Below are 144,179 nucleotides of genomic sequence, written 5' to 3' on the forward strand. Positions count from 1 at the left end.
TCGATATAATAAATATAGGTCACATATGTCACTTGGGTTGTCTTCCACTATAACAAAAAAAAAAAAAAAAACAATGAAAAAGGTGAATAAAATTTAATTAAAACCACTACTAGGTGGCTAATGGTAAAAGTGCAAGGGAGGATTTAACATGGTCTCTCAAGTTAGAGTCCTCATGACCCTTAATAGAGGTGGGCCGGGTGGCAACTAGAGCTCTTAGCCAGCCGGTAGTTTCAGTGCCTCGAATGATTAGTTGAGGTATGCACAAGCTAGTTTGGACACTCTGTATAGAAACACTGCAAGGATATTAAAATGGAAGCTTTCACCGTAATCATATTGAAACTTTACAGAGTAATATATACAAGTCTGTGATCCTATTTTGGAAATGTACAGCAGTAAATTCCTAGGATATACATCAGTTACAATATTTCAAAAACAGAGAACGTATGATCAGTTACAATATTTCGTATGACAACAAATATTCTTCAATAATTGCAAATCATTCATGCAGATTTCAGTTTCTGATTTTCTTTAATGTGTTGACTTCCTTTTGTATCACTTTCCTTAATACGCTCCTGCAAGATTGTGGTGCCATCGACAACACCAATCTTGTTCCTTAATACTTCTGTACATTGCTTGGACAAAGGTTTTGTCTTTAAGTCAGCAAGTTGGTCTTGTGTGTGCACATGACGAACTTGAAGTATCCTTTTTGAACTTGATCTCGCACAAAATGAAGGTCGATTTGAAAGTGCTTCATTCGTGAATGCTGAATTGGATTGAAGCTTAGATGTGTTGCACCAAGGTTATCACATAAAAGTGAAGGCGAGCCTTTGAGTTGGAAGCCAAGTTCTTGAAATAGAGCAAGGAGCCACATAGTTTCAGCTGCTGCGTTGGCAAGCGCACGATACTCAGCTTCCGTGGATGATCGTGCGACAGCCCGTTGCTTTTTGGAGCTCCATGAGATTGGATTGGAACCAAGGAAAGTTATATAAGCCGATGTTGAGGTCCGATCATCGATATTCCTGGCCAATCAGCATCATTATAGGTTGTCAAACATGGTGAAGTCGATTTTTGTAGTTGAATCCCATGGAAGATTGTTTGCTTCAGATAATGTGAAAGACACTTTGTTGCTGTCCAATGGGTCACTGTTGGCTTGTGCATGAACTGTGATAGCTTGTTGACTACGAAAGAAATGTTTGGGCGAGTTAATGAAAGGTATTGCAAGCTACTAATCACCCCTCTGAATTTTGCACTATCAACTGCAGTAGTGCCATCCACCAATTTAAGAGGTGTGCTAGTTGAAATTGGTGTGGAGACATCCTTTGCACCTCCCATGTTTGTGGATTCTAGGAGCTCACGAACATACTTGTGTTGGGATAAAAATAATCTTGCATAGGTTTGAATTACTTCTACTCCTAAAAAGAAGTGAAAAAGTCCCATATCCTTTAAGGAAAAATGATCACCAAGTTTCTGAATAATGTGTGCCACAAATGATTTATCACTTCCGGTGATGATAAGATCATCAACATAGACAAGAAAATAGCAAGTAATAGATTCATGTTGATATATAAAAAGTGAAGAATCAGCCTGCGAGTTATGAAAACCAAGCTCCAATAGAGCATTCTTTAAGGCTGTGTACCATGCCCGAGGGGCTTGCTTAAGCCCATAGATAGTTTATTTAGTCTACAAACATGGTCAGATTTGAACTTATCTATGAAGCTGGTGGGTTGCTTCATGTACACTGTTTCAGACAAATTTCCATGCAGGAATGCATTGTTAACATCCATTTGTCTTAATTCCCAGCCATTCATAACAGCTATGACTAGCACTGACCGAATAGTTACCGGTTTCACAACAGGGCTGAAAGTTTCTTTATAATCAATGCCAGGAATTTGATTATACCCCTTAGCCACTAGCCTTGCTTTAAATCTGTCAACAGAACCATCAGCCTTCCTCTTGACTCTAAATACCCATTTACAGCCCACTGGATTACACTTTTTGGGTGGGGGCACCAAGTCCCAAGTTCCATGTCGCATAAGAGCAGTGAGCTCACTCGACATTGCTTCACGCCATTGAGGGTGAGATACAGCTTGACTGACACACGTTGGTTGAAGAGAGGTGGGAAGGGGATGTTTGGTTATGGTGTGGACTTCCTTTGGTTTGAATATGTTATTCATTGACCTTGTGGTCATTTGGTGGGTTCGAATTGGTGGGGTTTTGGAATTGTTGGATGACCTAGGCTCAGTGATTTGGGATGGTTCATGATGAATTAATGGAGATGGGTTAGTGTAAACCGAGTTGAAACTCGAATTCATAGGTTGAGAACTCGGATTTGGAAAGCTTAGGTCAACTTGTGAGTGTGTGAACTCTTGAGAGGAAGAAGAAGAAATGTTACCTGAAGATGATGCGATGACAACGGCTACAGTTTTCGAGAGCATTGGTGGTGGTGGTGAAGACAATGGAGGCCCCGTGTGCACTGGAGAAGATCGCGCAGTTGGAAGAAAAAAATGAGTCGAACCCTGCGAAGAAGAGAAATGAGAGAAGGAAGTGTGCATTGGGCTTTGTTTGGTTTATGAGCCGAGTAATGATTTTGGGCTTGACATTTCATCAAAAGTTAACATGCCGTGAGATGTAAATTCTGTTGGATGTTGGGTCCATGCATTTATATGCATTTTGATTTTGAAAGTAGCCAAGAAAAATACATGGTATGGATTTGGGTTGTAATTTGTAAGTGTTATAAGGCCTTGTCAATGGATAACACACACTTCCAAATTTTCTTAGCTTTAGGTAGTTGGGCTTTTGTCCAAAAAGAGCCTCAAAAGGAGATTTGTTTTGCAAAAGAGGAGTGGGTTGACGATTTATGAGATATGTGGCAGTTTGAAAAGCATAAGGCCAAAATGAGAGAGGTAGAGATGCATCATGAAGAAGAGTGAGTTCGGTTTCCAGAAGATGACGATGACGACGCTTCGAGACACCATTTTGTTGAGGTGTATATGAAGCGATGGTGTAATGATTTATGCCATGAAGTGAAAGATATTTTTTTAAAGTAAAAAATTCACCACCATTGTCAAAGTAAAGACTCTTGATTTTGGACTTGAACCGTGTTTCAACAAGATTTTTAAATTGAAGAAAAATTGTAGAAACACCCGATTTGGTTGCCATAGGATAGTACCACATATACTTCATATAGTGGTCTACAAGAATTAGGTAATATCTAAAGCCTTCAAGACCGGTGTAGTGAGCGGGTCCCCAAACATCCGTATAAATAATATCAAGAGGTGCAAAGCTTTGAAAACTAGTGGAACCAAAGGGTTGTTGATGTACTTTATTCAAAGAACACGAAGTACATAAAGATGAATTTTTTTTTTTTTTTTTTTTTTTTTTTTGTGGTAAGCGGAAGGGAAAAAGAATTGACAAGATTTTGAACGATTTTAAGTGATAGATGTCCAAGTCTCTTGTGCCATCCATCAATTGAAGTTCGTTCATGCACATTTGCAACCATCTTGGATGAAGAAGCCACCAGTGAGTTCGGAAACTTGTAGACGCCATTTTCACATGCACCTTTTAGTAGAATCACTGCCGTTGTTTGAACTTTCACAATAACATAAAATGGGTGAAATTCAACAAAAACATTATTTTGTTTAGTGAAGTGATGCACAAAAATTAAGTTTTTGTGAAGATTGGGAACACAAAGTGTATCACGAAGGTAAAATGTCTTTGTGGGTGAGTGTAAGGCTAATGAACCAACGTGTGAGATTGCCAAACCCGGTACCATTAACAACAATAACTTCGTCAGTTCCATCATATTCAGAATGAATTGTCAAATTTGTAAGGTCACCAGTAATATTATGGGAAGCTACTGAATCCATAAGCCATTTATTGTCAGATGCATTGGTTGTGGCGGTGCAATTTTCCATCTGATCATTTGACTGTAGCTGTGGGCAAGACTTTGCTATGTGGCCCAGTTGGTCACAAAACTGACATTTGGGCTGAAAACGCTTGTCATTAGATCGGCCCGAATTGTTAGATCGACGCTGGTCATTGTGCTGAACATTTGAATCACGGGCCGAGCCCTGTTAACGAGAGGGCCCATAGACCTTGTGAGAACCCTTCGACTGGTGCGAACCAGAATGGTTGTTTCACCTGGCCGTGAAATTTGCAGTAGCAAGGAGCTGCTGTGTCGTCGCCTCCATCCTGCGGAGGTAGCTTTTGTGACTGACAAGGAGGTCATGTAACTCCTCAAATGCAAGAGATTTCTCTCTTGCCCTAACTGGAGCAACAATATCTCTAAAATCGAGACCCAATTCGTTCAAAACGTAGAGAGTGAGATCATCGTCTGAGATGGGGTGATCGATGATGGCGATTTCATCAGCAAGTGCTTTCACTGCATGGAGATAGTCTGGAATCGAACGATTCCCTCATTGGATCAAGGTAATTTCTTCCTTGAGTTGCATTGCCCTTGTGCGAGAACGACTCGCATACATTGTTGTCAATTTCTTCCATGCCTCATGAGAGGTTTTTGCCGTAGCAATGAAGGGAGTCATGGTAGTGGATGTTGAAGCAAGGATTGCACTTAGGATTAGTTTATCTTGTCTAGTCTAGTGCCTTTTTTTTTTTTTTATGGAAGATGAAGGGGTGTCATCGAATGTTGGACACGGTGAAGTGCCATCAACATAATCCATGAGGTCGTAGCCAATGAGGAGTGCTTCAAATTGAGCACGCCATTGGGGAAAGGTTGAGGGTGTAAGTTTCTCATTAATTTGAGCAGTGATATTGAAAACAGCAAGTGGATTTTCAGTGTAGAGAAGAGTTGAGCATTTGGAGTTGGGATTGGGGAAGACATGGTGGAGTTTTGGATCGAAATCTCGTTAGAGTCTGGTTTGCTCTAATACCATATAGAAACACTGCAAGGATATTAAAATGGAAGCTTTCACCTTAATCATATTGAAACTTTACTGAGTAATATATACAAGTCTGTGATCCTATTTTGGAAATGTACAGCAATAAATTCCTAGGATATACATCAGTTACAATATTTCAAAAACAGAGAACGTATGATCCGTTACAATATTTCGTATGACAACAAATATTCTTCAGTAATTGCAAATCATTCATGTCGATTTTAGTTTTTGATTTTCTTTAATGTGTTGACTTCCTTTTGTATCACTTTCCTTAATACTCTGGTCATAAAAAAAAAAAAAAATTAAAATTAAAATTAATCTTAGATCATTAGATATAGAGATATAATTCTTTTGAGGTTGGTTATTTCTTTGATCGGAGTGGTAGGCTTTATGTGATGTTATTTTTTTCTTGCCTGCTTATAATACAATAACAGGCTTTCGAGAATAAATTAAGAAAAAAAAATGCAGGAAGTGAGTAACATCCACAGATGTACCAATAAATTTTACAAAGCTGGAGGTGACAAGCAAGAAAGGACCAATTTAAATTATAAGTATCATGATTCATGAGCTGAGTTCAAAATTTACATAGACCTTAGCTAGACAATATAATGCCCAATTTGAATCATAATACAGAACAACCAATTTGAATCTTCTAATAAGGAGACAATATGTAACCATGAATTTGCATGGCACAAAACATAGAACATTCTTGAATACTGATTGGCTGATTTGGAAATTACTGAAACAATCTAGAGAGTAATCGAAACCAAACAAGTAAACAATTACACACAAATAACGTAAACAGTAAAGAGAAAGTGTACACGCGATTTACCCTGGTTTACCTAAAATATGAGCTACATCTTACAAAGTCAATATTGTTAAAATATCTTATCATCTGTCTCGTTACAATAAATGTATTTTCTTATGATTTGTTGCATATCACTCATACAAGAGAATAATATATTTTTATGCTAGATTTAATGAAGTAATTTATTGTTGAAGGTAGTGTGTACGCAAGTGGAACCCCCAAATACGTCTACATCACCTCTTATTGTTGAAGTAGTCAACAACTCCAACAAATACTATCATTAATTTTTATCTAATATTTTGAATGACCCACTAAAGAATCATTTTTGAAAGCCATGAAAAGAACCATAAATAATGGTAGATATATTTTTAGTTTGTTATTGATTAGTCTTGAGAAAGGTCTATAAAACATGATCCACTTCAGTCCCCACTAATTTTTAATGAATCATTATTATTATTTAGAGCAGAGGCAGGGAGAAAGGTATTTTTCTTGAAGATAGAATATTTATTGGCATATATTGAACTTCATTCAAGTTTGATAATAGTCATCAAGAGATGTGATTAAGTGTTTAATTCTTTATTTGCGATGTGTTTTCTTCAGTTGTTTACTATCGTATTGATTGTCCAAGGTGTGGTACACAAGCTGTGGACTTTGAGTACGTCAAAATATAATAAACATGAACCCTTTTTTTTTTTTTTTTTTTTTTTTTTTTTTTTTTTTTTATGTTATGTTACTACTGTAAAACCTTTCTATAGTGATACACTATATAAGAATAACCTCTATATAGTCATAAAAAAATTATAATCCCAATTTGGGATAATTATAAATAAGAATAAATTCCACATTGTAATAAGTTATAATTTTTTTATTTTCCGCCTTAAGGAAAGTTGCCACTACATAGTAATAATTATCTGTATATTACAAAAAAATATATGTTATGTTACATTAAAGGTTTAAGATGAAATAAAATATTTATCTAAAGTTGTTTTGGACAATGATTTATGCTTTAGAGTTGTTACCACATCTTTTACCTTGTGAATACGTAATAACTCACTAACATGGACACCTTCTTGTTGAAGCCAAATTTTTTTTATGTTATCAAGCATGTTTAGAGCTTCATGATACGAAACTTTTTGTATTTCCGTACTGTCATCCTTCGGATTATTTCCTTTCTCTTCTTGTCTAATTACAACAATGATTTCTTCTTTGATTAAAGTATGCACGATTTGTTGCTTATTTGGATGATCGAGGAAGATATTAATATCCATTCAATTATTGTAGTGAAGTTGTCGAAATCTGCCAATCAATTATGCAATGACTCTTTTATCTCCCCTCATCCACTTCATTCATACCTTGCAATTCATCGACATTGGGTGTCCTAATTTTGTAGTGCTTAAAACCATTGGTTCGTGGCTTCACATCAATTAACCATGCATTAACTGCATTTACTACATTTATAGTTCCAAGAGTGACACTTATCTTTACTGGTTCCAAGACATAATCTTCTTTCCGTTTCAAAAGTAGGCAATTGAAACGCTAAATTGAAAAATCCTAATACTACTAAAATATGAATTGAAATCCTAATACTGTACTACTAAAACATATGAATTATAAATTAAGAAATCAAAACAATAATTTTTGTAACTACACTTCCATTAAGTTATAATCTCCTCATAGTAATAAGATTAGTTAGTCAACATTATGACTATAGAGAGGTTTTACTATAATTTGTCAAAAAAGTTTATGCTTGAAATTTTGTTATTTTTCCTATTTACGTAATGTTCACTAATTCATCACAAATATATGAGGAAAAAAAAAAACTTTTCATTCTATTTCATTTTGATTAATTTAGGAAGGAAAGCTAGCTCAAGTAGTCACTACTGTAAGATCTGAAGATCTAAGGTGAGATTTCTAAAGTTGAAGATACAACAAATACAATCATTGGTACGCTTAGAAACGAAACAAATCCCGATTTTCGTTATTTATGTTTTTACCACACAAAATTCCCAATAAAGAAAAAAACATCTAAATTAGTGAGTTGCAACAAAACAGCCCGTAAAGACTGTAATTGTGGAAAAAGTAGGAGCACCAAAGCATTTACGACATATTTCCAACAGCCTTGTAGAAAGAGGAATATAATAGCCGAGAAACATTCCTTCTTGTAAAATGAAAGACATGAGATCCTCTTCTCATGTATCATTTACCTCCAGTTCTTTTTAATTTTTATTGAATAAAACGCATCATTTCCTATATATATATATATATATATATATACACGGTGATTTAAATGAAGAATAATACTATACATTATAAAATATATCTTAAAATAATTTATATCGTAAATGATGTGTCATCTTATTAGGCATTGATATATTATTTATCAAATAACCATTTTGTGAATTTACATCTCAATTCAACACCACATAAGGATGAGTTGTTTTAGATATCGTTATCTTGCTCTAGTATAGATTTTTTCATAAAGATATACTTAAGTAAAATTTTGAGAAATCATAGGTGGCACCAACGTATTTTATCAACTAGATGCTATTAAACTTATTCATACTGAACCTTTATTTAAGAATTTAACCATCGAGTCAATTAATTACTTAATATGATATCAAAGCTAAAAGTTCGACGTTAAAGGGAAGTATATCCTTTTAAGCTTTTGGATCTACCGATCTAGTTCTTTTCTTTTTTTTCCTTTCTTTCTTTCTTTCTTGGTGCATACCTCAATTAGTCCTTAGAGTCTATTGAACACCTTACAAGCCATTTTTTGGTGTGCATCTCAACTAACCCCCAAAACCAATTTAACATTTTACAAGCCATCCAATGAGTCAAGTAAGTCACAAATGAGGTAGGTGATCACTTAGTGAGACTCAAACACAAGACCTCTAGATAACCTTAGGTCTTGTCATCCAGCCACAAGCCAAGCAATGCTCAAAAAACTGGACCAGACTATGACCCGTTCAAGGGTCTGGTTTTCGGTTTGACCAGTTGGATCGGTCGGTTGGACCATATTCTGTAAAATTACATTTTAGTCCATAAATGTTTGAAATTCATCAAAAACACCCTTATAATACTTCCTTAAGGTTTGAAATCTGTCCAAAACATCCCTGTCGTGCGAAAAGACTGGTGATGGTGGCGGTAGCGATGATCGATGACCAATCAAGGTTTAGAATCATGGGGCTTTTGATGTATAGGTGTCGACGAATTTGATGGTGGTGCTAGGGAGTTCCATCGGCGCCGGAACTCGCCGGAACTAGGAAAGAAGTCCGACGGTTGCGTGAACTTTAGGTGGACCATGAGTGATGAAGGCTGGATGACGGCCACTGAAAATGGCTTGGTTTTGTCGTGGAGATGACGTCAAGTCTAATGTTGGTGTTTTCTCCCTTGAACGATGCCGGAATCCGGCGAGATTGAGTTGCGATTGGACCGCGATTGGGTAGCAATTCGGCAATATTCCAGTGGTCCAACCGTGGTCCAATCTAGTTTGAATGAAATTAACAGTTTTCAAAGGATACCAGATCGGATATGCCGCCAGTTACCAATCGAACCGGTCCGATCGAACGGTCCGGTCCAGTTTTCAGAACATTGAAGCCAAATTGTTACCAATCTAGTGCTTTAGGATCTGCTTGTGAGTTTTTTTTCACTGGTTTTGAGGGTTTTTAATTAGACTGAGTTTGAGGTATTCTAAAACCATTATTTACCAGATTTTTTATACACCAATTTTGACTGGCTCAAAAAAACCTCAGAATCAATGTAGTGTATTTTTTAGGGGTTTATAAAACACCCCAAATCAGAGTGTTTTGGTTGATTTTAAAATTCTATTCCACAAATATCCTATCCAGGATAAAACTATCATAATTATATCCAAAAATAAAAATTAACCATATTATGCGTGTCTCCAACCATATTAAATATAAAATAATTTTAAGTAATCATAAAAAAAATTATTAAAATCTCATTTCTAGATGTTTTCTTGGAGAAGTGGAGCTACAATTTTTCAACCATTCCAGATCCTGCAAAGAATGGCGAAGAAGGATAAGAAGAATTTACCACATTTGAAATTATAAAATACTAATAAGCATGGTTGTTAGTATCCTACGATACCCGATACGTATCATATGATATGATTCGATACAGGTAGCCAACGATACGTATCAGAGAGTGTATCCTAAACCATTCAATAAGTTGATATGTATCCTACGATACGATACGTGTCCGTTCGTATCCTTAAAAATATCGATATAAATCGATACGACTTTATTAATTTGGGCCAAATGTCCAAAAAAAATTTGGGTCGAAACCGGGTCACCCAACCTGATTCACTAAAACCTGTCCAAATTTACCTATTTTGCATAGAGAAAGTGAAGAGGAATATGTATTGCCCATTTTATATGATAATAATAATATAAGTGGAGATATAGATATTGACATTGATCTTGGAATTTTGTGATTAATTTTGATTATGTAATACCGTAATTTAAAGTCAATAATCCACAAAATTCTTTAATTAATCTTGGGGATTATATTAATTTTTAGAAAATTTTGATTATTTTATTAATTTTTTTGAAAAAGACGTATCTTACGATATGATACGATATGCGATACACAATTCAAAAAATTAGGTTTTCGATACACGATTTGATAACCATGCTAATAAGTAGAAAACAAATAAAGAACTCTTACCTTATAATTGAAAACATAAAACTCCCAAGTACTGGTCAGAGTTGGAGAATTTTTATGAGTATATATATAAATTTATCATTTTAAAAAACTGTCAGAACTACTGGAAAATAAACTCTCAAGCACAGGTTTGGTGTTTTAAAAACCGTTACTAAAAATCCCTCAAAACCGCTATGATGGTTTACCTTCAAAACTATTATGGTGGTTTATTCTCATAATCGTTACCATGAAACTCCACCCTTAATAATATGGTAGTTACACTCAAGTTTTATCCTGAAATTTAATTAGGTCTTTGTGAAAAAGTTTAATATATAATAAATAGATTTTCAATTTCGGGGGCTAGTCCGGTCCCGTCCATGAAGTGTATGTATAAGACGATTAGATTGAGCAGTCAAATTTAGTTATTGGACCATATTAAATTCTGAAAAGTTGGCCTACCTCCAAGGAGTATGCTTAAGTACTTAACGCAATTAAGTTTGAGACTTCCTTCAGCATATAGCATTATGGTTAATCCAACTTTGCTGAGAGAAGGAATCTTATTACAGTCCAACAAAACAATGGAATCCTACTGTGAATTCAAGGGTGGATCCAGCATCATCTATCCTTAATTAATTGTTTTTATATCAAAACAGTATAAATATAAATGCCCACAATTAAAGTAATTGTTCAAGCCACCAATTATAAATATATATATATATATATATATATAATTGGTGGCTCGAACAATTATATATATATACTGCTAATTAATCTTCATAGCTTTTTGTATCTTTAATTTTATTTAGTGAGTTCGTCTCTTTATCTTGTCACTCAGTTGGAGTTAATTTTTGAAGACCTAAATTGTTCAACCTTTTAGTATTCTAGGTGTTACACTATTTTCTGCTTTATTAGATTTAGGTATGTATATTATTTATTTTAATTTAGTTTATTTTAGGGTTGAATTATGTTTTTTTTTTTTAGGTGTTTTATTCTGATGAAAAAAGACATAAATCTTATTAGTTTATTTTGTGTTTGTTTGATTTTGTAATTGGTTGAAAACATTATTATCAATTTGACTTTAGATATAACAAATACATTTATAAAATTTATTTTTTATATAATTAAATGACAACTTGATTTGCACCAATCATTAATATATTAATAATAATATTTTTATTATTTTATAATGTAATTAGTTGGCTAAGTATGTTCTAATAATAATTAAATTAAATCTAGTTGATCTATGCTAATAATTTAAATATCGGGAAATTGATTAGCAAATTATATAAGTTTTTAAATTTCACTAAAATGAGTTTAAATATAAGAAAATTAACACAATAAAATGATTAATTAATTACTAAAATAATCTTTTAATTCGATCTAATTGTTACATCTAAAAACGTGATAAATCAATCTTTATAATTTTATTAATTAAAGTTTTATCACTCTTTCTTTATATGTATTATACTATCTTTTTTTACTTGATAGTTATGATATTCAATTATTTCAAGAGATTAAAGAAAATTCCAGTAAAAATTGTGTTTCCTTATGAATTAGATGTTATTTTCAATACATTTACTCGAGGTTTGCTTAAGGTTTAGTGGTTTTTTAAAAGTTTTCACCAGTTGTTTGACAAACAATATTGAAGTCGTGGAGGCCCCATGGGGGCAAAAATCCTGATTCCATCACTGAATGTGTTGGTATCTCCATGATTATAATATTTGGTTGCTGATCACTGTCTTGGTCAACAGGTCCAGTGAAGATGCTCAAATCAAAATCATTCAGTGGCGCACAAACTAATAAACGATAAGTTTTCTTGCTTTCATGGTCAATAGTGATCTAGAACTGTTGAATACTGTCCATTGCAAAAGATGAGTTTCTATTAAAAGCACAAAATGGGTTGTTTTCCAGGGACATAGAAATGCTCTTTGGTTTCTTCTGAAACCGCACATGTAATATAGCCATATAGGAATTGATCACTTGAAGCTTTTGTGCCATAACCAAACACAAAGGCACATGCAAACAGCCGTGTGAAGTTCTGGCAGGCTGTTTGGAATATCAATGGCAATTGAATTGACCCACAAGTTCTTATTTCTAGTTCCGTCTAATATTTAGTTTTGTGTAAACAGTTCTTATTTTCACATTGAAATGACTGAGTTGCTGCTTGGGAACCACATAAAAAGTTTCTGATAATAAACCAGTGGAAGTTCTTATCTTGAGCTCCATTTCTGCATACGACACTCAAGGTCTTTGAGTCAATTCTTTACATGTTCACAATCTATGCATATTAAGAATTTCATCGTGTTTATGAACATAAATCTGTTTTCAAAATTGGGTGGAAAGAAGGTGGTTTCAATCTTTCCAAGTTTGTGAACAAATGAAGGAACCATTATTGCCAACTTCTAAGCATGGAATTGTTTTATAGATGGAGGATTATTTGCGGTTGCGGCCTGTGTCTTTATGAGTCTAATAGACCAACAAAAAAAATTGTTCAACTTCCCACCATGTCGTTTTTGCTGGAATTGTTGACCACTTCAGCGTTAGTGCTGGAATTGTTGTCCACTTCAGCATTAATGGATTGTGCAGATGCAGTTGGAGGTCTCGCTGTAAGTTATTAATTCATTATTATGTTTGGATTTAAGAATAAGATTCCTTGTAATACTAGGTTTTAGTCTTTTAAACTTAGTATATAAATATACTTTTATCTTATAACGAGTGATAGCAAACACTAGAGCAAATTCATTCCTTGTAAATGGGAGAGATGAGACAATATTACAATAATATTGACTAAACTGGACGTAGCCTGTTAATTAGGTGAACCAAGATAAAATCGTGTGTATTTCTTCTTTCTCTTGACTGTTTGTGTTTATGTGTTTACTGTTATTTTTGTTTTCATTACTCTATTGGTTCAGTTTGTTGAAGTTGCCATCATGGTTTAATTTCTCCAAATAAGATTCTTTTCAAATCAAAATAATTACTATTTAGATTAATGTATCAAACTTGAGAATTCATTAGCCTCCAGTGGATGGAAGGGCCCTCAAGGCCTGAAGGAATATTTTTATTCTTCCAATTACTCCAAACTCTCATTTATCATTAGTGCTCTGCGACCAGATTCATCCAACATAACGACTTTGCTTGAAATTTTTTTTGAGTTACAAGTAAATTCCATGACCTCTGCTCTTCTTTGATTAATAAAATACAGTAGACACTATATGTTTCGAATTTTATTGTAAGCCTTCTATAAAATTACTCGAATCTTATTTAAGTCAAAACAATAATGGCTGAGATAAAACCTCTTGATAAATTAGTGATTACATGTAACATATTTGACAGAAATAATAATTCCGGTTTTGGGGTCTAAGTCAGAGCATCTTGTAAGGAACGTATTAGTGCCAGTCTTTCCTAGCATTATCAAGAGAGTGGGAAGGTGACAAAAATCCTTGCCTATAAAACCCCATAACGACGCTGAAGTTGTTGTGCCCATCGAAAGATTCTCCTGGATAATTTTTCTTTGTACCAAAATGAGTACTCCCTCAAAAAAATTCCAATTTGTCTGCTTGGCCTCACTCCTTATTTTGTGCACTTGGGTCATTCATGCTTTATGCCGCCCTCTCAATGAGGAATTTGTCCTACAAAGGCATGAGGAATGGATGGCTCAACATGGACGTGTCTATAAAGATGCACAAGAAAAGGAGAGACGCTATAATATTTTCAAGAACAACTTAGAATATATTGAAAATTTTAACAATGATGTGGACCGCGGATACAAGCTAGCCATTAACAAGTTTGCAGACCTTACAAATGAAGAATTCCGTGGCTTGTATACCGGTTACAAGAGGAAAACCTCAAAAGCAGTAACCACATCAAAAGACACATCTTTTACACATGTAAACTTAACAGCTGTGCCAGCTAGTTTGGACTGGCGAACAAAGGGTGCTGTGAACCCTGTTAAGGACCAAGGCCGATGTGGTAAGTAAACGTGTTATTTAGTGTGGCCAGAGTGTTTTTGTTGTGTTCTTTATTTTATAGTCACTTACTGTTTGTTATTGTCAATATATAGGCTCTTGTTGGGCGTTTTCAGCAGTGGCAGCTGTGGAAGGAATAACTCAAATAAAAACCGGTAAGTTAATATCGTTGTCAGAGCAAGAGCTGGTAGACTGTGATACTGAAAGTGGGAATAAAGGTTGTGGAGGGGGTTCCATGGACACTGCCTTTGAGTTCATTAAAAGAAACGGTGGCCTAACAACTGAGGCTGATTACCCCTATGAGGAAATAGGTGGCAATTGTAAGACTAATAAGGCGGTAACACGAGCAGCCAAGATTACTGGGTATAAAGATGTGCCAGCGAACAACGAGAAGGCCTTGCTGCAAGCTGTGGCAAAGCAACCAGTTTCTGTTTCAATTGAGGGCAGTGGCTACAGTTTCCAGTTTTACTCAAGTGGCGTATTCACTGGTGACTGTGACACACATTTAAACCATGCTGTTACCGCCATTGGGTATGGTACTGGCACCAGTGGCACTAAGTACTGGTTGATCAAGAATTCTTGGGGCACTGGTTGGGGTGAAAGCGGGTTCATGAGGATTCAGAGAGATGTTAGCGCAAGAGAAGGCCTTTGTGGGATTGCAATGGAAGCATCTTATCCAACAGCATGAAAAATATGGTGGGTTTGTGTATTTCTGAACTTAAATTTCCTTCCAAGATATTGTAGTTTGAATATGTCTGTACAATAGTGTGTGGAATAAAACTCTGATGTCAATATCATGTACTTTAAAGTTAACCTTTCTTTCTGTTGCCAAACAAAGCAAAAGAGAGAGAGTGAATAAATAAATGCAGAGTCTGCATATATGTTTCTCCAACAACTCAGCAATCCAGTTTTTGCTTATATTTAAGTTTCCACTCTTTCATTTGCTTGGAATTATATGGTTCTACTCAACAGATCAGTCAATATCGTGCCTTATGATGACAAAGTGAGTAAACCAAACAGTTTTTTGGGTATGATCTATTGGACAGGTGTTGATTATAAAAAATAAATAAATAAAAGAACAGGGCCTTCAGGTTAAAAATTGATGTAACAATTGTTGATTTATATTTACAGGTTAGTTAGCATGTCCAATAATCACAAACAAAACTATCACTCAAGCTACCAATATAAAAAAGGGACTAAAACCTATATATGGCCTCTTCTTCCTCTTCAACAGATAAGTTCACTAAAAATATTTTGATTGGATTGGGTTAATCTTTATATATTCATTCTACCACAACCCTCCTTTCCATTTTTTTTTTCTAATTTTATACAGTTTGCCCAGATTCCTGGATCACTAGATATATAACAATAAAATTATTTAGAGATCATTTGGTTTCTATGGTTTTTAGTTTTTTTTTTTTATGTTCTTGCTAACTGATTCTAGTCCGTGTATTATTTTATTTCTTATTTATCCTATACAAGAAATTTATAAAAATTGAAAAGACTTCCTGTGCTAACGCCCCATCATAATACAATAACAGTAACACAACCTGAAGAATTAAACAAGATAAGCTCTCGAGAAAAGACTTACAAAAGAAGCAGGACGTCTGCAATGTCCGTATCATGCTGCAACAAATTTTTGGAAGTCTGCGGAGTTCAAGTTTACATTAGCCTGACATCATTGGCTTATGAGCATAATTGAACAGACAAAGAGAACGTTTAATTATTTGCGTATGGCTTGCACTGTTGCATTGATTATTTAACAAGATAACAACACCACTCAAGAACAAAATTAAGCTAACTGATAACCAACTAATAATTAAGAGTGTAACTTTTATTTGCGTTCAGTTTAGAATAATTGTATTCAAAGACGGATATTGAACCTAATGTTATGCTTCTTTCACAGGATTAACTTAGAGGTATACAAGATTATCAGATTATAAAGAAATAAAGAAGCAAGTTCTGGGAAAAAGAAATACGAACCTGAACTAGATGGAGCTAATATGATGAAGGATGGAAAAAATTATCTGTTGCGGCATTAACATTCCATAATCCTATTCTAGGAGCCCCAAATCAAGGTTTGACTATGCCAAATCGTTGTTTTGGATGAATTTATGGAGCCAACTATTGTTCTATAAATATGGTGTTTGCCAACTCGTGCTAAAATATTCCACATGGAAGGGATAAAAGTAACTAGTAAATTGGTGTTCATTGATTTTGAATTTAGATTATTTCACTGTACATACTGTTAAATAGGATAAGAATTCAGGGAAGCAACTTAGCGTAAGGGAACTTGTTGATTACGACTATATAAATTTCTTAAATACATAATCTTAGGGCGGCAAGTCTAAATCATATGTATTTTCCTGCTGGGGCAAGGAGCCAGTTTTGTTTAATTTCTCTTGAGAGTAACAGAAATATTTATTTTGACCTATGAAAATGAGAGGTTGTGACGTGAAGTCTCAGTTCGTCAAGCCTCACTATAGTGATGGAAACAGACTATAACTAAAACCGATTAATTTGCAGAGGTAAACTATGAAGAGTTTCATAACGTCGCATAGGGTATACACAATCCCAACTGGGACTTCCCTATGACATGAAAAATCTTTATACTCGAGACGGTGAATGCTATAGTATAATGCTTCCTTCTACCTCATAACACTAGATAAAAGAAGAATAATCTTTACAATAATTCACTTACCATGAAGGAAATGCATTCAAAGTAGCTATGGGAAGCAATCACTTAACTGCTAAGGAGTAATACCACTCTTTTAAAACTCGGCCCAACCACAGCCCGATTTAATCAAGACTCGGGAGCTTCACTGGACTGGGTTAACAATTTTTCTATTCATCCAAACCCTAGAATTTAAGATGATGATTGACGAACAGTTGAAGGTTGGGATGTTAGGGCTTTTAAAAAGAAAGTACCTATAATTGCAATGGTAGCGACGAAGTTAATTTCCGATGAGTAAACCGACCAGAAATTGAAAAAAACAGGTAGCGACAACATCTAGCTTTTGCCGACGATTGGCGAGGCTAACGAGGGTGAGGTAAGGTGGGTTTTGATCGGAAGGAAGAAGGTAGTACTTTTAGAGTGATAGGGAAGGTTGTCAACGCTAACGTCGGTGAGATGTAAAATTGGAATGTCGACACCGGCATCAGTGAGATCTGACCAAAATCTAACCAATTTCTGCCAAATCTTGGATAGATTTTCTGGGGAATGGGCTCAAAGAATGATTGGGATTGCATTTAAGATGTCACAGTCGGCAACCAGTCGTTGGCCGATTTATATTTAGCGTGTGTTTGCTAAATTTAAAATTTGTACAAAAACTCTAATTTTCAAGGATGTATTTTCTGAATTTTAAAAGTTGTCACCCAGTTTGATCGGCCGGTCAAACCAGTCTACCCGAGACCCAGCAACTTTGCTGGGTTTCACCTTGGGTTGGTTATTGAAACATTGAGCAATACAATGATTGTTAATTTGCAGCCTAAATCTAGATAATGTTTAGTCACCCTAATCTACTTAAATAATTTGACAAAGGAGAGTACAAAATATCAAATTAAAGGAGATCTTAACGCTTGCTGGAAAACATAACAAATACGGAAACATTACAAGACATAGGACTCTACCTAAAAGAAAATTCCACACTCGTAGACCTCATAAGTCATAAGACTCGTTCTCGCAAAGATAATCCATCTGAATCTAACTGCTAGATTGGCACAACTAAGGGTGAACAAAATCTGCATCTTAGGGCATGGAGATGTCAACAGTTGGTCTCAACTGAGCACAAACTTCAATGGCTCCATGAACGGGATCAGACAGGAAGTTGCTAAGGAGGTCCTGGTTGACCGGAGTCCCTGCATCAACTGCTACCAAAGCTTGTTGGGTAAGGACGTAATCAAATCTTGGGGCCCATTTCCTGGATCCCAACCTTGCAGTTGTGGAACAGTTATCAACCATGAATGAGACTCCTCAAGCATGCATGAAAGGGTTCAAAGAGTCCACTGCTTCTATCAAACTCTCATTAATTATTTCTGAGTATGAGTGCCCCTTCTTCCTCAATACCTCAATCTGGAATTTTGCACACACAAATGGTAGGTAGTTAAGCACAGAATCCAAAGCATAATATCCATTTTGTTGTAACCACTAACATTGGATAAGAATGTAGAGGATTGATCCAAAAGTGACAATGAAGTTATTACCTGAGCCATCATAAGTGCCACAAAAAGCCCGGCAGTGAAAGGAACAATGGACCGAACTCACCATGTGGTCGTGTTGCTCGAACACGTTCACCAACTTTCCACATCCGAGTTTGATCAATGTTACCCATTGGGAAAGCTGGTAGACCCTCCTTTTCCTGTTGACAAGTAAAATCAACCACCCAGCGACAACTGATTTACTAAGCTTTAAGTAATGAATAAAAAATACAAAAGGTCTATACAAATAAAATCAACATACATAAAATCGATGTCCAGCCAAAACAACACTGCGAATTTCACTCCCACTGGCTAAATCTTCATAACACTCATACAAAATGTCCATACAAGGATAATTTGAGGCACTGTATGCAACCTCAAATTCACTTTTTCCATCCTCCGACAATGAGTTATACACAGCCAGCATACCCTATCAAAACAAATACATGCAAACAAATCGACAAGTCCAGAATAAGTACATTTTCTCCCAATGGAATAATCCACATATTCAAAAAATAGAGAATTGAAAGACAAAAGCTACCTTTGTTGAGATCGTTTTTGATACAATTCCTGTTATGCACTCAACCGTATTCTTGTATGCCAAATCCTCACTCATTCCATGCTCGGTGTACCTTCTAAACAAGCACTCCACAACTCCGTGAACGGCACCTAATAATATGCCTATATGACAAAATAAATGCATAAAGAAATACTGTGAATACTGTAAATGAGATAAAAAAGTTGAAATAATCACATAAACTACCGAGCTTACCCCGCTGCCCAAATATGTCACTTTTGTACTCCTGTCCCAATGTGGTGGTAAAGGTAAATAGAGATCCAAGGGCAACAGACCACCCCAAGGCAACATCTGCAACCCTACCATCAACATCCTGCTCGAAAAACAAGAGAATAAACATTCATTAACTTCACTAGGGCACAGATTTAAAAGTGGCACCGATTGTTATAACAAAAGCATATTAAGGGAAACAAAGAGGGCAAGATAGATTAAAGACAGAGAGACCTGATGTACAACAAAACTAGCATTTATTCCAGCTCCATTTATCTCTTTACCCTGAACATACAGTCTCCTAACAGAAGGTCCCATCCCCTTGGGACAAACCGCAATAACACTAATGTTCTTTGGAAAATCAAGACCCAGGGATTGCAAATGACCAAGAAGAAATCCATGAGAAAGGCCAAGGATGCTGTTTGGTTTCATGTGGGAGAAAATCTTCTCATAATTATCTGCCTGCAGCACATAAGAAAAAATTACTGATAGCAGAGAAACAAACAATATATAAAATATTGAAAGCAAACTTGCCCAAATATAATGAATAAGAAATGCATAAGCCATCCAGTATTTAACTATAAGCAAGAAGAAAACCAGCCTTGAAGTCTGTTGTTGGAGTCTGAAGAGTCACATTCTCAAAAATGAAAAAACTTGTAAAAACAGTATAATAGATTGGTTCAGAAAGTCTGTACTTAATCTTATAAGTTTTAAGAACTTGAAACACACTGTATTCAAAAAGCAAAACTGTGCAGTAGACTGGGGAAGATCAAAATGAGTGATATCAACTTTATAATAAAACAATCATGAAGAATCAATCAAGGCTGTGTTAGGCTGCAACAATTTACTTGAGTGGAATTAGGTCTTTACAAATCAGAAATTCTCCCTTCATTAAGAACAAACTCAAAAACTGAAATTGGAATTGGAATTATAACCTTTTATTCCAATTCCAAATTTTTTGGAACCAAATAAAGCATATAATTAATGGTTTAATGTACTGCTATATCATGCATGCAATAAACAATGGCACAATAAATAATAGTTGAATGTAATAGGATTGCTCAACAAAATTGAATCATTGCTGAAGAAATACTAAAGGGTTACTCAACCTGTGCAGCATCAGAAATCAATAGCAAGACAAGATCACTTCTCGCAACAGTTTCCCATATATCTTTGTGCTGATGTGGCATCCGATTTATGCTTATGTGGAATCAAAGTTTTTATACTTTGGTTAGAGGTAGTTTAGAAGAAAGAAAGGGACATTTCTGGAAATTCTCTTTTGGGATATTTTTGTTCGTGCCTTAGGTCGACACTTTTTGTTTGTTCTCTGGATTGTTCTCTCTTGGTTACAAAAGAGAGAAAGTTGTTAAGGGAATCATCAAGGTGGAGCTTTGGTGTTCACAGGATGACATCGACGATGGTGATGAGGTTTCTTGTAACTAATTTTTATTCTTTCTTCTTGCATAAATTACTGATTAATGTTGCATTTGTGTGTGAGACACATGGGAGCAATCTAGGTGATTATAGAGGGGAGTTGTCATTGGATTCTTGGTGTAAAACTAACTCACAAACTTTGTAAGGTTTCTCTTCATAGTGTATATTTTCTATTGCCTTGAAGAGTGGATGTATGTAATCAATCTGATTACCGAACCACTATAAATCTATGTGTATGCTCTTATTTCTTTATATTTCTAGCCTGTTGTGACTGTTTTGGTTACTTTAGAACTTAGGTTTTCTAAACTAGACAACCTGTAAATTTCAACAACTGGTATCAGAGCTAGACTAGGTATGAATGTTAGGGTTTGTTTGACTTTGGATTATCTAGGTTAAATCTAAGTTTTGGTTACTGTTTCTTGATTTAGCGTTTATTTTAGGTCCTGAATTTTTTTAGGGTTTTGCATCTCCTCATAACTGAAGAAATAGTAAACCTAGATATGTCTAAGTTTGAAATAGAGAATTTCACAGGTGATAGTGATTATGGATTATGGAAGATGAAAATGAAAGTTGTCTTAGTTAACGATGGGTTGTCAACTACCTTAAAGGGTGAGGACAGTTTACTAGAGTCTTTAACTGAAAAAGAGAAGAAAGATCTTATAGATAAAGCCTATAGTACCTTAATTCTAGGCTTGGGAGACAAAGTTTTGAGAGAGATAAAGAAAATGACAACACCAGCTGGGGTTTGGGAAAAACTAGACTCCTTAAATCTGTCTAAGTCTTCCTCTCATAGATTAGTTTTAAAACAAAAATTCTTTGGTTTTAAGATGGATGAGGGAAAGTTATTAGGAGAAAATATGAATGATTTTATGAAATTAGTGCAAGACTTAGAAGGTCTGAGTGTTAAAGTAGAAGATGAGGACCAAGTTGTTATCCTCATAAACTCTCTGCCCAAAATGTACTCTAACTTTATTGATACCCTAAAATATGGCAGACAAACCCTTAAACTAGATGAGATTGTGGTTGCAATTATGGCAAAAGATGCTGAGTTTAGGAAAGAAGGTAAACTAGATGGTAAGGGCTTAAATGTGAGAGGAAGATCTGAAAAGAAAAGTCACGAGAAAGGGAGTTTTAGGAGTAGATCAAAATCTAAGTCAAAATTTGTTAGAAAATGCTTTCACTGTCATAAGGAATGTCATTTTAAGAGGGACTATCCTGATAGGAAGAAAAAATCAGGGGAAAAGGTTGTTAGTGTGAGTGTAGATGTAGCTTTTGATGGGTATGAGAGTTCTGATGTGTTGGTAGCCTCTGAAAATGAAATTGATGTTGAATGGATACTTGATTCTGGTTGTACTTTCCACATGACTCCAAATAGGAGTTTTTTTGTCAAACTTTAGAAAACTATAGTTTGGAAAAGTTTTTATGGGCAATAATGTAGTTTGTAGAGTCTTAGAAATAGGAGATGTAAGGTTGAATTTTCATGATGGCATTTCAGAATGTCTCACAGATGTTAAATACATACCAGATCTGAAAAGAAATTTAATTTCTCTAGGAAGTCTAGACTCAATTGGCTATAGCTATAAGGCTCAAAGTGGAGTCTTTAAAGTCAGTAAAGGATCCTTAGTTGTAATGAAGGGTGAGAAGAAGAATGAGTTGTATGTTCTAAATGGTTCAACCATCACTGGAACAACAGTTGTATCCTTATCTCAGAAGTCTAATAGGACAACTTTATGGCATAGGAGGTTAGGACATGTTAGTGAAAAAGGCTAAAGTTGCTCATACAGCAGCATTCTTGATTAATAGAATTCCTTCCTCAGCTATAGAGTTTAAAACACCTATTGAGAGATGGACAGGAAATCCAGTTGATTATGGTAGCTTAAGAGTTTTTGGTTGCACAGTCTTTGTGCATGACAAATCTGATAAGTTACAACCTAGAGCCATTAGGTGTATTTTCATAAGGTATCGTAATGGGGTAAAACGGTATAAGTGTTGGGATGTTACTAGGAAAAGATGCATAATCAATAGGGATGTCGGATTCAATGAAGAAGAATTGAATGGCTTGAATGAACAAACTGATAAGTTGAATTTTGAAGTAATTAGGTTTGAAATGAATGGACAAGCTCCTTCTGACAATTCTGGTAATCTGCAACCAGAATATTAGCAAGGAGATTTACAAACTCAAGAGGAAGAATCTGTGTCAGAGGAGAATGAAAATGATTCAGTTTATGATGAAGAATCTGAACTGCAGAACTACCAGTTAGCTAGAGATAGGGAAAGGAGAGAAATTAGGTTGCCTAGAAGGTATTCACAAACTGATATGGTTGCCTTTGCACTTCAAATTGCTGAGGAAATAGAAGATGAACCTAAAACTGTTAGGGAAGCTATGGAAAGTAAAGAATCTAAGCAGTGGAGGTTAGCTATGCAAGAGGAATATGAATCTTTGATGAAGAATAAGACTTGGGTTCTTATTAAGAAACCTGAAAGGAGTAGAGTTGTCAAGTGCAAATGGGTTTTCAAAAGGAATGAAGGAATTCCAAGGGTAGAAGCTCCTAGATTTAAAGCTAGATTCGTTGCCAAGGGTTTTACACAGGTTGAAGGGGTAGATTACACTGAAATTTTTTCACATGTGGTAAGGCATACTACCATTAGGGTCTTACTGTCCTTAGTAGCTCAATTTGAACTTGAATTAGAGCAACTTGATGTCAAAACAACATTCTTGAATGGTGATCTAGAAGAAAAAATCCTAATGGAGCAACTTGAAATGTTTGAAAAAGGTGCAAGAAATCAGGCATGTCTGTTAAAAAAGTCCTTGTATGGACTGAAACAGTCCTCTAAGCAATGGTATAAAAAATTTGACAATTTCATGATCATTTTTGGTTTCAAAAGAAGTAAGTTTGATAGCTGCCTTTATTTCAAATGTTTATATGATGGTTGCTATCTTACTTAGTACTTTATGTTGATGACATGCTGTTGGCTTGTAAAGATGCTGCTGAAATTGCTAAGTTAAAGGTAGAAATGAACAAACAGTTTGAAATGAAAGATTTGGGGCAGGCTAAGAAAATCCTAGGAATGATCATAGAGAGAGATAGGAAAACAGGGAGGATTATTCTATCTCAAAAAGCGTATGCTTAGAAAGTTATTAGAAGGTTTAATATGCTTGATTGTAAACCTGTCAAAACACCAATGGGCCAGCATATTAAATTAAGCTTGAATCAGTGTCCTAGTTCAGAGGATGAGAGAAAGGAAATGATTAATATCCCTTATGCTAATGCAACAGGAATTCTAATGTATCTTATGGTATGTACAAGGCCTGACTTAACCTTTGTAGTAAGCTATGTTAGCAGATTCATGAGTAATCCTGGAAAACCTTACTAGGAAGCAGTGAAATGGATCCTAAGGTATATTAGGGGAACAATGTCAATAGGAATTGTGTATAGTAAAGAGAAAAACTTGTTGGATTTCATTGTGGGGTGTGTAGATGCTGATTGTGTTGGAAATCCTGATAATAGGAAATCCATGACAGGCTTTGTTTTCTTTTTATGGAATAATCTGGTTTGTTGAAAAGCTACTTTGCAGGCTATTGTGACTCTATCAACTATAGAAGCTGAGTATGTGGTGATTACCGAAGCTACCAAGGAAGCAATTTGGCTCAAGGGAATGCTTAGTGAGTTGGGATTCAATCAAGCTCAGGTTCTAATCAAGAGTGATAGCCAAAGTGCTATATTCCTATGCAAAAACGAAACCTTTCATGAAAGATCCAAACACATTGACGTGAGGCTGCACTTCATCAGAGATATGATTGAAGAAAAGGTTATTAAGGTAGAGAAGATTCTTGGGAAAGAGAATCCAGCAGATATGTTTACCAAAGTTGTTACTTTGGATAAACTAAGGCTCTTCAAGAGCCTACTCTAGATTGAGTAAGAATGAAGGAAATTTCCAAGGCAGTAGTGGATGAAGAAATCAGATGTCAAGGTGGAGATTTGTGCTGATGTGGCATCCGATTTATGCTTATGTGGAGTCAAAGTTTTTATACTTTGGTCAGAGGTAATTTAGAAGAAACAAAAGGACATTTCTGAAAATTCTGTTTTGGGATATATTTGTTTGTGCCTTAGGTCGACACTTTTTGTTTGTTCTTTGGATTGTTTTCTCTTAGTTACAAAAGAGAGAAAGTTGTTAAGGGAATCATCAAGTGGAGCTTTGTTGTTCGCAGGATGAGATCGACGATGGTGATGAGATTGCTTGTAACTAATTTTTAGTCTTTCTTCTTGCATAAATAACTGATTAATGCTGTATTTGTGTGTGAGAGGTATGAGACACATGGGAGCAATCTAGGGTGATTACAAAGGGGAGTTGTCACTGAATTCTTTGTGTAAAACTAACTCACAAACTCTGTAAGGTTTCTCTTCATAGTGCATGTTTTCTACTGCCCTGAAGAGTGGATGTAGGTAATCAATCTGATTACCAAACCACTATAAATCTGTATATATGCTCTTTATTGTTTATGCTCTTATTTCATTATATTTCTAGCTTGCTGTGAATGTTCTGGTTACTTTAGAACTTAGGTTTTCTAAACTGGACAACCTGTAAATTTCAACGATCTCCTAGTGCTCCACTCTCTTTAGTGAATCTTGTAGCACGAGCTTCAGCGAAAGAGCGAGAGCCTTTCCTCAACCCTATCTGCAATACACAAAAGCAATCACTACAGAGTCAAGTAAAGATCAATCATAAAGAGACACTACAAGAAAACTGACATTCTACGTCTAGCAAAATTAGACGCAGAAAGTCACATTTAGACGCTAAGCCATTTTTAGCGTCTAAATTTGGTTGTCGCCCCCTTAGTTGCAGTATGCTGGTCGTAGATTCATAGCGCGTCTATATTGTGGTTTAGACGCAAAAAGATTTTTTTGGCGACTACAAATAGTCGGTAAATGCTGGTCAAAATAGTCCCCCAACTTAGACGCTAAAAGTTCAAGGGTAATTTAGTAAATTGTATGCGACTAATCAATTAGTTGCAAAATGTCAGTTTTAATGTCTAATAATTTGTCGTGAATCCCACACAAATTAGACGCCAAAGGTGTAAGGGTAATTTCGTAAAAGACTTTCGCAACTATTTTATTAGTCGACGAATGTATCTTTTTGTGACCAAAATTTAGTGGCTATTGTAACTCTTTTAGACCTGAGTAGAATCCAAACGGTTTTCGCGACTATTTTATTAGTACCGAATGTATCTTTTGGTGACCAAAATTTAGTAGTTAATTTAGTCATTTTAGACGCTGAATGTGGAATCCAATAGGTTTTTGTGACTATTTTATTAGTGGCCGGATTTATCTTTTAGTGACAAAATTTAATGGTTAATTGTAATCATTTTAGATGCTGAATGTGAATCCGAAATGCTATCGCGACTATTTTTAGATGCTGAATATGGAAACAATTATACTAAATTACTTTTTGCTACTAAAACATTAGTTGCAAAATGTGTTTTTTTAGAGCATTTCATATTGACCTCTAGCGGAATGCAACTATGCTAATGACTTTTTGCTACTAAAACATTAGTTGCAGAATGTTTTTTTTTTAGAGCATTTCGTATTAACCTACATTATACATTCAACATGAACAAAATAATGGACACAATATAAAATCTGATCACTAAATCAAAAATCATATTTTCATACATATATATATGTCCATAACTGGATTTTTATGCATGATGACAATAAAATCCAAAATGCACTATCACATGTGCATAACCCAAAAGAACAACATGCACCCACATTTTCCTTTTTCTACCTATCTATCTGTGCATAACTAAAAAAAAAAATGCCACCCCATGTACACCATCTAACACATATATGCAACAATCCTAAAAGAGGGTTCTACCCCCATGTCAAAATATCTATTGTCCATACAACACAAAAAAACCATCAATACCGTTAGCACGTCAAGTATCACCAGTTCCGGTATTTGAAATAGTTGTATCTGATGAAGATGAGTCTTCTAGTTCGAAAGGCAGGTGCTGTCGAGATGGAGCTTTATCAGATTTCCCTAGTTCAAGGCTATAGTTGGCTGCTTCATCATCTCTAACAGGACCATTGTTGGTGTTCAAGGCTTTTTATTTTCTCTTTTTGTTGATCAAATAAGATTAGCTGGTCCTCCAACTGTAATCTTCTATCCATTGTGACCTTCTAGGTTCATAACAAAACATATTCAGTATCATAAATATGTTCTATCACAAAGACAATACTCAACCCAATTAAACCACATTCATCCATACAGAATATAGTACTAGTGATAATTGTAATGGGTCTAAACGATCAATAATTAATTAAATATCAATTTACGTAACTTATACCTTTTGTTATGGTTGTAGTAGCTGTGTGCCCGCGGTCTTCTTAGCCTCGGTCTTCAAGTCAACTTTAAGATCCTCAAAAACCTTTTACAAACAAATAATTAGGTTTTAATTTTATAATTTACAGAATATGTCATTTTTCTTATAAAAGAAATACCACACTCTAAATATTAATGTGAGGTCTCTTTTGGTACCTAATTAAATACATATAAAAAACGTCAACTCTCCGTAGAAGTCAATGGAGACAAGATGGCTATGGAGGCAAGCATAAAAAAAAAAAATATCAACTGGCTAATTAATAAAGAGATTAGGTAAGAATTACAAGGAGTTTAACAAGTAACACCATGTTTAGACATATAAAGTCTTAAATGATAGAATCAGACTTGTAGAACGGCAGGAAAAAGCAAGCTTTACAACTTTATTATTTTTTCGTTGAGCATGCCTTACCTCACAATCTTATAGATATTAAAATTAATTATATATTCATAACCAAACTTTGCTATCTTCACTTTTTATAAGAAAATTATTAAAAATAAGAATTGTTGTAACTGATGATCATCAAATTACACTACTAATTAAAGCCTTCTATTATTTTTACTTGCCCAAAAGCACTTACAAATTTTTACTTGCCCAAAAGCACTTAATAATGTATATGTGTAGTTCTCGCTCGGAAACATATTTAATTTTAGAAGAAATTAAGGTATTAGATATAGCTAACTTATACCAGGACTTACTTCAAAGTTAACTAAACAAAAAGCATTAACATCTCATAATGAGCAAGCATTAAAAATGCAGATATTCCTTTTCAACCAGAGGCCCACCTCATCATTATTATATACTACCTATTAATGTTTGCTTCACTCAAAGATGGTTAACTGACCTGCATTTTTATGAAAAATATCCACCAAGTTCCTGTTAGTTGAAGAATACACTTGAATTCATTATTCAAAAAATGATACCTCGCAACCAGATCAGAAGGTGAGGGAGAGTGATGCCAAACCCTTTGGCAAACACAGACTGTCCTTGAGGTTTGGCCTAAGTAACACTGGGAGTTAGGTCTAGTAAATTTCAAGTGACATACCACAGCAACGAAATTTTTAATTTTCCTACGCTATGTATATTTTTCAATGAATTCTATCATCAATCCAAAACCAAACCAATGCAATACTCAATAACTAGAGAGCCGCAATTTAGATGAATTACCGGGTTTCTACTCTTGACTCCCTTCCCCTTCACAGTATCTTCATACAAGCTGAAGTACAATTGAAAGTTTGAAACAAACATTCACCTTCATTACCAGTTTCAGAACATTCATATAGATAAAACAAACATTTCATACAACGTTTTTCCTATATTCTCCTAAAACTTCATAAAATCCAAGGTAAAATTGATTAAAGTTCTCCTCATATAAATCATAAGCCTAAAGTATAATATACTTTGAATGTAGGTTATCAGTGACCTAGATATTTAAAATTCAGCAGCCACTAAAGAAAATTAATATAGTATTTGCACTATCAAAAATTCATAAAAAAGCATATAAGTTGGTAAGCAAAAGGAATATGTTCACCTTAATATCTAGTACTCAGAATTAAACGAGAAACAAAGGAAATCATGAGGAACCAATGACCTCAATTGTGCATTTGGCTGGTTGCACCATGGCAATCTGAATTTGGTACCCACTCTAGCACATGAATTTTACTAAATAATGACACTTGTTTTTAGCTCATTTTGAAATCTAGCTTACACCAAGACTTTTAAAGTAGAAATACCATTTGCAAAGTAGCACCTGATGATTGTTTTATTTTTCATAAGGGTGCTAAAATTTTCATTTACACCGAGTAAATATGTGTGATACTATCTTTGCCCCAAATGAATACACTTTCATTGCCATCATCCCCTTAACAGTTATCCTCGATAACAAATAAAAAGAAAGTAACTAGCTTACCCTTTTGAGTGGTTCCATGCAGAAGGCAGAGTTGGTGGTGTCCGGAGCATTTGTTTCCAAGAGTATCTGAATTGCCTCACACTTCCTTGAATAAAAACTAAATGGTGCAAATGTAAACAACTGAAAAAATTGAAGCAGGGCTTTGTAATTTGATGTGGGTTTTCATGAGGCAGAGGTGATGAAGCATAACACTTAATTTAATTTTGAACCCCAATAATTAAAATTCAGCATTAAAATTTGATTAGAACTCAACTAACCCCACACGGCCACTTAATAAGTACTCATGTTTCCACTTTTAACTCATTCTTTGACTCATTTCCTCAAGCCCATGGTGAGTACAATGCAATAAAAAATACTGCCACCTAATCTTCATTCTTTCAGTACATTATGAAATGGAAAATCTACCATAGCCATGAAAGAACAAAACATGAAGCATGTAACATGATTTAATAAACTTATGTTATCTGATTACTATAATTACAACATACCCATCTCATGCAATTCTGAAACTCACATGAAAAACTTGATTAATTATAAAATATTGGCATTATAAGCTAGATGCTATCAATCAAATTGAACTCAAGTGAACATAGATTCTATTCCACAAATCCCAAATTCTGTAACTTCTAGATCCATGCTTCTTTCATCTTTATACACTTAGTCGCCAACAAGTACAACACCCAAAACTGAAATTACTATAATCCAACAACCATACAACGCAATCAATAATTAACTTTAATTCAACGAATAATATATCACCCTAAAAACGCAGTAATGAATTACCTTAGAACACATGAAATGTGTCAAGCAACAGTTCAAGAGCCTCCCTAGCCGCAGCAGCTCCAATCTTTTCTTAAACTACTCTGCAACGCCAAAATAGAACCTTCAACATGACTCTAAAACCCTCGATTCTCTCCCTCAACTCCCATGGGCCTGGTCAATTTCCCGAAGCACATCTCGTTGGATGGATGTCGTTGCCGTGAAGTGAGCTTGGCCACTGGATAATTCCCTAGCGCTCGAGGCAAGGTAGGATGTTCGGGCTGAGCAAAGACTTCAAAGTAAGTTCAGGCTGACTTCTAAACTAACCAAATCGTGCAGAACTTCATCGAGAAAGGGATGTTGCTTGCCTTCCCAGAGTCCAAGACCCAATGTAGATCGACATAGACGTTTCCTAAGCAGGTCCATACTGCCGGAGTTGCTAAAATAAATGGAAGAAGCAAATCTGTTACCAGGTTTTGTCGAGTACGAATTCCTCTTTCGTCCTACAACCCCTCTTCTCATTCGCTGCTGGAATTCGACCTCCGTTGATGGATGTGCTTGGCCGGAAGGGCCCTTGACGGGGTTGGTACTAGAAGCAGCCGCGTCGACTCGACGAGCTTGGTGTTCAAGTTACGAAATCACACAGTCCCGGTCAATTAATCAATAAGTTCATGGTGAGGGAAGATAAATGAGATGTAGCTTAGATCGAGTGTCTCGAAGGGAACAAAATTTCGGAGCTCCAAGATATAGGATTCAGAGTCAAAGGTTGGGGAGAGAAAGAGATTGGATTTAAACCAACAGGATGAGCGTCAACTGGTTCAAAGAAGAGGTTAGTGGCGGATCTAGGCGGTGGAGCATTGCGATCGAATCCACATTTCTGATTGTGGTTTTGTTTCTTTGATAACAAGTTTTTTTCTCCTAATTAATCAAGACTTCGTATTTGCATTGGATGAAGATTTAGAGTGCAATTGTAACTGCAATGTTAGAAAGAACAACGCTTCTGACGTCGTGTTTAATAGAACATTGTTGTAAGAGCGTTTAGGGTCAGAAGCTAGCCGTGAAAAGATTGAGAACAGATGAGGTTCGATGGACGACAGTCAAACTGACAAGGACAACGGGAGAATTCCAGATTTCAGGGAAAAAATGGAGAAGAAGATGCGAACGGAGTGATCAATTAGGGTTTAGGGTAAAATTGTTTGGGGCTTTTGGATAATTGGGTATATGTAAAACCTACTGAATGAAAGTGACAAGGTAGACCCTAAAATATCTATTGACCCCTAAACAAAAAAAATGAGACAAAATCAACCTGCTGTAATACTTTGGGCCTTGTAATTACTGTCCAAATATGAGATATTTGAAATATATTTCTATTATGAAAATAGTCAATTTGCAACTAAAAATTTAGTCAGTAAAGAATAGTGTAGTTGCCCAAATTGAAGTCTAGCGGGAACAAATAATTTTGGGGGGAATATGAATTTTTTAAGTTAAATTAGCAACTAAATCAAATTTAGTTGCTTGATACTTTGCCCTTGTAATTACTGTCCAAATATGGGATATTTGGTATTCATTTTCTATAACTAATCATAATAGTTACTAAAATCCCTAATTATTCGCAACTAATTTAGCAACTAAATTAGTAGTTGCAAAAAATTGTTTTTTGTACAAAAAATGTAGATGCAAAAAGCCATATTTTAGATGCAAATTATCAAATTTTGGAGGAAAACACCGGAAAAAATTGCAACTAAATTTATTAGTAACTAAACAACCGGTTTTCTTTGACTAACAAAATAGTCGCAAAAAATTAACTTTAGATGCCAAATGTTGGAATATGTGGGCCCCAAAATTTTAATCCTCTTTGCTCGACTAATGTCAATTTAGTTGGTAAATGTAGCCTTTTTGTAACTAATTCTGGTTAGTTGCTAAAAAATTGGTTGCAAAATGTCAATTTTCTTGTAGTGAGACCTAACAATTGATAAAACAGAACTTACCTTTACTACAATATTAGATTTTGCTTCCACAAGGGAGTCTCTCAAATTCTGTGCTTGTGCTGGCCCCTATCAAATCGAGTAAAATCCCATTGGTTAGAACAAACAATCAAGGAAGATTCCAAATAAGAACATAAAATTTCTAACAACGTTTCAAAAATTCAGTTTTTAAAACTTTGTTACTTCCATAGTTTATTGTGCCAGCATGCTTAGCAATTTTTCAAAAACTGTTACCTTTATAGTTTATGAAAACTATAAAACATTATGTTAATGAAATCTTTATATAATTCTTCTATCCTTTTATCTTACATTACTTATTCAGCTTGTAAAGTGTCTCCACATTAGTAATGAGGTAAAAAAAAAAAAAAAAAAGACTAATAATTTTAAACTCACTACAAACTTTAAAATTTTAGTTAAACTATTGTTATTAACTATCAATCTGTCTTTCTTACTATATACAATTAGTATATTTTTTCCTTATTGATCTTATGATGAGGAGGCCTTGTTGCAAGCTGTGGCAAATCAACCAGTTTGTGTTGCGATCGAGGGTAGTGGCAGAGATTTTCGGTTTTATAAAAGCGGTGTGTTCAAAGGGAATTGTGGCACAAATTTAGACCATGGGGTTACAACCATTGGGTCTGGTACTGAATCTGATGGCACAAAGTACTGGCTGGTGAAGAATTCTTGGGGTACTGAATGGGGCGAGGATGGGTTTATAAGGATTCAGAGAGATGTTGAAACTGAAGAAGGCCTTTGTGGCCTTGCCATTGCACCTTCTTATCCATCTCTGTAATTNAATCCTATTCTAGGAGCCCCAAATCAAGGTTTGACTATGCCAAATCGTTTGTTTGGATGAATTTATGGAGCCAACTATTGTTCTATAAATATGGTGTTTGCCAACTCGTACTAAAATATTCCACTTGGACGGGATAAAAGTAACTAGTAAACTGGTGTTCGTTGATTTTAAATTTAGATTATTTCACTGTACATACTGTCAAATAGGATAAGAATTCAGAGAAGCAACTTAGCGTACGGGAACTTGCTGATTACGACTATATAAATTTCTTAAATACATAATCTCAGGGCGGCAAGTCTAAATCATATGTATTTTCCTGCTGGGGCAAGAAGCCAGTTTTGTTTAATTTCTCTTGAGAGTAACGGAAATATTTATTTTGACCTATGAAAATGAGAGGTTGTGACGTGAAGTCTCAGTTCGTCAAGCCTCACTATAGTGATGTAAACAGACTATAACTAAAACCGATTAATTTGCAGAGGTAAACTATGAAGAGTTTCATAACCTCGCATAGGGTATACACAATCCCAACTGGGACTTCCCCTGGACATGAAAAATCTTTATACTCGAGATGGTGAATGCTATAGTATAATGCTTCCTTCTACCTCATAACACTAGATAAAAGAAGAATAATCTTTACAATAATTCACTTACCATGAAGGAAATGCATTCAAAGTAGCTATGGGAAGCAATCACTTAACTGCTATTCTGCTAAGGAGTAATACCACTCTTTTAAAACTCGGCCCAACCACAGCCTGATTTAATCAAGACTCGAGAGCTTCATCGAACTGGGTTAACAATTTTTCTATTCATCCAAACCCTAGAATTTAAGATGATGATTGACGAACAGTTGAAGGTTGGGATGTTAGGGCTTTTAAAAAGAAAGTGCCGGTGATTACAATAGTAGCGACGAAGTTAATTTCCAATGAGTAAACCGACTAGAAATTGAAAAAAAAACAGGTAGCGACAACATCTGGCTTTTGTCGACGATTGACGAGGCTAACGGGGGTGAGGTAAGGTGGGTTTTGATCGGAAGGAAGAGGGAAGTACTTTCAGAGTGATAGGGAGGGTTGTCAACGCTGACATCGGTGAGATCTAACATGGAATGTCGACACCGGCATCAGTGAGATCTGGCCAAAATCGAACCAATTTCTGCCAAATCTTGGGTAGATTTTCTAGGGAATGGGCTCAAAGGATGATTGGGATTGCATTTAAGATGTCACAGTCGCCAACCAGTCGTTGGCCGATTTATATTTGGGGTGTGTTTGCTAAATTTAAAATTTGTACAGAAACTCTAATTGTCAAGGATGTATTTGCTAAATTTTAAAAGTTGTCACCCAGTTTGATCGGCCAGTCAAACCAGTCTACCCGAGACCCAGCAACTTTGCTGGGTTTCACCTCGGCTTGGTTATTGAAACATTGAGTAATACAATGATTGTTAATTTGCAGCCTAAATCTAGATAATATTTATTCACCCTAATCTACTTAAATAATCTGACAAAGGAGAGTACAAAATATCAAATTAAAGGAGATCTTAACGCTTGCTGGAAAACATAACAAATACGGAAAACATTACAAGACATAGGACTCTACCTAAAAGAAAATTCCACACTTTGTAATAACTGCTTTCTACTAGGATACTCATAGAAATATATCAAATAAAATACATTTATATTAGTAAAAATAAATGGGCCCAAAATTTTCTTTTATTACATATAAACATTCTTTATACAAAATAGAATATCATTTACAAAATGCCATTAAACAGTGGACAGTGTGGCTATTGCTCCTCGCTTGCCGACGCCCATCCGACTGTGTTCTCACCTAGATCCTGCAACCACAAAGAAAAACAATGGGGTGAACACAAAATAATGCTCAGTAAGTAAATCATCTACTCGACTGTCCTCGTAACTCTTTCTCTTAATTCTTTCCTTACACTTTTCTATTTCTCTTTCACACAACTCTCTTTACTTAACTTTTGCTATATGTCACAGTCTCATCTTACCAGAGGCACGGCCGGGTGAAGTTCACACAGCACCAACCCACTCTTCGTGACTGTCGGGTGGAGTTCACAAAGAACCAACCCACTCTTAGTAACTACCGGGTGGAGATCACAAAGCACCAACCCACTTTTAGTAACTATCGGGTGGAGATCACAAAGCACCAACCCGCTTTTAGTAATTATCGGGTGGAGATCACAAAGCACAAACCCGCTTAGTGTTTTTCTCGTTCTCTCTACTTTTAGACTAGTTCATTCACAAAGTTCTCTACTCTTTCTCAAGCCACTTCTTAATGCACAATTAATGCATATGGATGGTTCATCTCCACTAATGCACTCATGAAATGCCAACATGAAATATTGCAAGAATTAAGGTTCACTACCCATGTTCATGATTCTCTTAGGCATTTCATCAAACAACTAATGTGCATACATAAACTCTACTTTATCTATAGTTCTACTCCTCTCTTGACCCATCCAAAATGGGAGGAAACTCCCTCACAAAGCTATAATTCCTGTCATAAAATAACACTTCCAAAAAGATTTCTCAATCTCCTCCAATTTCATCTCAAACTACATCCTCAACACACATCTCACTTCTCATAATTGAAGTGTATTTAACAACTACAAAGCAAATAGTCATCTCCATCTCAAATCTCAATAACATAACATATAACATAATTTCTATTCAATCTCTACTCAAGAAAGTTCTCAAATCTCAACTTGGGTTGGGATTTACTTACCTTGTAATGGAGAGATCTCACTAGCACTTTTCTTTCCTTTACAATGCTTGTCTCTTCTTTACCCTTTAAACAATAACACCATAAGACTTCAATATACATAAATAAGCAAAACTTCACATCGAAAGCAAGGATCCTTACCTTATGATGCCTTAGATTGATTTTCTTCCCCAAACTACTCAAAAAGCCCTCTAAAATTTCTTGAAAGGTTGAAGGGGAAGTTGAGAGGAAATGGAGAATGGAAGAGGCGGTGGAAAATGAAGAATGAAGGGTTCACTAAGCTTAAACCCTTTTTAACTCAAAATATCTTCATTCATTCCCATATTGCCCTTGCTCTTCCTTGGAAATTCCATCCTTGTCCTTTGATTCATTACAATCACACCCCCACTCTAGCATATTCTCCATAAAGTTCTCTTACATTTTACTCCCCACTTTGCCTGCTAACTAAGGGTAGAAATGTCATTTTGCCCCTATGGAAAAAAATCCTCTAGAAACTTTATTAAATTTTTCAACTGACCCGTCGCCGCAGCGAAGAACTTTCCGTTGCCCAGGCGAAAAATTGCAGAATCGACACCGCAATTACAAAGCTAACGTCGCTGCCACGAAGACCGAAATTGCCAAAACACAACCAAAATCAGGAAAAACACTCAACCAAACCAACTAAGGGCCAACCAACTGAAAATAACGACATGCAAGCTCAAATGAGAACAAATCAATAAACATTCAAGCAATACAACAAAATTTAACTACATACCTCAAGTGGGGCATTACACACTCCTAGACCTCATAAGACGCATTCTTGCAAAGATAATCCATCTGAATCTAACTGCTAGATTGGCGCAACTAAGGGCGAACAAAATCTGCATCTTTGGGCACGGAGATGTCAACAGTTGGTCTCAACTGAGCACAAACTTCAATGGCTCCATGAACGGGATTAGACAGGAAGTTGCTAAGGAGGTCCTGGTTGACCGGAGTCCCTGCATCAACTGCTACCAAAGCTTGTTGGGTAAGGACATAATCAAATCTTGGGGCCCATTTCGTGGATCCCAACCTTGCAGTTGTGGAACAGTTATCAACCATGAATGAGACTCCTCAAGCATGCATGAAAGGGTTCAAAGAGTCCACTGCTTCTATCAAACTCTCATTAATTATTTCTGAGTATGAGTGCCCCTTCTTCCTCAATACCTCAATTTGGAATTTTGCATACACAAATGGTAGGTAGTTAAGCACAGAATCCAAAGCATAATATCCATTTTGTTGCAACCACTAACATTGGATAAGAATGTAGAAGATTGATCCAAAAGTGACAATGAAGTTATTACTTGAGCCATCATAAGTGCCACAAAAACCCCGCCAGTGAAAGGAATAATGGACCCAAGTCACCATGTGGTCGTGTTGCTCGAACACGTTCACCAACTTTCCACATCCGAGTTTGATCAATGTTACCCATTGGGAAAGTTGGTAGACCCTCCTTTTCCTGTTGACAAGTAAAATCAACCACCCAGCAACAACTGATTTACTAAGCTTTAAGTAATGAATAAAAAATGCAAAAGGTCTATACAAATAAAATCAAAGTACATAAAATCGACGTCCAGCCAAAACAACACTGCGAATTTCACTCCCACTGGCTAAATCTTCGTAACACTCATACAAAATGTCCATACAAGGATAATATGAGGCACTGTATGCAGCCTCAAATTCCCTTTTTCCATCCTCCGACAATGAGTTATACACAGCCAGCATACCTTATCAAAACAAATACATACAAACAAATCGACAAGTCCAGAATAAGTACATTTTCTCCCAATGGAATAATCCACATATTCAAAAAAAAAAGAGAATTGAAAGACAAAAGCTACCTTTGTTGAGATCGTCTTTTATACAATTCCTGTTATGCACTCAACCATATTCTTGTATGCCACATCCTCACTCATTCCATGCTCGGTGTACCTTCTAAACAAGCACTCCACAACTCCGTGAACCGCACCTAATAATATGCCTACATGACAAAATAAATGCATAAAGAAATACTGTGAATATTGTAAATGAGAGAAAAAAGTTGAAATAATCACATAAACTACCAAGCTTACCCTGCTGCCCAAATATGTCACTCTTGTACTCCTGTTCCAATGTGGTGGCAAAGGTAAATGGAGATCCAAGGGCAACAGACCACCCCAAGGCAACATCTGTAGCCCTACCATCAACATCCTGCTTGAAAAACAAGAGAATAAACATTCATTAACTTTTTTTTTTTTGGATAAGGTAAGTATGTATAAAAGACCAAAAAATGTACAAATACGAGGGGCATACCCCAAGAGGATGACTGATAACTCTCAGTCAAAAGCCCGTGGGAAAACCCACAAAGTCACAAATAGCATAAAGAGAGCACGCAGGCTCCCCACAAAGCAAGAAGATGCCATAAAAAACAAAGCCACAAACTGGCATAAAAGAGCACGCAGGCTTACCACAAACACAAAGCCACAAACCGGCACAAAAGAGCACGCAGGCTCCTTATAAAGCTAATCAGGAAGATGCCATATCACACGGAGCTGAGTCGAGATCTCGTACTTAGGTGCTAGACCCAAAATCTTGGCCCGAATTGGATCACAAATAGCTAAGACAATATCTCGGCGAGAGCTGCAATGCTGACGAAACACGCGATTATTCCGTTCAAACCATAGGAAATAAATTGTGGCTGAAATGACCAACCGGAAAAGAAGGTGGCTGAAGTCACCTTTTCGTCGAAGATGCAAGCCCGCCCACTGAAGCAGAGGGAGCCAGGGGAGAGTAGGCCATGTAGAGAGCGTCCTGGTACTGACTTCCCGCCAAACAAAACTGGAAAAGTCAAAGCTGAAAAACAAATGGTCATGGGTCTCTGTAGCTGATCTGCACAAAACACACTAGGAGGATGTAATGACACCATGAGAACTGGGCCGGTCCATGGTGTGAAGCCGACCAAGAGAAGCGAGCCAGAGAATGAAAGAGTGACGTGGAATATACCCGGGAAACCACAAGAGATGATGAATCGAGTTCACATCCCACTTGTCTCGCAACACATTCCAGGTTGAATCAATAGAGAAACGTCCAGATGGATGGCCCTTCCACACAAGATGATCAGGACGACTCGCTGAAGGCTGCACTGTAATAAAGTCCCAGATATGCTGAAGGTCTGTACGGCCCGAAGGAAAGTCCCACCGACCATCCTGAATGATGTCCAAAACCCGAGCATCCCATGGCAAACCAGTGGAAGTCAAGGTTCTAAAAGGGAGCAAGTCACACAGAGGACCCTGCGGAAGCCAGTGATCTCGCCATAACATGGTGTCCCTACTATCTCCAATACAAGTCACAATAAGACCCCTGCACCAAGCCCTGCTAAGTAAAATCTTCCTCCAAGCCCATGAAGCCCCAGAAGTAACTCGGATATGCCAAAAGGACCGACCACAGAGGAGAACCAAACGGGCCCAAGAAGACCATATAGAAGATCTATCAGTAAGTAGTCTCCAAATGTGTTTAAGAATAGCCGCCTGTTCCAATCTTGGATCCTCTTAATCCCCAGGCCACCCTCCGTCAATGGATAGCAAACAAAAGACCATGGAACCTTAGCACCAGAAGGGGATAAAGAAGTACCCTTCCAAAGAAACGAGGCCAAAATACTCTCAATCCGTCTAACTGTAGCTGCCGGCAAAAGAAACATGGAGGACCAATAAACCTGTATGGAGAAAAGTACCAACTTTATCAACTATAGTCGGCCTGCATAGGTCAAAGATGCCGACGTCCATAGCCTAATTAGAGAGAGAATTTGCTCCAACAGAGGCCTACAATCAGAATGTCGAAGGCGGGTAGAGATTAGAGGAACCCCTAGATATCTTACCGGTAACTAGCCCAACTGGAAACCCATGATAGACTGTAACCCAATCTACTCCTCATCTGTAACTCCAGAAAGAAACAACTGGCTCTTCTCTGCATTAGTCACTAATCCAGAAACCTTAGCAAAATAATCCAAGGCCGATTTGATCAAGCTAACAGAGGAAGCATCTGCTCTACAAAACACCATCAAATCATCTGCAAAACACAAATGAGTAATAGCTGCCTGCCTACATCTCCAATGATACTGAAAACCAGGGCTGTGAGAGGTTTCCCGAAAAATACCAGCTAACCCCTCCATAGCCAACACAAAAAGGTAAGGAGAAAGAGGGTCCCCCTGCCGCACACCCCGGGAGGACCTAAAAAATCCGTGAAGCTCTCCGTTCAGGGCAACAGAGAAATACGGTGTAGAGATACATGTCATGATCCACCTCACCATACGCTCAGGAAACCCCACAGTACGCAATCCCAAAAGGATGAACTCCCAACTCACAGTATCAAAAGCTTTCCGAATATCAACTTTAAGGGCACATCGAGGTGAAGAACCCCCAAGATGATAATTCCGCAAAAGCTCCTGAGTCAGCAGAATATTATCAGAAATCCTTCGACCCGGGACAAAAGCTGACTGGGAAACCCCAATAATATCCGGAAGCACAACTTTAAACCGATTCACAATCACCTTAGTAATGCACTTGTAAAGTACATTACAACAAGATATCGGCCTAAAGTCTGTCATACGACTCGGGCTCTCCACCTTAGGAACCAAAGCAATCCTGGTGGCATTAACACATCTTGGCATTTCATTAGTAGCAAAAAAATGTCTCACTGCATCCCTGAAATCTGTACCAATAATATCCCATGCCCGCTTAAAAAACAAAGATGTGAATCCATCCGGGCCTGGGGATTTATCATCCGGGATAGAGAATAAAGCAATCCTAATCTCATCATCAGTGATAGGAGCAGTCAATGGAGAAATCATATCAGGAGAAATGCGGCCAGAAAAATACCTGGAAGCCTCGGCAATCTGAGGTCGACTAGGGGCAGTAAGAAGATCCTGAAAAAAACCCACCGCCAAACGCCCTAATCCCTGACTGTCAGTAATATGTGTACCATGCCCATCAGTCAAACCGTGGATGCGGTTCCGAACCTGCCTATGGATCAACGACTTATGAAAGAACTTAGTATTCTGATCCCCTAAGTGCAACCACTGAACACGAGACCGCTGCTTAAAGAAAGCCTCCTCATCTCGACAAAGACTGAAATACTGGTTGGCAAGGTTCCTCTCCTCAGAGATACACTCAGTAGAAAAGGGGTCCCGATCCAAATTTCCCTGGGCTGCTGCCCACCGAGCCCGAGCCTCAAGTACCCTGCTGGAGATATGACTGGAAGCCCGAATATGTAAAGCTTTTAGCTTCCGTTTCACTAGCCCCAATTTCTGCGTAAGACGGAACATAGGATTGCCTACAAGAGGCTCGTCCCAAACTGCCTGAACAATATCCCTAAAATTTGCATGATCAGCCCAAAAATTTAGAAATTTAAAAGGGGATGGTACCTTGCCACGGCGGGGACCAAACCGGACTATAATAGAGCTTTGATCTGAAACATCTCGAGGTCGAAACTCTGAAACTGTGCTTGGTTGATCAAGGAACCAAGAAAGTGATGCAAAGACCCAATCGAGCTTCCGTAAAATAATCCCATCGCCCTGTTGACCGTTATGCCAAGTATATCGAAGCCTAGTAAAAGGAACCCCAATCAACTCAGCATCATGGATACATTGGCCAAAATCATCCATATAACCATACCACTCAGGATCACCACCCACTCTGTCAGAGGCTCCCAAGATGGCATTAAAATCCCCCAACATAAGCCACGAGAGCCCCTCTGAATCAAACACTGCCGACTGATCCCTAAGGAAATCCCATAGATTGCGGCGATTCCCAGGGTCATTAGAACCATACACAAAAGTAATCCCAAATGAGAACCCCTCAGAAACATGAGTAACCCTGCAAGTAATCTCCTGAAGAGAGCAATGAAGACTATGCACAGAGTAAAGAGAAGAGTCCCAACATACCAGAACACAGCAAGCAATAGAATTTGTCGCATTCGATAAAAACTGCCACGAAGGACAAACAGACGAGACCACTGACTGTAAATGAGATTGCTCAACCTTAGTCTCCAACAAACCAATCAACCCCAAAGAAGAGTCAGAAATCCAATTCCACACAGCGTGTTGTTTCGAGAAGCCGTTAAGGCCTCTAATATTCCAACTCCCTATCATTGGAATTGGGATAGAAACAAGCTAAGAAATCACTTGAGCCGAAGCCCCCGCTTTCCCCGACCTATCCCCTTTGCCAGGGGTGGCAAGGAAACTGATCCAGATAAGGTGGCATCTGGTGTCTGGAGATCGTCACTATGTAGAACAAGCGAGGCAAACCTATTGGAAGAGGTAGATTGCCTACTCCCAGAACTCATAAAGGACTGAGTGTTTTCTGTGCAATTTGTAAATCCCATAATACGGTCCTGCTCATCCTCAATAGGAAAAGGGGAATCAGGTTCCGACCCCGATTCAGAGCCAAAAAATTCACCTCTGCTAGCACGAACAGTCTGCTGATACGGGACTAGAGCCAAAGAAGCATCCCCAACTCTAACTGTACTCGGAACTGAAACTGTAGATGGCACTAAAACATCCCCCTCTGTCCCCCGCTCCCTCTCCCTAATGGGATCAATAGTGGTTGGCTGCCTCAAAGGTTCGCAGTTCTTAGATTGCACTGCCTTCCCTGGTGCCTTTTGGAAGCTAGTAACTATCTTATTCTTACCCTGAGCGATAGCCGCAGTAGGTACCTCTGGCGGGTGACAAACATGACCAAAAACACAGCACTTAGGGCACCTCTTAGGGGTCCACTCATATTCCACTGTAATCTGAATGGGTTCCGCAGATAACCAGCACTGAAATTGAAAATGACGTCTCAGAGGCTTTGCTGCATCTAACTCAACACATACCCGAGCATAATCCAAACGGGTCTGCTCTGATGTTGTCTTATCACTAGACAACGGTCGACCCAACATAGAGGAAACCATGCAGAGTCCTTTGTGGAACCACAAAGGATAGGGCAAACCATGCAAACGAGCCCATACCAGAACCTTAGAGATGCGGCTTTTATCAAAAGTAAACTGAGCATGCCATTGTTGCAAAATAATAGACTTACCCCCAAACATCCACGGCCCTCTCTCAAGGATCGAATGCACCGCATCCTCATCCTTAAATCTGAACATGTAAAAACCAGTGCCTGTGGACATAACATCTTCCAACCCTGCAGCTTCCCATGCACGGAAAGCAATTGAGCGGACAGCATGAAAAGGCTTAGAGTACCCCGGGAAATAACCCACAATGCAGCGAAGCCATTCAACATCATTGTCATCAATAACATCATCCAGTATAAGTAAGATGTCATCCTTAATATCAAGGTCCATAGCTTCAAGGGTGAAATGGGACCCGACCTCTGTCACTCTAACCTTATCTGCCCAAGAGGAGGACACTCCTAAGGTGCTCTTACCCATACTTTTCTTCTCTACAATTGGCTTAGGGACTGACTTTTGTTCATGGGCCCCAGAAGACGCCCAATTAAGCTTGAAAAGCTTCGTGGACTTCGGCATTTTTAAGCCATTAAAAGATTGCAATGTTGAACCTGTAATATCATTAGATTCAAACTCAAGAAAACCAAAGGAAGAGTTTTTGTGATGAAAAACCTTGGCTCCTTGAATCGCCACCTCTGAGAAAACGGATAACAAATACTTGTCATACATCCATGGCTCCAAATCACCAATCCATAAAGATTTCCCCGAATTCCCGAAAGTTTGTGGCTGCTGGGAGTTGGTGGACGCAGCATGTAATGTTTTGGCTTGGGTTGGGGGCGGCACGGTGTTATTTGGGAGTGAGGGGTTTGGTTCGGACATTTTGTCGAACACTTGGTGGCAGGAAAAAAAGTGTGATTTTAGTGTGTTTGAAAGTTTGAAACAGCGGGGATTTGTGAAAAAATGGTTGGGGTGAAAAGGTTAACTTCACTAGGGCACAGATTTAAAAGTGGTACTGATTGTTATAACAAAAGCGTATTAAGGGAAACAAAGAGGGCAAGATAGATAAAAGACAGAGAGACCTGATGTACAACAAAACTAGCATTTATTCCAGCTCCATTTATCTTTTTACCCTGAACATACAGTCTCCTAACAGAAGGTCCCATCCCCTTGGGACAAACCTCAATAACACTAATGTTCTTCGGAAAATCAAGACCGAGGGATTGCAAATGACCAAGAAGAAATCCATGAGAAAGGCCAAGGATGCTGTTTGGTTTCATGTGGGAGAAAATCTTCTCATAATTATCTACCTATAGCATATAGGAAAAAACTACTGATAGCAGAGAAACAAACAATATATAAAATATTGGAAGCAAACTTGCCTAAATATAATGAATAAGAAATGCATAAGCCATCCAGTATTTAACTATAAGAAAGAAGAAAACCAGCCTTGAAGTCTGTTGTTGGAGTCTGAAGAGTCACATTCTCAAAAATGAAAAAACTTGTAAAAACAGTATAATAGATTGGTTTAGAAAGTCTGTACTTAATCTTATAAGTTTTAAGAACTTGAAACACACCGTATTCAAAAAGCAAAACTGTGCAGTAGGCTGGAGAAGATCAAAATGAGTGATATCAACTTTATAATAAAACAATCATGAAGAATCAATCAAGGTTGTGTTAGGCTGCAACAATTTACTTGAGTGGAATTAGGTCTTAACAAATAAGAAATTCTCCCTTCATTAAGAACAAACTCAAAAACTGAAATTGGAATTGGAATTATAACCTTTTAATCCAATTCCAAATTTTTTGGAACCAAATAAAGCATATAATTAATGGTTTAATGTACTGCTATATCATGCATGCAATAAACAATGGCACAATAAATAATAGTTGAATGTAATAGGATTGCTCAACAAAATTGATTCATTGCTGAAGAAATACTAAAGGGTTACTCAACCTGTGCAGCATCGGAAATCAATAGCAAGACAAGATCACTTCCTGCAACAGTTTCCCATATATCTTTGTGTTGTGTGGAGTCAAAGTTTTTATACTTTGGTTAGAGGTAGTTCAGAAGAAAGAAAGGGACATTTCTAGAAATTCTCTTTTGGGACATTTTTGTTTGTGCCTTAGGTCAACACTTTTTGTTTGTTCTCTGGATTGTTCTCTCTTGGTTACAAAAGAGAGAAAGTTGTTAAGGGAATCATCAAGGTGGAGCTTTGGTGTTCACATGATGAGATTGACGATGGTGATAAGGTTTCTTGTAACTAATTTTTATTCTTTCTTCTTGCATAAATTACTGATTAATGTTGTATTTGTGTGTAAGAGGTGTGAGACACATGGGAGCAATCTAGGGTGATTATAGAGGGGAGTTGTCACTGGATTCTTGGTGTAAAACTAACTCAAACTCTGTAAGGTTTCTCTTCATAGTGTATATTTTCTATTGCCTTGAAGAGTGGATGTAGGTAATCAATTTGATTACCAAACCACTATAAATCTATGTGTATGCTCTTATTTCTTTATATTTCTAGCTTGTTGTGAATGTTTTGGTTACTTTAGAACTTAGGTTTTCTAAACTGGACAACCTGTAAATTTCAACAACTGGTATCAGAGCTAGATTAGGTTTGAATGTGAGGGTTTGTTCGACTGTGGATTATATAGGTTAAATCTAAGTTTTGTTACTGTTTCTTGATTTAGGGTTTATTTTAGGTCCTGAATTTTTTTGGGGTTTTGCATCTCCTGGTAACTGAAGAAGTAGTAAACCTAGATATGTCTAAGTTCAAAATAGAGAAGTTCACAGGTGATAGTGATTATGGATTATGGAAGATGAAAATGAGAGCTGTCTTAGTTAAGGATGGGTTGTCAGCTACCTTAAAAGGTAAAGACAGTTTACCAAAGTCTTTAACTAAAAAAAGAGAAGAAAGATCTTCTAGATAAATCCTATAGTACCTTAATTCTAGGCTTGGGGGACAAAGTTTTGAGAGAGGTAAAGAAAATGACAACACCAGTTGGGGTTTGGGAAAAACTAGACTCCTTAAATCTGTCTAAGTCTTCCTCTAATAGATTAGTTTTAAAACAAAAATTCTTTGGTTTTAAGATGGATGAGGGAAAGTCATTAGGAGAAAATATGAATGATTTTATGAAATTAGTGCAAGACTTAGAAGGTTTGAGTGTTAAAGTGGAAGATGAGGACCAAGTTGTTATCCTCATAAACTCTCTGCCCAAAATGTACTCTAACTTTGTGATACCCTAAAATATGGTAGGCAAACCCTTAAACTAGATGAGGTTGTGGTTGCAATTACGACAAAAAATGTTGAGTTTAGGAAAGAAGGTAAACTAGATGGTAAAGGCTTACATGTGAGAGGAAGATCTGAAAAGAAAAGTCACAAGAAAGGGAGTTTAGGAGTAGATCAAAGGCTAAGTCAAAATTTGTTAGAAAATGCTTTCACTGTCATAAGGAATGTCATTTTAAGAGGGACTATCCTGATAGGAAGAAAAAATCAGGGGAAAAGGTTGCTAGTGGAAGTGTAATGTAGCTTCTAATGGGTATGAGAGTTCTGATGTGTTGGTAGCCTCTAAAAATGAAATTGATGTTGAATGGATTCTTGATTCTGGTCGTACTTTCCACATGACTCCAAATAGGAGTTTTTTTGTCAAACTTTAGAAAACTATAGTTTGGAAAAGTTTTGATGGGCAATAATGTAGTTTGTAGAGTCTTAGAAATAGGAGCTGTAAGGTTGAATTTGCATGATGGCATTTCAAAATGGCTCACAGATGTTAAATACATACCAGAGTTGAAAAGAAATTTAATTTCTCTAGGAAGTCTAGGCTCAATTGGCTATAGCTATAAGGCTCAAAGTGGAGTCTTTAAAGTTAGTAAAGGATCCTTAGTTGTAATTAAGGGTGAGAAGAATAATGGGTTGTATGTTCTAAATGGTTCAACCATCACTGGAACAACAGTTGTATCCTTATCTCATAAGTCTAATAGGACAACTTTATGGCATAGGAGGTTAAGACATGTTAGTGAAAAAGGGCTAGTTGAGCTAAGTAAGCAAAAGGTTCTAGGAAGGGATAATATAAAGAAGCTAGATTTGTGTGATCATTGCATCTATGGGAAGATGAGCATAATTAGATTTAGTGTGGGAAAACACCGTTCTAAGGCTATTCTAGATTATATCCATTCTAATGTGTGGGGTCCAACTAAACTATAAACCCTAAACCCTAAGAGGTTGTAAGTATGTCATTAGCATTATAGATGATTACTCTAGGAAAGTATGGATCTATTTCTAGGAAAATAAGGGAGAAGCATTTGGTAAGTTCAGGGAATGGAAAATTATGATTGAGAACCAAACAGGAAAGAAAATTAGGAAATTGAGGACTGATAACTGTGTAGAAGTCATAAATGAGGAGTTTGATAAACTGTGTAAGGATAGTGGAATCTTAAGACATAGGACAGTTAGATATACCCCATAACAAAATGGGTTAGCTGAAAGGATGAATAGAACTATATTGGAGAAGGTTAGAAGCTTGTTGTCTTGTGCCAAACTTCCCACTAAGTTCTGGGCTGAAGTTGCTCATACAGCAGTATTCTTGATTAATAGAATTCCTTCCTCAGCTATAGAGTTTAAAACACCTATTGAGAGATGGACAGGAAATCCAGTTGATTATGGTAGCTTTAGAGTTTTTGGTTGCACTGTCTTTGTGCATGACAAATCTGATAAGTTACAACCTAAAGCCATTAGGTGTATTTTCATAAGGTATCCTAATGGGGTAAAAGGATATAAGTGTTGGGATGTTACTAGGAAAAGATGCATAATCAGTAGGGATGTCGGATTCAATGAAGAAGAATTGAATGGCTTGAATGAACAAACTGATAAGTTGAATTTTGAAGTAATTAGGTTTGAAATGAATGGAGAAGCTCCTTTTGACAATTCTGGTAATCTGCAACCAGAACATTAGCAAGGAGATTTACAAACTCAAGAGGAAGAATCTGTGTCAGAGGAGAATGAAAATGATTCAGTTTATGATGAAGAATCTGAACTGCAGAACTACCAGTTAGCTAGAAATAGGGAAAGGAGAGAAATTAGGTTGCCTAGGAGGTATTCACAAACTGATATGGTTGCCTTTGCACTTCAAATTGCTGAGGAAATTGAAGATGAACCTAAAACTGTTAGGGAAGCTATGGAAAGTAAAGAATCTAAGCAGTGGAGGTTAGCTATGTAAGAGGAATATGAATCTTTGATGAAGATTAAGACTGGGTTCTTATTAAGAAACCTGAAGGGAGTAGAGTTGTCAAGTGCAAATGGGTTTTCAAAAGGAAGGAAGGAATTCCAAGGGTAGAAGCTCCTAGATTTAAAGCTAGATTGGTTGCCAAGGGTTTTACATAGGTTGAACAAGTAGATACACTGAAATTTTTTCACATGAGGTAAGGCATACTACCATTAGGGTCTTACTATCTTTAGTAGCTCAATTTGAACTTGAATTAGAGCAACCTGATGTCAAAACAACATTCTTGAATGATGATCTAGAAGAAAAAATCCTAATGGAGCAACTTGAAATGTTTGAAAAAGGTGCAAGAAATCAGGCATGTCTGTTAAAGAAGTCCTTGTATGGACTGAAACAGTCCCCTAATCCATGGTATAAAAAATTTGACAATTTCATGATAATTTTTGGTTTCAAAAGAAGTAAGTTTGATAGCTGCCTTTATTTCAAATGTTTATATGATGATTGCTATTTTTACTTAGCACTTTATGTTGATGACATGTTGTTGGCTTGTAAAGATGTTATTGAAATTGCTAAATTTAAGGTAGAAATGAACAAACAATTTGAAATGAAAGATTTGGGGCAGGCTAAGAAAATCCTAGGAATGAACATAGAAAGAGATAGGAAAACAGGGAGGATTATTCTATCTCAAAAGGCGTATGCTGAGAAAGTTATTAGAAGGTTTAATTGCTTGATTGTAAACCTGTCAAAACACCAATGGGCCAGCATATTAAATCAAGCTTGAATCAGTGTCCTAGTTCAGAGGATGAGAGAAAGGAAATGATTAATATCCCTTATGCTAATGCAACAGGAATTCTAATGTATCTTATGGTATGTACAAGGCCTGACTTAACCTTTGCAGTAAGCTATGTTAGCAGATTCATGAGTAATCCTGAAAACCTTACTAGGAAGCAGTGAAATGGATCCTAAGGTATATTAGGGGAACAATGTCAACAGGAATTGTGTATAGTAAAGAGAAAAACTTGCTAGATTTCATTGTGGGGTGTGTAGATGTTGATTATGTTGGAAATCCTGATAATAGGAAATCCATGACAGACTTTGTTTTCTCTTTATGGAATAATCTGGTTGGTTGGAAAACTACTTTGTAGGCTATTGTGACTTTATCAACTACAAAAGCTGAGTATGTGGCGATTACCGAAGCTGCCAAGGAAGCAATTTGGCTCAAGGGAATGCTTAGTGAGTTTGGATTCAATCACGCTCAGGTTCTAATCAAGAGTGATAGCCAAAGTGCTATATTCCTATGCAAAAACCAAACCTTTCATGAAAGATCCAAACACATTGACGTAAGGCTGCACTTCATCAGAGATATGATTGAAGAAAAGGTTATTAAGGTAGAGAAGATTCTTGGGAAAGAGAATCCATCAGATATGTTTACCAAAGTTGTTACTTTGGATAAACTAAGGCTCTTCAAGAGCCTGCTCCAGATTGAGTAAGAATGAAGGAAATTTCCAGGGTAGTAGGGGATGAAGAAATCAGATGCCAAGGTGGAGATTTGTGTTGATGTGTCATCCGATTTATGCTTATGTGGAGTCAAAGTTTTTATACTTTGGTCAGAGGTAATTTAGAAGAAAGAAAGGGACATTTCTGGAAATTCTCTTTTGGGATATTTTTGTTTGTGCCTTAGGTCGACACTTTTTGTTTGTTCTTTGGATTGTTTTCTCTTGGTTACAAAAGAGAGAAAGTTGTTGAAGGAATCATCAAGGTGGAGCTTTGGTGTTCGCAGGATGAGATTGACGATGGTGATGAGATTTCTTGTAACTAATTTTTAGTCTTTCTTCTTGCATAAATTACTGATTAATGTTGTATTTGTGTGTGAGAGGCGTGAGACACATGGGAGCAATCTAGGGTGATTACAGAGGGGAGTTGTCATTGAATTCTTGGTGTAAAACTAACTCACAAACTCTGTAAGGTTTCTCTTCATAGTGCATGTTTTCTACTGCCCTGAAGAGTGGATGTAGGTAATCAATCTGATTACCGAACCACTATAAATCTATGTGTATGCTCTTTATTGTTTATGCTCTTATTTCATTATATTTCTAGCTTGCTGTGAATGTTCTGGTTGCTTTAGAACTTAGGTTTTCTAAACTGGACAACCTATAAATTTCAACGATCTCCTAGTGTTCCACTCTTTTCAGTGAATCCTGTAGCACGAGCTTCAGCGAAAGAGCAAGAGCCTTTCCTCAACCCTATCTACAATACACAAAAGCAATCACTACAGAGTCAAGTAAAGATCAATCATAAGGAGACCTAACAATTGATAAAACAGAACTTACCTTTACTACAATATCAGATTCTGCTTCCACAAGGGAGTCTCTCAAATTCTGTGCTTGTGCTGGCCCCTATCAAATCGAGTAAAATCCCATTGGTTCGAACAAACAATCAAGGAAGATTCCAAATAAGAACATAAAATTTCTAACAACGTTTCAAAAATTCAGTTTTTAAAACTTTGTTACTTCCATAGCTTATTGCGCCAGCATGCTTAGCAATTTTTCAAAAATTGTTACCTTTATAGTTTATGAAGACTATAAAACATTATGTTAATGAAATCTTTATATAATTCTTCTATCCTTTTATCTTACATTACTTATTCAGCTTGTAAAGTGTCTCCATATTAGTAATGAGGTAAAAAAGAAAAAAAAATGACAAATAATTTTAAACTCACTGCAAACTTTAAAATTTTAGTTAAACTATTGTTATTAACTATCAATCTGTCTTTCTTATACAATATACAATTAGTATATTTTTTCCTTATTGATCTTATGACGAGGAGGCCTTGTTGCAAGCTGTGGCAAATCAGCCAGTTTGTGTTGCGATCGAGGGTAGTGGCAGAGATTTTCGGTTTTATAAAAGCGGTGTGTTCAAAGGGAATTGTGGCACAAATTTAGACCATGGGGTAACAGCCATTGGGTATGGTACTGAATCTGATGGCACAAAGTACCAGCTGGTGAAGAATTCTTGGGGTACTGAATGGGGCGAGGATGGGTTTATGAGGATTCAGAGAGATGTTGAAGCTGAGGAAGGCCTTTGTGGCCTTGCCATTGCACCTTCTTATCCATCTCTGTAATTAAATCTCATTAAATTGTGATATCTGGGTGGTGTTATATACTCTATTATTCCTAAATATTGTTTCAAGATCATGTAGTTTGAATACTATTGGAGACTACATAAGGTTTGGTGTTGAATGAAACTCCAATATCAATATCATGTACTTGTAAGTTAATTAACTTCTCTTTCAATGGACAAACCCAATAGAATTTGCTTACATTTAAGTTTCCTTTGTTTTTCTTTGGCTGGAACTTTAAGGTTCTACACAACAAATTACTTAATTGTTAATTTCAGGAAAATGGGTTTTAGGCTTCAAATTAAACTGATAGAACAATTAACAATTCGATATAATAAATATAAGTCACATATGTCACGTGGGTTGTCTTCCACTAAAACAACTTTACCTTAAAAAAAAGACGATGAAAAAGGTGAATAAAATTTAATTAAAACCACTAATGAGTGGCTAATTGTAAAAGTGCAAGGGAGGATTTAACATGGTCTCTCAAGTTCGAGTCTTCACAACCCTTAATAGGGGTGGGTCGGGTGGCAACTGGAGCTCTTAGCTAACAGATAGTTTCAAGGTCTCGAAGGATTAGTTGAGGTATGTACAAGCTAGCTTGGACACTCTAGTCATAAAAAAAAAAAAAAAATTAAAATTAATCTTAGATCATTAGATATAGAGATATAATTCTTTTGAAGTTGGTTATTTCTTTGATCGGAGTGGTAGGCTTTGTGTGATGTTATTTTTTCTTGCTTACTTATAATACAATAACAGGCTTTTGAGAATAAATTAAGATAAAAATGCAGGAAGTGAGTAACATCCACAGATGTACCAATAAATTTTACAAAGCTGGAGGTGACTAGCAAGAAAGGACCAATTTAAATTATAAGTATCATGATTCATGAGCTGAGTTCAAAATTTACATAGACCTTAGCTAGACAATATATTTTCCAATTTGAATCATAATATAGACAACCAATTTGAATCTTCTAATAAGGAGACAATATGTAACCATGAATTTGCATGGCACAAAACGCAGAACATTCCTAAATACTTGATTGGCTGATTTGAAAATTACTGAAACAATCTAGAAAGTAATCGAAACCAAACAAGTAAACAATCACACACAAATAACGTAAATAGTAAAGAGAATGTGCACGCGCGATTTACCCTGATTGACCTAAAATACGAGCTACATCCTGTAAAATCAATATTGTTAAAATATCTTAGAACCTTTCTCGTTACAATAAATGTATTTTCTTATGATTTGTTACATATCACTCATACAAGGGAATAATATGTTTATATACTAGGTTTAAGGAGGTAATTTATTGTTGAAGGTAGTGTGTACGCAAGTGGGACCCCGAAATACGTCTACATTGCCTCTTATTGTTGAAGTAGTCAACAAATCCAACAAATACTATCATTAATTTCTATCTAATATTTTAAATGACCCACTAAAGAATCACTTTTGAAAGCCATAAAAAGAACCATAAATAATGGCAGATATATTTTTAGTTTATTATTGATAAGTCTTGACAAAGGTCTATAAAACATGACCCACTTCAGTCCCCACTAATTTTTAATGAATTATTATTATTATTATTATTATTTTTTAGAAGAGACGGGGAGAAAGGTATTTTTCTTGAAGATATGAAGTAATTTATTGGCATATATTGAACTTCATTCAAGTTATGATAATAGTCATCAAGAGATGTGATTTAAGTGTTTAATTCTTTATTTGCGTGTGTTTTCTTTAGTTGTTATCTATCGTATTGATTGTCCAAGGTATTGACTGTCCAAGGTGGTGTGCAATGTTCTGAAAACCGGACCGAAAGTCAACCCGGCCAAATGGCCGGTTCCTGGTTTGACCGGTCCGACTGGTTGGTCAGACCGCTGACATCAGCAAAAACGAAAAAAAGAAAAAAATTCAGATTCTCCATCTAACTAAAGTTTAAAAACCATCAAACCAACCCACCTAGACACCAGCATTATAAAACAAGCAAGCCACCTAGACAAACAACAAGAAAAAATTAAATGTACAGATTCTACACATCATAAATCCAAAAGCCAGCCACTAACATGGTTCATAAATCTGTACAAAAGCCATCAATACAATATTATGAATCATGATATGACATACTAGACAGAGAAAGATAGGAATCTGTAGATTGTTACTTCGTCATGGCAAACAGTAGCTCGCAGATGGTGGCAGACGGCAGCAGATAGCGACAGATGTGAAGGCTGAAATCTAAGCTGAAGTAACTAATCCGGCAGATTAGCAATGGCAAGTAAGAAGCAGGCTTTTAGATGGCGATGATGATGATTGAAGAGTTCACGTTGAAGACTGGAAGTTGAAGAATGAAGCGTTGCAGGTAGTAGACCAGCCACGGCAAGGAAGAAGCACTGAAGCAGAGTAGAGCAAACCGAAGACTTGAAGATTGAAGAGTGAAAACATGAGGCTGAATCGCTGAAGCTTAGCTGAAAGCTTGAAGGAGATTTGACTTCTGAGATCGCGAATGGAGGACAAGAGGAGGAGGACTAGACTGGAGAGTGGAGATCGCGAATGGCAGTAGCAAACCAAGATGAAAAACTGAAAAACTAAAAAAGAGGCAGATGGCTCAGTAGGTCAGTAGCTCACAGCTCAAACCCAAATTGAAATTTGAATATGTATTAAAAAATAAAAAATTTGGCTTTTCGGGGTTTGGTTTGACACTTTGACAATTTGACTTTGTGTGTTGTGCGACTATGGTTTTTACTTTTTAATTTTTAATTTTATTTCATGTGATTAAACCGGATTGGGTGTGGACCGGAAATCTTTTTAATACCGGTTGGATAGTCGGTTTTCTACAGTAAGACAGTCCAACCGCAGTTTGAAACGGTTTGACTGAAAATCCCGGTTATTTACTCTCTTCAAACTAGAAATGTAAGCAAAACCCGATCGGACCGGTTCGACCGCCCGGTCCGATCCGAGTTTCAGAACATTGGTGGTGTGTACGCAAACTGTGGACTTTGAGTACGGCAAAATATGAATAAATTCTATATAGTAAAAAAATTATAATCACAATTTGGGATAGTTATAAATAAGAATAAACTTCAAATTGCAATAAGTTATAATTTTTCTAATTCCCGCCTTAAGGAAAGCTGCCTCTACATAGTAATAATTATCTGTATATTACAAAAAAAAATATATATATATATATATTATGTTACATTAAAGGTTTAAGATGAAATAAAATATTTATCTAAAGTTGTTTTGGACAATGATTTATGCTTTAAAGTTGTTACCACATCTTTTACTTTGCGAATACGTATTAAAGGTTTAAGATGAAATAAAATATTTATCTAAAGTTGTTTTGGACAATGATTTATACTTTAAAGTTGTTACCACATCTTTTACTTTGCGAATACGTAATAACTCACTAGCAAGGACACCTTGTTGAAGCCAAAAAAAATTTAGCTTCTCAAGCATGTTTAAAGCTTCATGACATGAAACTTTTTGTATTTCCGTACTATCATCCTCTGGATTGTTTCTCTTCTCTTCTTGTCTAATTGAAGCAGTGATTTCTTCTTTGGTTAAAGCATGCACGATTTGTTGCTCATTTGGATGATCGAGAAAGACATTAATATCCATTCGATTATTGTAGTGAAGTTGTCGAAATCTAACCACTCAATTATGCAATGACTCTTTTATTTCTCTTCATCCACTTCATTCATACCTTGCAATTCTTCGACATTGGGGGTCCTAATTTTGTAGTGCTTAAAACCATTGGTCTGTGGCTTCACATCAATTAACCATGCATTAACTGCATTTACTGCATTTACAGTTTCAAGAGTGACAGTTATCTTTGCTGGTTTCAAGACACGATTTTTTATCCGTTTCAAAAGTAGGCAATTAAAGCGCTCAATTGAAAAATCATAATACTACTAAAATATGAATTGAAATCTTAATACTATACTACTAAAACGTATGAATTATAAATTAAGAAATCAATAATTTTTGTAACTACACCTCCATTAAGTTATAATCTCCTCATAGTAATAAAATTAGTTAGTCCCATATTATGATTATAGAGAGGTTTTAATGTAATTTGTCAAAAAAAGAGTTTAAAAAAAAGTTTATGCTTGAAATTTTTTTATTTTTCCTATTTACGTAACGTTCACTAATTCATCACAAATATTGTATATGTGACCCAAAGACCAGGCCGAGAAAAAAAAAAAAAAAAAAATTTCATTCTATTTCATTTTGATTAATTTAGGAAGGAAAGCTAACTCAAGTAGTCACTACCGTAAGATCTGAAGATCTGAGGTGAGATTTCTAAAGTTGAAGATACAACAAATACAATCATTGGTACGCTCAGAAACGAAACAAATCCGGATTCTCGTTATTTCTGTTTTTACCACACAAAATTCCCAATAAAGAAAAAAGCATCCCAATTAGTGAATTGCAACAAAACAGCCCGTAAAGACTGTAATTGTGGAAAAAGTAGGAGCACCAAGGCATTTATCGACATATTTCCAGTAGAGAAAGAGGAATATAATAGCCGAGAAACCTTCCTTCTTGTAAAATGAAAGACATGAGATCCTCTTCTCATGTATTATTTACCTCCAATTTTTTTTTTTTTTTTATTATTGAATAAAATGCATTGTTTCATATATATACGGTGATTTAAATTAAGAATAATACTATACATTATAAAATATATCTTAAAAGAATTTATATCGTAAATGATGTGTCGTCATATTAGGCATTGATATATTATTTATCAAATAACCATTTTGTTAATTTACATCTCAAGTCAACACCACATAAGGATGAGTTGTTTTAGATATCGTTATCTTGCTCTAGTATAGATTTTTTCATAAAGATATACTTAAGTAAAATTTTGAGAAATCATAGGTGGCACAAACGTATTTTATCAAATAGATGCTATAAAACTTATTAATACTGAACCTTTATTTAAGAATTTAACCATCGAGTCAATTAATTACTTAATATGATATCAAAGCTAAAAGTTCGACATTAAAAGGAAGTATATCCTTTTAAGCTTTTGGATCTACCGATCTAGTTTTTTTTTTCTTAGTGCCTACCTCAATTAATCCTCAGAGTCTATTGAACACCTTACAAGCCTTTTTTTGGTGTGCATCTCAACCAACCCCTAGGACCCATTGAACACTTTACAAACCGTCCAATGAGTCAAGTAATTCACAAATGAGGTAGGTGATCACTTGGTGAGACTCAAACATAAGACCTCTGGATAATCTTTAATCTTGTCATCCAGCCACAAGACAAGTAGTTACCAATCTAGTACTTTAGGGTCTGCTTGGGAGTTTTTTTTCCACTGGTTTTGAGGGGTTTTTAATTAGACTAGTTTTAAGGTATTCTAAAACCATTACTTACCAGATTTTTTATATACTGGTTTTAACAGGCTCAAAAAACCCCCAAAACCAGTGTAGTGTATTTTTTAGGGGTTTATAAAACACCTCAAATCGGGGTGTTTTGGTTGGTTTTAAAATTTTATTCCACAAATACCCTATCAACAATAAAACTATCCCAATTATATCCAAAAAAAATTAATCATATTATGCGCATCTCCAATCATATTAAATATAAAATAATTTTAAGCAATCATAAAAAAAAATTATTAAAATCTCATTTTTAGATGTTTCTTGGAGAAGTAGAGCTACAATTTTTCAGTCATTCCAGATCCTGCAAAGAATGGCGAAGAAGGATAAGAAGACTTTATCACATTTAAAGTTATAAAATACTAATAAGTAGAAAACAAATAAAGAACTCTTACCTTATAGTTGAAAAAACAAAACCCCTAAGTACTGGTTAGAGTTGAGGTATTTTTATGAGCATATATGTAAATTTATCATTTTAAGAAACTGTCAGAACTACTGGAAAATAAACTCCCAAGCACAGATTTAGTATTTTAAAAATCGCTACTAAAAATCCCTCAAAACCGTTACGATGGTTTACCTTTAAAACCGCTACGGTGGTTTACTCTCATAACCGTTACTATGAAACTCCTCCCACGCATACCCTTAATAATATGGTTGTTAGAGTCAAGTTTTATGCTGAAATTTAATTAGGTCTTTGTCAAAAAGGTTAATACATAATGAATAGATTTTCAATTTTGGGGGTTAGTCCGGTCCCGTCCACGAAGTGTATGTATATTGTATAAGACGATTAGATTGGCAGTCAAATTTAGTTATTGGACCATATTAAATTCTGAAAAGTTGGCCTACCTCCAAGGAGTATACTTAACGCAATTAAGTTTGATTTAATAGGTGGAATCCTTGACTTCCTTCAGCATATAGCATTATGGTGATGCTTCTGAAATGGACGCGCCGTGTTAATCCAACTTTGCTGAGAGAAGGAATCTTATTACTGTCCAACAAAACAATGGAATCTTACTGGCGGATCCAGCATCATTGAGGGTAGGCCTGGGCCATAGGAATCTTGTTTTCCAGGGACATAGAAATGCTCTTTGGTTTCTTCTGAAACCACACATGTAATATAGCCATATAGAAATTGATTACTTGAAGCTTTTGTGCCATAACCAAACACACAGGCACGTGCAAACAGCCGTGTGAAGTTCTACCAGGCCGTTTGGAATATCAATGGCAATTGAATTGACCCACAAGTTGTTATTTATAGTTCCGTCTAATATTTAGTTTTGTGTAAACACTTCTTATTTTCAAATTGAAATGATTGAGTTGCTGCTTGGGAACCACATAAAAAATTTCTGATAATAAACCAGTGGAAGTTCTTATCTTGAACTCCATTTCTGCATACGACACTCAAGGTCTTTGAGTTATTCTTTACATGTTCACCATCTATGCATATTAAGAATTTCATCTTGTTTATAAACATAAATCTGTTTTCAAAATTGGGTGGGAAGAAGCTGGTTTCGATCTTTCCAAGTTTGTGAACAAATGGAGCCATTATTGCCAACTTCTAAGCATGGAAGTGTTTTATAGATGGAGGATTATTTGCGGTTGGGGCCTCTGTCTTTATGAGTCTAATAGATCAACAAAGAAAATTGTTGACCACTTCAGTATTAATGGGATGTGCAAATGTACTTGAGGTCTGCTAAAGGATTTTTTTAAATTATTAATTTATTATTGGGTTTGGACTTAAGAATATGAATCCTTGTAATATTAGGTTTTAGTCTTTTAAACCTAGTATATAAATATATTTTTCTCTTATAACGAATGATAGCAAACACTAGAGCAAATTCATTCATTGTAAATAAGAGAGGTGAGACAGTATTGCAATAATATTAACTAAACTGGACGTAGCCTATTAATTGGGTGAATCAAGATAAAATCATGCATATTTCTTCTTTCTCTTTACTGTTTGTATTTGTGTGTTTACTGTTATTTTGGTTTTCGTTACTCTCTATTGGTCCAGTTTGTTGAAGTTGCTATCATGGTTTAATTTCTCCAAATAAGATTCTTTTCAAATCAAAATAATTACTATTTAGATTAAGGTATCAACCTTGAGAATTCATTAGCCTCCAGTGGATGGAAGGGCCCTCAAAACCTGAAGGAATATTTTCATTCTTCCAATTAGGGGTGAGTGGTTCCGAGTACCCTGTATTTTTCGGGGGAACTGGAACCGCACAGTACAAGTTCTCAAAAAAAGGAACCACTGAAACAAGAACCGCACAATGCAGGTTCTTAAATTCAAGGAACCGAAACCTAAAATGCAGGTTTCGATTCTTTTCCTGAGTACCCTATAAAAAATCAATTACCCCCCTATTAGTTTAAAAAATGACAAAAATACCTTAAAAGTTTACAGATACACCCCTAACAAATTTTGATTACTCATTCATTTGTGTCCAATGTGACTCATAAATCCTCTAATCTCTAGGCAACACTTGAATTCAATTAATTCATCACAATTCACATAAAATTCCTCAATCAAAACCAAAACACAAACAATTAATTAAACAATCATACTATAAATCGATAATTTAATATTATAATTAATTAAATTTCTAATCATTTAATTAAGTATTTTACTAATATTTATAATGGAATATTATAATTAATTAAGTAATCATACTATAAATCTATAATATAATGTTATAATAAAATAAATTTTTAATCATTTAATTAAGTAATGTATAATATAGTAAATTACTAATATTTATAATGTAATATTATAAACTTATAATAAATTAAGTAATCATTTAACTATATAATGTTATAACTAATTAAGTGATTATAATATAATATAATATTATTATTAATTAAGTATTTATTTAATTATAATTTAATGTTTTAATTAATTAAATTTATAATCATTTAATTAAGTATTTTACTAATGTTTATAATATAATGTCATAATTAATTAAGTAATCATTTCATTATGTAATGTTATAATTAATTATATGATCATATTATAATGTAATATTATAATAAATTAAGTAATCATACTATAAATCTTTAATATAATATTATAATTAATTAAATTTCTAATCATTTAATTAAGTATTTTACTAATGTTTATAATAACATGTTATAATTAATTAAATAATCATATTATAAATTTATAATATAATGTTATAATTAATTAAATTTCTAATCATTTAATTAAGTATTGTGCTAATGTAGTAAATTACTAATGTTTATAATATAATGTTATAATTAATTAAGTAATCATTTAATTATGTAATGATATAATTAATTATGTGATCATACTATAATGTAATGTTATAATGAATTAAGTAATATACTATAAATCATTAATGTAATATTATAATTAATTAAATTTTTAATCATTTAATTAAGTATTGTACTAATGTTTATAATGGAATGTTATAATTAATTAAGTAATCATTTGTTTATAATATAATGTTATAATTAATTAAGTAATTAACTATAAATCATAGTGTAATGTTATAATTAATTAAATTTCTAATTATTTAATTAAGTAATGTGCTAAATTACTAATGTAATGTTACAAACGTATAATTAATTATGTAATCATTTACTTATAATGTAATATTATAATTGATTAAATAATCATTTAACTAGTAATATATTAATGTTTATCAATTTATTTTATAAAATTAATTCATTACTAATTTACTACAGATATACTTTGAACTTGATAATTAAAGTAAATAACTAAATATTATATTATTATTCAATCAAATATACTATTTTATTCAAAAATAATTCTTTTAATAACATTAAAATACTTTTAATTGGTCATAATTCTAATTATACACTTAATTAATCAAAACTTTAATATTAATATATTATAATATATTAAAGTTTTTTATATGGTGTAGTTTATATGTAATAAGTATAATTGTATATTTATTTAATTAGGTTATTGTAAAAATTTAACTTTTTCTATTTTAATTTTTTTAATATGTAAAATTACAATAGACCCCCATTCTTCACAGATATTTCATTTTAGCTCAAGTTCCAAAACAAGGTACCTGTTGTAGGTTCCAAGCTGAGTACCCACTGCAGGTTTTTTTTTTTCAGGTTCCGATTCCGGTTCCGGTTCTTACACATGTAGGAATCGGAACCGAAATCCTACAATGTCGGTTGCAAAAAAATAGAACCGGAACCTACCTGCACAGTGTTGGTTCCGGGTAGGTTTCGTCTCCGATTCCGATTCTATCCGCTACCCGTGCTCACCCCTACTTCCAATTACTCCAAACTCTCATTTATCATTAGTGCTCTGTGAACAGATTCATCCAACATAACGCCTTTGCTTGAAAAATTGTCTGAGTTAAAAGTAAATTCTAGGACTTCTGCTCTTCTTTGATTAATAAAATACAGTAGATACTATATGTTTCGAATTTTATTGTAAGCCTTCTTTAAAATTACTCGACTCTTATTTACATAAAAACAATAATGGTTGAGATAAAACCTCTTGATAAATGAGTGATTACATGTAACAGATTTGACAGAAATAATGGGCGCGTTTGATTTATTATTTTGGATAGGATTTTAGGAATAATATTGGGTAGTTGAATAGGGGAGTATTACGAGGTAAAATTTAAAAATTTATTAAAAAAACCCCTAGGTCTGCTAATTTAATTAAACACCCTAACATAAAAAATAACAAAAACACCCCCACCACTCGCAGTTCCAGATTTCGGCCACCACTGCCGGAATCTGGCCGAAAAATTGCGTTACGACACAGACCGGTCGGATCTATGTCGTAACGCCTCGTTATGGCCTTTTCTGGCCATCAATAGCCGGAAAAGGCCAAAGAAGTCCATCTTTGGCCGGTCAACGACGATCATTTCTTTGGCCGTCGCGGATGACCAGATCGATGAACTACAAGCCAGTTCTGGTCGTGGTGTAGGTCGTTGTATAGATTCCAGCTACCACCAATGGTGGTTGTCGGAATCTGGCAAGTTTTGGTTGATGGGGGTGTTTTTGTTAATTTTTAAACTTTTTTGTCTGAGGGTATTTATGAAATTAAAAAACTTAAGAGGTCTAAAAGTAATTAAAAAAATATAGTAATATTTCGGAAATAATGTGCCTAATAATATTTGGAGAATAAGATTAGGAATATGGGTAGAAATAAGGAGTCAAACGCACCAAATAATTCCGGTTTTGGGGTCCAAGTCAGAACATCTTGTAAGGAACGTATTAGCGCCAGTCTTTTCTAGCGTTATCAAGAGAGTGGGAAGGTGACAAAAATCCTTGCCCATAAAACCCCATAACCACTCTGAAGTTGTGCCCATCGAAAGATTCTCCTGGATAATTTTTCTTTGTACCAAAATGAGTACTCTCTCAAACAAATTCCAATTTGTCTGCTTGGCCTCACTCCTTATTTTGTGCACTTGGGTCATTCATGCTTTATGCCGCCCTCTCAATGAGGAATTTGTCCTACAAAGGCATGAGGAATGGATGGCTCAACATGGACGTGTCTATAAAGATGCACAAGAAAAGGAGAGACGCTATAATATTTTCAAGAACAACTTAGAATATATTGAAAATTTTAACAATGATGTGGACCGCGGATACAAGCTAGCCATTAACAAGTTTGCAGACCTTACAAATGAAGAATTCCGTGGCTTGTATACCGGTTACAAGAGGAAAACCTCAAAAGCAGTAACCACATCAAAAGACACATCTTTTACACATGTAAACTTAACAGCTGTGCCAGCTAGTTTGGACTGGCGAAAAAAGGGTGCTGTGAACCCTGTTAAGGACCAAGGCCGATGTGGTAAGTAAACGTGTTATTTAGTGTGGCCAGAGTGTTTTTGTTGTGTTCTTTATTTTATAGTCACTTACTGTTTGTTATTGTCAATATATAGGCTGTTGTTGGGCGTTTTCAGCAGTGGCAGCTGTGGAAGGAATAACTCAAATAAAAACCGGTAAGTTAATATCGTTGTCAGAGCAAGAGCTGGTAGACTGTGATACTAAAAGTGGGAATCAAGGTTGTGAAGGGGGTCTCATGGACACTGCCTTTGAGTTCATTAAAAGCAACGGTGGCCTAACAACTGAGGCTGATTACCCCTATGAGGAAATAGATGGCAATTGTAAGACTAAGAAGGTGGCAACACGAGCAGCCAAGATTACTGGGTACAAAGATGTGCCAGCGAACAACGAGAAGGCCTTGCTGCAAGCTGTGGCAAACCAACCAGTTTCTGTTGCAATTGAGGGCAGTGGCTACAGTTTCCAGTTTTACTCAAGTGGCGTATTCACTGGTGACTGTGACACATATTTAAACCATGCTGTTACCGCCATTGGGTATGGTACTGGCACCAGTGGCACTAAGTACTGGTTGATCAAGAATTCTTGGGGCACTGATTGGGGTGAAAGCGGGTACATGAGGATTCAGAGAGATGTTAGCGCAAGAGAAGGCCTTTGTGGGATTGCAAAGAAAGCATCTTATCCAACAGCATGAAAAATATGGTGGGTTTATGTATTTCTGAACTTAAATATTCTTCCAAGATATTGTAGTTTGAGTATGTATGTACAATAGTGTGTAGAATAAAACTCTGATGTCAATATCATGTACTTTAAAGTTAACCTTTCTTTCTATTGCCAAACAAAGCAAAAGAGAGAGAGAGTGAATAAATAAATGTACAGTCTGCATATATGTTTCTCCAACAACTCAGCAATCCAGTTTGCTTATATTTAAGTTTCCACTTTTTCATTTGCTTGGAATTATATGGTTCTACTCAACAGATCAGTCAATATCGTGCCTTATGATGACAAAGTGAGTAAACCAAACAGTTTTTTGGGTATGATCTATTGGACAGGTGTTGATTATAAAAAATAAATAAATAAAAGAACAGGGCCTTCAGGCTAAAAGTTGATGTAACAATAGTTGATTTATAATTACAGGTTAGTTAGCATGTCCAATAATCACAAACAAAACTATCACTCAAGCTACCAATATAAAAAAGGGACTAAAACCTGTATATGGCCTCTTCTTCCTCTTCAACAGATAAGTTCACTAAAAATAGTTTGATTGGATTGGATTAATCTTTATATATTCATTCTACCACAACCCTCCTTTCCATTTTTTTTTTCTAATTTTATACAGTTTGCCCAGATTCCTGGATCACTAGATATATAACAATAAAATTATTTAGAAATCATTTGGTTTCTATGGTTTTTAGTTTTTTTTTATGTTCTTGCTAACTGATTCTTGTCCATGTATTATTTTCGAATAAAATTTCTTATTTATCCTATACAAGAAATTTATAAAAATTGAAAAGAATTCCTGTGCTAAGGCCCCATCATATTACAATAACACAACCACTTGAAGAATTAAACAAGATACGCTCTCAAGAAAAGACTTACAAAAGAAGCAGGGTCTGCAAAGTCCGCATCATGCTGCAACAGATTTTTGGAAGTTGAAGGTGACTCTCCAGAAATGACCCTTTTGAGTATCATGAGCTGAGTTCAAGTTTACATTAGCCTGACATCATTGGCTTATGAGCATAATTGAACAGACAAAGACAACGTTTAATTATTTGCGTATGGCACGCACTGTTGCATTGATTATTTAACAGGATAACAACACCTAACTGATAACCATATAGCACAAAAGCATTAAAGCATAACTATTCCTGATTGGGAAATTAAAACACTCTGATACCAACTAATAATTAAGAGCGTAACTTTTATTTGCTTTCAGTTTAGAATAATTGTATTCAAAGACGGATATTGAACCTAATTTTATGCTTCTTTCACAAGATTAACTTAGAGGTATACAAGGTTATCAGATTATAAGGAAATAAAGAAGCAAGTTCTGGGAAAAAGAAATACGAACCTGAACTAGATGGAGCTGCTATGATGAAGGATGGAAAAAATTATCTGTTGCGGCATTAACATTCCATAATCCAGCCCCAAATCAAAGGTTTGACTATGCCAAATCTTTGTTTTGGATGAATTTATGGAGCCAACTATAGTTCTATAAATATGGTGTTTGCCAACTCGTACTAAAATATTCCACGTGGAAGGGATAAAAGTAACTAGTAAATTGGTGTTCATTGATTTTGAATTTAGATTATTTCACTGTACATACTGTCAAATAGGATAACAATTCAGAGAAGCAACTTAGCGTACGGGAACTTGCTGATTACGACTATATAAATTTCTTAAATAAATAATCCGAGGGCGGCAAGTCTAAATCATATATATTTTCCTGCTGGGGCAAGGAAACAATTTAGTTTAATTTCTCTTGAGAGTAACAGAGATATTTATTTTGATCTATGAAAATGAGAGGTTGTGACGTGAAGTCTCACACTCTCACTATAGTGATGGAAACAGACTATAACTAAAACCAATTAATTTTTTAACCAATCCCATCTGGGAATTCCCCTGGACATGAACAATCTTTGTATTGGAGACCCTGAATGCTGTAGTAAAATGCTTCCTTCCAATGTTTTAAAACCCAATCCGGGGTAAAACCCGACAAAGTTACCAGGTCCCGGGTTGACTGATTTAACCGGTTTCATCGACGGTCAAACCAGTTGATAAAAACTTTTAAAATTCAACAAATACACCCCTAAAAATTTGTTAAGCCCTTATAGGTTTAAAATTTAGCAAACACATCCCAAATACAAATCAGTCGACGACACCTCAAATACAACCCCAATCGTCCCTTGAGAGCCCATTCCCCTTAAAATATACCCAAGATCTAGCCGAAATAGGTTTGATTTCGACCGAATCTCACCGACGCCGACATCGACATTCCAGGCCAGATCTCATCGACACCGACATCAACAACCCTCACCATCACCCAGAAATTACTCCCCTCTTCCTCCCGACCAAAACCCACCTCACCCCACCCCCATTAGTCTCACCAATCGCCGACAAAAGCCGATTGTTGCCGCTACCAGTTTTGTTCGATTTTCAATCGATTTACTCACCAGAAATCAACTCCGTCACCATCATTACATTCACTGACACTTTCTCTTCAAAAGCCCCAACATCCCGACCGTCAATTGGTCACCGATCATCCTCCCAAATCCTAGGATTTTTGGTGAACAGGAAAAATATAAACCCAACCAGTGAAGCTTCGGAGTCCCGATTGAACCAGTTAAACCGGCCGAGCTGGACCAGGTTTTAAAACATTGCTTCCTCCTACCTCATAACACTAGATAAAAGAAAATCTTTGCAATAATTCACTTACCATGGAGGAAATGCATTCAAAGTAGCCATATGAAGCAATCACTTAACCGCTAAGGAGTAATACAGTGATTGTTAAGTCTCAGCTTAAATCTAGATAATTTTTATTCACCCTAAACAACTTAAATAATCCTGACAAAGGAGAGTACAAAATATCAAATTAGAGGATATCTTAACGCTTGCTGGAAAACATAACAAATACGAAAAACATTACAAGATATAGGACTACCTAAAAAGAAAATTCCACACTCCTAGACNTTTGCTTAGAAATTTTCATGAGGAAAACGGAGAAAGAGAAGAACTGAAGATTGAAGATTGAAGAAGACGAGAAAGGGGCGTGAGAATGACTGCATCGCATTTAGGATTTAGGTTGTTAATATGGACTGGTTTTTCTGTCGGTCCGGTTGGACCGACGGTTTAGTAATATTATCCGGTTTTTAACCGGTTTAAAACGGTTTAATGCTTATAATGGTTTTGAGAGTGAACCGAACCGAACTGGACACGTGACCGGTTCACGGTCCAACCAGTTGGACCGACCGGTCCAGTCCGGTTTTTAAAACAGTGGTAAAATGGTTAGTAAGTTCGTATTGATAACTAAAACCAATTAATTTTTTACCCAATCCCATCTAGGACTTCCCCTGGACATGAACAATCTTTGTATTGGAGACCGTGAATGCTGTAGTAAAATGCTTCCTTCCAATGTTTTAAAACCCAATCCGAGGTGAAACCTGACAAAGTTACCGGGTCCCAAGTTGATCGGCTTAACGGTTTCATCGACAGTCAAACCGGTTGATAAAAACTTTTAAAATTTCGCAAATACACCCCTAAAAATTCGTTAAGTCCCTATAGGTTTAAAATTTAACAAACACACCCCAAATACAAATCGATCAACGACACCTCAAATGCAACTCCAATCGTCCCTTGAGCTCATTGCCCTTAAAATATACCCAAGATCTGGCCGAAATAGGTTTGATTTCGGTCGAATCTCACCGACGTCGACGTCGACATTCCAGGCCAGATCTCATCGACACTGACATCAACAACCCTCACCATCACCCAAAAATTACTCCCCTCTTCCTCCCGACTAAAACCCACCTCACCCCACCCCCATTAGTCTCACCAATCGCCGACAAAAGCCGATTGTTGCCACTGCCAGTTTTGTTCAATTTTCAATCGATTTACTCACCGGAAATCAACTTCGTCACCATCATTGCATTCATCGACACTTTCTCTTCAAAAGTCCCAACATCCCGGCCATCAATTGTTCACCGATCATCCTCCCAAATCCTAAAGTTTTGGGTGAATAGGAAAAATATAAACCCAACCAGTTGAAGCTTCCGAGTCCCGGTTGAACCGGTTAAACCGGTCGGGCCGGGCCAAGTTTTAAAACATTGCTTCCTTCTACCTCATAACACTAGATAAAAGAAAATCTTTGCAATAATTCACTTACCATGGAGGAAATGCATTCAAAGTAGCCATATGAAGCAATCACTTAACCGCTAAGGAGTAATGCAGTGATTGTTAACTCACAGCATAAATCTAGATAATGTTTATTCACCCTGATCAACTTAAATAATCCTGACAAAGAAGAGTACAAAATATCAAATTAGAGGACATCTTAACGCTTGCTGGAAAACATAACAAATACGAAAAACATTACAAGATATAGGACTACCTAAAAAGAAAATTCCACACTCCTAGACCTCATAAAATGCACTCTCACAAAGATAATCTATCTGAATCTAACTGCTAGACTGGCGCAACTCAGGGCGAACAAAATCTGCATCTGGGGGCACTGAGATGTCAACAGTTGGTCTCAACTGAGCACAAACTTCAATGGCTCCATGAACAGGATCAGACAGGAAGTTGCTAAGGAGGTCCTGGTTGACAGGAGTCCCTGCATCAACTGCTACCAAAGCTTGTTGGGTAAGGACGTAATCAAATCTTGGGGCCCATTTCCTGGATCCCAACCTTGCAGTTGTGGAACAGTTATCAACCATGAATGAGACTCCTCGAGCATGCATAAAAGGATTCAAAGAGTCCACTGCTTCTATCAAACTCTCATTAATTATTTCTGAGTATGAGTGCCCCTTCTTCCTCAATACCTCAATCTGGAATTTTGCATACACAAATGGTAGGTAGTTAAGCACAGAATCCAAAGCATAATATCCATTTTGTTGTAACTACTAACATTGGATAAGAATGTAGAAGATTGATCCAAAAGTGACAATAAAGTTATTACCTGAGCCATCATAAGTGCCACAAAAACCCCAGCAGTGAAAGGATACAATGGACCCAAGTCACCATGTGGTCGTGTTGCTCGAACACGTTCACCAACTTTCCACATCCGAGTTTGATCAATATTACCCATTGGGAAAGCTGGTAGACCCTCCTTTTCCTGTTGACAAGTAAAATCAACCACCCAGCAACAACTGATTTACTAAGCTTTAAGTAATGAATAAAAAAATACAAAAGGTCTATACAAATAAAATCAACGTACATAAAAACGACGTCCAGCCAAAACAACACTGCGAATTTCACTCCCACTGGCTACATCTTCGTAACACTCATACAAAATGTCCATACAAGGATAATATGAGGCACTGTATGCAGCCTCAAATTCCCTTTTTCCATCCTCCGACAATGAGTTATACACAGCCAGCATACCCTATCAAAACAAATACATGCAAACAAATCGACAAGTGCAGAATAGGTACATTTTCTCCCAATGGAACAATCCACATATTCCAAAAAGAGAGAATTGAAAGACAAAAGCTACCTTTGTTGAGATCGTTTTTGATACAATTCCTGTTATGCACTCAACCGTATTCTTGTATGCCAAATCCTCACTCATTCCATGCTCGGTGTACCTTCTAAACAAGCACTCCACAACTCCGTGAACAGCACCTAGTAATATGCCTACATAACAAAATAAATGCATAAAGAAATACTGTGAATACTGTAAATGAGAGCAAAAAGTTGAAATAATCACATAAACTACCAAGCTTACCCCGCTCCCCAAATATGTCACTCTTGTACTCCTGTTCCAATGTGGTGGCAAAGGTAAACGGAGATCCAAGGGCAACAGACCACCCCAAGGCAACATCTGCAGCCCTACCATCAACATCCTGCTCGAAAAACAAGACAATAAACATTCATTAACTTCACTAGAGCACAGATTTAAAAGTGGCACCAATTGTTATAACAAAAGCATATTAAGGGAAACAAAGAGGGCAAGATAGATAAAAGACAGAGAGACCTGATGTACAGCAAAACTGGCATTTATTCCAGCTCCATTTATCTCTTTACCCTGAACATACAGTCTCCTAACAGAAGGTCCCATCCCCTTGGGGCAAACCGCAATAACACTAATGTTCTTCGGAAAATCAAGACCCAGGGATTGCAAATGACCAAGAAGAAATCCCAAATTCCAATTTGTCTGCTTGGCCTCACTCCTTATTTTGTGCACTTGGGTCATTCATGCTTATGCCGCCCTCTCAATGAGGAATTTGTCCTACAAAGGCATGAGGAATGGATGGCTCAACATGGACGTGTCTATAAGATGCACAAGAAAAGGAGAGACGCTATAATAATTTCAAGAACAACTTAGAATATATTGAAAATTTTAACAATGATGGACCGCGGATACAAGCTAGCCATTAACAAGTTTGCAGACCTCACAAATGAAGAATTCCGTGGCTTGTATCCGGTTACAAGAGGAAAACCTCAAAAGCAGTACCACATCAAAAGACACATCTTTTACACATGTAAACTTAACAGCTGTGCCAGTAGTTTGGACTGGCGAAAAAAGGGTGCTGTGAACCTGTTAAGGACCAAGGCCGATGTGGTAAGGAAACGTGTTATTTAGTGTGGCCAGAGTGTTTTTTTTGTGTTTTATTTTATAGTCATACTGTTTGTTATTGTCAATATATAGGCTGTTGGTGGGCGTTTTCAGCAGTGGCAGTGTGGAAGGATAACTCAAATAAAAACGGTAAGTTAATATCGTTGTCAGAGCAAGAGCTGGTAGACTGTGATACTAAAAGTGGGAATCAAGGTTGTGAAGGGGGTCTCATGGACACTGCCTTTGAGTTCATTAAAAGCAACGGTGGCCTAACAACTGAGGCTGATACACCCTATGAGGAAATAGATGGCAATTGTAAGACTAAGAAGGTGGCAACACGAGCAGCCAGATTACCGGGTACAAAGATGTGCCAGCGAACAACGAGAAGGCCTTGCTGCAAGCTGTGGCAAACCAACCAGTTTCTGTTGCAATTGAGGGCAGTGGCTACAGTTTCCAGTTTTACTCAAGTGGGTATTCCTGGTGACTGTGACACATATTTAAACCAGCTGTTCGCCATTGGGGATGGACTGGCACCAGTGGCAAAGTACTGGTTGATCAAGATTCTTGGGGCACTGATTGGGGTGAAAGCGGGTACATGAGGATTCAGAGAGAGTTAGCGCAAGAGAAGGCCTTGTGGGATGCAATGGAAGCATCTTATCCAACAGCATGAAAAATATGGTGGGTTTATGTATTTCTGAACTATAATATTCTTCCAAGATATTGTAGTTTGAGTATGTATGTACAATAGTGAGTGAATAAAACTCTGATGTCAATATCATGTACTTAAAAGTAACCTTTCTTTCTATTGCCAAACAAAGCAAAAAGAGAGAGTGAATAAATAAATAATGATATATGTTTCTCCAACAACTAGCAATCCAGTTTTTGCTTATATTTAAGTTTCACATTTCATTTGCTTGGAATTATATGGTTCTACTCAACAGATCAGTCAATATCGTGCCTTATGATGACAAAGTGAGTAAACCAAACAGTTTTTTGGGTATGATCTATTGGACAGGTGTTGATTATAAAAAATAAATAAATAAAAGAACAGGGCCTTCAGGCTAAAAAATGATGTAACAATTGTTGATTTATATTAACAGGTTAGTTAGCATGTCCAATAATCACAAACAAAACTATCACTCAAGCTACCAATATAAAAAAGGGACTAAAACCCTATATGGCCTCTTCTTCCTCTTCAACAGATAAGTTCACATAAAATATTTTGATTGGATTGGGTTAATCTTAATATTTAATTCTACCACAACCTCCTTCCTTTTTTTTTTTTTTTTTTTTTTTTTTTCTAATTTTATACAGTGTGCCCAGATCCTGGATCACTAGAGATATATAACAATAAAAATATTTAGAAATCATTTGGTTTCTATGTTGTTTTTTTTTTTTTTTTTTTATGTTCTTGCTAATGATTCTAGTCCATGTATTATTTTCGAATAAAATTTCTTATTTATCCTATACAAGAAATTTATAAAAATTGAAAAGATTCTGTGCTAAGGCCCCATCATTACAATAACAAACCACTTGAAGAATTAAACAAGAAGCTCTCAAGAAAAGACTTACAAAAGCAGCAGGGTCTGCAAAGTCCGCATCATGCTGCAACAGATTTTGGAAGTGAAGGCGACCTCCCGAAATGACCCCTTTGAGTATCATGAGCTGAGTTCAAGTTTACATAGCCTGACATCATTGGCTTATGAGATAATTGAACAGACAAAGACAACGTTTATTATTTGCGTATGGCACGCACTGTTGCATTGATTATTTAACAGGATAACAACACCTAACTGATAACCATATAGCACAAAAGCATAAAGCATAACTATTCCTGATTGGGAAATTAAAACACTGATACCAACTAATAATTAAGAGGTACTTTATTTGGCTTCAGTTAGAATAATTGTATTCAAAGACGGATATTGAACCTAATTTTATGCTTCTTTCACAAGATTAACTTAGAGGGATACACATTATCAGATTATAAGGAAATAAAGAAGCAAGTTCTGGGAAAAAGAAATACGAACCTGAACTAGATGGAGCTGCTATGATGAAGGATGGAAAAAATTATCTGTTGCGGCATTAACATTCCATAAACCAGCCCCAAATCAAAGGTTTGACTATGCCAAATCGTTGTTTTGGATGAATTTATGGAGCCAACTATAGTTCTATAAATATGGTGGTTGCCAACTCGTACTAAAATATTCCACGTGGAAGGGATAAAGTAACTAGTAAATTGTGTTCATTGATTTTGAATTTAGATTATTTCACTGTACATAATGTCAAATAGGATAAAATTCAGAGAAGCAACTTAGCGTACGGGAACTTGCTGATTACGACTATATAAATTTCTTAAATAAATAATCCCAGGGCGGCATGTCTAAATCATATTATTTTCCTGCTGGGGCAAGGACAATAGTTTAATTTCTCTTGAGAGTAACAGAAATATTATTTGATCTATGAAAATGAGAGGTTGTGACGTGAAGTCTCACCACCCTCACTATAGTGATAGAAATGACTATAATTAAACATAATGTTATGCTATCACAACTACTAACTATCTTATCTGTACTACTTATGATATCTTTACTATGCTTTATATTCATAAAGTGTAGTAAATGCATTGTTTTAAAAACCGGCGGAGGGCCAACCGCTTTGATGGTCGGTCACGGTTCAACCGGTCCAACCGATTGGACCGTTGATTGGACTGGTGATATCATCACACATCATAATAACGTCAGCACATTTTTGAAAAAACAATTTTTTATTTATTTCATTTTCAATAAGACAAAACAATTTAATTACGTCCAACAGATTCAAAGTTCAAATTCAACAACAATCCTACAATTTAAGTATTAACAACAATTCAAAGTCCAAATCCAAACATGATGTTGTATTTACATATCAAATGACAAAATACATAATAATTAATAAAAAACATTTGATGCAAGTATTTTTCTTTGATCCGTCTCTATGTTGATTGAGCTTCACACACTAGTATCAAAATTCATCACCATCATCACCATCATCATCATCATAACCATCACCACCATCTACGCAAAAATAACAGAAAAAAAAAATCTGAAAAAAAAATCAAGAATAAACATGGCAATGGAATCACAGAGATTTCAATTCAGAATCCAAGATGAATAAGTAAGTTTCAGCAGCACATAAAAAGGAAGACTCACCAAAAGAGAAGAAAGACAAACAAATACCATATAATCCATGTATGGAGAGATATACCTACAAGAAGCTTTCAAGGTTTTTGGAAAGAACAGCATAATCCACATAAATTTGTCAACACAAGCACATTTCAAAAACACAATGGAACACATTGGGCAGTGACCACAAAAAAGAGGGACCTTCAACTGTTAATCCAGACTATGTGCTCAATCTAATGAAGATGGTCCAATGGATATCAGATCCCACCCAATTGAGTAATAAAAAACAAAAAATGACAAGTTTGAATGCTGCCTATAATGTTTCTCACATCATCATAAAATAAATCAAATCATTAGTTGTAGTTGTAGCATCCCCACGTGCCATAGATGAATGGCAAGAGTAATACAATTGAACAATCTGAGGAGGATGGCTTATCCCATTTCTAACAAAGTTTTGAAGTTTTCACGTTGGGCCACGGCCACCACATCACTTCCGCCGTTGTAAGAACCTGTCATAAATCTACTTTAATTAAAATGAACCTTTACTTTATTTAACTTAAGCTTTGCGTCCTTGAATTATATTCCATTTTGTAATATCTTCCCAATTCTAAATTAACCATCAATTCCTCTAATCATATTTTAAGACTTGCTCAACAAACTCACCCTAAATTTAGAAAGAAAAAAAAACCCCATTACATAAAACTTTATTCTGTTGAACACCACTCAATTCATCACACACATTTTTTCATATCTTGTTAATCAATTCATCAATTATTTATCTTCTTCAACCGTCTTAATCCCTAAGAATCCTTCCATCATCATCTCCTCCATTTCTCTTCAATATAAAACACATTAAACTTTCCCATGCATGCATGAATGAACCCCACATCGATATGTAATTTAACAAAAATGTTTTTCAAATGTTGATAGCAATGGAGATGGGAAAATAACAAAAAATGATACAACACAATTAACCGTCAATCCAACACATAAATCAATCCAACACAAACAAGATTCAAAGAAATCAAAAACCAAGAATTACACACTCAATCTGCCGAAACAGAGCAATGCTTAACCCAAGTCTAATCACTCAATAACTCTCTATAACCTGCAAGAAATCAGAGACCTATCCTAGCCTCAAGAATGAAAGCAACCCTCTCACAAATCTGCCCAGATTACAACGAGAACGACCCCAGCAAAAAGCCCAAATCAATGCTCATTCAACACAAAAGAACCCTAACAATTTCAGACTAAAAAAACCCGATAGCGTGTACCTTCTAGCTATGGTTTGCCTTTACATTGAAAAAGTTAAAGGGTGTTAACTTAAAGTAAGGGAGCGAGGAATGGCGTACCTGGATCGAGGAATGGAGCTATCGTCAACAATGAAGCTATCGCCGTCGATTTCCAGCGAGGAACGGAGCTGCCGTCGTCGATTTCGGCGCGAAGGGGAAGACGTCGTCGATTTCGAGAGTTCAAACGCGATTGGGTGGGATTTCAGAGAGAACAAAGACAGAGCCGAAACCGTTACAATTTTCGCAAGAATAGAGAGTTTGCTTAGAAATTTTCATGAGGAAAACGGAGAAAGAGAGAGACTGAAGATGAAGATTGAAGAAGACGAGAAAGGGGCGTGAATGACTGCATCGCATTTAGGATTTAGGTTGTTAATATGGACTGGTTTTTCTGTCGGTGGTTGGACCGACGGTTTAGTAATATTATCCGGTTTTTAACGGTTAAAACGGTTTAATGCTTATAATGGTTTTGAGAGTGAACCGAACCGAACTGGACACGTGACCGGTTCACGGTCCAACCAGTTGGACCGACCGGTCCAGTCCGGTTTTTAAAACAGTGGTAAAAGGTTAGTAAGTTCGTATTGATAACTAAAACCAATAATTTTTACCCAATCCCATCTAGGACTTCCCTGGACATGAACAATCTTGTATTGGAGACCGTGATGCTGTAGTAAAATGCTTCCTTCCAATGTTTTAAAACCAATCCGAGGTGAAAACTGACAAAGTTACCGGGTCCCAAGTGATCGGCTTAACGGTTTCATCGACAGTCAAACCGGTTGATAAAACTTTAAAATTCGCAAATACACACCTAAAAATCGTTAACCCTATAGGTTTAAAATTTAAACAAACACACCCCAAATACAAATCGATCAACGACACCTCAAATGCAACTCCAATCGTCCCTTGAGCTCATTGCCCTTAAAAATCTAACCAAGAATCATTTAACTAGTAATGTATTAATATTTATCAATTTATTTTATAAAATTAATTCATTACTAATTTATTACATATATACTTTGAACTTGATAATTAAAGTAAATAACTAAATATTATATTATTATTCAATCAAATATACTATTTTATTCAAAAATAATTCTTTTAATAACATTAAAATAATTTTAATTGGTCCTAATCCAATTATACACTTAATTAATCAAAACTTTAATATTAATATATTATAATCTATTAAAGTTTTTTATATGGTGTAGTTTATATGTAATAAGTATAATTTTATATTTATTTAATTAGGTTATTGTAAAAATTTAACTTTTTCCATTTTAATGTTTTAAATATGTAAAATTACAATAGACCCCCATTCTTCACAGATATTTCATTTTAGCTCAGGTTCCAAAACGGGGTACCTGTTGTAGGTTCCAAGCTGGGTACCCGCTGCAGGTTTTTTTTTCCAGATTCCAGTTCCGGTTCCGGTTCTTACACATGTAGGAATCGGAACCGGAACCGGAACCGTACAGTGTCGGTTCCAAAAAAATGGAACCGGAACCTACCCGCACAGTGTCGGTTCCGGGTAGGTTTCAGTTCCAATTCCGATTCTACCCACTACCCATGCTCACCCCTACTTCCGATTACTCCAACCTCTCATTTATCATTAGTGCTCTGTGAACAGATTCATCCAACATAACGCCTTTGCTTGAAAAATTGTCTGAGTTAAAAGTAAATTCCAGGACTTCTGCTCTTCTTTGATTAATAAACTACAGTAGATACTATATGTTTCGAATTTTACTGTAAGCCTTCTTTAAAATTACTCGAATCTTATTTACATCAAAACAATAATGGCTGAGATAAAACCTCTTGATAAATGAGTGATTACATGTAACAGATTTGACAGAAATAATAATTCCGGTTTTGGGGTCTAAGTCAGAACATCTTGTAAGGAACGTATTAGTGCCAGTCTTTTCTAGCATTATCAAGAGAGTGGGAAGGTGACAAAAATCCTTGCCTATAAAACCCCATAACCACTCTGAAGTTGTTGTGCCCATCGAAAGATTCTCCTGGATAATTTTTCTTTGTACCAAAATGAGTACTCTCTCAAANCTTAAGCAAAATTTTGAGAAATCATAGGTAGCACAAACGTATTTTATCAAATAGATGCTATAAAACTTATTAATACTGAACCTTATTTAAGAATTTAACCATCGAGTCAGTTAATTACTTAATATGATATCAAAGCTAAAAGTTCGACATTAAAAGGAAGTATATCCTTTTAAGCTTTTGGATCTACCGATCTAGTTTTTTTTTTCTTGGTGCATACCTCAATTAATCCTCAGAGTCTATTGAACATTTTATAAACCTTTTTTTGGTGTGCATCTCAACTAACCCCCAAGACCCATTGAACACTTTACAAACCATCCAATGAGTCAAGTAATTCACAAATGAAGTAGGTGATCACTTGGTGAGACTCAAACACAAGACCTCTGGATAATCTTTGGTCTTGTCATCCGGCCACAAGACAAGTAGTTACCAATCTAGTGCTTTAGGGTCTGTTTGGAAGTTTTTTTTTCCACTCGTTTTGAGAGGTTTTTAATTAGACTGGTTTTGAGGTATTCTAAAACCATTACTTACCAGATTTTTTATACACTAGTTTTAACTTGCTCAAAAAACCCCCAAAACCAGTGTAGTGTATTTTTTAGGGGTTTATAAAACACTTCAAATCGGGGTGTTTTGGTTGGTTTTAAAATTTTATTCCACAAATACCTTATCCACAATAAAACTATCCCAATTATATCCAAAAAAAAAAAAAAAATTAACCATATTATGCGCGTCTCCAACCATATTAAATATATAATAATTTTAAGCAATCATAAAAAAAAATTATTAAAATCTCATTTTTAGATGCTTTCTTGGAGAAGTGGAGCTACAATTTTTCAGTCATTCCAGATCCTGCAAAGAATGGGGAAGAAGGATAAGAAGACTTTATCACATTTGAAGTTATAAAATACTAATAAGTAGAAAACAAATAAAGAACTCTTACCTTATAGTTGAAAAAACAAAACTCCCAAGTACTAGTTAGAGTTAAGGTATTTTTATGAGCATATATGTAAATTTATCATTTTAAAAAACTGTCAAAACTACTGGAAAATAAACTCCCAAGCACAGATTTGGTGTTTTAAAAACTACTACTAAAAATCCATCAAAACCGCTACGATGACTTACCCTCAAAACCGCTACAGTAGTTTATTCTCATAACCACTACTATGAAACTCTTCCCAAGCATACCCTTAATAATATGGTTGTTACAGTCAAGTTTTATCCTGAAATTTAATTAGGTCTTTGTCAAAAAGGTTAAAACATAATGAATAGATTTTCAATTTTGGGGGTTAGTCCGGGCCCGTCCATGAAGTGTATGTATATCGTATAAGACGATTAGATTGGGCAGTCAAATTTAGTTATTGGACCATATTAAATTCTGAAAGGTTGGCCTACCTCCAAGGAGTATGCTTAACGCAATTAAGTTTGATTTAATAGGTGGAATCCTTGACTTCCTTCAGCATATAGCATTATGGTGATGCTTCTGAAATGGACGCGCCGTGTTAATCCAACTTTGCTGAGAGAAGGAATCTTATTACAGTCCAACAAAACAATGGAATCTTACTGGCGGATCCAGCATCATTGAGGGTAGGCCCGGGCCATAGGAATCTTGTTTTCCAGGGACAGAGAAATGCTCTTTGGTTTCTTCTGAAACCACACATGTAATATAGCCATATAGAAATTGATTACTTGAAGCTTTTGTGCCATAACCAAACACACAGGCACATGCAAACAGCCGTGTGAAGTTCTACCAGGCTGTTTGGAATATCAGTGGCAATTGAATTGACCCACAAGTTGTTATTTCTAGTTCCGTCTAATATTTAGTTTTGTGTAAACACTTCTTATTTTCACATTGAAATGATTGAGTTGCTGCTTGGGAACCACATAAAAAGTTTCTGATAATAAACCAGTGGAAGTTCTTATCTTGAACTCCATTTCTGCATACGACACTCAAGGTCTTTGAGTTATTCTTTACATGTTCACCATCTATGCATATTAAGAATTTCATCGTGTTTNAAAAAATACATGAATCTTATAAGTTTATTTTGTGTTTGTTTGATTTTGTAATTGGTTGAAAACATTATTATCAATTTGACTTTAGATATAACAAATACATTTATAAAATTTATTTTTTATATAATTAAATGATAACTTGATTTGCACCGATCATTAATATATTAATAATGATATTTTTATTATTTTATAATGTAATTAGTTGGCTAAGTATGTTCTAATAATAATTAAATTAAATCTAGTTGATCTATGCCAATAATTTAAATGTCGGGAAATTGATTAGCAAATTATATAAGTTTTTAAATTTCACTAAAATGATTTTAAATATAAGAAAATTAACACAATAAAATGATTAATTAATTACTAAAATAATCTTTTAATTCGATCTAATTATTACATTTAAAAACGTGATGAGTCAATCTTTGTAATTTTATTAATTAAAGTTTCATCAGTCTTTCTTTATATGTATCATACTATCTTTTTTTACTTGATAGTTATGATATCCAATTATTTCAAGAGATTAAAGAAAATTTCAGCAAAAATTGTGTTTCCTTGTGAATTAGATGTTATTTTCAATACATTTACTCGAGGTTTGCTTAAGGTTTAGTAGTTTTTTAAAAGTTTTCACCGGTTGTTTAACAAACAATATCGAAGCTGTGGAGGCCCCATGGGACAAAAATCCTGGTTCCATCACTGACTCTGTTGGTATCTCCATGATTATAATATTTGGTTGCTGATCACTGTCTTGGTCAACAGGTCCAGTGAAGATGCTCAAATCAAAATCATTCAGTGGCGCACAAACTAATAAACGATAAGTTTTCTTGCTTTCATGGTCAATAGTGATCTAGAACTGTTGAATACTGTCCCTTGCAAAAGATGAGTTTCTATTAAAAGCACAAAATGGGTTGTTTTCCAGGGACATAGAAATGCTCTTTGGTTTCTTCTGAAACCACACATGTAATATAGCCATATAGGAATTGATCACTTGAAGTTTTTGTGCCATAACCAAACACACAGGCACATGCAAACAGCCGTGTGAAGTTCTAGCAGGCCGTTTGGAATATCAATGGCAATTGAATTGACCCACAAGTTGTTATTTCTAGTTCCGTCTAATATTTAGTTTTGTGTAAACACTTCTTATTTTCACATTGAAATGATTGAGTTGCTGCTTGGGAACCACATAAAAAGTTTCTGATAATAAACCAGTGGAAGTTCTTATCTTGAGCTCCATTTCTGCATACGACACTCAAGGTCTTTGAGTCAATTCTTTACATGTTCACCATCTATGCATATTAAGAATTTCATCGTGTTTATAAACATAAATATGTTTTCAAAATTGGTTGGAAAGAAGGTGGTTTCAATCTTTCCAAGTTTGTGAACAAATGAAGGAACCATTATTGCCAACTTCTAAGCATGGAAGTGTTTTATAGATGGAGGATTATTTGCGGTTGCGGCCTGTGTCTTTATGAGTCTAATAGACCAACAAAGAAAATTGTTCAACTTCCCACCATGTCGTTTTTGCTGGAATTGTTGACCACTTCAGCGTTAGTGCTGGAATTGTTTCCACTTCAGCATTAATGGATTGTAAGATGCAGTTGGAGGTCTCACTACAAGATTTTTTTAAGTTATTAATTCATTATTAGATTTGGACTTAAGAATAAGAATCCTTGTAATATTAGGTTTTAGTCTTTTAAACTTAGTATATAAATATACTTTTATCTTATAACGAGTGATAGCAAACACTAGAGCAAATTCATTCCTTATAAATGAGAGAGATGAGACAGTATTGCAATAATATTGACTAAATTGGACGTAGTCTGTTAATTAGGTGAACCAAGATAAAATCGTGTGTATTTCTTCTTTCTCTTTACTGTTTGTGTTTATGTGTTTACTATTATTTTGGTTTTCGTTACTCTCTATTGGTTCAGTTTGTTGAAGTTGCCATCATGGTTTAATTTCTCCAAATAAGATTCTTTTCAAATCAAAATAATTACTATTTAGATTAATGTATCAAACTTGAGAATTCATTAGCCTCCAGTGGATGGAAGGGCCCTCAAGGCCTGAATGAATATTTTTATTCTTCCAATTACTCCAAACTCTCATTTATCATTAGTGCTTTGCGACCAGATTCATCAAACATAACGACCTTGCTTGAAAATTTTTTTGAGTTACAAGTAAATTCCATGACCTCTGCTCTTCTTTGATTAATAAAATACAGTATACACTATATGTTTCGAATTTTATTGTAAGCCTTCTATAAGATTACTCGAATCTTATTTACGTCAAAACAATGATGGCTGAGATAAAACCTCTTGATAAATTAGTGATTACATGTAACAGATTTGACAGAAATAATAATTCCGGTTTTGGGGTCTAAGTCAGAGCATCTTGTAAGGAACGTATTAGTGCGAGTCTTTTCTAGCATTATCAAGAGAGTGGGAAGGTGACAAAAATCCTTGCCTATAAAACCCCATAACCACTCTGAAGTTGTGCCCATCGAAAGATTCTCCTGGATAATTTTTCTTTGTACCAAAATGAGTACTCTCTCAAACAAATTCCAATTTGTCTGCTTGGCCTCACTCCTTATTTTGTGCACTTGGATCATTCATGCTTTATGCCGCCCTCTCAATGAGGAATTTGTCCAACAAAGGCATGAGGAATGGATGACTCAACATGGACGTGTCTATAAAGATGCACAAGAAAAGGAGAGACGCTATAATATTTTCAAGAACAACTTAGAATATATTGAAAATTTTAACAATGATGTGGACCGCGGATACAAGCTAGCCAATAACAAGTTTGCAGACCTTACAAATGAAGAATTCCGTGGCTGTGTACCGGTTACAAGAGGAAACCTCAAAGCAGTAACCACATCAAAAGACACATCTTTTACACATGTAACTTAACAGCTGTGCCAGCTAGTTTGGACTGGCGCAAAAAAGGGTGCGTGAACCCTGTTAAGGACCAAGGCCGATGTGGTAAGTAAAGTGTTATTTAGGTGGCCAGAGGTTTTTGTTGTGTATTTATTTATAGTCACTTACTGTTTGTTATTGTCAATATAGGCTGTTGTGTGGGCGTTTTCAGCAGTGGCAGCTGTGGAAAGAATAACTCAAATAAAACCGGTAGTTAATATCGTTGTCAGAGCAAGAGCTGGTAGACTGTGTAACTAAAAGTGGGAATCAAGGTTGTGAAGGGGGTCTCATGGACACTGCCTTTGAGTTCATTAAAAGCAACGGTGGCCTAACAACTGAGGCTGATTACCCTATGAGGAAATAGATGGCAATTGTAAGACTAAGAGGTGGCAAAACGAGCAGCCAAGATTATGGGTACAAAGATGTGCCAGCGAACAACGAGAAGGGCCTTGCGAAGCTGTGGCAAACCAACCAGTTTCTGTTGCAATTGAGGGCAGTGGCTACAGTTTCCATTACTCAAGTGGCGTATTCACTGGTGACTGTGACACATATTTAAACCATGCTGTTACAGCCCATTGGGTATGCACTGGCACCAGTGGCACTAAGTACTGGTGATCAAGATTCGGGGCACTGATTGGGGTGAAAGGGGTACATGAGGATTCAGAGGATGTTAGCGCAAGAGAAGGCCTTTGTGGGATTGCAATGGAAGCATCTTATCCAACAGCATGAAAAATATGGGGGTTTATGTATTCTGAACTTAAATATTCTTCCAAGATATTGTAGTTTGAGTGTATATGTACAATAGTGAGTGGAATAAAACTCTGATGTCAATATCATGTACTTAAAGTTAACTTTCTTTCTATTGCCAAACAAAGCAAAAGAGAGGAGAGTGAATAAATAATTACAGCGCATATTATGTTTCTCCAACAACTGAGCAATCCAGTTTTTGCTTATATTAAGTTTCACTTTTCATTTGCTTGGAATTATATGGTTTTATCAACAGATCAGTCAATATCGTGCTTATGATGACAAAGTGAGTAAACCAAACAGTTTTTTGGGTATGATTATTGGACAGGTGGATTATAAAAAATAAATAAATAAAAAGAACAGGGCCTTCAGGCAAAAATTGATGTGTAACAATTGTTGATTTATATTAACAGGTTAGTTAGCATGTCCAATAATCACAAACAAAACTATCACTCAAGCTACCAATATAAAAAAGGGACTAAAACCTATATATGGCCTCTTCTTCCCTCAACAGATAAGTTACTAAAAATATTTTGATTGGATTGGGTTATCTTTATATATTCATTCTACCACAACCCTCCTTTCCTTTTTTTTTTTTTTTTTTTTTTTTTTTCTAATTTATACAGTTTGCCCAGATTCCTGGATCACTAGATATATAACAATAAAAATATTAGAAATCATTTGTGCTATGGTTTTTAGTTTTTTTTTATGTTCTTGCTAACTGATTCTGTCCAGTATTATTTTCGAATAAAATTTCTTATTTATCCTATACAGAAATTTAAAAAATTGAAAAGATTTCCGTGCTAAGGCCCATCATATTACAATAACACAACCACTTGAAGAATTAAACAAGATACGCTCTCAAGAAAGACTTACAAAAGAAGCAGGGTCTGCAAAGTCCGATCATGCTGCAACAGATTTTGGAAGTTGAAGGTGACTCTCCAGAAATGACCTTTTGAGTATCATGAGCTGAGTTCAAGTTACATTAGCCTGACATCATTGGCTTATGAGCATAATTGAACAGACAAGACAACGTTTAATTATTTGCGTATGGCAAGCACTGTTGCATTGATTATTTAACAGGATAACAAACACCTAACTGATAACCATATAGCACAAAAGCATTAAAGCATAACTATTCGATTGGGAAATTAAAACACTCTGATACCAACTAATAATTAAGAGCGTAACTTTTATTTGCTTTCAGTTTAGATAATTGTATTCAAAGACGGATATTGAACCTAATTTTATGCTTCTTTCACAAGATTACTTAGAGGGATACAAGGTTATCAGATATAGGAATAAAGAAGCAAGTTCTGGGAAAAAGAAATACAACCTGAACTAGGGGAGCTGTATGATGAAGAGGGAAAAAATTATCGTTGCGGCATTAACATCCAAACCAGCCCCAAATCAAAGGTTTGACTATGCCAAATCTTTGTTTGGATGAATTTATGCGCAACTATAGTTCTATAAATATGGTGTTTGCCAACTCTGTATAAAAAATTACCGTGGAAGGGAAAAGTAACTAGTAAATTGCTGTTCATTGATTTTGAATTTAGATATTTCACTGTACATACTGTCAAATAGGAAAGAATTCAGAGAAGCAACTTAGGTACGGGAACTTGCTGATTACGACTATAAAATTTCTTAAATACATAATCCCAGGGCGGCATGTTAATCATATGTATTTTCCTGCTGGGGGCAAGGACACAGTGTAGTTATTTCTCTGAGAGTAACAGAAATATTTATTTTGATCTATGAAAATGAGAGGTTGTGACGTGAAGTCTCACACCCTCACCTATAGTGATAGAAAAATAGACTATAATTAAACAATAATGTTGCTTACTCACGAACTTACTAACTATCTTATCTGTACTATCCTTATGATATCTTTACATGCTTTATATTCATAAAGGTTAGTAAAATGCATTGTTTTAAAAACCGGACCGGAGGGCAAACCGCTTTGATGGTCGGGTCACGGTTCAACCGGTCCAACCGATTGGACGTTGATTGGAATGGTGATATCATCACACATCATAATAACGTGCAGCACATTTTTGAAAAAAACAATTTTTATTTTATTTCTATTTTTCAATAGACAATAACAATTTAATTACTGTCCAACATGATTCAAGTTCAAATTCCACACAATCCTAACATAATTTAATATTTAACAACAATTCAAAGTCCAAATCCAAACATGAGTTGTATTTACATATCAAATGACAAAATACATAATAATTAATAACAAAAACATTGATGCAAGTATTTTTTCTTGATCCGTCTCTATGTGATTGAGCTTCACACTAGTATCAAAATTCATCACCATCATCACCACATCATCATCATAACCATCACCATCTACGCAAAAATAACAGAAAAAAAAAATCTGAAAAAAAAATCAAGAAAAACAATGGCAATGGAATCACAGAGATTTCAATTCAGAATCCAAGAGAATAAGAAAGTTTCAGCAGCACTAAAAAGGAAGACTCACCAAAAGAGAAGAAAGACAAACAAATACCATAAATCCATTGTCATGGAGAGATATACCTACAAGAAGCTTTCAAGGTTTTGGAAAGAACAGCATAATCCACATTAATTTGTCAACACAAGCACATTTCAAAAACACAATGGAACACATTGGGCAGTGACCACAAAAAGAGGGACCTTCAACTGTTTAATCCAGACTATGTGCTCAATCTAATGAAGATGGTCCAATGGTAAGATCCCACCCAATTTGAGTAATATAAAAACAAAAATGACAAGTTGAATGCTGCCTATAAGTTTCTCACATTCATAATATAAATCAAATCAATAGTTGTAGTGTAGCATCCCACAGTGCCATAGATGAATGGCAAGAGTAATACAATTGAACAAATCTGAGGATGGATGGCTTATCACCATTTCTAACAAAGTTTTGAAGTTTTTCAGTGGCCACGGCACCCATCATTCTTCCGCGTTGTAAGAACCATGTCATTAAATCTATTAATTAATAATGAACCACTTTATTTAACTTAAGCTTTGCTGTCCTTGAATATATATTCCATTTTGTAATATCTTCAATTCTAAATTAACCATCCAATTCCCTTAATCATATTTAAGACTTGCTCAACAAACTCACCCTAAATTATGAAAGAAAAAAAACCCATTACATAAAACTTTATTCTGTTGAACACCACTCAATCATCACCACATATTTTCATATCTTGTTAATCAATTCATCAATATTTATCTTCTTCAACCGTCTTAATCCTAAGAATCCTTCCATCATCATCCCTCCATTTCTCTTCAATATAAAACACATAAACTTTCATGCATGCATGAATGAACCCCCACATCGATATGTAATTTAACAAAAATGTTTCACAATGTTTGATAGCAATGGAGATGGGGAAAATAACAAAAATGAACAACACAATTAACCTGTCAATCCAACACATAAATCAATCCAACACAAACAAGATTCAAAGAAATCAAAAACCAAGAATTACACACTCAATCTCCGAAACAGAGCAAGCTTTAACCCAAGTCTAATCAATCAATAACTCTCTATAACCTGCAAGAAATGAGACCTATCCTAGCCTCAGAATGAAACGCAACCTCTCACAAATCTGCCCAGATTACAACGAGAACGACCCCAGCAAAAAGCCCCAAACAATTGCTCATTCACACAAAAGAACCCTAACAATTTCAGACTAAAAAAACCGATAGCTGTACACCTTCTAGCTATGGTTTGCCTTTACATTGAAAAGTTAAAGGGTGTTAACTTAAATGTAAGGGAGCGAGGGGAATGGCGACCTGGATCGAGGAATGGAGCTATCGTCAAAAATGAAGCTATCGCCGTCGATTTCCAGCGAGGAACGGAGCTGCCGTCGTCGATTTCCGGCGAAGGAGGAAGACGTCGTCGATTTCAGAGAGTTCAAACGCGATTGGGTGGGATTTCAGAGAGAAACAAAGACAGAGCCGAAACCGTTACAATTTTCGCAAAGAATAGAGAGTTTGCTTAGAAATTTCATGAGGAAAACGGAGAAAAGAAGAGAAGAAATGAAGATTGGATGAAGAAGACGAGAGAAAGGGGCGTGAGAATGACTGCATCGCATTTAGGATTTAGGTTGTTAATATGGATGGTTTTTCTGTCGGTCCGGTGGACGACGGTTTAGTAATATATCCGGTTTTTAACCGGTTTAAAACGTTTAATGCTTATAATGGTTTGAGAGTGAACCGAACGAACTGGACACGTGACCGGTTCACGGTCCAACCAGTTGGACGACCGGTCCAGTCGGTTTTTAAAACAGTGGTAAAATGGTTAGTAAGTTCGTATTGATAAACTAAAACCAATAATTTTTTACCACCATCCCATCTAGGACTTCCCTGGACATGAACAATCTTTGTATTGGAGACGTGAATGCTGTAGTAAAATGCTTCCTTCCAATGTTTTAAAAACCAATCCGAGGTGAAACCGACAAAGTTACCGGGGTCCCAAGGTGTCGGCTTAACGGTTCATCGACAGTCAAACCGGTTGATAAAACTTTTAAAATTCGCAAAAACACCCCCTAAAATTCGTTAAGTCCTATAGGTTTAAAATTTAACAAACACACACCCAAATACAAATCGATCAACGACACCTCAAATGCAACTCCAATCGTCCCTTGAGCTCATTGCCCTTAAATATACCCAAGATCTGGCCGAAATAGGTTTGATTTCGGTCGAATCTCACCGACGTCGACGTCGACATTCCAGGCCAGATCTCATCGACACTGACATCAACAACCCTCACCATCACCCAAAATTACCCCTCTTCCTCCCGACTAAAACCCACCTCACCCCACCCCCATTAGTCTCACCAATCGCCGACAAAAAGCCGATTGTGCCACTGCCAGTTTTGTTCAATTTTCAATCGATTTACTCACCGGAAATCAACTTCGTCACCATCATTGCATTCATCGACACTTTCTCTTCAAAAGTCCCAACATCCCGGCCATCAATTGTTCACCGATCATCCTCCCAAATCTAAAGTTTGGGTGAATAGGAAAAATATAAACCCAACCAGTTGAAGCTTCCGAGTCCCGGTTGAACGGTTAAACCGTCGGGCCGGGCCAAGTTTTAAAACATTGCTTCCTTCTACCTCATAACACTAGATAAAAGAAAATCTTTGCAATAATTCACTTACCATGGAGGAAATGCATTCAAAGTAGCCATATGAAGCAATCACTTAAAACGCTAAGGAGTAATGCAGTGATTGTTAACTCACAGCATAAATCTAGATAATGTTTATTCACCCTGATCAACTTAAATAATCCTGACAAAGAAGAGTACAAAATATCCAATTAGAGGACTCTTAACGCTTGCTGGAAAACATAACAAATACGAAAAACATTACAAGATATAGGACTACCTAAAAAGAAAATTCCACACTCCTAGACCTCATAAAATGCACTCTCACAAAGATAATCTATCTGAATCTAACTGCTAGACTGGCGCAACTCAGGGCGAACAAATCTGCATCTGGGGGCACTGAGATGTCAACAGTTGGTCTCAACTGAGCACAAACTTCAATGGCTCCATGAACAGGATCAGACAGGAAGTTGCTAAGGAGGTCCTGGTTGACAGGAGTCCCGCATCAAATGCTACCAAAGCTGTGGGTAAGGACGTAATACAATCTTGGGCCCATTTCCTGGATCCCAAACTTGCAGTTGTGGAACAGTTATCAACCATGAATGAGACTCCTCGAGCATGCATAAAAGGATCAAAGAGTCCACTGCTTCTATCAAACTCTCATTAATTATTTCTGAGTATGAGTGCCCTTCTTCCTCAATACCTCAATCTGGAATTTTGCATACACAAATGTAGGTAGTTAAGCACAGAATCCAAAGCTAATATCCATTTTGTTGTAACCACTAAAATTGGATAAGAAGTAGAAGATGATCCAAAAGTGACAATAAAGTTATTACCTGAGCCATCATAAGTGCCACAAAAACCCCAGCAGTGAAAGGATACAATGGACCCAAGTCACCATGTGGTCGTGTTGCTCGAACACGTTCACCAACTTTCCACATCCGAGTTTGATCAATATTACCCATTGGGAAAGCTGGTAGACCCTCCTTTTCCTGTTGACAAGTAAAATCAACCACCCAGCAACAACTGATTTACTAAGCTTTAAGTAATGAATAAAAAAATACAAAAGGTCTATACAAATAAAAATAACGTACATAAAAACGACGTCCAGCCAAAACAACACTGCGAATTTCACTCCCACTGGCTACATCGTCGTAACACTCATACAAAATGTCCATACAAGGTAATATGAGGCACTGTATGCAGCCTCAAATTCCTTTTCCATCCTCCGACAATGAGTTATACACAGCCAGCATAACCATCAAAACAAATACATGCAAACAATCGACAAGTCCAGAATAGGTACATTTCTCCAATGGAACAATCCACATATTCAAAAAAGAGAGAATTGAAAGACAAAAGCTACCTTTGTTGAGATCATTTTTGATACAATTCTGTTATGCACTCAACCGTATTCTTGTATGCCAAATCCTCACTCATTCCATGCTCGGTGTACTTCTAAACAAGCACTCCACAACTCCGTGAACAGCACCTAGTAATATGCTACATGACAAAATAAATGCATAAGAAATACTGTGAATACTGTAAATGAGAGAAAAAAGTTGAAATAATCACATAAACTACCAAGCTTACCCCGCTCCCCAAATATGTCACTCTTGTACTCCTGTTCCAATGTGGTGGCAAAGGTAAACGGAGATCCAAGGGCAACAGACCACCCCAAGGCAACATCTGCAGCCCTACCATCAACATCCTGCGAAAAACAAGAGAATAAAAATTCATTAACTTCACTAGAGCACAGATTTAAAAGTGGCACCAATTGTTATAACAAAAGCATATTAAGGGAAACAAAGAGGGCAAGATAGATAAAAGACAGAGAGACCTGATGTACAGCAAAACTGGCATTTATTCCAGCTCCATTTATCTCTTTACCTGAACATACAGTCTCCTAACAGAAGGTCCCATCCCCTTGGGCAAACCGCAATAACACTAATGTTCTTCGGAAAATCAAGACCCAGGGATTGCAAATGACCAAGAAGAAATCCATGAGAAAGGCCAAGGATGCTGTTTGTTCATGTGGGAGAAAATCTTATCATAATTATCTGCCTGCAGCACATAAGAAAAAAATTACTGATAGCAGAGGAACAAACAATATATAAAATATTGAAAGCAAACTTGCCCAAATATAATGAAAAGAAATGCATAAGCCATCCAGATTTAACTATAAGCAAGAAGAAAACCAGCCTTGAAGTTGTGTTGGAGTAGAGAGTCACATTCTCAAAAATGAAAAAACTTGTAAAAACAGTATAATAGATTGGTTCAGAAAGTCTGAACTTAATCTTATAAGTTTTAAGAACTTGAAACACACTGTATCAAAAAGCAAAACTGTGCAGTTGACTGGGGGAGATCAAAAGACTGATATCAACTTTATAATAAAACAATCATGAAGAATCAATCAAGGCTGTGTTAGGCTGCAACAATTTACTTGAGTGGAATTAGGTCTTTACAAATCAGAAATTCTCCCTTCATTAAGAACAAACTCAAAAACTGAAATTGGAATTGGAATTGGAATTATAACCTTTTATTCCAATTCCAAATTTTTGGAACCAAATAAAGCATATATAATGGTTTAATGTACTACTATATCATGCATGCAATAAACAATGGCACAATAAATAATAGTTGAATGTAATAGGATTGTCAACAAAATTGAATCTGAAGAAATACTAATGGGGTACTCAACCTGTGCAGCATCGGAAATCAATAGCAAGACAAATCGCTTCCCGAACAGTTTCCCATATATTCCTAGTGTTCCGCTCTCTTCAGTGAATCCTGCAGCACGAGCTTCAGCGAAAGAGCGAGAGCCTTTCCTCAACCCTATCTGCAATACACAAAAGCAATCACTACAGAGTCAAGTAAAGATCAATCATAAGGAGACCAACAATTGATAAAACAGAACTTAACTTTACTACAATATCAGATTTTGCTTCCACAAGGGAGTCTCTCAATTCTGTGCTTGTGTGGTCCCATCAAATCGGGGAAAATCCCATTGGTTAGAACAAACAATCAAGGAAGATTCCAAATAAGAACTAAAATTTCTAACAACGTTTCAAAATTCAGTTTTCAAAACTTTGTACTTCCATAGTTTATTGCGCCCGCATACTTAGCAAATTTCTAAACTGTTACTTTTATAGTTTCTGAAGAATATAAAACATTCTGTTAATGAAATCTTTATATAATTCTTCTATCTTTATCTTACATTACTTATTCAGCTTGTAAAGTGTCTCCACATTAGTAATGAGGTAAAAAAAAAAAAAAAAAAAAAAAAAAAAAAAAAAATTAATTTTAAATCACTACAAACTTTCAAATTGTAGTAAACATTTTATTACGATCAATCTGTCTTTCTTATACAATATACAATTAATATATTTTTTCCTTATTTATCTTTTGTATCAGTTAATTTTTTAATTAGCTTTATAATTAAAATTAACATTAATTAAACTAATATCAAAGTTACTAACGAAGTTAGCTAACGATGCAATGATACTTTTTTGACGATGAACGAAAATATTATAAAAATGAGCCATCATACAACAGTTCATAACATGATACAAAAATACCGGAAAGAAAATCAGCAAAGAGAGAATAAACCTGAGATCCCCAACCAATGACTCCAATCTGCTTAATCCCCTTAAAAGCATCCGGCAACAAATGAAACAAATCTCTCCCTCCTCTCACAATATACTACAAACAATACATTAAAATCGTTACACGAATAAAAGGAAATGTAAATTTTTCTTTTTCAGAAGTTGTGAGAGTACCTCGTCGTGGCCAGCAAGAGAGATCTTCTCCTTCTGGAAAACTTTGGTCTGGAAATCAAGCGACGTCGCAGGAGTGACGGAAGAGAAAGAGACCATTTTAGGGGCAAAAGATGATCGGACAGTGGACGAGCCACTGTGTGAGGGCACACGGGAGATCAGAGCCTTTAAAGACGGTGAGTAGGATGATACTGAAGGTGATAGAAATGATCGTCCGAAATCCGAGGTTTTAGGTTTGTGTTGTGCAGGCGAAAGTGAAACGGAAGGTTTTAGCGAAGTGGCGGCCATTTTTGGTTAGTATGCGAGACAGAATGAGAAAGACAAGCAGTTTGTTCTGTAGTTCGAAGTTGGGTTCCAATGTAGTGCTGTAGTGGAGTGAGAGAACACACGTGGGGGATAAAAACGACGTCGTCGATGTTTTTTTTTCTCTTTTTCTCTTTTATATTAACTTAAATAAAAAAAAAAAAAAGTTGAATTAACACACTTTTTATTTTAAAAAATTTAATCAAAAAAAAAAAAGTTCAAGATTTTTTATTCTTAAAATATAAATTAAAAATTGAGTTTAACTTTATAAATTTTACTCTTTATTTTAATATTAATTAATAAATTATAAATATTTATGTATTTTATTTATTAATTATCTTTCTATTAAATCTTTGTTTTAAATTTAAAAAATCTATTAGATTTGAATAAAAAATTTATTTTTTATATTTAAAAATTAATAAAAATACTCTTTATTTATATAAAAAATATTTTTTTTTTTAAAAAAAACACCATCTATCATTAGCCAAAACAGTAATTTGGGATGCGTTTGGCTTATTGTTTTTATCCATATTCCCAATCCTATTCTTCAAATGTTGTTTGGCATGTTATTCCCAAAATATTAGTCTATTTTTTTAATTACTCATAGACTCCATAAATTTATTAATTTCATTAAATACCTCCCAAAAAATAAGTTTAAAAACTAACAGAAACACCCCCACCCACAATACTTGCCAGATTCCGACAACCACCGCCGGTGATAGCCGAAATCTATCACAACAGTAACAAGACCATCGGTAATGGCCGGTAATGGCCAGATCTTGCCGTCGCCAAATGGCCGGCGTTGACTGTCAACGATGGCCATATCTTTGGTAGTTGGCCTTTTCTGACCATCGAAGGCCACATCCGGCCTTAGATCTGGCCTTTTCCGACCAGATCCGTGGTGGACATGGCCGGAAAAGGCCATATCGATCGAATGCCTGCCAGATCTGACCGGATTTTGTGGTTATCTAATTTTCTGGCCAAATTCCGACGGTGGTGGTCGGAATCTGGCACTTTGGGTGTTAGGGGTGTTTTTGTCATTTTATAATATTTTAATATATTAGGGTATTTATTAAATTAGCAAACCTTAGGGGCTTTTTCATAAATTTTTAAATTTTATCTCGTAATACTTTCCTATTCAACTATTTAATACTATTCCTAAAATTTTACCCAAAATAATAAATCAAACGCACCCTTGATTATTATATATGGGATGATATTTTTAATATATATTTATGAAATTGGAAATAACAAATTCTGAGGAGGAGAACTTTTTGAGACTCATGCCATGCATAGTGTTTGGTGCATAGTCACGTGAATGCTAATTTAGAAGAAAACAAAAATAGATTGAATAAATAAAATATTATTTTGGAGGCAGAGTATCTTTTGGATTTATGAAAGGTAATTTGGCTTTAACTCAGATGGCTGCTGGGGCCTGGGGCTGGGTCAAGGAAAAATATATAGTCTTAAGCATCAATTACTTATGCAATGAATACATCAATTTTAAGCATGCTTATCTTCAACAAAGAATATCCCTTCTTCACTTGAAAATTTCTATATGTTCACTAAGATAAAACTTAAAATATATCAACTTATAAATTTTAAAGTTACGCTAATTTAATAAATCCAATACAAAACAATAATTTAAAAGTTTTTAAGGGCTTTAAAATATGGATACCCTTAAGTTTTAGTGTAAGTAACACTTAGGTCTCTGGTTTTTTTTTTTTTTTTTTGGTACCTTTTTATAGTCTGACTATAAATGTTAAGTTGTTTGTTTTTCCATATAAAAAATATATTAAATTTATCATTTTGACATATATACCCCTTTGATATTAATTAAATAAGGTTTTAGGTTTTGTTAGTCTACATAATCCAAGCACTATAAGTTGATAAATATAAAAACATAAAATTTGAAGATGTGAAAAATATAAAAATACTTGGAAGTAAAAAATGTTGGGGTAAAAAAAGATAATTGAAAAAAGGTTATGTAAATAGGTAGAGGTTAATTATAAATAATATACAAGGATAATAATGTCAACTCAATTAAAACAAATCATTCAAACAAAGTTTTTCCAATTTATTGAATTTTAAGAAACAAGTGAGTATTAAGTTAAAAAACAAATATTAAAGACCGAAAAATGGAAATTAATTAAATTAAACTTAAGTTTAGGAAACAAACAAGGCCTTAGTCTACAGGTTCCAAAAGTGACCCCTCTAGTTAAAATGTTAAGAAATAGTGACAATTTCACCCTTCAAGCTAATTGTCGTTACTTAATCCAGTAATTGATACATAATGTTTGATAAAAAGATATAAAAACCATCTACCTCTGGGTAATCGAGTAGTTCAATAAGGATTCTTGGATATATTGTTCAAGAGGTTCTAAGTTTGAGTTATTTCTGGGTCGCTAATAAAGGTAACAATTGGAACTCTTACCTAATCGATAGTTCCAGGGTTCCAATGGATTAGTTGAGGTGTACAAAAGCTAGCTCGGACACCCTCTGATCATTAAAAAAAAAAAAAGACATAAAAACCATTTCTCTTATTTAAATATAATAAATTGAAAAAACAACAGTGACTTAATAAAATAAAAAAATATTCTTAAAAACCGTGTCTTTATTGATAAAAACTAAAAAAAAAAAAAAAAAATACACATAAGAACATTTTTATGATTTTGTCCATCCAAAAGATAATATATATAGGGTAAACCCACGCAGTGCAAACCATTCCACCATTCCTTTGAACTAACCCATCGAACACATCATCACCCACCTTCAAGTTCAACCAAGCTTTCTAGATTCATTTGGATATCGGTGGCCACTTGGTCTGCGTCTTGATTTTCCCCTAGAATCATTTGGACTGGTTTACACATCTGTCTGTGGAAGGTGGAAAGGGTGGTGGTGAGGTAGTTTTTGAGGTGTTTGAAATGGGTTTTAATTTGGGTTATTTTTGTTAATGGTGTTTGTTAATTATGAAGCTAAAAAACGGTGCCGTTTGAGTTCAAGTTGTGCACTGTTGTTTTGATCCATAGCTCCTTCAATCTTGATCGTTGCTTTGAATCTGATCCAACGACTACAATTCTCCATCCAGGTCAATGGTATATAAGCAGGCAATTACTCTCATTGTAAAAGGGTCTTCTTCGTCTCTGTTGTGTGAATCATCTTTTGCTCTCTGCTAGGGTTTATCATGTTAAGTCTCAAAATTGTAATCTCCTATTGCGATCAGTAGAATTGTAAGTGAAGGTTGTGTTTCCTTTTGAGTTAAAGAATCTTGGGTAGTTTTTCTCTTAGGTTTAAAGGGTTACAGTAGAGTTTTGAGGTTGAGAGGAAAGAGGGTTAGTCTTGATTGAGATGTGTATTGTACTCTGTAAATCTTCAAAGTTAGTGTAGTGAGCCTCAGTATTCTGGAGCTCAATGTGGACGTAGTATATCCAAATCTTGGATAGGTGAACCACAGTAAAAACTCTTGTGTGTTTGTTCTTGATTGTGTGTGAGAGAGATTGGTAGAGATAGATTGATAATTAGACCCTAATCGTAACAGTGGTATCAGAGCTAGAGTTCTAGGGTTTCTTGATTTGACAATTTCTTGAAATCTAAGGTTTGTCAAAATTGGGAGTTTTTTTATTTGATAGCACTTGGGTAGTCTAGGGTTCCTAAATCATCGATTCGTCTATCAATTTGTAAGAATCAGAAATCAATTTCGATCTCTAGGGTTCAAAATTAGAAATCAATTTCAATTTCTAGGGTACACTACCATAGCCACACCATGAGTACTACACGTATGGAAATCTCCCAATATGATGGAAAGATTGACTTCAACAGTTGGAAGAAGAAGATGAAAGCTCTCATGTCACACAACAAGGTGGGTATTGCGTAGAGAAAGATGATATGAAATGGCTAGAAGAAAAGCTGAAAAAGAAATTAGAGGTTGATGAGGAGGCGTATAATCTCATCATCATGAACCTATCTAACAGCGTGCTAAGGAAGGTAGATGGTTTGGAAACTCCAATCACTTTGTAGGGTAAACTTGAAACCTTGTTTGCTTTACAATATGCACCTAACCTTGATTTTTTAAAAGGTTCTTTGTTTTCATATAAAATGGATCTTACTAAATCTTTAGATGATAACCTAGATGAATTTCTAAAAATGACATTGATACTGAAAGGTACTGACCAAGAATTAGGTGACTCTAACCTAGCCATGATTCTGCTAAATTCACTGCCTGAGGACTATTTAGTGGTAAAAAATGTCATACTGTATAGTGGGACTGTCCTTAGTGTTGACCGAATAATGTTGGGTTGAAATCTAAGGAGCTAGAATTAAAAATCCAAAAAAGGAATATAAACAACTTGTTTGTAAAGAGTAGGGTAGATTCTGGTCAATTAGGAAAGGAGGTAGGAAAAGGTTCTAAGAATAAGAAAAAAGGAAAGGGAAATAGTAGGCTTGAGGGAGAAACAAGGAAATACTTTTATTGTAATAAAATTGGGCATCTCAAGAAGAATTGCTATGAGTTGATTAAGAAACAGAAATAGGCTAATGCTAAAAGCAACCTAGCATGTGCTAGTAACAGCATTGAGCTTTTTGAAGCTCTTACAGTGTCTAATTCTACTAGTGTTAAAGAATGGGTATTAGATTTAGGGTGTTCCTTTCAATTTTCATATGAGTCCAAATAAAGACTAGTTTCAAAACTTTAAGAGGGATGAGCATGAAACTGTGTTCATGGGGAATAATCACTCTTGTAAGGTCCAAAGAATTGGAAATTTAGCAATGAAGCTGATTAATGGTAAGGTAATAATGCTAACTAAGGTTAGATATATACCTGAACTAAAATGAAACCTAATCTCTTCAGGAACTCTTGATGAGGTTGGCTATTATTATAAAGCACAAAATGGGTGTATAGTAGTGTACAAAGATAACAACATATTGCTTAAGGGAACTAAAAAGAATGGTTTATACATACTATGTGGACAGTATTATCCTAATGTTTTTAATACTGCAATTTTCTCCACTAACATTTCCACAGCAAAAAAATGGCACTTGAGAATGGGCCACATGGGCCAGAAAGGAATGAGTACTCTCAAACAATAGGGTTATTTTGGTAATGATATTGTGTCTGACTTAGAATTTTGTGAAACCTGCATTTTGGGTAAGCAGCATAGATTGAGTTTCCCAAAAGGAACTCATCTAGTCACTAACTATTTAGAATATTTGCATGCTGACTTGTGGGGTCCTGAGAGGGTTAGGTCACATGGTGGGAATAGTTACTTTTTATCCACTGTAGATGACTATAGTAGGAAGGTATGGGTATACATCCTTAAGTCTAAGGATGAAGCCTTAACTAGGTTTAAAAACTGGAAGATTTTGGTAGAGAACCAAACTGATAAGAAAGTTAAGGCCTTAGGACAGATAATAGATTAGAGTTTTGCAGCTCTGAGTTTGATAAATACTGTAGTGACTAAGGGATTCTAAGGCATAGGATAGTTAGAAGAACCCCTCAACAAAATGGTGTTGTTGAGAGGATGAACAGAATACTGTTAGAAAAGGTGAAGTGCCTCTTATTTACTTCAAGACTGCTTAAAACCTTTTGGGGAAAAGCCTTAACCACTGTTACTTACCTAATTAATAGAAGTACCTCTAGTGTTATAGAGTTCATATGTCTAGAAGAGAAATGGTCCAGTATAAAGCCAAGCCTTAGTCACTTGAGGGTGTTTGGTTGTGCTACTTATGCACACACAAGTGATGGGAAATTAGAACCTAGGCCTCTTAGATGTGTATTCTTAGGATACCAAGAAGGGACCAAATGATATAGGCTATGGGAAAAAGATGCACAAAGGGTTAGACATAATTAGCAAAGATGTAGTCTTCAATGAAAATATATTTCCTTGAAAAACCACTAACATCAATGCAAGTACCTCCAGTAGTGATTATGTGGACCAAAATCAAGGTGACACTACTCAAATTAAGGTGGAGCCTACAAGATACACTGAATTGACTAATCCAAATGAAGAAATTAAACTAGTAGAGGAACTACTTGCAACTGATCCTGACCAACGTGCTGAAGATGAACTGATAGAAAATGTTAAGGAATCTCAACGGGATGAACTTGAACAATATCAATTGGCAAGGGATAAAGTCAGAAGATAAATTATAACTCCTGCCAGATACAACTATGCAGTCTTGATCTACATTGCCTTGATTGCTATAGTATATGTACAAATAACTAAACCTGATACTTATGAAGAAGCCATGATCTTTAAGGATAGCAAGAAGTGGCTTGCTGCCATGAAAGAAGAAATGTAATCTTTGAAGGTGAACGATACCTGGTCATTGGTCCAAAAACCTAAAGACCAGAAGCTTATAGAGTGCAGATGGCTGTTCAAATTGAAAGAAGGTACAAGTCAGTCTGATCCTTCGAGATACAAGACCAACTAGTAGTAGAAGGCTACACACAGAGAGTAGGTATTGCTTTTAATGAGTTTTTCTCTCCAGTAGTTAAGTTTAAGTCAATTAGGTTAATGTTATCAATTGTTGCACACCTTGACATAGAGTTAGAACAGTTAGATGTTCAAACTACCTTTTTTCATGGTGAGTTAGAAGAGGAAATCTTAATGAGTCAACCTACTAGGTTTAGAGATAAAAATCTGCCTGACCATGTGTGTTTGTTGCATAAATCTTTGTATGGCCTTAAGCAGTCCCCTAGGCAGTGGTATAAGAGGTTTGACTCCTTCATTGTTGGGATTGCGTTTAATAGGAGTAAGTATGACAACTGTTTTTACTTTGCATTTACTAATAACATGCCTATATAGTTACTTTTGTATGTTAATGACATGTTGTTAATTAGTTTAAGTCCAAAATATATGACTTAAAAGAAAAATTGAGTGCTGAATTTGATATGAAAGACTTAGGCTGTGCGAAGAAGATACTAAGAATGGTGATAGAAAGAGAGAAAACTTAACCAACTAAAACTTCACCAAATGTCATACTTACAGAAACTGGCCTCTAAGTTTGGAATGTCTAATTCTAAATTAGTTACCATGCCATTAGTAAGCCATTTCGTTCTTAGTAAACTGCAGTTTCCTAAGACAAAGGTTGAAATGATAAAAATGAAGCACATTCTTTATTCTAATGCAGTAGGCTTAATCATGTATGCTATGATAATACTAGGCTTGACCTGTCATTTGTAGTATCTTTGTTAAGTAGATATATGTCAAAACGTTGAATTGAGCATTGGGTTGCATCAAAATGGCTGTTGAGATATATTAATAGTTCTAGGTGTGAGCAAAAAAATAGAGTAGAACCGAAACCGAGGGGTACCCGGGTGTTGGTTCTAGTTCCTACCTAGAATCGGAAGTCATAGGTTCGATTCTAGTTCCCAAAAACTGGAACCGACACTATGCGGTTCCAATTCTGGTTCCTACAAGGGTGGAACCAAGCACCCAAACCGGAATCGGGACTTAAATGAAATTTTAGGATAATATAGGACTTTTATGATATTTTACGCTTCAAATAAAAGAAAAAAAATGCGGGGAGCAAGAGCATTTGATATCTCGATTTAGGGATTAGGAATAAAGAAGAATAAAAAATTGTGCCTCTCAATTCGTCGGTTGAATCTGACTTCGAATCAGCTGTCTCTCGATTCTCTATTGTTCGCATAGTTCTCCGATCAGTTGTATCTGGCAAAGGTACTTTTTCAGAGCATCTGATATTATAGTTTTGTTTAATAAATTTGAGGTTTAGGTTTTCGTTTAATAAATTTGAGGTTTGGGTTTTCGTTAATAAATTTGAGGTTTGGGTTTTTGTTTAATAAATTTGAGGTTTGGGTTTTGCTTGTTGTTGCTCAAGAGACAAAGAAACATGAGACTTGATCTCAACACGAAAAAAAAAAATTGTTTTCGTTTAATAAATTAGTTTGGGTTTTGTTATGTACAATTGTATTGGACCATAGTTCTTTTGAAAATACTGGAATTGGATTGGATTGTACTAATTTGTTGTTTCTTAATTTAAAGACAACACTTTCGAAAGGAGATTTGCAGATATCATGAAACAATTTAGTTCTCCTTAATTTGTTCCTTTGTTATTTAAGAATAACGGTCACTATTATGTTATGGGTGTAATGTCTGTCTATTGATTTGTAAGGATATTTCTAGACTTTCTATATAATGTATGTTTAATCTAAACTTTGATCTTATGAATCTGCCGTTTTAAGTTTAATTTTCTATTTTCCGTCTCTAACTCACTAATTGCACCAGATATATTCATTTCATTACTTTTTACTTGTTTATTTTGTATGTATTCAGCTACCTCTTTTAAGGATATATTGGGGTTCAAAAGATGCTTGCTCTTTGTGTCAATTTTTTTAGTTTTAGTTTTAGGGTTTTGCCTTTAATATGTCCTATATCTATGTGCATAGTCAAATGTTTGTCATCTTCTTCTATGATATTAGTTCTATATTTTTAATTTGCAGGTTATCTTTGCTTCAATCAGTAAGTTGCCTAGATATTGTGGTTGAAATTCATGGTCTTCTCATTTATTGTTCTATTTCTGAGTCCATGTCCTCTTCCCTCAACAATACTTGACAATTTTGCTTAATTTACAGAAACCAAATCCTGTTTAGTTCAATTTGCAGCATAAATTGAAACCATGCATACAAAAAAACTGTAGTAATGGAATGTTCTTTGGTTTCTTTGAAGTGTTCTTATTTATTCATTTAATTTATTTTTAGAATTTTCATTCATTTCTCTTTGCTTTTTTTGAAGTGTTCTTATTTATTCATTTAATTTATTTTCAGAGGGACTAGAATACAGCTTCCTGTCAAAATTTGATGCTTAAAGGCTTGCTAGAATCACATGCTTCTTCACCTCATTTGATTCTTTGAAAATTTGAACTGTTGTGCTTGTAAAGTAATCAAAAGGAATATGTGGAATAACTCAAATTATTGATATTTTGTAACTTTTTATATACATAATATCCGTAGATACTAAAGTTTATTTATACTCTGCTAATTAAAGTGTTTTGTGTTGTCATGGATGATATTTCTATTGTATTTACTTCAACTTTCAACTTTTTGAAAATGGGATAGCAAATTGGGATCAAAATTACAACTCAATAGGATATTTTTATTGGTTTAAATATTATATTGATAGTTATTTAACCACTAGTCCTTTAACTTTTAGTTATTTGGTACATAAATAATTCAGCAGACAATGAGATGAAACATTCAATATAATTGTTTGTAATGCTGAAGATCAGAACATCAGAGTAAAATTCTCAAATACCATCAATTATTAATATTCCAATTCATCATTATTTAGTACACTCATTATTTGGAACACCCATTTCTCAATTGATTGGTCAATTTGACAACATTTCAGAAAACTGTTAGGGGTGTAATTATAATTTTAGAAGGGTTTATTTGTCATTTTTTTAAAATAGAGGGGTCGTTGATATTTTCTTGGTTACCCGGAACCAGGACTAGAACCTGTAACACAGGTTTCGGTTCTAGGTTTTTAGGAACCGGAATCGGCGGTTCCAGTTCCAAATCAAAGGAATCGATCGATTCCGGTTCTGGTTCCTTTGATTTTGTGTGGGTTCTTGGACCCACCCACCTCTAAATAGTTATGTGCATGTTGGGTTGGATTATTGTAAAGGGAATGCTACACTTGATCTGGTTAGGTATGTAGACTCTGATTTTGCAGGTAACAGAGATATAAGGAAGTCCACAACATCTTACTGCTTCACACTTGGGGGGAATGTGTGAGCTGGAAGTTACAACTACAACCATTGGTCACATTGTCCACAAGGAAAGCAGAATACGTGGCTATAACTGATGCATTCAAAGAAGCTATATGGCTTCAAGGGATCTTGAAAGAAGCCAAGCTATTGGATGGACTTGTGATTGTATATTCTAACAGTCAAAGTGTCATACACTTAAGTAAGAATCCGATGTACCATGAGAGAACCAAGCATGTAGATGTAAGGTTCTATTTTGTTAAAGATCTCATCTCAAAGGGACAATTGGATCTGAAGAAGGTACCAATTGAGGAGAATCCAGCGGACAAAGGTAATGACTGCTGCCAAGTTCAAGCATTGCTTAGACTTGTTCACATAAGGTAATGTATTGGAGTTGGGAAGGAATAGTTGAGTTACTTGCTACACTAATTTGAGGATGCCCTAAATGAGTTTGTTGGCCTCAAGGTGGAGATTGTTAATTATGAAGCTAAAAAACGGTGTCATCTGAGTTCAAGTTGTGCGCTGTCGTTTTGATCCATAGCTCCTTCAATCTTGATCGTTGCTTAAATTTGATCCAACGGTTGCAATTCTCCATCCAGGTCAATGGTATATAAGCAAGCAATTGCTCTCATTGTAAAAGGGTCTTTTTCGTCTTTGTTGTGTGAATTTCTTTTGCTCTTTGCTACGATTTATCCTGTTAAGTCTCAAAATTGTAATCTCTTGTTACGATCGGTAGAATCGTAAGGTGAAGGTTGTGTTTCCTTTTGAGTTAAAGAATCTTAGGTAGTTTTTCTCTTAGGTTTAAAGGGTTACAGTAGAGTTTTGAGGTTGAGAGAAAAGAGGGTTAGTCATGATTGAGAAGTGTATTGTACTTTGTAAATCTTCAAAGTTAGTGCAGTGAGCCTCAGTATTCTAAAGCTCAACATGGACGTAGTCTATCCAAATCTTGGATAGGTGAACCACGGTAAAATCTCTTGTGTGTTTGTTCTTGATTGTGTGTGTGAGATTGGTAGAGATAGATTGATAATTAGGCCCTAATCGTAATAGTGTTGATGTCAAACTCCCACATCAGCTAAGAGACGAGGGTTTTGGTCACTTATATAGTACAAGGACACCCTTATCACTAGAGGCGTCTTTTCAAGATAAAATCATACGAGCCTATCTGCAGCCTAATCTGTGGGTCCAAAATGAACAATACCTCTAGGAAGCCACCTACTATGTGATTGGAGACTATATAATAACAAATGGTTTGTTGAAATTGTTGATGTAAGCATGAAGTTGAGACTATGATGTGACTATGAAAATGGATGGTTAAGGAATGGCAATGAGGGTGAAGGCTAAAATCTATCATATATTGAATTTCCAACTTTACCCTTCTATTTAACGGATGAAGCTAACGGTAGTTAACTTTGGATGAAATTGTTACTATCTTTTAACATTTAGATTAATATATTTTAGAACCATGAGTGTAACTATTACTTATATTAAACTTTAAGGATGTTCATGTTTTTAAGGTGACACAAAAAACAATTATCTTCAACTATCTTCTTAAATCTAGTAGTTTATAATAGATTTATAATTAATAATTAGTTTCCAAATTTAAGTTACTTTTAACATGATCACTTCAAAAATTAACTTCAATAGCTTACATGTTAATTATAAATTTTTGCTTACATTAAGACCCCTATATTGCGTGGATTTAGTAAAAATATTTTGTTATCGTTGCGGGTAAAATCTTTCAAATATTAAGAGATCAACATAACGTTCTTATTTTTCAAAAAGTAGCATCACCAAGAACTATGTTGATTACCTATCAACATAACTATGATGAGTATTATAGACGGTAAAAAGTTATGGTTACGAAGAAGGACTGATCTTGTGAGGTTAAAGCCACTGACGATCCGCTGAACCTACACACAAAGAAAAGAAGCACGAAGCTTACGTAAAACACTGGTGTGGTGTCTACCGTAGGCACTCCGATGCTCAAGTCGACAAGGCTTAAAGATGCTACTTAGTGAGGGCTAAGGGGAGGGAGGGTTACCGAAGTCTTATTAGAGACTAGAGCTACGGCGAAGGTGTATAGTTCGTAGGAACTAGTAGGTGGTATTGAATATTGGATGCTTTATGAGAGGTAGGACCTTTCTTTTTATAATGGTCATAAGATCTTCAAATCCTAGTAGGACTTTGAGTCCATAATGATAGAATTCTAGTGAATAAGAAGGTTCTGATTTACTTGCCTTTGAAGGAGTGAAAGTCCTAATTCACATAAGATACAAGATCTTGGGTGAATTAGGATAAAGGCCAAATAAGAAATAGATATATAAGGGTTTGAGTAAGACTCTTGGACCTTTAGTGGATATTATGGGCCAACGGGCCTAGGCCTAGACGGGCTAATATTGAGGCCTAACCTAAGTGGCTCAATCTGGAGAGAAGCTAGATTGGTGTCATAGGTCTGGCATACGACATGAACCTTGACGTAGGCCCAATTGGAATTAGACCATGGCCTTGGGCCATATTGTAGATGTTTCATGCTTGGGCCTGATGAGGCCTAAGATGAATTTTGGCCCATACAATTAGCCCCCCACTCTCTAAGTTAATGAGTACTTAGCTTGAATGGTAGTCAATCCGAATGGAGGTTAACTATGCTGGATGAAGACGTCCCAAGCTGAACGAAAGTACTCTGGGCCAAGTGAATGTGCTTCATGTCGAAAGGTGATGTGAGGTGCATATATTGTAGATGTCCCCACTCGGTTAGCCGAGCCGAGTAGGAAAATGTGAGATGCATCCTTCGTAGATGTCCCCATTCAATTAGTCGAGCTGAGTGAGAGCATATTCTGTAGTTTAAGAACTAATCAATGAGTCAACCCGTCCAGACGAGGTGATTTTCATTCGAGCAAAATTTGATGGTGCCAGGAAAATGAGATGTGTGTAAGGTAGGGTTTTTCGCAAACTTTGAGAAGAAAGGTGAAAAGTTGCGGCTTTAGAGAACCAATTAGGTAGTGGCACATGTAGACCTTGTTAGGCTGGGTATTAGAAAAGGGAAACCACATTTTGGAGACCATTCATTTCCCTTGCATTTGTGTTTTCTTCTCTCTTTCTTTTAGAGTTCTTTATGTTGCAGTGACAATTTTCTTGACAATTCTTGCCATTACTCACGGTAAAAACTGTTTCTTTGCAAAATTCTCTTTTCCTTCACGTTCTTTGTGTTTTTGATGTAGTCTAGATGAGTTTAGACTAGTTTCTTTGAAGTAGTTTACTGTTTTTGGTTTCTGCATTTTTCTGGCATTTTTCTTGATGCTTGTGGGTTTGATTTGATCTTGGAGCAGGACTAAGTTGTTTGGGGATTTTTCTAAGAGTTTGTGGGTTCAGAGAAGTGTTTGGGAAGTGTTAGGCTGAGTACAACTGTCTTTTTTGAACTCTTAGAGGAAAGAAGATAGGATTAATTTACCCTCAATGTCAGTTTGGCTCGTCTCGGTGTACATGGCCGAGTGGAGTTTGTCAATCTGAGTGGAGCAAGTTTGATCCTAAGTGGGAGTCCGAAGTTGTCATCATTCGATCAAGTAGGTTGATCCGAGTAAGGCAAGTCCTTGAGATCAGGTTGGGTTATTTTGGGAATTCACCTAAGTGTCGCATACTATCTCGGGCGAGCCGAGTCGTGTAGGTATAGAGAGTGGTGATGAGTACGAGAATGCCCCAACCATGATCATGATGTTAAAAGATGATGATGTCTTGGTCGGGGTACCAAAAGGTGTGACTATGGCTGTTGTCGAGCCAAGTAAGGTTGGGGCAAATGGCTCTGAATCAAGCAAGCAAGGGCCAAGTGGGGAAGAGTTTGATGATGAGCCGGATAGTCCTGGAGATAAGCCTTCAACAAGTGGAGGCTCAAGAGATGATACTTCAATTAGTGGAGGTTCAAGGGATGAGTCGAGCCGACTGGGTGGTGGCATCATAATTGTAGAATATCCTTCTCTCCTCAAGAAGGATGACGAGTGGAGAATAATGATGGCTTACCACATTCCTGACTCGATGGAGATCAAGGTTCCCAAGAGTTATGAGAGGGTCGACTAAGACATACTAGGCTAGGTGAGCATGTAAGAGATAAGTTTTTATGATGGGTTGAGGCTGCCCATTCTCCGGCTGGTTCGAGAGGTATTAGACCACGTCATGATCATGCCGACCCAGCTAATGCCAAATGGATGGACATAGCTGATAGCATTGGAGCTTCTTTGTGTCATGAACCAAGTGAGATTTGGGCTGCACGAACTCATTTACTCTTACTACCTAAAAGAGCATGACAAGGACAAGGAGAGGTATGCCACCACCTTGAGACATGATCGAATTCACCTGGTGACATGTCTCAAGTTGAGTGATAAGAAGTGGAAGGAGAACTTCTTCTTCCTGAAAGGCAAGAGGGTTTTAGGTGAGAGAGGGCAAGGCGACATACCCTTCACTTGGAGAGCCATAGGTGAGTAACTTTTTGCTTGTCTTGGTGCTTTAATGACTAAGTCTTGTTTTCCATGCCTTTTGTAGATCTCTCATTCAACCAAGTCCAGCAGAGTGGTGACGGATTGGACAAAACCATAAGGGAAGTTCTCGCCATATTGAAAGAAGAGCGAGATTAGAGGTTGGTGTTGCAAGAGGTGAACCTAAAGGGGAGTCATCTATAAGTCGAAGTCAAAGCTATCCGAGAGGTATCATTTTCCCCTTGTTGAAATGAGTGTGGCATATGCTGTTGATTCACTACTGCAATCACCTACTCTTTCAACACTCGTTTCTTCATCTTCTAACACTCGAAGAGTTTACCATTGTAGAAAGACTGATGAAGAAATGGATCAACATCAGCATCCTGAGCGTGAGTTAGACAGTCGCCTAACGTCGAGCCAAATGGAATAGAGAGTTATTGTCGAAGGAAAAGGTTCTAGATGAGGAGACCATTTTAATCCACCAACTAGACTAACATCGGTTGGGGCCAGATCATTGTAGAATGTCCAAATGATGAAACGGGTGATAAGCTAACTATCACCCTTCCAACCATGGCCTCCATCTATTCCGACGCAGCCGAGATGGGGAACCTGGCCAACTCCTTCTTTTTCCCAATAGACGAGAGTCGACTGACTTAGATGGTAGTGACAACTACAGTCGATTAGGAAGTCTCGTGGCAACTTCAGGTATAACTTGATTGTCACACCTTATGATTATGTTAGGTTGTAGATTAACTAACCAAGTGTTCATGTGCATACTTTGTGCGGGAGCCTATTTGTGAGGAAGGCTACAGTTGCCTAGGAGGTACGAATTTAGGAGCTGACTAAGTCCAACACAAACCTCTACACATGAGAGGCTGCAACCCAGAAGCTGGTGAAAGAGAGCACCTCCATGTTAGTGTATGCCCTAGGAACCAATCGTGTTGTCGGTTTAAGGACATTTTATCTTGTAAATGTATTATAAATAAAAGAAAGTGTTCTTATTTCACATGTTGATTTATTGCTTCATTTATATTATAATTAATATTGCATGTGAAATGTTCGGATGACACCGATCTTCAGAAGATCATATCATCGAAGAATTCCCTACGCAAGTAATGTTAATTGGGCAATAACATTGCATAGTAGGCATGCTGAATGTCTCCATTTAATACCATGTGATGGTATTAGTATGGGTGATTATAACAGGTATGTCACAAAGACATTAGCATGGATAAACGGTTAGTGAACTATTTATCGAAAATGACCGATTATGATGAATCACATGGACGTGGTCAATGATGCATCGTAGGATCGTGCTAGTGTACCACTGATCCTTAGACCTGAGACATCACGGTTGAATTCAACATAGGCTATTAGGAAACGATCAAGTCATGGCAGCGGAAAACAAAAATATATAACAGTAGATTGTTCCCTTAGAACCAAGATCAGGGCACAAATTTTCAGTTTATACGATAAATCAAAATCTGCAAAAAAATCAGATTAGAGTTAAGAATTCATACGCACGTTTGGAGGCTCCTTCAACCTTGTCTCTAAATGGGTTTCGCTACCGATCCAAGAGTAAGATCAAACCAGCTGTAGTCCACACGAAGGTAACCCCAAGGAACTAAAGAGAGATTTACTAGGTCCTCTTTAGCCTTAAGAACCAAGAACAAGAATCAAGTGAAATATTTGATTCAACCAAATGTAAAGTGGCATGGGAAGAGAGAAAAAGGGGGCTGGAATTTTTAATCAAAAGTGATTGAGTGAATTATTGTTTAATTCACAAAAATCCTGCACTTATATAGTGCACACAATGCCCTATTCCATCATGGAATAGGCTTGGGCACCAACCCAAGCAACCCCTCTGTCCAAACAGCCCCATTTAGATATTTTTATTTTTATTATTATTATTTCAATTAATATATATATATAATATATTAACATTTAACAATAACAATAATTCATTTAACTATATGCGTACACATATTTAAATATAATCTCACTTATTTAATTTTTAATGTCAAATTAAATAAAGACAACAACCTCAACAAATTTGATTACATTGTGAGATTACCAAAATACCCTTTCGCCTAAAAAGATGAAAACGCCCTTCTCATAAACTAATTCTTAAATTATCTTCTATATGTGTGACCTGTAGGCTCCTCTTCATACCGATAGTGTGTAGTATCGTGATTAACACTAATTAATCGTCTCACTACACACAGACCAAGATTGGCCCCTAGAAAGGCATCATGGCCACTTGATAGATTCGGATTCAGCGACGCAACTACCTATCAACAATATGGTTACTGTACAATCATATCCTTTCATCATCTGTTATCTCATCGAGACTGTGGCACAGAAATAATGTCAACTTTAGTTACTCCCAATATGTTTGTATTAAGTTACTGGACCAATGACCAGAATAATGAATTGGATTGACCAACAACTCAATCCCACTGTGATCACAGATTTAATGTTATTGTCATTAACTGAATTGCGTCATGAGATAACTTCTCTCGTACCCGGGAGTGATGAATCCTCTGTCAATCTACCATAGTCTTGATACACTCTTCGATACAACCAATCACGACCATATTGACAGCTTTGAATAGAACTGCGTTGGGCTAGTGTCAAACTACAGCAATCGGTGCACAAGGCACTTTGATGATCTTAAGTCTAAGGATCACATGAACCACCATTCATTAGAGGATTTTTTCCATAGACATTGGGGTTACCATTCATATGGAATCCTCTAGTGGGCCAGTCCAGTGAACTTGCCTATAGCAAGCACCCATGTGTTGCACCAGGTTGTCACCAAACAACCTTGACAAGTGAGATCAGTCACTGCCTTTTGACAGGGTCGTTCAACACTGTGATAGCCTTACCGTATTATATATGCCCTTACTTTAGAATAATACTAGGGCTACAGACGTTTCTAGAATGGCCATCATATGTGCTTATAGGGTTTTCACTATCAAGATTTGAAACACTTGATACCCTAGTCACAGTTCTACCATTCTCTGAACATATATCAATACATATAACTATGGTTTACATGATATAGTAGATAATGTCTTTTATTGATTAATAAACATTACTACAAAGAGTTAATTCCACAATAATTGATTGGCTCTAAGGCACCTACTCCAACATAGGATGCATATGGTTCATATGGTGTATAAGCACGAGACTAGTCATGTCTTGTATAATAAGTCGATTTGGTCATATGTTATTCATGTGCGAGGACGAGTGATGGTCAAGATGGGATTCGTTAACTCAAAATAGTCCAATCTCGAGTTCCTAGACGAAAGTCAATAAACATTGGAAAAAGGAAATCTCTGGCCAGAGTATAATGAATGTCAGATGAAAAGTAGTTTCATGTTAACGAGTTCCATTGTATCAATTGACAATTCGATTAAAGATTAAGTTAAGTGTTTTGACATACCATGGGCCATTCTTAATTGGGATTAGATGACGGAGGGATTTTACTACACGATACGTACGATCAAAAAAGGTTCATTGGAGTTTACACTTCATTGTGGTTAAAGGGTTATGGAACATTACTAGATGTCTACCATAACCAGTGGGAGTTTCGATTATAAAGAGTTATAACGAAACATATATTGGGCCCATGGGTAGATCACAGTGAACCAAAATGGTTACACATAAAACCAAGCTCAAGGAAAGAGAGTAATACATATCATTAATCAGATTAATGATGTTCGGACGTAAACAGTTGCATTCGAATTAACGTATTGGTGAGAAATGATTATCCATGGATAGCTCGCACTAACCAAGGGTAATAAGGATTTATTAAATATTATTATTGAATCGGATTCAATAATGGGGACAAAAGTGCATTGGTTTTATTCTAAAGAGTTAGAATATTTAATGGGATTAAAATATGGGCTAATTATGAATTAACCATAAAACCAAGGACTTGACATAAATGCTCTTTTCCAAGATTAATTTTAAATTGTTTGAGGACTTTCCAAGACAATTTAAAATTATACTTTGTGCCCATGGTATATAAACCAAATGTTATACCATTTTCAAAGAATCGAATCAGTTGAAACAAAATCACTCTCTCATTCTCTCTCACTCTCTTGGCTCTCTCTTCCTTGACTTGTGTGGATCACATTTTGAGGTTCTTCAAGTTCACTTGAAGAACTAAGATTTCAAGAAAGATGATTCAAGTGTTGAATAGCAAAGGAGTAGGTAATATTCCATCCTTACCTTGAAATTTTTTGGGCTTATCTGTTATGTTTGTGTTCTACCTTGCATCTATCATCTTGTTCATCCATTTTAGACCATTTCCATGTCCAAAATGCATGAATCCCAACACTCCAAGTTGCGGATGGTCAACGCAGAGTTGGAGGAGATGAAGATGAAGTTGGCCAAACAAGAGGAGGAGTCGGCCTCTCTTAACGAGAGTGCAACTCTCAGAGAGCGATGTATGTCCATTGCCAAGGATGCTATCATCAAGGCCCATGCCAAACTGATGATGGACTTCAAGGCTGGGAACACATCTCATTAGAAGCTCGATGAAGACATTGAACTCTAGAGAGAGATCAAAGCTGAGTCGGCCAGAGAGGGAGGTCGATCGAACCAGATGATGGATTTTGCTTGGAATCAGGAGGGTACTCCCACAGGGTGAACTGAATGTGAGATGGGTCCCGAGTGATGTTGCACCTCAAGATAAGTCAGTTGGAGGGAGGTTTGCCAAGGGAGGAAAGACTCAGGAGAAGTCGGCTCGTGATGGTGATGATTTGGAGCATGATGCTCCTTGATATGTTTCATAGTGTGCTGGACATTTTCCCTTTCAGTTATAAATTTTTGTACTTGCATTTTTAAGGCACATGATGTCTTTGTACATTGTATTTTGATTCAGCCAATGTGGCTTTTATATGAACTATCGATGTTTTCCATACTTACCTTTTTTCTAAGTGTGATGTTTCATAGTAGATGTGTGAAAGGTTTGACCCTTGTTAACCCTATTGTCGATGTTTTATGTTTTCAAGTTTTAATCATGGTAGTGAATTAAAGTCAAGATGAGCCGATTGGCAATGAAGGGTTGAGTACCCTTAGGTTTAGTCGGGTGATGTTGAGTTAGAGTGAACCGACTAGGCGTGAGAAGGGTCAAGTGTCCTTAGGCCGAGTCAGACTAATCCAACTAATGGTGTAGAGTTTGAATTGCACTCAAACATAAGGTCTAGTGGCCGAATCAGTATGAACCGATTGAATTTGAGGGGTTTGAATGTATTGTATTTCAAACCCAATGCCTAGTAGTCGAGTCGGAGTGAACCGATTGAAGGTGAGGGGTTTGAATGTGTTGCATTTCAAACCCAAGGCCTTGTGGCTGAGTCAGTATGAATCGACTAAAGGTGAGGGGTTTTGATTGTGTTGCATTTCAAACTTAAGGCCTTATGGCTGAGTCGATATGATCCCACTATAGGTGAATGAGAGTAAACGCTTGGAACTTTTATTGAATAATACTTTTATTAATTGAATAAAACATAAATGCCATAAGGTATAGGCTAACTCAGCCGATTGGCAGTGAAGGGAGTGGACATACCCACTTCCCTTTTGACATTTATTAAAAGAAATAGCTAAGTTGTAGCCCATCAGAAGTGGTAGCGTTTAAGGTGGATGGCATTCCAGCTGTTGTTGATGTCTTTGCCTTCTGGAGACTGAAGTCTGTAGGTTCACTTTCCCACAACTTTAGTGATCTTGTAAGACCTTTCCCACGTAGGAATGAATTTACTAGTTTTGATCTTCTTAGTGTTTTGGATGACCTTGCGAAGTACCCAGTCGCCTTCATTGAATGTTCTCACTCAGACATTACGGTTGTAATGCCAAGCGATCTACTACTAGTAGATGGCATTTTGGATGTGGGCTTGTACTCAGAGTTCCTCGACAGTGTCAAAATTGTAGCAAAGGTTTTGACTATTGGACTTCTCATCCAGCCATTGGAGTCTTGCTGATGGGACTGATACCTCGACTGAATGACTACATCCAAACCGTAAGCTAAGGAGAAAGGTGTTTCCTCTATAGATGATCGAGCCATGGTTCAGTAGGACCAAAGGACTTTTGGAAGTTCATTCGCCCATGCACCATTGGCTTTTTTGAGGCGCTTTTTCATTATCTGCATGACTGTCTTGTTGGATGACTTGGCCTGGCCATTTTCTTGGAGATAGCATGGAGTTAAGAAGCTGAGCTTGATCCTCCACATCTGACAAAAGTCTCTGAATTCGAAGCTGATGAATGGGACCCATTGTCGATGACTATCTCCTTTAATATGTCGAATCGATAGATAACATTCTTCCAGATGAGGCCTTTTTACCTGTCGATCTCTAACTTAGGCAAATGCTTTAGCCTTAATCCACTTGGTGAAGTGGTCAGTGACCTCGAGCATGTAGACTCGCTGACTAGGTGCGGTTGGAAGTTTGCCAACTATAAGGAAACGATCTAACCAACGCAGCGGAAAACAAAAATTTTAAGCATAGTTTGATTCTTTTAAAACCAAGATCAAAGTACAAATTATACAGTTTATATGTTAAATAAAATTTTTTGCAATAATATGAATGATCAAAGTAAAGATTAGAGTTCATACGCACGTTTGGTAGCTCTTTCAAACTTGTCTCTAACTGGGATTTGCTATCAATTCAAAATAGAATCGAACCAGTGGTAGTCCACACGAAGATAACCCGAAGAGCTAAAAAGGGATTTGCTAGATCCTCTTGAGCTTCAAGAACCAAATTGAATCAAAGAAAACTTTGATTCAATAAACCAAGGGTGGCATGAGAGTAGAGAGAAAATGGGAAAGAGGGCTGCCTCCTTTCAATGATTGAATAATCACACAAAATGAAAGTTCTCTTTAAATCACAAAACAGATGCACTTATATAGTGCATGTGAAATCCTATTCCAATAAGGAATAGGCGTGGGCTCTAACCCAAACAGCCCATATGTCCAAACACTCCTAATCATGATATTTTATTTTAATTATTATTATTCTAATTAAAATCAATTAATATATTTATAAAATATATTAACATTTAATAATAATAAAAATTCATTTAAATATATGTGTACATATATTTAAATATAATCTCACTTATTTAATTTTAACATAAACTTTGTTAAAATTAAATATAGGCAACAACCTCATCAAATTTAATTGCATTGTGAGATTACCAAAATACATTTTCGCCCTAAAAGACGAAAACACCTCTTGCACAAACTAGTTCTTAAATTATCTTCTATGTGTGTGACCCGTAGGCTCCTCATCATACCGGCAGTGAGTAGTATTGCGATTAATATCAATGAATCGTCTCACTACACACAAACCAAGATTGGCCCATAGCAAGGCATTATGGCTACCTGATAGATTCGAATTCAACGAAATTTCTACCTGTCAACGATATGGTTACCGTGCAATCAAATCCTTTCATCATCTGTTATCTCATCAAGACTGAGGCACAGAAATAGTATCAACCTCAGTTACTCTCGATATGCTGGTATTCAGTTGTTGGACTAATGACTGGAATAATAAATTAGATTGAGCAACAACTCAATCCCACTGTGGCCACAGTTTTAGTGTCATTGCCATTTACTGAATTGCGTCATGAGATAAATTCTCCCATACCCAGGAATGATGAATCCTTTATCAATCCACCATAGTCTTGATACACTCCTCGATGCAGTCAATCTCTACTGTATTGATAGCTCTGAATAGATATGTGTTGGGCTAGTGTCAAACTATACTAATTGGTGCACAAGGCACTCCAATGATCTCAAGTTTAAGGATCACATGCACTATCATTCGTTACCATCTATATGGAATCCTCTAGTAGATTAATCTAGTGAACTTGCCTATAGCAAGCACCCATGTGTTGCACCAGGTTGTTAGTAAACAACCTTGACAAGTGAGATCAGTCACTACCTTTCGACAGGATTGCTCAACACTATGACAGCCTTACCATATTATCTATGCCCTTGGTCAAAATAATATCGAGGCTATAGACGTTTCTAGAATGGCCACCATATGTGCTCATAGGGTTCTCACTATCAAGATTTGAAACACTTGATACCCTCATCACGGTTCTACTATTCTAAGGACATATATCAATACATATAGATATGATTTACATGATATATAATAAATTGCCTTTTATTGATCAATCAACATTTTTACAAAGAGTAAATTCTACAATAATTGATTGGCTTTAGGGCACCTACTCTAACACCAACTATGTGTATCCCCCACTTCATGAATGGCCAAAGGGTGAGGATAGAGTTGAGTCACTCAGGGGAAAGGTGTGATACTTGAGAAAAACTTTACAATTGTTGCATTTCTTCATATGGGAGGCTGAGTCGGATCGGATGGTGGGCCAATAGTAGCCAATTGTGATCACTCGGTGGCAAAGTTGCGTCCCTTAACATGATTCCCACACTCTCCTTCATGGAGTTCGACGAGTATAAACTTAGCTTCTTCTAGAGTGATTCACTTGAGGTAAGGGCTGGAGAAAGATTTCTTGAGGAGCTGACCCTTGTGGATGGTGAATCTAGCTGCCTTAGCTCTAAGTCGGTGAGCTTAATTCTTATTTGAAAGGAGTTCATCACTTTCTAAGTATTAGAGGATGGGTGTCATCTATGAGTTAGCCGAGTCGATATCCATTACTTCAGAAGGTTCTTTGGGGGTGAGTGAGTCTTTAGGTTGGGGTTCCTTCCAATCGGCTGGCCTAAGAGAGGGATGGATACTGAAGACGATCCTTGAAGAGCCTAGTCGAGCCGAGATTGGCTAAGGCATTAGCCCTTCAAAGGCCTATTGGAGTTCCTTAACTAGGTTAAGGTGGGAAATCATCTCGAAGTCTCGAGCTTGGTAAGTGCCTTGGAGTTGATTGACTACGAGCTGGGAGTCAGACATGACTTTCAACTTCGTTTCCCTATGTCTTTGGCAAGTGAGAGACCGACTATCAAAGCCTCATACTCAGCTTCATTGTTCGTGCACTTGAACCTATATTGGATGGCTCATTGGATAATGTCTCCCTCAGGTGTGATTAGTATTATAGCCAACCCACTTCCATTCATATTATTCAACCCATCTACCAAGAGAGTCTAGTTTGAAGGTGTGACGCTTGTCATGCATAGTAACTCCCTCTCCGCTTGAATGGAAGTGTTAAGTGTGAAGTCGGCTATGAAATCAGCTAACATTTGAGACTTGATGATGGTGCGTGGCTAGAAAGAGACTTCGAACTCACTCAACTATATTGTCCATTTGGTGAGCCAACCGAGAGCTCTAGTTTGTGGAGGATTTTCTTTAGGAGAAGGTGGTGGGACAGCTATAGAGTAGCACTAGAAGTAGGGTCAAAACTTCCTGGATGCATGGATGAGGGCAAGTGCTAATTTTTCCAACTGGCTGTACTGATCTTCCTTCTCTTTTGCTTGACTGAGGGATGGTCAAGGTCTACTTGGAGGTGATAGACGATGGTATCAAGGCTGATCCCTATTATGTCCAAGTGGGACCATGCGAAGTAGTCATGGTTTTGCTTGAGGAACTTGATGAGCCACTCTCTTAACTCGGGCCTTAGTTAGGAGCCAACTTGGGTCTTCATGTTAGGATGATCTGGGTGTATTTGGATCTCATCCAACTCTTTCATGGATGGCTAGTCCGACTCTATTGGAAAAGTTGAGTGGGACTGTAGTTGCTATGAGGCATGGGACTTACCTTTGAAGGCATTTTTGTAGTAGTCTCTTGAAGCTTTTGGATCACGCTTGATCTCTCTCACACCCCACTTGGTAGGAAATCTGATAGTTTGGTGGAAAGTAGATGGGACGGCTCTCATGTCATGGATCTAAGGGCAACCTAGGATGACATAGTAGGGTGAGGGCAATCTAGGACAAGGAAGATGGTCTAGCGATTTATCCCGTTAGTGTAGACAGGAAGGGCGATCTCTCCAATGGTGTACTTCTGTTCAGAGTTGAATCCGACTAGGATGGTTGAATGCTTATTGATGTTCAACTCATCTAACCCCATGGTTTTCACAGCTTCTAGGAATAGGATGTTGGCTGAGGAACCTTTATTCACGAATATTCTCTTGAAAAGAATATTCGTAATCTGTAGAGAGATTGCAAGAGCATCATGGTGTAGAGCGGTTAGGATGATTGGTTCATCATCTTCGAACTGGATTATCTATTTTGGTTGGTGTTTGTGAGGGTGAATGAGAAGAGCGGGCTTCAGGGTGATGGCTGGCTTGGGCATGTCCTTTGGCTGTTGAGTAGCTCACCCCACTGATTTTTGAGCCACTAGAGATGATGGTGTAAGTGTCTTTCGGTGTCAGTTCTCAAGGAGCGGGAGACGGTTCTCTGTCTTTTCTTCTCTAACTGATTGTGTTCTTGCCCTTGTTGATCAGTAGATCCCAAAGGTGTCCCCTCTTCAATAAGGTTGCAACCTCTAAACGAAGAGCTATGCAGTCAACAGTGTTATAGCCATGATCGTCGTGGAACTCACACCACTTAGAGGTGTCTCCCTTGATCTCAAGATTGAGCTTAGTCGGCCACTTCACTTTGGTCACATCCTTTTCATGATTGCTACTACTTGGGTCAGATTTATGTTGAGGTTGTAGTCTAGGACTTTAAATGGGGTAGAATTGGATAGTTGGTTTGTTGGTCGAGTCGGCTAGTGATCATACGATCTCCTGTTGTTTCAATTGGAGCCGTGTAGTGGAGGTGGGTAGTGCGGTTCATACTGGCGAGGTTTAAGATGTATATCACTCTGCCTTTGATGTCAGTCATCATAAATAAGAGGCATGTCTAATTCGGTTCATCTCATAATCTTCCCATCTGATTTGAGTGATGGCTCGAACTAGAGCATCCTCCATGGTGTTACAACCATGTTTGGTAAGGTCCTTGTAGAGCTCTCCGTCAAGGAGTAGCTCTTTCCTGAAAATGTCCACTACTATTTCAGGATTGTAAGATGAGATGTAGATCTTCTCCTTGTTGAACTGACTGACCTACTCTCGGAATGGCTTTCCTAGATTCTGGTATACCCTGTATAGGTTGATCGATAACTTTTCAAGTTTCTTGCTGCTAGTGAACTATTTGATGAAACTGTCGGTGAGCTGGGAATGAGCTTATAGTGTTGTGGGGAAGATTGGTATACCATTGGAGAACCAGTCCTGAGAGACTAGAATTGAAGCTCTTACATATGTAGGCTTCTCTTAGGTTTCGAGGTACGGAGGCGGCAAACATCCACTGTTTGTAGGAGGCAATGTGATCATTTGGGTCGGTTGTTCAATCATAAGGCTTCATGTTGGGAAAGGTGAACTTGTGGGGCATTTTGGCTAAGGCTATGTTATCCACAAAGGGTGAGTCGACATAATTGTTGGGTAGGCTTTTCTTGGCTGGGATTGGTACTTCGGATATGCGCCTCAGCATAGCTTCCATCTCAATCAACTTCTTGGCAAATACTTGCTTGAAGGGCGATACAGTGGATAACATGTCCTTATTGATGGTGTGATGGTGAAGTTGTTGACCACTCAGCACGTTAGGATGAGCCAAGTCAAAAGATGAAGCATAGGGATTATGGCCAGCATGGAGAGTTACCTAGAAGCTGGGGTCTCCATTTATCCCTTCTAGAAAAATGGGGCTGAGTGTGACCGTTCGCGTGCTTCGGCCAACATGGATGGTGAGAGGGTTAGTTTATGGGCCACTCGACCCTTCATGATGAGTGAAGTTAAATGGTGTTTGGTGGGTGTAAGTTTGTCCACTAGACCCATGAGGATGAGCCGAGACGAGCTGAGTGGAGTTTGGTGATAGGATGTGTCACTCACACTCATATATATGGGGTGGCTAATGGTGGCGGATGTTTGTAGCTACAAATTGGGGATAATTTGAGTGATTGGGTCAAGGGTGAGTGATAGGTCAACTATAGGGGTCATGTTTGCATGGCTAGGTCAGATGTGATTATTATGGTTGGAGTCGAGCCATCCATTAAAGATGACTGGAGTTGCGAAGACTGAGGGTCTGAAGCCAAGGTTCTGGGGTCTGGGGTCATGAGAGGTTGCATGGAATTCACTAGGACGTGAAAGAGGTTCTCTGGTACCTGGTCGAATAGGAAGTTGAGAGAGTAGAATTGAGTTACCTTTTCTCGTAGGGTTTGGTTCTCAACCCGAATGTTGGCATTCTTGGCTTCCAGTGTCGTACCTTGTCTGTGTGCTACTGCATTAATGTAGTGGAACCTTAACCTTAGTCGCGAGGTCTGCAGAGGCATTGTCTGTAGTTTTAGCCATGATGTGATTCTTTGTAAAGCAAATTACTGAAGGAAGGTTGATTGTCAGAGGCCCCATGGTGGGTGCCAAACTATAGACAGCAAAAATCTCTGGTTACGAAGAATGACTGATTTTGTGAGGTTGAGGCCATTGAAGATCCTTTGAACCTGCACACAAAGAAAAGAAGCGCAAAGCTTACGTAAAACACCGATGTGGTGTCTGTCATAGGCACTCAAACATATACAAAGTTTAATCCTTCGCAAGTGTACAAGTCGTTCTCGCAACATAGTGCACGAGTAAGGGTCAATCCTTGTAACAACTCCATTCTACTCATATTCGTTTAAAATATACATAGTAAAACTACATGTAAGATAGCATAAAAAGTTGGGTCCAAATTTGTCTTTTATTAAACATATACATTCTTTGTACAAAAAGTTGTATCATGTACAAAAGCATCAAAAACAAGGTGGACAATGTAGCCATTTCCCTTCGCTCGTTGACGCCCATCCGACTGTATCCTCACCTAGATCCTGCAAAAACATAGAAAACAACGGGGTGAGCACAACTAATGCTCAGTAAGTAAATCCTCTACTCATCTATCCCCGTAACTCTCTCTCTAATTCTTTCCTTACAATTCTCATTTACTCTCTCTTTTATACTTCTCTTTATTTTCTCTTTCTCTTAACTCTTACTAACTCTCTTTTTGTAAGTCACGGCCTCATCTTACCAGAGGCACGGCCGGGACTCGCTCCCGCTCTCCGTGACTTCTACTCATTCTATCCGATCGGACTCGGTTATTCATGGATTCAGAACCCTTGGCCATGTGAGTGTATAAACTCTCTCTCAGGTACTCTCGGGTATAGCCCTCATCCGCATGTACTCTCATGGGCTACACCACTTCTCTCTCTCATACTCATGTCGCTCTCTCAATGCAGCGTACATGCTGGAATACTCTACCCATTACTTATGGGTTCCCCATCGCATAACCTACTCTATTCTCTTTTTCTCTCTTAATAAAGCTCACACTCAAAGTTCTCTACTCTTTCTATAATGTATAATTAATGCATATGGATGGTTCATGCTCATTAATGTACTCATGAAAAGCACAAATGCATTATTGCATTAAAGACAGTCATTCTGCATAGGCCACACTCAAAAAGTCATAACTTGAGTTATACACATCGGATTGCTACTATTTTTATCTCGTTTTAAAGCTTAGAGACAGGGCTATAACTTTTATGTTTTGGTCTAAACCCAGTTCAATCCGTAAGATGCCCAAAAATCACTTAGAAAGTCACGGCTGTGACATGGCAGTTTAGTAACATGATTTCACTTAGGCATTTTATCAAGCAACTCATGTGCATATAAACACTCTACTATAATTACTACTCTAGTTCATTCTCTAGCCATCCAAAATGGGAGAAAAATCCCTCATATAATCATAATCCCTGTCAAGAAAAGCACTTTCAAATAGGTTTACACAACATCTCTCAAACTTCATCTCAATTTCCATTTCTCAATACACATTAAAACACTTCTCATACATGAAGTGTATCCACAACCACCAATTAGCTACTCATCTCAACTCAATTCCTCAACAAGCATAATACATATTTATACATGCATACATCTCTACTCAATCTCTAAATCTCTACTCAGAAGCTTATTCAAAACTCAACTTGGTTGGATTTACTTATCTTGTAATGGAGAGATTTCACTAACACTTTTCCTTTCCTTTGATAGCTTGTCTCTTCTCTACACCTTTAAACAATAAAACCCTAAGACTTCAATATATATATATATATAAGCAAAACTTCACATCTAAAGCAAAAATCTTTACCTTAAGGTGCTTTAGATTAAGTTTCTATCCCAAACTACTCAAAAAACTCTCTAAAATTCTTGAAATATCTTGAAATATTGAAAAAAAGAGTTGAGAGGAAGTGGTGAGAAGATTTTGGTGGTGGAGAAGAATAATGAAGGTTTTTCTAGACCCAAACCCTTATTAACTCACAATTAACACATGTCTTCCCATTTTGCCCTTGCTCTTTCTTGAAAATTCCATCTATGTCCCTTAGTTAATTACAATAATACCCTCATTTTTATTACATTCTCCATGAAATTCTATCTCTTTCCACTCCCCACAATTTCAACTAATTTTGAGTGAAAATACCATTTTACCCCTAATGAAAGTTTAAGGGATTTTCTTCATATTTTTCTCAAAATAACTTGAACAAAAATTCAACTAAGGGCCAACCAACCAATATTAACAATATATCAACCCAAGTAAAAGCAAAACAATAAACATTCAAGCAATACAGTAAAACTTAACTACGTATCTCAAGTGGGGCGTTACAATCCTACAGAGACTGTAAGAGCTCTTGCAATCCTAGAAACTATGCCTTGCTGAAAGTAACAAGATTAAAATAAAGAAAACATATAAATGACATTAAAGTAAACCTAAATCTAACTATCTACAAAGAATCCTAGGGCTCTAACTCCATCATAATTATCGGGCTACGTGTTCATCATTAACCTATTGTTCTCTCCACTCCATTCTAAGGTTCATACATCATCGAATTCAACCTAGTACTTTCATCATTCAAACTAGCTAGTGGCATATAGCCTAGTCTAAACAACGAAGGAACCAATTCACATAGACACAAATCATCCATTCACAGAACTAATCAAGATAGGCACGACGTCTCTCATTTCTAAGGTATTATTGCAGACATTCGGAATAACCTAGTGTTTCCATCAACTAAACTAGCTAGTGGTGTATAACCTAGTCTAGTAACGAAAACCCATTAGCATAAGACGGTCTTAACGATAAAAACCAATCTATACTCGGGCAGGGCTACAAATCATTCATTCCATGCACATTCTTCCTCATACATTCAATTAACTAACATCAAGGTTGATTAAGCCCTAATATCAACTAAAGATTGAATTTAAACACAATGAATGAATCTAGAACACGATTGAGTGGATCAAACAAATAGAATAACAATAAAACACAAGCCTTTAATTAGATTACATCAAATCCCTAGAAAGACAAACTACAACAAAAAGGAAAAGAAACTATTACACCTGAAACCATAACCGTGAAGAACAAGGGAGGAGGAGAAAGCTCCTCCTTTCCAAGAGCCCCAAGAGTAGATCAATCCCTCAATGTGTATATAAAACCTAAAACTTCCTACAAAGGAACTAAAGCTGCCTTTATATAATTTTTAGACAAAATGGCAAACTTGTAAATATTGGTTGTCGAAATTAGGGTTGGAAATGTGACATTTTTACATTCTACGCGATTTGTGTTGCGAGGCAGTTGAATTGTGTCGTGGTACATTTGAATTGCACCGCGCCGCGTTTCCAGGCAATTTCTTTTTCGACAAAAACCATATCACGTCGTGATGTAGTTAAATGGCGCCATAGCGCCATTTGGATTTCACCGACATTGTGCTACGGCGTCATCAATCTTCGCTATGGTGTAACTTAGGTTGAATCGATTTGTGCCGCGACCCAAGAAATCGTGCTGCGATGCGATTTGTAATTTACTCTTTTTCTTCATGCCTTAATTTATCTGCACTCAAACATGTCTAGGATGTCCAAACACCAACATGAGCACGAATAATCCATTTTTTTGCACCTGAACACCTAAAAATACACACAACACCCGTGATTTCGGAAGATAACGAAACATACAAGGAATCTCATCATAAATCGTGCATTAAACCTTAAATTCCTTACAATTTCACCCTCAAATCACTAAATAAATAAGTATTTTCAACACTCATCACACTCTGACGCTCAAGTCAACAAGGCTGAAAAAGGCTATTTAGTGAGGGCTAAGGGGAGGAAGGGTTACCAAAGTTTGACTAGAGACTATAGCTATGGTGAAGGTGTATAGTTCTTAGGAGCAAGAACTTAGGAGGCAGTAGGTGGTATTGAATATTGGATGCTTTATGGGAGGCATGACCTCTCTTTTTATAGTAGTCATAGGATCTTCGAATCCTAATAGGACTCCGAGTCCATAATGGCAGAATTCTCGTGAATAGGAAGGTTTTGATTTACTTGCCTTTGAAGTAGTGAATGTCAATTCACATAAGATACAAGATCTTGGGTGAATTAGGATAAAAAACAAATAGGAAATAGATGTATCAGGGTTTGAGTAGGACTCTTAGAGCCTTAGTGGATATCATGGGCCAACGGGCCTAGGCCTAAATGAGCTAATGTTGAGGCCCAATTTGAGTGGCACAATCTGGAGAGAAGCTAGATTGGTGTCATAGGTATGGCCTATGACATGAACCTTGACATAGGCCCAACCAGAATTGGACCGTGGCTTTGGATCACATAGTAGATATTTCATGCTTGGGTCTGATGAGGCCGAAGACGAATTTTGGCCCATACAGGTACCTATCAACATCAACAGCAAGGTGTGCTAATCACCTGGCACTATCATTAATAATAAGGTGCGTTGATCACCACCTATGTTGTTATTATTATTTCTTTATGATTGAGGGCGTTTAGGCTAACTTACGCATACCTCAACTAATCCTCCAAGACCTTAGAATTATCGATCGAGTAAGAGCTTCAATGGCTACCTCTATTAACAACCGAGGAAGAACTCAAACTCATGACCTCTTAAGTAATACGCCCAAGAGTCCCAATTAAACCACTCGGCCACCCGAGAGGTAGTTACCACCTATGTTAATTGCGTGGAATAGTAGGACAACTTGCATGAAATAAAGGGTTATCCAAGTGTGGCAGTCGCCCACTTGTGTTAACTACCCAAGCTGCATAACTACACATGTTGTAGTTGAGGGATCAAAAAAGGTAATTTAGTTCGTTCGTTGCCCCTTACTAGTAGCCATTATCAGCATTGTGATGATCACTTCGGCGTCACTCCATACTCCAATGGGCTTTCATTGACATATTGTTTAGATCTCAAGGCTCCTCATTTCACTATACATGTGCAATGTTGTTACAGAGGTTCATTAGGGTTGCCAACTCACTATCTGTACACAACACAACAACATCAGGGAATGTTTGGTAGTCCTACTCTAAAAGGTTTAAAATGTAACATATCACTAAAACCCTAGCACTATATAAGAAAAATTGTTTTCCTTGCAAGGTAAGTAATTCAAGGGTTTCCAATTTTGGGTCATTGCGTCTTCGTCTTTATTGAACATTCCATGAAATTTTAGTGCGAAGACTGCACCTCCTTTTCCTCCATCTTTTATCTACTGAGGTCAGTTTTTACTAATCCTTGTTCTAAGCTCTTTGAAGAGCTTCTCCATTGTTCATCAATGTGTTGCTGACTTAAGCGTCGAAGAGTCCACGCTGGCAAAACTCTATGCAATTAAGTTGTTAATTGCTTTTTCATTATTTCTCAACCATTATAGTCATTACTGGAGCTTTTCGAAAGCTTATAGCACTTGAAAAGGTTCTTTGAAGCTTTAGAGAAGAAGGAGGAGATTTACAATTGCATATTCAGAAACCCAGAGTCCTTCCCTATCATCACTGGTTAGTGTTGGGAACTATTTTTTCGGCACAAACAGTAACGCATATAAATTATCTTTTAACAAGCATCAAGCAAGACAAAAATGTTGAATGATTTAAAAATAAACATATAGTACTAAACATTTTTTTTCTTTTTCAAAATGAAAACAACTACAGTGCCTAATTCTACATTCCGCTAGATCAATATAATCCTATATATATGAAAGAACCTTTGGGTTAAAAGTTAAAAACAATGAGCTATATATGTTTCATTCCTTATTCTCTTTTAAAGTTTTAGTTGGGCCCTTGTCTCTTTCTTTTCTTCTGGTAAGGTACAAAAAAGGACATGATATATATGGATCATGATGAGCAATATGGAAGAAAATATTCCATCTTTTTTATGTTTCTTTTTTGTCTGGTTTAATTTTTATCAATTTTTGATAAATGAGCAAAAGTTGAGAGAAAAACAAGACATGTACCAGGGAATATATTAGAATATGCATATATAATTACACATCATTTTAAATAATATGAGTCGGCAACAAAGTATGGGCTCTGCAATTATTGGGCCCATAATTGGAGGGTCTAGTAAATTAATACAATTTGGTTAAGTCTTCTTTTCAAAACATGATCTTACAATTGAAACTCATTCGGAAGTCGTCATTTGGAGTGTTTACCGATCGTTGGAATCAAGAATTCAAGAAATTCAGAAGACGTGACACAATCAGGTATTGCTATAACCCTTGACTATTTAATTAAGTATTTCATACCCTATGCGTTGATCTTGGGAATTGAGATTAAGAACAAATTATGTGATATGCTGTTTGATTGAATGTTGATTGAATTCATATGAAAATATCTACAGATCGATCTCTACCAACTTAATATTGTCTCAGAAGTCTCACTTGTAGACTGCATTGCAGCATCGGAAGGCGATGTGGGCTAAGAAAGGAGAACTTGTAGAGCTAATATCCGTAGCAAATCAAGCAAAATATTAAGAATTTGTTCTGGTTTAGTATTATCTGCGGCAAAGAAGATAATAAATTTGATTATAGATATAACCTGCAAAACTTCTAATATCTCTCCTGCCATATGCCACTCTCTTAGAAGTTAGCGTGTGTGTTGGAACTTGGAAGATATTTACTTGTGCGCGATGGCTTCTATTGATAAACGCTGATTTTATATTTGTTTTCGTCACCCTTTTTCCCTTCGGCAAAAACATATCCATGTAATCCAATTTTAACATTTTTTTCTGGTTTTTCTTGAATCTATTTGGAGGATACGTAATACTTCTTTATAAGACTGTTTGGTATGTAACTACCACGATCCACTGGTTAATGTTATTTTCGTAAGCCGAAAACTTGTTCTAAATTTCAACATAGGTAATGTCTAGACAACCAAAAATAAAATAAATTAAGGTGTAGGTGATATATATGAGTATACATTCAGACAAAAACTCATTGAATAAATTAAATGAATTAATTAAGTCTTTATCTCCAAAGTTCCAATGAGTTGAATCTAGACAAAGGTCTCGATGATTATATTAAAAAGCCTAAATAATTAGTATTATATGAAAAATATGGGCTGGTTAGAAAGGAGTGACCAATTGGAAGAGTAGTAGATGATGACAAAGATAGAAAGGAGTGACCAATTGGAAGAGTAGTAGATGATGACAAAGAAAGACCTCCATAGCTTATTAAAAGAAAACATTCTCCGTAAATAAATGGGCATTTGGAGAAGCAAAGTTTTGTTTTTGCTCCGTTGTTGGAATCTTTAATACGTCAAAGTTGTTGAAACCCTAGTTGGCCCCATGAAGCGATCGAGAGGCAGCTTTTCTTGACCTCCAAATATTTTTTTGTCCTTTGGCCTTCCTTGAGAAGACATCAAATTATATTATTGCTTGAAAATGCTGAGGAGTTGAGATTTCCGAATCGATATTCATCTGGAATTTTGTGGTTCTAAGAGAGTAGTGAACCCAAAAAAGGGATAAATAAATAGAAAATCAACGAAACAGAGGGGCACTGTACGAATTTCGAGCCATATATAAATAACACATTCCAATATTTTTGGTACAATATCAAGAAATTCAACAATTTAATTAAGTACTTCCATGCAGTTTCTCTAAATTAATTTTTTGACTTTATCTCATTTTTGCTTCCATTAATATTAAAATGAAACCTTTTAAATTAGAAAGTTTTTTAGTATATTACATACAAGTATTGACTATTTTCATGAGATTAATTTTTGAATTTATCTTTTTTATTTTTGCTTTTATCAACATTGAAATGGAATTTATCGACCTCTGGATGATCGAGTGGTTCGATAAGGACTCTTAGATGTATTATTTAAGAGATCTTGAAGTTGAATCACTTCTCGAGTGCTAATAAGGCTGGCCACTAGAACTCTTACCCGACCGGTAGTTCCAAGGTCCCAGAGGGTTAGTTAAGGTACACGTAAGCTGATTTGAACATTTCTGGTCATGTAAAAAAAAAAAAAATTAATGGAACCTTCTAAATTGAAAATGTTTGTTAATACACTACATAGAAGTATTAACAAATCTCAAGTCAAAATTTTATTGATATATTTGAAGAGACCTTTAATTTTATTGTTATAAAATGTGAACTCCATTTAAACCTTTTTTTATATATAAGTTATTATTGAGAATAATAATGTAACCAATTAGGCCAGCATTTACTTAATATACTTTTTGAATTTAATTATCCACTCTATATATATATATGTTAAACATAAAATTTGTATAAACAAAGTTGGTCAGATTAATCAATTCAATATTTAAATTGCTTTGAAAGAGATGTTCAAGTCTATGCTGAATGGATCAATTAAATTTTTTTTTTTTTTTAAGTAAATATTATCATTAAAAGAGAGAAAAAATGTATATAGAAACCATAAAAAAACCGGTCATCCTACCTTAGAATAGACCCTAGGATAAGAACAAAAACACAAGCCTAATAGATTGAGAATATAATCTCTTCTTATTTGTCTATCTTAAACACACGGAGGATATGAGACAAAAAAGAGAGGAGCAAACAAAATAACATAAAAATATAGACATCCTTCTAGAGGGCAAACCTTGGGATAGGATTTTTTTATTAACCAAAAAAAAAAAAAAAAAAAAAAAAAAACAAAACTATACACAACAGCATTCCTGCATCAAGACAATTAACTTGTTTCTGCATAAGGGTTGAGAGCCCGTATCAAGATACTTTAAACTAATTAACTGTAAATTTATAACAATATTATAAAGGGTAAACGAACTTTTTCCCACCCAAAGTTTGGCCTACTGCCACTTTCTCACCCAAAAAGTTTTAACATACAATTTTGCCACCCAATGTTATATTCCATTAGTAATTTTCATTAAGTACAGTACATATTAGTTGTAAAGTCGAAAATATCCTTTCTTTTTCCTCTCTTTTCTTCCCTACTCCTCAACACCAAAATCCGCCACCCCTGTCCCTCTGCCCGTCGGCTCGGCGCCACCAGCAGCCTCACCCTGCACTTGCCGCCGACTTCACTCCCAGTCGCAAACCTTTCCATTGCCGCCGATTTCGTGAGATTGACTGGAGTTTTGTGGGGCTGATTGATCGATGTATTGTTTTTTGTGGATTGTGTTGTGTTTTGATTGATTTTTGGAGTGTGATTTGTTATTGAGTTGGTGTTTGAATTGAGAAGGCCTAATAGCTACCTGTCGTCGCCGACCACCACGCGCACCTCTCCCACCATCTCCTACCCCCCACCTGATTGATTATGATCACTTTGCAAATGTGCCTCCCACTGCCCTGGTGAAGATCACACACTCAATCTTCAATGTCGATGATGGGGTAAACGGGAACAAGGCTCACTAATAGATTGTGGTTAGCAAGATTGCATCTTTCCAGCAATTCATAAAACATAATTTTGATGCAAGTGATCATGGGACATCAAGCTTCCCAGTTACTATGGTGCATTGCATAGGGATATTAGATGTTAGAATTTTAAACACCGATAGACATGTGGGAAACCTTTTAGTGAGGAAGCTTGATGGTGTTGGGAACTTTGGTCAGGTGAAGCTCATTCCAATTGACCATGGCCTAAGCTTGCCAGAAACTTTAGAGGATCCCTATTTTGAGTGGATCCATTGGCCTCAGGCTTCGATTCCATTTTCAGATGATGAACTTTGATTACTTTAGAAAACTTTGATCATGTTTGTGACTCTAAAATGCTGTGAAAGGAGCTCCCTATGATCCGAGAGGCTTGTCTGCGGGTGTTGGTTCTCTGCACAATTTTCCTAAAGGAAGCTGCTGAATTTGGTCTTTGTCTTGCTGAAATTGGTGAGATGATGAGTAGGGAATTTCATGTTGTGGAAGAGGAACCCAGTGAACTGGAGATTATTTGTATTGAAGCAAGGCGATTGAGAGAGAAGTGTTTTCACTTCAGGCAGATATTGGAGATGATGAGTTCCAATTTGATATAGATTGCGAGAAAACAGAGTTTGACTTTGAGGTAAAGATTCAGTTTCAGACTCTTTTCTCCATCGGCAGTGGCGAAGGAGAGAAGGGGAAGAGACTATTCTGCCCTTACTTAAATGGACTTTTGACTAATTTGCCCTTTTTCATAACAAAAATTACTAACAGGTCTATATTGTGGGTGGTAAAATTGTATTTTAAAACTTTTTGGGTGGGAAAGTGTCATTAGGCCAAACCTGGGGTGGGAAAAAGTCGTTTCTCTATTATAAATTGTAATATCGATGTCTCATTTTTTTAATATTTTTATGTTAGGCATATGTAACTTTCACTACTACTGTAACCAAAACCCCACCTAATTTATTATTTAACATTTTCATATCCAATATAATCGTATTATTTGACTTCATATTTATTGAGCTTCTGTCAACAAATTAAGGTCTAATTGGTGATTGTCAACAGCATAATTCTACTCTGGTTAATTAAATGATCACAAATGATTTATTGTTAATCATTTGACTTTAATTTTTATTTGTATATAATTTGTTTTCTTTATATGATTTATCTTCATCCAACAAATTATATGATTCTCTATGTCGCTTGCAGTTATGAGATATCTTGATCAAAGGGGGTAATTACTACTTTTATAATATGCTCACAGATATTAAAAAATATTAAAATATGTTTATTAAGAGATAAAAAGACATTATTAAATGTAATTTTTATCATTAGAAGATAAAACAAAGAAGATATTACATATTTTGAAATATTTATGATGTAATTGTTGAAAATAATGCCTATATATAAAGCAACATTGTGACTTTGTGAGACACAGGTGTCCCAAGTCTCAGAAAAAAAATAAAAATAAAAAAGCCATTTTTGCTCATAGAGAAGTCTTAATCATCTCCTTCAAAAAACTCTTCTGTGAATTCCAATCCCTTTGACCACTAATCTTGTCTCTTTTACCGTGAATATTCATCGAAAGGTTCTTGATTCTCTCAAATATTCATCGAAAGGTTCTTGATTCTCTCAAATAGTCATCAAACTCTCAAACCAAAGTATCTGTCTTTCTTTAAACACCAAGAATCTCACGTTTTACAAAGAGAGAACTAGAAATAATGGAAGAATTCAAGATCATCAAGAAGAAAATGTGGATGTTTAATTGATCTTTCTCAAACTCTTTCAAGCCTTGTTTTTCACGTAATGGAAGATATTACCAAAACAAGAAGAAGAAGAAGATTTACCAACAACATCAAAGTTATTAACCAGCAAAACTTTCCTACTCAAAAACTCTCCTTTTGGTTTGCTCCAACTATTCGTCCTCCTGGTCTACTCTTCTTTCGCAAATCCGGCTCTTAAGCAACTCTTTTAAAATAAACATTTATTATGGCTGCTTATTCTTTTAATGCAAATTCTTCATTCGGGACTGGTTTTGGTAAACTATATGATCCAATTATAAGTGGTTTTAATGGAGTTTTGCGAGGTGGGTCCTTGTCTCAGTCTCAGACTCAGTCTTTGGTATTGGATAGTGAGAAAGGAGAGCTCGTCAAGGCTCCTGCGAAAGCGGGAAAGAAAGAATTATCAGAGGCCAAAGCGATGGCTGCTTTGAAAAGTCATAGTGAAGCTGAGAGGAGGAGAAGAGAGAGGATCAATGCTCATCTTGATGCACTTCGCGGTCTTGTCCCTTGCCATGGAAAGGTTATTTCTTTTTTCATGTAGGTTTTGATCAGTAATTTTTGTAGTATTAGTTTAGTTTATGTTTTTTTCTTAATTTTGTTTCAGCATGTTGGTTTAATTTTTGGAGCCCTTTAATTAAATCGTGGGGTGTATTAAGCGTTCATCAGCTTTTGATCTGGGTTTTTTGAACTTATAGAATTGCTTCCTGATCAATTTTCTCTTAGAAATTTTGTTTTTGTGAAGGAATCATCATGTTTGGTTGCTAAGAAATGTTAAAAAAGAACTAGGATAACAGGAAAGTCGGATTTTTCATCGCTTAAAGCTCATTTAAGAAAGAAAAATCTCATCACAACTTTAGCTGGAGTAGTTGGCCTATTTTGTAGATGACTTGATTTTTTCAGAAAACAAACAAAACAGTAAACCTGATATTTTAGTTGAATTTTGCCTTAATTTTTTATCATATTGGCATAGTTTTCTGGTTATAAACAAAGGGATTCTTGATTCTTATGCTACTTCAGTATTGTTTGTCATGCTCAAATGCATTCATATTCTCTTATGATGTTTTGAGAAGCCCTATTTCACCAGGCTGTAGCTTAATTTATGATATGAAATTTCTCTGTGATTTGCGAAAGAAAATCAAGTTTTCAGGTTATACAAAAACTGCAGTTTCTTCTTAACTTTTTAGTGCATATTATTTAAGTCAAATAATAATGATGATTTTGTATTTTATGGATCTATTTGTGCTATAGTCAACTGTGATTTTGGAAGGCAATAAAGTCAGCTGGGACAATAAAAAATTCATTATCTGATAATTATATGGGATTAGCTTAATGGAAACCAGAATTCCTTCACAAATTAAAACATCAATTGTGGTCCCAAACTTGAAATTTATTGAAAGTTAGTAGCATCTTATTGATTTTTCTGAAGCTGAATTGTATTTGTATGAGCATTAATTAATTAATTATGGGGTGGATATCAATGATTGTGAATGAGTGAAATCTGGTTCCTTGTTTTGAAATCACTCATTCAAGCTTGTGTACAGGATATATCTGGATTGAAAAATGTTAGAAGTTTACAAAAAGAAAAGAGAAGGCGGTCAACATGTTTGTTTCTATCCACTGTTAACTGCCTAAGGTAAGTGAAAATGTGGGGACAAAAAAGAAACAAAAAAAAAAAAAGAATATGGTGCATGAGTGGTGTACATAATAGAATCTATTTGCGTAGTAGAATACACCGCCTTTGTTATTTTTTAATACAATTATTTGAAAGAATCCCAAAAAAATATATAAAGATTGCTGCCATAGAAGCTATACTGATGTTTGCTTAATTTTTTATGAAGTCAAAGACACCTCTGTATGCTTGAATTTGGTATACTCTGGGGAAGATTTGTGACCATACATATATATATATATATGTTATCTGCTGTGTCAAAGCTTAAAATTGTAGGAGTGGAAATGAGTATTAAAAAGGAAAGTGATGAAAATGATGGGATTGTGGGGCAACCTGCCAGCTCTTCTCTTGTGGATCACTCGTGAGGTTGATGTCTTGGTTTATTATAGATATATGGATTTATGGGGTAGATGTCTGTGTTTCTGATGAGATGATCAATATTATATTTTTATTCTGTTGGGAACGTAAGCAAGGAACAAATTGGTCCTGATGGGTTGATTAATTTGGTGTTCACAGGTGGACAAAGCCACCTTGCTTGCTGGAGTCATAAACCAAGTGAAAGAACTAAAGAAGAATGCAATTGAAGCCAGCAAAGGTTATCTCATTCCCATGGATGATGATGAAGTGAAAGTTGAACCACATAAGGAAGCAGCAGGAGATGGATCTTTCTTATTCAAGGCATCGATCTGTTGTGACTACCGCCCCGAGCTTCTGTCTGATCTAAAACAAGCTCTCGATGCTCTCCCACTAAAGATAGTAAATGTTGAAATGTCAACATTAGGAGGTCGGTTGAAGAATGTTTTTCTTTTCACCAGCTGCAAAGAAGGGAACACTAATAATGCTGAGGCATCCCATCTTCTTGCAAATGCTGTTCACCAAGCCCTGAGTTCTGTCCTGGATAAAGCGTCTCCATCACCAGAGTACTCACCAAGAACAACACTTCCGAACAAGAGGCAGAGGATCTCTTTTTTCGATTCCTCCAGCTCTTCTTCTTGAGAGCTTAGATCTTGCTGGCGTTGACAGTGTCACAGTGTGACAATGTGCATAATCTATATAGCGGTTGTGTATTTATACGTGGCTGCATGAATTTACTGTTCCATTTAGATACACTTGTATTACATAACTTGAATAATTGCGGACAAATTAAGTTGTTCTGCTAAGACTCTAAAATGGTGATCAACTATTGATCATCATGCTGCTATCATGTATTTCTATGTGTAATGGACTCAGTTGAAGATTGATAAGTTCCCTTTGAATTTCCAATGGGATATAAATGCTCGTGGAGTTTTTATAGCACTATGTAAAAATCAATTAAATTCAGTCCATTCAAGTAAATATTGAGGTATATATGAATTTGTAGTAAAATACAAACCATATGGAATGTTTTTTATTTTTTTATTTTTTATGTCGGGAGTATCCAGGTCAGCTTATACGTACCTCAACTAATCCTTTGAGGTTTTGAAACTACCAATCGGATAAAAGTTCTAATACCTATCCTTATTAGTAGGAATCGAGGAAGGACTCGAACTTAGGAACTTTTGAATAATATACACTCAAGAGTTCATATTGAATCACTCAATCACCTAGAGATAGTTAACCATATGGAAAGTAACTTGTTGCTGTATTTTTTTTCATGAATTGATATAAAAATCCCATGGGATTCTTTCGGCATCTGAGTAAAATAGTAAAAATATAAAAGTAAATGCATTCATCGAATATTATCATATGAAAAAGAAACTTATTACTCAAATCTTTTTTTTATTTTATTATTAGAAAGCAAGTTACACTTGCATAAGTAATGATATTCCATGTATGAGAAAATAATTATTTTACCCTTTATTTTTATTTTAAAATAGGCTAAAAATCACTAACTAGTAACTCCCTACTTTATCGGAAGTAACACCAATATGGCAACTATTGACATTTTATTAACAATAATGTTAAGGACACCGAAAAATTTTACACCGAAAATGTGTATCGGCCTATATGTAACACGCCTCTGATTTTTTTAATAATTTTTTTCTAGTGAACGGCTGTCCATCAAATTTGGACGGTCGTTCACTCACATAGACGCCCGTCCATATACAAGGGACGGGCGTCCCCATTTAAAGGACGCTCGTCCATAAATAAAATATGAAAATTAAAAAAAAAAAACTTTGGGGACTGCCGTCCATAAATTATGGACGCCCGTCCATACTTTAAAAAAAAAAAAAAAAAACGTTTGGACGGGCATCCATTGCCGTCCATTATTTTGGTTTCTATAGATACTGCACATATTTTCTTGAAGGGACAAATACAAGCACATGTTTTCCATTCTTGGCATGTTGGACAATTGCAGTATATATGGGTTTCGTCATGGCTTGCATCCTTGCATCAAAATTGGATATATCTACTCCCTGAATATGTATTTCCAGAGGCACAGGACGAACCCCAGGAGGAAAATTGAAAAGGCCATGAGAGGTAGCCCCTGTCCATTCGTCATGGCTTTTCTATTGCGATCCCATGAAAACTTTGACTATCTTAGTGGTATTAGTGAAGAGATGTTGAGAGCTACTTTACATCCTGGAGTAAGCTGTTTCAGAGCTATTCAAAGGTGGATATGAAGACAGAAGAAAAAGAGAGGAGATGGGGAATGAAGACGAAATTCTTTTTTTTTTTTAAAACTGTCCAAAAGTTTTTTTTTTTTTTTAAGTATGGACGGGAATGGACGCCCGTCCAAACATAAGGGACGACCGTCCAAAATTTATGGACGACCGTCCCCAAAGTTCTTTTTTTTTTTTTTCATATTTTATTTATGGACAGGCGTCCTTTAAATGGGGACACCCGTCCCTTGTATATGGACGTCCGTCCATATAACATGGACAGGCGTCCATGTGAGTGAACGGCCGTCCAAATTTGATAGACGGCCGTTCACTAAAAAAATTTGTTAAAAAAACTCAAGGCGTATTACACGTAGGTCGGTATAATATTTCGATGCAAAAACCCCGATGTCTGTAGCATTATTGTTTTATTAAAGTCCCCCGAAACTATTAAAAAATGCATCATTCACACCTCAAATGCCAACTCCGTTAGACTTCCTTTGAATAGTTTTGGGAGAGTTTGATTAAAATGGCAATAGTTGCCATATAGGTGATGACTCCAAAAATAAAGCTTGGGAGGTTAATGTCTTTTAATTATTTTTGCCCATTTGGAAACCATTGGGTGAGTATTATCAATTTTAGAATTTATGGGCCAAAGTGTTACTACACTAAACTATAAGGGAAAATTTATATCTATATCATAGAGGGAAGAATAATAAATATCAATTTGCCCTTTTTGGGAGAAATAGTCACTTGTTGAAAACATCAAGGTAAAAATTGTAATTATTTTTAACTTCAGAGTTACATTATATTAGAGGTGGGCATTTGGGACTGGGTCCAAAAACCCAGCCCAAAAACCCCGGTCCTACTAGGCCTAAAGAGGAGGGCCCGGTCCCTCCACTAGGCCCTCTTTCAAGGCCCGGGGACCTGGGCCCAAATTTTTTTTCATTTTAGTCCTTTACACAACTACGTAAAATCCCCTATAAATTTTGAAATAAACATAAATTATAGTGGTTAAAAGAAAATTTTACAAAATTTATAAATAAATCAATTTTACTTTCTTTATAACCATTGGCAGTAGCAAACGGTCACATGACCGTTGGCAGTTTTGCCCCCGGCCACACCCCCAAAAAAAAATTACGCTATAAATAATCCTAAAATCTTTCATTTTTTCCACACCACTCAATCTCTCTGCTCCAAATCTCCAATCAAATTTTCATTCAATTTATATTTATATTTATAATTTATTTATATTATTCAATTTTTTTCTATTTTTCAATATCATCTCTTATTCATATTATTATTTATTTTTTTTTTTCATTTTAATTATTTATTATTTTATCATAAATTCATAATGGATTCCCGAAATGATGCATTTGGAGGATCATCCCCAAATCAGTTTTACGTTTCATCCACCGAAGAAATGGAAGGGTTCAATCCATTTTCACCATTTCCTCCAAAGGCAGCAACTGCAATTCCACAACCACATTCGATCGAGACGAGGTGTAGCCAAACACATGCGAACTGCGAGTGAACGGGCATGGGCATAGCCCAACCCCCTCGACCATCAAAGAGGGTCGTGTCTGATGTATGTCGACATTTCACCAAATCAAAACGGCCAAAGACAAATGGGGAAGGGGAAGAATCGTGTGAGATATGTAATTTCTGTGGAACCATTATTGGCGCTGAGAAGGGGACTTCGATGATGCGACGACACGTAGAGAAGAAGCACCCCCAAATAATGCAATTGCCCGGTACATCTTCAACCGGATCAGGTAGACAAATTCAAACTCAACTTAATTTTAATCCACAATCCTCAACTCTCTCAACATGACAATACAATGCAGATGTTGCACGAGAGGAAATAGCAAGATTCATAGTTGCTACGGACTCTCCCATTTGTTTATCTGAAAACCCTTATTTTATTCACACGATTAAAATTGCATTTTGTCTAGCATATACCCCTATTAGTAGAAGTACAAATAGAAGAGATATACTAAAACTTTATAACAAAATAAATAATAAACTTAAAAACGAATTTCAAAATTTTAGGAATATATCTATTGCACTTATATCAGACATATGGGCTTATAGATCAAAAACTAATTTTTTAACTATCACAGTACATTTCTTAGATTATAATTGGGGTTTACAACAAAAATTGATGGGTTGTAAACCATTATATGAAAAACATAGTGCTGAAACAATTTATTTTACAATTCTTAAAGTTTTGTAAGAATATTTATTAACTGATAGAGTTGTAGCGCTAATGCTTGATAATACAGTTACTAACACTGCGACAATCTCTTTATTTGAAAAGAGATGGATCTGCGTGGTGAAGGCAATTTTTTTCATCAGAGATGTGCTTGCCACATAATCAATTTGATAGTTAAAGCAAGTTTAGATGTTATACATTCGAAGATGAAGAAGGTGCACGCGGCTATCGGATTTATCGTAGACGGTAGCAATAAAAGATGGCAGGAATACGTCAAATATTGTAAGCAAGAGGACCCATCGGTTCGACCTTTGAAGTTATGTACGAACATGTCTATCCGTTGGAACTCCACCTACTTGATGTTGGAAAAAGCTTTGCCAACCGCAAAACAAATTACAGATTTCGTCAACCAAAAACACTATTCATAGGAAGTTGTCAGCTATGATGATTGCGCAGTTTGTGAACTTTTTTATTCATTTCTTAAAAAAATTTATAATTCTACTAATACATTAAGTGATATTTATTATCCGACTACTAATTTAGTGTTAGATATTTTACTTCAAATTGCTCAAACTTTTGCTAAATATAGATATAATAACGTTTTAAGGGAAATTGTTTTAAAGATGGAAGAAAAATATGAGAAATATTGGTTAGATATTCCATTCTTATATGGATTAGGCCTTGTTGTAGATCTTAGGTTTAAATTACACATAGTTGACTGTATAATTACTGAGTTAGGCCAGCATTTAGGACATGATTATACGTCTTATTTGACTGACTTTAAACAAAAATTGGATAGCCTTTTTTCTTTATATGAGAACAGGTACAATGGACATGGAAGTGGAACGTTCAGGAGAGACAATCAGGACTCTGATGCAGACCTCTGTCAATGATCGAGCAAGTGGACGTATATGGAACATGGCGAAAGTAACAAGTCCAGCTCGTACATACATGGACCAAATGAGTTGAATCGCTACCTACAAGTGGACCTGTCCTTTATGACAATGAAGGAGAAACGTGACATGGATATTCTTCAATGGTGGAACCAACATGAAAGTCGATTTCCCATTGTAGCCCAAATGGCATGTGATATTTTATCTGTGCCGGTTTTTACAATTGCATCCGAGTCAACATTTTCAACGAGTGACCGGATTGTTGAAGATAGAAGATGTTCTTTAATCGATGAGATGATTGAAGTAATAACGTGTTTACGGGATTGGACTCATATAGAAAGAAGACTACAACAACACCCTAAAGATCCCGAACTACTCGAATTCTTTAGGAATATAGATTTGAATGATGTAAATATTGTTGACGATGAAGATGAATAATTTAATTAAAAAAATTATTTAATTGTTTATTTGTGAAGCGTGAATGTGTGAAATGTATGAAATGTGAATATTACATTTATGTTAAAATTAACTATTAATTAATTTATTAATTTATTATTTTTTAAATTTATTAAATTTTTAAAAACTTATTAATCTACCCTTGAAAAATACTAAAAACCCCTTACAAAATTTTGTTTCGCCCTTAAAATATAAAAAAAATCAGGAGGCAAATAAATTTTGTAGGCCCATAGGACTGGTCCGGATCCTAAAATTGCTCATAAACTTGAGACTAGTGCCAGACCCATGAGTGACTGGTCCCATTTGGGACCAGTCCCAAACGGGCCCAGGCCCGGGCCTGCTTGGGACTGGTCCTTGACCAGCTCTACATTATATTAAACTCTTATTTATGCTGACGTGACCAATCTAAAGAGAAGAGTTCTAAACGGAAACGAACCGGACACGAACACGATACCACATTGTTTAAGTTTTAACGATTTTTTTCTGTTGCTTCCACTTGCTAAAATTAAAGTAAACTAACCTCAAGAACTCAATTTACTTTGAGGACAACGAAGAAAAAGCTAGAGGACGATTATGGCTAACCAACAAGCAGGATCTATACTTCAATTCGCGCCGTTTCAGAGCGCTGTCGACGAGGGTTTCTGGCACAGATTGTCTTCTTTAAAGCTCAACAAGCTTGGCATCGACGACTCGCCCATTCCCATCACCGGTACTTTACTTTATTTTGATCCCTTTGATTAGATTTGAAATTTAGGATTTTCTTTTGTTTCTCTCAAGTTTCAATTTTTGTCCAATCAATTGGGGCTCAGCTGCTTTACTTTGTATTATCGTTTGGTTTTTGTTTCATGTATAATTGTTATAATATCAGTTTTTTCTTTCCAGAATTAGTTATTTTTATTTTCTAATTCTTATGGACTTACTTTTTTGTTGATTGTGTAACATACTTATAGCTGATTTTTGCAGGTTTCTATGCACCTTGCTCACATTCCCAAGTTTCCAATCATTTAACTCTTTTGATGGAATCTCTACCATCGGACTCCGATGAGGAGTCATCAGTGACGGCAACAAGTCATGGGAATCGTAATAGATGCTCTGTCCCAGGAACCCTTTACAACACAAATACTCTGGAAAGTTTCCGTGCCATTGATAGAGAAAGCTTGCTAAAGGAAGAAGCAAAAAAGGTAAATCACTTAATGGACTTATTCCTCAATTGCATACATGGGTTGCTTAGTATTTTACTACTAGTTTGTGTGGGTTGTCTTCAGTTTTGTGATTCAAATTGAGATTTATGTTTTAATTTTTATTAATTGACTTGATTTTCTGGCATGACAAGTTTAATATTGTTGATACTTAGATTTGGGAGGACATTCACTCAGGTAAAGCTATAGATGACAGTGCGGTATTGTCGAGGTTCGTGCTTATCTCATTTGCAGACTTGAAGAAGTGGAACTTTCACTATTCGGTTGCATTCCCTGCTCTCGTGCTTAATCCTCCAGCAACCCTGGTTGATTTGAGGCCAGCTTCACAATGGTTTAGCTCACAAGAGGTAATCAGATTTGTGAATCTTTCTGGAAATAAGGCGTTGAATGTATAGACTAATGTTACTCTTTAAATGTTTTGATATTCTCTGCAACATGTAGGCAGAAGCAGTGAGAGCAGCTTGTAATGAATGGCGTAACTCAAGCGCAACAGCTGGTATATTTTCTGTCATCATTTATGTCCTTTTTCCCTTAAATTATTGTTAGGAAAACCTCATCATATGATTCTGCTGCAGATGAGCCATTTTTTCTTGTCAGCATTGACTCAAATTCAAATTCTACTATTAGGCATCTAAAGGATTGGGAAGCCTTCCAGAATGATTGTCAAAAGGTTTGTCCACATAGAACTTCAAGTTCTTTTGAAAAAGTTGACTGTTTTCTGCCTACATAGAGTGATATTCTGGTGTTATCAACAACTAGGACAGTTCATCAGAATATGATAGATGGTTTCTTCTTTCTGAAAGCTACTACATATGGTTATTTGCAGTTGCTATTTGGTTTCTATGACCCGTGTCATCTACAAAATAATCCTGGCTGGCCTCTTCGCAACTTCCTTGCTCTTATTTTTTCGAGATGGAATCTGAAGTCAGTTCACTTTTTTTGCTATAGAGAGAATCGTGGTTTTGCAGATCTGGGTCTATCCCTTGTTGGCGAAGCTCTGATTACAGTTCCACAAGGTAGAGCGGCAGAAATTGGGTAACTGCTCTTTTCTGGTTGATAGTTCATCTCTTAAACAGTTTGAATGCATTTGTGCACTAGGTCATCTGATTAACTGCCAATATCCACTTAGGTTGGAGGGATCATCAATGTGTACCTAATGCCGTGGGATGGGAACTTAACAAACAGAGGAAAGTGTATAGGTGTATTAGCCTTGCTAAGTCCATGGATCCTACTAGGTATGTTGTCTGCGTTGTGATTTTATAGTCCATAATACTTTCAGTCTAGTTTATATTGATTGAGTTACTTTTACAGATTGGCTATCTCTGCGGCAGATTTAAATCTAAAGTTAATGAGATGGCGCCAGCTGCCATCTCTGAATCTAAACATCTTATCTTCTATTAAGTGTCTTCTCCTTGGAGCAGGTACACTTGGATGCCAAGTTGCCCGTATGCTTATGGTGAGTGTTCAGAAATTTTTTATTTATGGTTTTCTTTATTCTTCCTATGTGTGCTAAAAAAATGTAATTTTCAGGCTTGGGGTGTCCGAAAAATTACACTACTTGACAATGGTAAGGTGGCAATGTCTAATCCATTGAGGCAGTCCCTGTATACAATGGAGGACTGCCTGAATGGTGGTGAATTTAAAGCAACTGCAGCAGTGAAAAGTCTCCAGCGGATATTTCCAGCCGTGGTAATTGGTTTTACCTGAGGCCTCTATATTCAAAGGCTCATCCAGAAAGAATTATGTTCACTTTCTGATGCTCTGCATCTGATGTGTCATTCCTTTTCTCAGGAAGCAGAAGGTGTTGTGATGGCTATACCTATGCCTGGACATCCAGAAGCTAGCCGAGAAGAGGGTAGTGTGCTTGATGACTGTAGACGCTTCCATGATTTGATTCTTTCTCATGATGTGATTTTCTTATTGACTGATACAAGGGAAAGTCGATGGCTACCTACGCTTCTTTGTGCCAACAATAACAAGGTCAATCTACTTGATCTTCTTGTAGAATTGTTGACATTTTGCACTTCATTTTTAGCCTCAGGCTTGGCACATTGACCATACGTATTTGTTTATTGACTCCACATAGTTTAATTAGGTATTATTTATTTGCCATGTTAATATTGGCTTATTCATTTGGCATTTATCTTTTTGCAGATCACGATAACTGCAGCTCTTGGGTTTGATAGCTTCTTAGTCATGCGCCATGGTCCTGGTCCTTTCAGACCTAACCATGATGTGAAAGCTGTACCTGTAAATGCTTTATCTGCAGATATGGGTAACCTTGGCTTAAATAATACAGATGGGAGGCAGAGATTGGGCTGTTACTTTTGCAATGACGTGGTTGCTCCAACTGATGTAACATTCTAGATTTGAAAGACTTTATGCTTTAGTTTTTTTGACTGTATCAACCTCAGTAATAACTCTTATGCTCTCTATGCAGTCAACTGCTAACCGCACTCTGGACCAGCAATGTACAGTTACACGTCCAGGGCTTGCTCCTATTGCTTCTGCTCTAGCTGTTGAACTGTTAGTCAGTGTCCTCCATCATCCTTATGGGTACACCCTTGAAAACTATATAAACTTCTCTGATTTTTGGAAGATTTTCCATAATCACAATGGTTTTGAGTAAATATATGTATCATTTAGCTTCCTTTATTTATTTGACTTGGCATTTTGGTGTTCAACTTCTAATGTGCAGGATTTATGCTGAAGCTGATTTTGCAAACTCTAGCAGCAGTGGAAGCAGTGAACAACCTCTTGGGATTTTACCGCACCAAATTCGAGGTTCCCTTTCTCAATTTTCTCAGATGACACTAGTCGGTTACTCCTCAAATAGTTGCACAGCTTGTTGCAGCACTGTAAGTATTGAAACTCTCCAATCTTGCATCGACTCAGAATTTTATTTAATCTTGCAGAATTTGTGTTTAGCCAAGTTAAAAGCTTTGCTGATTTTAGGCATGATGGGTTTGTGGATTTGCCTTTATCTCATTTAAATTACCATCAAAGATAAATTAGTTTTTAGTAAAAGTTTCCATTTCAGGATGAATGTGTCAAATTAAACTTTTGAAAGGTTTTGAGTCTTCTTTTGGCACGAGGTTTAATGCTTTTATGGTTCTTATTGTTAAACTTATTCTTTTCTAAATCAATTTTCCAGAATCCAGTTTTTAATTATGATGAGGATAAATATTTCAGGTGGTATCTGAATATCAGAAAAAAGGTACGGAATTCCTACTCCAAGCCATTAACCATCCTACCTATCTGGAGGATCTGACTGGACTAACAGAGTTGAAGAGATCAGCTAATTCTTTCAATCTAGATTGGGACAATGAAACAGATGGTGATGATGATGCTGATGATGATTTTGTTGAAATCTGACAAAGTTCCTCCCTGAATTGCTTCTTTTTCAGTACCTTATCAATTGTACAAAACTAATTCAAATAAATGTCTAAATTATTGTATATTTTTCAGCGTTAGTTTCATGAATTGGTTGTACTTGTACAGCCTTTATATATTGAATTATTTCCTTTTCTTTTCCATCGACATATAGTAATAGTAGAGATGGAGCAGCCTAGCTTGTGCATGGCGGATGCCAACTTGAAAGATTAAGCTGAAGATTTCATTTAAATTCAAGCATGTTATGTAGTACAAACTATTAAAGACCGTGTCGCAGCATCAGGATGATTTCCTTTTTCTTTGTTACACATTTAAATAAAGTTTCCCTTCGATCGCAAAGCACCAGTGGTCTAGTGGTAGAATAGTACCCTGCCACGGTACAGACCCGGGTTCGATTCCCGGCTGGTGCATCATCCTTTTTGCTTTTTAATTTCTATTTTTCTTTGATTCTGTTTAAGGTAATTGTTCACGTTTGATTCTGTTTCTTACTGATTTTCTTCCCAATTATGTTTTTTGACGGTTTTTCTTTATTTCTCTTTAAAGTAATTGTTCAAGTTTGATTCTGTTCTTACTGATTTATTCCTTCCTATGTTTGTTTATGTACTTTTTTTAATCCTTTTCCAAGGTACTATAAGTGTATTTCTATTTCTTACTATTTTTGTTCCTTAATACGTTTATTTATTTACATTTTACAGTAACTTATCAAAGAGGAAACATAACCTAAAAGAGCTTTAGCTTTTCATATTAAGTGAATTAGACTGTTCCTGCACTCATTTTTTCTTTACAGTAAAAGTCCCTCTCTTTGAATATAAAATAATTAAATATCACAACAAATAGTCTTTGGTCACAACATGAGAATCATTTGTCAACAAGCAGTTGGCCTTTGCATTTTGCATCTTCTCCCACTCACCTCTTTTTTTCAAGTTTCCTTTTTGACCAAACCTAGACTCAAACATTTATAATGATTCATAATGAGATGACACTCCATGGAAGACTTGGCAATATGGTTGTCAAATCTGTATCATATGATATATCAAAAATTTAATTTTTTTGAATCATGTATCGTGTATCATATCGTATCATAAGATACATTTTTTTTTTAAATTAATAAAATAATAAAAATTTTCTAAAAATTAATATCATGCTCCAAATTAATTAATTAATTTTGTGGTATTATTGGCTTTAAATTATGGTATTACATAACCAAAATTAATCAAAAAATTAAGAAAATCATTCATATCATTTCAAATATCAATATCAATATTTATATCTCCACTTGTATTATTATTATCATGTAAAATTGGTAACACATCTTTCTCTTCAATTTTTATATACAAAATAGGTAAATTTGGACATGTTTAAGTGAACCGAATTGGGTAACCCAAATCCAACCCGAAATTTTTTTGGAGCTTTCGGTCCAAATTAATAAAGTGGTATCGATTTGTTGCGATATCTTTAAGGATATGAACGGATACGTATCGTATCGTGAGATATATATTAACGTATCGAAAAGTTTATGATATACTCTTGATACGTATCGTTGATGACTCATATCAAATCATATCATAGGATATGTATCGTATATCGTAGGATACTAATAGTCGGACTTGGCATTTGAAAGAGAAAGGCTTTATCATAATTCGTCACTTCCATACAAGACTTTGAAATTCATCTAGAATGGAGTATATGAAGACTTTGCGTTTGAAAGAGAAAGACTTTTATCATAATTCCTCACTTCTCCATTCAAGACTTAGAAATTCATCTACAATGGAGTATATTTTTCTTTGTGTTTGCTTTTTTCTTTTGAATTTGTAATAACGAGGCAATTGACTAATGGGGGACATCTCACATTTCCTTTTACTTGCAAGTAAATTGAGTGAACAACTCCTCTGACTTCCAACAGTATATCAATCTCATTTCATTTCCTCGACCTGGAGACTGGACTGCAATTCAAATTTGGTTAAATCAATAGAGAAATACATTTTAATAAACTAGGATAACATTTTAAATGTGACTAATTTAATATGGTAATACATTTATTAAACTTAAAACTAATTTTTAATAAGTTTCCATATACAATTCTACAAAAATAGTTAGAAGCAAAGTGGTGGAATTCAAGCAACGCAGCAGTGAAAAGTCTCCAGCGGATATTTCCAGCCGTGGTAATTGGTTTACCTGAGGCCTCTATATTCAAAGGCTCATCCAGAAAGAATTATGTTCACTTTCTGATCTCTCTGCATCTGATGTGTCATTCCTTTTCTCAGGACAGAAGGTGTTGTGATGGCTATACCTATGCCTGGACATCCAGACTAGCACGAGAAGAGGTGTGTGCTTGATGACTGTAGACGCTTCCATGATTTGATTCTTTCTCATGATGTGATTTTCTTATTGACTGATCCAAGGAAAGTCGATGGCTACCTACGCTTCTTTGTGCCAACAATAACAAGGTCAATCTACTTGATCTTCTTGGTAGAATTGTTGACATTTGCACTTCATTTTTAGCCTCAGGCTTGGCACACTTGACCATACGTATTTGTTTATTGACTCCACATAGTTTATTAGGTATTATTTATTGCCATGTTAATATTGGCTTATTCATTGGCATTTATCTTTTTGCAGATCACGATAACTGCAGCTCTTGGGTTTGATAGCTTCTTAGTCATGCGCCATGGTCCTGGTCCTTTCAGACCTAACCATGATGTGAAAGCTGTACCTGTAAATGCTTTATCTGCAGATATGGGTAACCTTGGCTTAAATAATACAGATGGGAGGCAGAGATTGGCTGTTACTTTTGCAATGACTGTTGTCTCCAACTGATGTACATTCTAGATTTGAAAGACTTTATGCTTTAGTTTTTTTGACTGTATCAACCTCAGTAATAACTCTTATGCTCTCTATGCAGTCAACTGCTAACCGCACTCTGGACCAGCAATGTACAGTTACACGTCCGGGCTTGCTCCTATTGCTTCTGCTCTAGCTGTTGAACTGTTAGTCAGTGTCCTCCCATCATCCTCATGGTACACCCTTGAAAACTAATAAACTTCTCTGATTTTTGGAAGATTTTCCATAATCACAATGGTTTTGAGTAATATATGTATCTTTAGCTTCCTTTATTTATTTGACTTGGCATTTTGGTGTTCAACTTCTAATGTGCAGGATTTATGCTGAAGCTGATTTTGCAAACTCTAGCAGCAGTGGAAGCAGTGAACAACCTCTTGGGATTTTACCGACCAAATTCGAGGTTCCCTTTCTCAATTTTCTCAGATGACACTAGTCTTTACTCCTCAATAGTTGCACAGCTTGTTGCAGCACTGTAAGTATTGAAACTCTCCAATCTTGCATCGACTCAGAATTTTATTTAATCTTGCAGAATTTGTGTTTAGCCAAGTTAAAAGCTTTGCTGATTTTAGGCATGATGGTTTTGTGGATATGCCTTTATCTCATTTAAATTACGCTCTACATTATATTAAACTCTTATTTATGCTGACGTGACCAATCTAAAGAGAAGAGTTCTAAACGGAAACGAACCGGACACGAACACGATACCACACTGTTTAAGTTTTAACGATTTTTTTCTGTTGCTTCCACTTGCTCAAATTAAAGTAAACTAGCCTCAAGAACTCAATTTACTTTGAGGACAACGAAGTAAAAGCTACAGGACGATTATGGCTAACCAACAAGCAGGATCTATACTTCAATTCGCGCCGTTTCAGAGCGCTGTCGACGAGGGTTTCTGGCACAGATTGTCTTCTT

The 144,179-nt window shown here is 36.1% G+C and overlaps 8 protein-coding genes, 1 non-coding gene and 4 pseudogenes across 10 annotated transcripts in view; 9 read left to right on the plus strand and 4 right to left on the minus strand.

Annotated features, from left to right (window-relative positions):
- The first annotated feature begins 13,834 nt into the window (after window positions 1-13,834).
- Window positions 13,835-15,239, plus strand: LOC116126711 (senescence-specific cysteine protease SAG12-like). Its single transcript, XM_031412379.1, has 2 exons — window positions 13,835-14,340; window positions 14,432-15,239. Exons 1-2 carry the CDS (start codon window positions 13,893-13,895, stop codon window positions 15,022-15,024), a joined length of 1,041 nt encoding a protein of 346 aa, XP_031268239.1. The 5' UTR covers window positions 13,835-13,892; the 3' UTR covers window positions 15,025-15,239.
- A 2,800-nt stretch (window positions 15,240-18,039) lies between these two features.
- LOC116126712 lies at window positions 18,040-89,307 on the minus strand (annotated as a pseudogene).
- Window positions 38,665-41,463, minus strand: LOC116126719. Its single transcript, XM_031412385.1, has 2 exons — window positions 39,412-41,463; window positions 38,665-39,030 (listed from the first exon to the last, which is right to left on the minus strand). Exons 1-2 carry the CDS (start codon window positions 41,461-41,463, stop codon window positions 38,665-38,667), a joined length of 2,418 nt encoding a protein of 805 aa, XP_031268245.1.
- LOC116126720 (senescence-specific cysteine protease SAG39-like) lies at window positions 49,001-50,601 on the plus strand. Its single transcript, XM_031412386.1, has 2 exons — window positions 49,001-49,093; window positions 50,305-50,601. Exons 1-2 carry the CDS (start codon window positions 49,001-49,003, stop codon window positions 50,599-50,601), a joined length of 390 nt encoding a protein of 129 aa, XP_031268246.1.
- Window positions 61,300-62,648, plus strand: LOC116126710 (senescence-specific cysteine protease SAG12-like). The gene is made up of 2 exons (XM_031412378.1): window positions 61,300-61,798; window positions 61,890-62,648. Exons 1-2 carry the CDS (start codon window positions 61,351-61,353, stop codon window positions 62,480-62,482), a joined length of 1,041 nt encoding a protein of 346 aa, XP_031268238.1. The 5' UTR covers window positions 61,300-61,350; the 3' UTR covers window positions 62,483-62,648.
- On the minus strand, window positions 66,963-68,698 carry LOC116126721 (ketol-acid reductoisomerase, chloroplastic-like). Its single transcript, XM_031412387.1, has 6 exons — window positions 68,480-68,698; window positions 68,231-68,348; window positions 68,000-68,139; window positions 67,721-67,888; window positions 67,463-67,618; window positions 66,963-67,331 (listed from the first exon to the last, which is right to left on the minus strand). Exons 1-6 carry the CDS (start codon window positions 68,696-68,698, stop codon window positions 66,963-66,965), a joined length of 1,170 nt encoding a protein of 389 aa, XP_031268247.1.
- Window positions 68,855-69,899, plus strand: LOC116126722 (annotated as a pseudogene).
- LOC116126723 lies at window positions 73,569-81,100 on the plus strand (annotated as a pseudogene).
- LOC116126709 lies at window positions 86,575-90,452 on the minus strand (annotated as a pseudogene).
- Window positions 90,453-127,696: 37,244 nt separating this feature from the next.
- On the plus strand, window positions 127,697-130,987 carry LOC116126748 (transcription factor bHLH106-like). 2 transcript variants are annotated; one of them, XM_031412414.1, is made up of 3 exons: window positions 127,698-127,829; window positions 127,861-128,542; window positions 130,208-130,987. In XM_031412414.1, exons 2-3 carry the CDS (start codon window positions 128,231-128,233, stop codon window positions 130,685-130,687), a joined length of 792 nt encoding a protein of 263 aa, XP_031268274.1. In that variant the 5' UTR covers window positions 127,698-127,829; window positions 127,861-128,230; the 3' UTR covers window positions 130,688-130,987. The 2 variants fall into 2 exon arrangements, with proteins under 2 accessions (XP_031268275.1, XP_031268274.1); XM_031412415.1 differs by having other exon boundaries at window positions 127,697-128,542.
- A 5,420-nt stretch (window positions 130,988-136,407) lies between these two features.
- On the plus strand, window positions 136,408-140,491 carry LOC116126734 (ubiquitin-like modifier-activating enzyme atg7). The gene is made up of 14 exons (XM_031412399.1): window positions 136,408-136,543; window positions 136,798-137,015; window positions 137,189-137,380; window positions 137,475-137,529; window positions 137,609-137,703; window positions 137,860-138,049; window positions 138,163-138,268; window positions 138,345-138,489; window positions 138,564-138,722; window positions 138,825-139,013; window positions 139,188-139,388; window positions 139,474-139,589; window positions 139,732-139,891; window positions 140,226-140,491. The coding sequence occupies exons 1-14, from the start codon at window positions 136,408-136,410 to the stop codon at window positions 140,406-140,408; spliced, it is 2,145 nt and encodes a 714-aa protein (XP_031268259.1). The 3' UTR covers window positions 140,409-140,491.
- A 274-nt stretch (window positions 140,492-140,765) lies between these two features.
- On the plus strand, window positions 140,766-140,836 carry TRNAG-GCC. Its single transcript has one exon. It is a non-coding gene; the product is annotated as a tRNA-Gly (tRNA).
- Window positions 140,837-144,091: 3,255 nt separating this feature from the next.
- LOC116126756 (ubiquitin-like modifier-activating enzyme atg7) overlaps window positions 144,092-144,179 on the plus strand; it is a 4,084-nt gene continuing 3,996 nt past the window's right edge. The window contains exon 1 of the mRNA XM_031412422.1: window positions 144,092-144,179. This exon is cut by the window's right edge and continues 48 nt beyond it. Within this exon, the coding sequence (XP_031268282.1) occupies window positions 144,092-144,179 (88 nt within the window).

This window comes from Pistacia vera, unplaced genomic scaffold (assembly GCF_008641045.1).
Source record: "Pistacia vera cultivar Batoury unplaced genomic scaffold, PisVer_v2 Contig183, whole genome shotgun sequence".
NCBI lineage: Eukaryota > Viridiplantae > Streptophyta > Magnoliopsida > Sapindales > Anacardiaceae > Pistacia > Pistacia vera.

Bases quoted from the DNA above. Each gene is read 5' to 3' on its own strand.
- LOC116126720 (XM_031412386.1), top strand. From the start codon at position 49,001: ATGAAGAAATCAGATGCCAAGGTGGAGATTTGTGTTGATGTGTCATCC. The intron at 49,094-50,304 runs GTAATTTAGAAG...TCTTATGACGAG, and splicing joins TTTTTATACTTTGGTCAGAG to GAGGCCTTGTTGCAAGCTGT.
- LOC116126734 (XM_031412399.1), top strand. From the start codon at position 136,408: ATGGCTAACCAACAAGCAGGATCTATACTTCAATTCGCGCCGTTTCAG. The intron at 137,530-137,608 runs GTATATTTTCTG...ATTCTGCTGCAG, and splicing joins TAACTCAAGCGCAACAGCTG to ATGAGCCATTTTTTCTTGTC. The intron at 139,389-139,473 runs GTAACATTCTAG...CTCTCTATGCAG, and splicing joins ACGTGGTTGCTCCAACTGAT to TCAACTGCTAACCGCACTCT.
- LOC116126710 (XM_031412378.1), top strand. From the start codon at position 61,351: ATGAGTACTCTCTCAAACAAATTCCAATTTGTCTGCTTGGCCTCACTC. The intron at 61,799-61,889 runs GTAAGTAAACGT...GTCAATATATAG, and splicing joins TAAGGACCAAGGCCGATGTG to GCTGTTGTTGGGCGTTTTCA.
- LOC116126748 (XM_031412415.1), top strand. From the start codon at position 128,231: ATGGCTGCTTATTCTTTTAATGCAAATTCTTCATTCGGGACTGGTTTT. The intron at 128,543-130,207 runs GTTATTTCTTTT...TGGTGTTCACAG, and splicing joins TTGTCCCTTGCCATGGAAAG to GTGGACAAAGCCACCTTGCT.
- LOC116126719 (XM_031412385.1), bottom strand. From the start codon at position 41,463: ATGATAGGGAGTTGGAATATTAGAGGCCTTAACGGCTTCTCGAAACAA. The intron at 39,031-39,411 runs GCAGCTATTACT...TTCTCCATACAG, and splicing joins ATCATTGGAGATGTAGGCAG to GTTTATTGGTCCTCCATGTT.
- LOC116126711 (XM_031412379.1), top strand. From the start codon at position 13,893: ATGAGTACTCCCTCAAAAAAATTCCAATTTGTCTGCTTGGCCTCACTC. The intron at 14,341-14,431 runs GTAAGTAAACGT...GTCAATATATAG, and splicing joins TAAGGACCAAGGCCGATGTG to GCTCTTGTTGGGCGTTTTCA.
- LOC116126721 (XM_031412387.1), bottom strand. From the start codon at position 68,698: ATGACCCAAGTGCACAAAATAAGGAGTGAGGCCAAGCAGACAAATTGG. The intron at 68,349-68,479 runs GTCTCTCTGTCT...TTTTTCGAGCAG, and splicing joins CCAGTTTTGCTGTACATCAG to GATGTTGATGGTAGGGCTGC. The intron at 68,140-68,230 runs GTAAGCTTGGTA...TTTGTTATGTAG, and splicing joins TGACATATTTGGGGAGCGGG to GCATATTACTAGGTGCTGTT.